General features: G+C 29.2%; 8 protein-coding genes across 16 annotated transcripts; 6 read left to right on the forward strand and 2 right to left on the reverse strand.

The window, feature by feature from the left end:
* Nucleotides 1-1008: 1008 nt before the first annotated feature.
* Nucleotides 1009-7556, forward strand: LOC123290785 (general odorant-binding protein 83a-like). 5 transcript variants are annotated; one of them, XM_044871109.1, is made up of 4 exons: nt 1009-1186; nt 2365-2440; nt 5950-6141; nt 7252-7556. In XM_044871109.1, the coding sequence occupies exons 1-4, from the start codon at nt 1109-1111 to the stop codon at nt 7332-7334; spliced, it is 429 nt and encodes a 142-aa protein (XP_044727044.1). In that variant the 5' UTR covers nt 1009-1108; the 3' UTR covers nt 7335-7556. The 5 variants fall into 5 exon arrangements, with proteins under 5 accessions (XP_044727044.1, XP_044727045.1, XP_044727046.1 ...); XM_044871110.1 differs by having other exon boundaries at nt 7302-7556; XM_044871111.1 differs by having other exon boundaries at nt 5950-6136; nt 7302-7556.
* A 3375-nt stretch (nt 7557-10931) lies between these two features.
* On the forward strand, nt 10932-16326 carry LOC123299229 (sodium/potassium/calcium exchanger 3). Its single transcript, XM_044881534.1, has 9 exons — nt 10932-11292; nt 11867-12091; nt 12359-12546; nt 13404-13551; nt 13846-14067; nt 14391-14603; nt 15412-15513; nt 15623-15839; nt 16194-16326. The coding sequence occupies exons 1-9, from the start codon at nt 11148-11150 to the stop codon at nt 16309-16311; spliced, it is 1578 nt and encodes a 525-aa protein (XP_044737469.1). The 5' UTR covers nt 10932-11147; the 3' UTR covers nt 16312-16326.
* Nucleotides 16327-17362: 1036 nt separating this feature from the next.
* Nucleotides 17363-51444, forward strand: LOC123306102 (FERM, ARHGEF and pleckstrin domain-containing protein 1). 4 transcript variants are annotated; one of them, XM_044887977.1, is made up of 21 exons: nt 17363-17387; nt 18349-18604; nt 19789-19893; nt 19970-20192; nt 20518-20641; nt 21306-21549; nt 21612-21772; nt 22328-22402; nt 24390-24502; nt 24626-24843; nt 25832-25922; nt 46289-46476; nt 46547-46639; nt 46772-46960; nt 47816-48002; nt 48077-48327; nt 48390-48525; nt 48597-48734; nt 48813-48967; nt 49463-49722; nt 49836-51444. In XM_044887977.1, the coding sequence occupies exons 2-21, from the start codon at nt 18374-18376 to the stop codon at nt 49909-49911; spliced, it is 3258 nt and encodes a 1085-aa protein (XP_044743912.1). In that variant the 5' UTR covers nt 17363-17387; nt 18349-18373; the 3' UTR covers nt 49912-51444. The 4 variants fall into 4 exon arrangements, with proteins under 4 accessions (XP_044743912.1, XP_044743911.1, XP_044743914.1 ...); XM_044887976.1 differs by lacking the exon at nt 17363-17387 and adding an exon at nt 17436-17520; XM_044887978.1 differs by lacking the exon at nt 17363-17387 and adding an exon at nt 17787-17800.
* Nucleotides 51445-57366: 5922 nt separating this feature from the next.
* LOC123305082 (membrane-associated protein Hem) lies at nt 57367-61939 on the reverse strand. The gene has a single exon (XM_044886694.1). The coding sequence runs from the start codon at nt 61831-61833 to the stop codon at nt 58468-58470; it is 3366 nt and encodes a 1121-aa protein (XP_044742629.1). The 5' UTR covers nt 61834-61939; the 3' UTR covers nt 57367-58467.
* A 1625-nt stretch (nt 61940-63564) lies between these two features.
* LOC123301233 (solute carrier family 35 member B1 homolog) lies at nt 63565-67916 on the reverse strand. Of its 2 annotated transcripts, XR_006535427.1 has the most exons (6): nt 67459-67916; nt 65462-65692; nt 64497-64706; nt 64252-64431; nt 63965-64190; nt 63565-63901 (listed from the first exon to the last, which is right to left on the reverse strand). XR_006535427.1 is itself a non-coding variant. In XM_044883971.1 (5 exons), the coding sequence occupies exons 1-5, from the start codon at nt 67804-67806 to the stop codon at nt 64044-64046; spliced, it is 1116 nt and encodes a 371-aa protein (XP_044739906.1). In that variant the 5' UTR covers nt 67807-67916; the 3' UTR covers nt 63565-64043. The 2 variants fall into 2 exon arrangements, 1 of the variants encoding a protein (XP_044739906.1); XM_044883971.1 differs by having other exon boundaries at nt 63565-64190.
* Nucleotides 67917-70971: 3055 nt separating this feature from the next.
* On the forward strand, nt 70972-78597 carry LOC123297642 (caspase-8-like). Its single transcript, XM_044879390.1, has 6 exons — nt 70972-71075; nt 71346-71706; nt 72919-73665; nt 75112-75246; nt 76966-77191; nt 78206-78597. Exons 2-6 carry the CDS (start codon nt 71358-71360, stop codon nt 78351-78353), a joined length of 1605 nt encoding a protein of 534 aa, XP_044735325.1. The 5' UTR covers nt 70972-71075; nt 71346-71357; the 3' UTR covers nt 78354-78597.
* A 3535-nt stretch (nt 78598-82132) lies between these two features.
* Nucleotides 82133-87368, forward strand: LOC123294066 (caspase-3-like). Its single transcript, XM_044875141.1, has 5 exons — nt 82133-82445; nt 84019-84373; nt 85349-85483; nt 86714-86930; nt 87176-87368. The coding sequence occupies exons 1-5, from the start codon at nt 82221-82223 to the stop codon at nt 87366-87368; spliced, it is 1125 nt and encodes a 374-aa protein (XP_044731076.1). The 5' UTR covers nt 82133-82220.
* Nucleotides 87369-91396: 4028 nt separating this feature from the next.
* Nucleotides 91397-112292, forward strand: LOC123305608 (sodium/potassium/calcium exchanger 3-like). Its single transcript, XM_044887379.1, has 7 exons — nt 91397-91402; nt 94820-95060; nt 104172-104342; nt 105261-105501; nt 106189-106407; nt 110450-110761; nt 111807-112292. The coding sequence occupies exons 2-7, from the start codon at nt 94833-94835 to the stop codon at nt 112121-112123; spliced, it is 1488 nt and encodes a 495-aa protein (XP_044743314.1). The 5' UTR covers nt 91397-91402; nt 94820-94832; the 3' UTR covers nt 112124-112292.
* Nucleotides 112293-144179: the final 31887 nt, after the last annotated feature.

Consider the following 144179-nt stretch of genomic DNA (forward strand, 5'->3'; position numbering starts at 1 on the left):
CGAAGGATACACTTAGTCTATAGAGTCCATTGTGATACCATATGTGTTTTCAGAGGCTGAGTGCTTATACCACTCACTACACCAGCCCATCACAAATATTAATTAAATTAATTTTTGTTGTGACGGCGAGAATCGAATTCGCTACCCTAAGCATACCGCGAACGGAATTTGTTATGCCTTAATCTGTAACCGCGCTACTAGGATTGATATAATGAAACAAATAACAGTACGAGACAGAAAATTTCCCGTCCTAGACCAGAAAAATAATTTTTCTGTACCATTTCTTTTGATTATTAATTTGTTATATTTATCCGAGGTTTGTAGCTGTTTTTTAACAATTTCAGAAAACATAGCTTAAGAAAAGTACTTTCCTGGACTCTTCTAAATTCCATACTCGTCCAGGAATGTGTATACCTGTAAGACATGTTGACCTAAATTATTACACTAGACGCTAATTTCATTTATATAGCTGATAAAGAAGGCTCAAAGTGTTCAAAGAACCCCCAAAAATTAATGATAAAATGTTATTAGAAATTTTTCTAAGAACTAAGAAAATTTAATTTTTTTGGATAAACATTCACTTTTTTAGATCCTTTAACTTATTTAAAGCTAACAAAAATTTTTAGAAAAATTTTTGTAAAACTTTCAGCTTTCGCAGAAAAAATTTTCTAAGGTTCGAAAATTTACATATTTTTCACATCGAGTACACTATGGGACGCATCTTACATATCCTGAACGTAAGTCTAGGTATATATTTTACAAATGCCTTTTGTAAATCTTAACAAAAACAATAATATATAATTTATAATTTTTTTTTTCAAATAATAGTAATTAATTTTTAATTTCCAACATAAAATAATATCATATTATTATTTCTATACTTACATACAAATTAATAATTATTTGATAATAATAAAATAAAAAATATTATTATAAAAAAAAAAGACATATATATATATTTGTTGCTAATAAAAATAAATACTAATTCTAAAAATATATACCTACGTAGGTATCTTCTAATGTTTGTCCAAGAACATAAATATTCTTATGATTTATAAATAATACGTTTTAACTTTTTTCGATGTCACACAAATTTTAATAAAAAAAAATGTTCTATTTAAAATTGGGTTTAGTTCGATTTTGTGCAAGTGTTTATTGTTTAATCTTAATGTCTTCTTCGGTACAGGTTTGTAGTTTTTTTTTCTTATGTCAATAGTGTATTATCGTTAGTCAAAAATAAATTATGAAATTTGAAAAAACTTAAAATTTATGTAAAAATATACTTAAATATTCTGATTTCAAGTCATAAAAGTACATTTTTCTTTTAAAATATTAAAATTAAAAATAGTAATTTTTAAACTGTATATCAGGTGACCTAAAACGCGGGCAAGCCCTGCTGTGATGTCATATCGGTATGAGCCATAGACCATCAGTTAGTTAAGTGTAGACAGCTGGGTATAATATATCCATAGATAATAAGTATTTATATTTATTATAATCAGATGTCTATGAATATATCTGTCAAACTTATTTGTGTTATTTCGTATAATGATATCGATATTACGTCATCAAATTGGATTCCCGCGTTTTTGACAGTTTAAAAAAGGTTTAAAATTTAATTTAAGTTTTTGGCAAGAAAGCGTGTGTATTTTTCCGAAATAAATCTTTGGTGACTTTTTATTAGCAAAATCAACATTTTGAGGTACTTTTTCAAAAATAGTAGAATACCCTATTGTACTAGCTCGACCCGTGTTGAATTCCGTATTGCGGTTCCTTAACTAAAGCAGGCTAGAGAAATAATACACAGTGTGTCGCATTTAAGATAAAAACATCCTAATATTTTCGTTATTTATAGAAATATCGATTTGAAATTGCACAGTGATACAGGGTGATAGGTCACATTTTTTAAGATATTTAACGGAAATCTGAACTTTAAACTGAGTCTACCTCAAACTAACAAATAGGGTCGATTCTTAATATTTTCATGAATGGTTAGATATATCGAAAAAAATTATTAGAATAGAATATTTTTCTTAGAACATTTTTTTATATCTTAAATTATTTAGTTCCTTAAATTATTTTTTTAAATTTTTCGAAAAAAAATTTTATAATGGAAACATGTTTTTGCTTCATATTTAGAAGTCTATAAGTATTAACTACATCTCATAATCAAATTATGTTTTGTTGATAAAATGCTAAAACGCTAGATATATAGAATTGAGAACTACTGAAAATATTTCTGGGCTTTACTTTTTTTTTTACAAAAATTTATTGGATTTTATAAATATAAAATTATTATAGAAATTTGAAAATATCATCTCATAATTTGTTTCAATTTTTCACAAGAAATTTGTGTTTAAATAGGGACTCTCAGAAGAAATGCAAGATTTGGTTAATATGTTACATACAAATTGTATAGAAGAAACAGGTGTAGCTGAAGGTAAGAATTTTCTTATAATTCTTAAAACTTAAAAATGTTTTTCAAATAGTGTCTAAAAATTAACGGAAGAAATAATTTCTGATATAGAAAACACATTTTTTTAAAATTTAAAGTGGTAATTTTTTTAGTAACTCATAAAAATGGTGCAGTATAGGGCTATGTATAGAACAGAATATCCGGTAAAATCTATAGCATATCAAGTAAAATTCCAATATCTTGATGGCACATTGAAATTTTTCTTAACCATTTTGCATAAATATAGCTGAATAATGGTGATAAAGATCTGAATTTTCTCCCTCAAAGCGTGATTAGTCAGAGACTTGTTGCCAGAAACCTCAGACTTCAAAAAACTCCATGGAGAAAAATCCAATAATGTTAAACCCGAACATGATTAGCGGTGTCTTTTAGGGCCTAATCTCTTTGAACTAAACAAAAAAAAATATCCTTTCACACTTGATGAAGCTAAATCACTATTACAACCATAGTCCATACTTTAATCACGAGCTGCATTGGCTGCTTAAACCTTTTATTTTTTTAAATCTTGCCCAATAGTGAAACACGTTTTTTTCGTCGGGTCCTTCTTTTTAAGAAGACCTAAACTGTCAAGTGTCACGCTTTCTTTACCTTTTCATTGTCAACCGTTAAACACACAAATGGGCAAATATTCAAATCTTTCGTGAATTTTGGGAAAACGTTAAGAAATGATAAAATTTTCAAAATTACAAGTGAAAACAAACAATTGACTGAGTTAATTGTTGAAATACCATGTATAGTCAGTGTTGATTCCTTTATCACATTACATATACCAACATGTGACACATACATAACTGATAATCAAGTATAGTACATATTATAAAATTTCCGCCCTAATTGTCGCCCTCACGGGTAAACAGTGATGTTTACGAAAAAATGTTTCAAACAAAAGTTGTTTAATTTTTTGTAAGGAACATTTTTTACATTTAAACTTTTATTCTATCTCTAACGGTTTACAAGATGGGTACTACGGACCCATGACCCAATTGACCCATGTTGCTCATTTACGAACTTGACCTCACTTTTTACGTCCTTAGCTCGCTGTAAAAATTTCAGCTTGATATCTCTTTTCGTTTTTGAGTAATCGTGTTTCACAGACGGACGGACGGACGGACAACCGGAAATGGATTAATTAGGTGATTTTATGAACACCTATACCAATTTTTTTTTGTAGCGTCAATATTTTTAAGCGTTACAAACTTGGGACTAAACTTATAATACTATGTATATTTCATATATACATGGTATAAAAATAGGTAAAATCTGTTTTTTTTTTTTTAAATTCAAAAAACACACTAACTAAATTTATTACTGATACTTCTTATTAAGTGGTAATTTCCAATTTGTGTTTGATAAAATTTTGCAACAAGTACTTATATAGATATATACTCCACAATCGATTAAAAAAATACTCTTAATATTTACGTCTTATAAATTCTTGATAAATTTTTTACAATTTTGACTAAATAATTTAGATCAGATTAAAGAAAAATCTAAAATTTTTGTGTACTTTGACTGAAATATTTGTATATAATCAGTGAGCATTTTTTAAAGATTTGCTTAACAAGTGCAGATTTGTAGCAATAATTTTGTTTAGAATTATAATCTATATAAATAAGACAAATTCACTTTCAAGTTAAAATTCAAAATTAAAATTTATCAAGCTATTGGGAAAAAAATCACTAATAATGTGAAACAATCAGTATGGCAGTCATACGCAGGTTTAATTTTTCTATGGAATGACCAGACTATTAAACTAGTGGGTTATTTTTTATTAGTCAGTTCATTAATACATTTGAACAGTTGTTGTTGTAAATTACTATGGTTTCTTAATATGCATAGCTATTTATTCAACCGGCTCAGTGGTCGTGCGGTCTAGATCGTCTTTAAAATGTTCGGCTACTGATTCAGAGGTTGCGGGTTCGAATCTTCAAACACTGTCGTCGTTTGGATAAGAACGAAGTAATCAATTCCACCCCCCAGTAACCGGCTAGTTTAAAATAAAATAAATAAAGATTAAAGAAATAATGATTTGGGTGGCCTCTGTTATAGATAGGCATCTCAAAAAAGGAGGTTAAACCGCATTATTTTTATATATCTTTCAATGCCTAAGCCACCGAGAAAATGACTACTGTTAATTGAAAAAATGACTAAGCTATTATTTAGTTTCACCTGTCCGTTGTGCCGTTGTTTGTAATCGTACTTTGCAAGTTAAATTTAACCCACTTTCCCATTGAACTGAAATTTTACATGTATGTGTAAATCGGATAGAAAGATAAGTATAATCCGATTTTCCCATCATTTCCACTATTTGAAAGTTACCAAGACTGCAACAATAGACATTGCAGACATTTTAAAAATGTATACGTATAAATCATTACCATTTTTCATCTGATGTACCTAAATCCGCGCGCTGGGATAAACTTGGCCTTATAAATACAAATTCTATCTATATTATTTATATAACAAATTTATCAAATAAGAAACAATTAAATAAATATTAAGTATTGAATTACTGAAATACGCATAAATAAGTGATCGTGAAATATTGATAAAATAATATCAACTAATATAAAATCAATATTAGTTTATTAAATAATAACTACTAAATTATACCAATGTAAATAAATATACATATACATCAATTAAATAAAAATTTGTAGTTCAAACAGTAGTATTAAATCAAAAGGTCACTGACTGTTCTTATGTTGTTTAAAGTTTCCATATTCATTGATATAATTCGATTTTTTCCCCCAAAAACCAATATTTTTAAGTTTTAAAAGTTTTTGATTCAGAAGTAAACTGTTTTTTAATTTCGATTGGTTACAAATACACTTTTCTTAAGAATTTAATAGACCCTAAATGGCCGAGCGGTCTAAGGCGTTAGTCTTCGACCGTTTGACTACTTAGACTTAATAGGAGGTTATAATTAATAGGATCTGTGGAATTGATCACATTGTCGTCGCTTGGATAAGAACGAATTAACCGATTCCACCCACATCATAAATGTAATTGTAAAAATTAATGTAATTATTTAAATAAAACTTAACAAATAATGATGTGAGCAGCCTCTGTGATGAGGCGTATGTCAGAAAACGGAGGTTAAACCTTATTATTATTTCTTATTTCTTAAGAATTTAATGAAAAAATAAAGAAATTCTTCCGGCGATCCTTTATATTCTCTATTATTGAAATAATTAAATCCGGAAATAGATATGCTTTTCAAAGCTTTGATCTTTTTCAGCTTAATTTAGCAGCTAAAATACCGACAGGGCTGTGTAGTTAGCAACCAAAAAAATACCATAACATAGCGAAATTTCTATAATTCTTAATTGTTTTTTATTTGAGAAATTGATAAAAAAAAGATTGGTCCTAAAGAAAAATTTTCTTACAAATCATAGAAATTTCAGTTCATTACGAGCTTTCAGTAAAAGCACTGAAATAGGATCAAAATAATTATGTGATTTTTCATGTAGGAACAATTGAAGATGCACGTAAGTTAAACTTTGCCGAAGATGAAAAACTAAAATGTTATATGCGATGTTTAATGGTACAAATGGCAACTATGGACGACGAAGGTATAATTGATGTGGATGCTACAATTGCATTATTACCAGATGAAATGAAAACTGTGTTTTCGGGACCCTTAAAAACGTGTGGAACAAAAAGTAAGTAACGAGAAAATAATCACTCAGTTTATAGCGCTGTTTCAAGATTTGAAATCATAACGTTTGCATTTCATAAAGCTGTTTCAAGATTTGAATTTGATCAATTGTAAAAATAATAACAATACAGGAGAATGCATGAAGAGATATATAGTTTAATAGGTATTCGTTTATTTAGCTAGGTATATTAATTAGAAAAAAATTAATTAAATATACAAAACTAGGAAATAGTTTTAAAACTAACTATATGTATATTATTTCCACAAACCCCACAAACAAATAAATTATTTTTAAATAATCGTGAACATGAGTTACTAGTCATCATGAATTCGGATAACAGTTTTCAAATCAGTTACAAATCGATAGATCTAATCAATAATTCAGCCAGGAGGGGAGACAGGTTTACGGATAGATACAACTTTAACTTTAAAAATGTAGAATACTAAAATTTTAAGAATAAAACAATCAAATTCAAGGGATTTGTATAGGCGAAAAATTATGAGGAATCTCGTAAACTTACGAAATTCGATCTTTCGGTTGGGAATTGTAAATCGGATAATAAATGATTGGCATTTAGTTAAATTTTTCGTCTCTTTAGAGGGAGGGAGTCAGCTTTCATAAAAGTAAAGTTTTTCTTAAATCTACTGTTTAGTTCAGCTAGTTACAAAAGCATGTTTTTTTAGTTGTTTTAGATCAGCTAGCTACAAAAGCAAATTTTTTACTTTTTTTACTTTTTATTATTAATATTATAGAATGTTATCTGCGCTTCCACCATAATTATATGAATTATTTATATTATAAAATCGTTAATCCTGAAGATCCTAATCAGAATAATCGGACAAACTTATCAAATAATTGAATTTTCATCGGTTCTTGATAAGTGTACTAAGTTTCAATTTAATCCAATGTTTTGAAGCGGGTAAAAAATTTCTTAAAAAAATTTTGTTACATAGATATATAGGTACCAAGCTAATTAAAGCATGTTCAAAACGAAATGGTACAGCTTTTAATGAGTGAGCAAATTTTCTAAGATCAATTTATAAAACTCTTTCAAGTTTTTTATTCGATCGAATGTAAATAAAAAAGTAAAATATGTATTTTTTTTTGTTTTAGTTGGAGCAAATCACTGTGACAATGCATTCCAAACAAATAAATGCTGGGCTGATATTTTGAAAAATGATTACTATTTAATTTAGTAGGTACACAATCAAATATCAAATAAATATACTTATTATGATTTCCCCCTCAAATTGATGACGACAATATTATATTGATTTATGAATGAATAAATATGGTTAATGATTTCCTGATATTAAAAACAAGATTTTAGTTAATTTTTTGTAGACAAAGAGGCATGCTGCAACACAATGTAACACTCAAAATAATATTTTATTACAAAAAAAAAACAAAAAACATTTTTAATAAATTGTGATAAAAAAAATTGAAAATTTTTATTTATTTTCTTTTAATTTCCTTCTGATTTTTATGGCAAATTTTTTTATTCCTATCAGAATCAGAGATAGGAATAAAAAAAAATGAAGCATACTCGAAATGAAGCATATTACTGGTAACTAGCGAAAAACTGGATCACAGCTGAAAAGAATGACCCAAAATTAGTGGGTTTCAAAAAAAACTCCAATAAGATCGTGTTATCAAAGAAATTGAATTTTTAAACTTTATGACGTCATCAGAATCCAAAAAATTTAATTTTGCTCTATCAGATCCAAATTTTATCCAATTTTGATAAACCAAGTATGAAAACTTACTAAATTTGGGTCATACTTTTCAAATTTGTGATCAAAATTAACCTAGCTCTAATAGGTTTCAAGAATGTGGAACCCTGGTCCCGAAATTAAGCACAAAAGTGATAGCTAGCGAAAAATTGACATCAAAACTGAAAAGAATAACCCAAAATTAGTGGGTTTCAAAAAAACTCCAATAAGATCGGATAAAATTTGCCTGTGTTATCAAAGAAATTGAATTTTTAAACTTTACGACGTCATCAGAATCCAAAAAATTTTATTTTGCTCTATGACATCCAAATTTTATCCAATTTTGATAAACCTAGTATGAAAACCTACTAAATTTGGGTCATACTTTTCAAATTTGTGATCAAAATTAACCTAGCTCTAATAGGTTTCAAAAATGTGGAGCCCTGGCTCCGGAATTAGGCACAAAATGATAGCTAGCGAAAAATTGACAACACAGCTGAAAAGAATAACCCAAAATTAGTGGGTTCCAAAAAAATTCCAATAAGATCGGTTAAAATTTGCTTGTGTTATCAAAAAAATCAAATTTTTTAACTTGAAGACGTCATCAGAATCCAAAAAATTTTATTTTGCTCTATCACATCCAAATTTTATCCAATTTTGATAAGCCAAGTATGTAATCCTACTAAATTTCGGTCATACTTTTCAAATTTGTGATCGAAATTAGCCTAGCTCTAATAGTTTTCAAGAATGTGGAGTCCTGGTCCCGAAATTAAACACAAAAAAGATAGCTAGCAAAAAATTGACATCACAGCTGAAAAGAAAAACCCAAAATTAGAGGGTTTCAAAAAAAATTCCAATAAGATCGGTTAAAATTTGCCTGTGTTATCAAAGAAATTGAATTTTTAAACTTTACGACGTCATCAGAATCCAAAAAATTTTATTTTGCTCTATGACATCCAAATTTTATCCAATTTTGATAAACCAAGTATGTAATTCTACTAAATTTGGGTCATATTTTTCCAATTTGTGATCGGAATTAACCTACCTCTAAAAGATAGTGGAATCAAACCAACATGAAAACCTATGAATATTTTTAATAAATTCATTGATTGCAGCAAATATAGTCTTCAGAATTATGGAAACAATAGCTACCATTTTTCATATCAGGTATTTTGGTAACATTGTAAATTGATAAATATGTTTTATCTCAAGAATACAATACGATTTATCTTTACACGACATTTACCTAAAACACGATAGGTATAGGTAAATTTTACTTTACCTGAAGTGGAAAAAAACAGTAATTTAATTTCGTTATCTATAAACGTTATCACTTGTTTTTTAGATGACTACACTTAATTTTTTTAAGAATAATATATTAATCAATATTAAATTAAGCCGTCAGTCAATTTATTAAATAAACATATTTTTTTTACTTATTTACTAAATTACTTCTAAATAACGATAAATTTATACAACCTGTTGAAAAATCATCGGTATCAAACCTATTGTAAATATAGATAATGTGTAGTAATTATGAAAAAATTGTATTTCTAATTTGTAATTTCTAAGGTATCTTCATGTTTTGAGATTTTTTGCTATAGTTATTTTGTTATAGTCCTGTACAGAAAAGGTTGCATCAAAATAGATGAGAAGTTTAACAGATAATAAATTTTATAAAATTTGATTAGACCATGATAAAAAAGAGTTCATAACTTTAAAACGACTGAACTGATTTTCATGTAACTTACAGCTTTGTAATGCCATGTCCCATATCCTCTCACATCGGGGATTTAAAAACAATCTTTGAAGCGAGTTGTATATCGTGTCAAAATTTGAGCTCAATCGATGCAGAACTTTTTGAGTTTTGAGGCATACACAAGCCAACTTATCATTTTTATATATGCCGAATCTTTCGTCTTTTTACGACCAAAATATATTTATTTTATGTAATATGAACAGGGCTGGATTAATGTATGGGCCGAGTGGGTCCAGGCCCAAGACCCGCGAGTGTTCTGTAGGCCCACAACAATCTAATGAAAAAAAAAATGTAAAAAAATTCTCTTCAGCAAATAGCTGATGGAATATGCGAGCATGCGATCTTCAATCGTAGATCTCCAAAATATTTAGTAAGTAACTTTTTATGTCTATTATTTTTTTAAATCCATTTTCTCAACATACTATTGTATGGAAAGCAAAATACTTCCACAAAGTATGAAATAAAAGTGCTTATAATGCCTTAAATTTGTAAAAAAAAAAGTCTACCCTTACATGGGGCCCATTTGATTTTCGGTCCAAGGCTCCTCAAATGTTTAATCCGGCCCTGAATATGAAATACATATTTATTATGGATATAAAGTTATATTTGTAATTTTTAGATCGTGTACCCACGACCTAATATAGTAATACAATAACAGAGGCACGATCTAAAAACAAACCGTAGTAGACATGAACTTAAGGGGGGGCGCCAATTACTTCCTGTTAATTAATGCTATACTTTCATTCAAATTTAATTCGAGTCAATTCTGCTAATAGAAAGCATTACTTCATTTTTTATTTTATGAAACAAAGATCTGTATCAGCAGATTTCACTCTGATGAACTGTATCGACGAATTTTGACTCTGATACGATCTGGTCCCGCATACGCGGGTCTACATTTTTACCGATCCAACACATCACAAACTTGTATACCTATTTATTCAACGATTAAATTTAACGATTTCAAATTAGTGATAGCCTGTCTAGCCATTTTACTAAAAGTGTCTACAAACCAATTTCATTTTAGGTACGCCCGTGACCTAAAACGAATTTCCAGTTTAATCAGCAAAAAACAAATTACATCTTACACGCATTTAGTTTAATTACGATTAATTACGATTTCATTACACATTGTAAATAAATTATTTTCAATCAATTAATAAAATTATAATTCCAAAAAAAATTTATCTTCAATAAATTTATCAATATTTATTCTAAAACTACCTTTTCAATAATAAGGTGATAAGAAATTATAGAAAAACTTGAATATATAAATGGAATTAAAATCATTAATAACTTTTATAACCGTTTCAATCTCGAATTTAGACAAATAAGGTGTATAAATATAAGTTTTATTTCAAATCGAAAATGTTATCTGTTTTCTGACAATAACTTTAAATTAATATACAAATTACTATATTTATTTCTTTAAGAATTACTTCTTAATTCAATTCTTCATTTTTATTTCATATCATTACGTAATAATTATCACGCGCTTGTTGCGTAATAAATTTTTTTCAAGTTGTTCGTAACGTGATATGGGTGTATCTATTAAATCAAAACGCACTAGAATAGCGTTAATCTTACGATTAGTATTAATTACTGGAATACTTGGAACTTATGTGATTATTAGTTTAGTTTCTCAGCAATTTTCTAGCAATGATCGCAGATCTGAATTACAAGGTAAACCTTTATTTTGTTTAATTTTCATAAATAGTACAGTAAAAGATGTTAAAATATAAAGGAAATTGAAAGAAACCGCGCGCATTTTGCTAAAATCTTTTCTTGGGTGTCAAATATCATTAGTAAGGCATGAGTTAGTGGTGCAAATGTTTCTATTTGTTAATAAACAATAAATTGTTAATTCAATGAAATGATCAACGTTAAAGTTGACTTAAAAAATTGATAAATAGGCAACTTGAATTACGTATACGTTATACATGTATAATAGTTTTCGATTATTTGACAAACACTTAACATTTACGTCATACAAGTTTCCTCTTTACTAACTTTTTAAGTGAATTTTAATATTGATCGTTTCATTGAATTCAAAATTTATTGTTTTTTAACAAATAGAAACATTTGCACCACTAACTCATGTCTTACTAATGATATTTGGCACCTTAGAAACACATTCCATGAAGCTTTAGCAAAATGCGTGCGGTTTCTTTCATTTTCTTTATTAGCCGTTTTTTGTAACATCTTGTACTGTACTAAAACTCTAGAATATGAATTAATTTTTTTATTTGTAATTTAGGCGAGCCAAGTTTAAATCAACGCCATTTATTAACAATCGAAGACGAATTAGGAATAAATTGTACACCACCAGCAATCGATGAATTTCCCAACGATGGATTCACAAGGACTCAACGTAAACAAGGCTATGTCCTTATACATTTTATTGCCTCGTGTTACTTCTTTGTACTCTTGGCAATCGTTTGTGATGATTATTTTGTGCCTGCCATCAAGATGATGTGCAATTGTAAGTATTAATTAAAAATATATCTAAATTTAAGTGATCAATTTGAAAATAGTGACATGTTTCGGTCAAACATCACACCCTTCAACGAACTTTTTTTTAACCCTCAACCAGATAAAAAGTGGGTATTATAAGTTTGACCGCTATGGTTGTCTGTCAATCTGTGTGTCTGTCTATGGCATCGTGAATCACTCAAAAAAAATTTCTAGAAATTTGTTAAACATGAAAAATTGTCCATTCGAATTTCTTAAAGTAATTTTTTTTTTACAGCACTAAGAATGGCAGAGGATGTTGCGGGAGCTACTTTTATGGCAGCAGCGTCTTCTAGCCCGGAATTGTTTATAAATTGTGTGGGAACTTTTATCACACAAGGTGATCTTGGTGTTGGTACTATTGTTGGATCGGCAGTGTTCAATGTTTTAGCTGTTCCAGCTTGTTGTGGTTTATTTTCGAGACAGGTGATTTTTTTTATCTCTGGGTATTTTTCACAAACGATAATAATTCTCCTATCTTCAAGTGTATTTAATCTGTTGATGACTCATAATTGCACATTGTTTAATTGTTATCTATTGTTTCCAATTTAGTTTATCAGTTTCCAATTTAGCTTATCAGTTATTAGCTTACAATATTATCCCACGTGAATATTGGATCATTTGACTTTAAGTAACATTTTTAATTTTTAGCTACTTACTTTCGGTAGTGAAAAATAAATTTACCATAAATCATAAGCAGGTTGAGCGATTAATTTGATCGCGCGGAAGCCACCTATAGATAAATATACTAGAAGGCATTAATGGTTTACTTAAAACAACAAAGGATCATTTTTTTTCTCCGAAGGAAGTGATGTCGTACCCATATCTCTACCTCTGATTTTCTTAATTTATGACCACACTGGCTTTGAATCATGAAGAATCCTTAGCAGTCGTTATGGCAATATTCACAAAATTATTATTATACTTTCAAAATTTACACCTTGTATCTAGAAAAGGATGCTTCTGCAGCCATAAATTTATAATGAGTTCTGCTGTTATAAATTGGACCACCCTGCGTATAAAATATATTATTTCTTTGCGTTTCCACAATTATATTTTAGGTATAAAAGTAAATATTATTACTAGAAGTAAATACAACAAGTTTTACTTCAGAAATTAAATAGCTTCAGTATAAATTTTAAAAGATTTTATTGAATACTTTTGTTCATTCCAAGTTCTCAGCAAATTGAAAGCTTTTCAATAAAAAATATTATTTTAAAACATTTATTTCATAGATTCCAAATTTTAAAATATTTTTTAACATAAATGATTCTGTTTTCCAGACGATACAATTAGACTGGTGGCCCGTAAGCCGTGATTGCTTAATGTATGGGCTATCCGTGATATTTTTAATATTAGTATTAGATGATGGAAGAATTGATTCAATGGAAGCATTTTGTCTCGTTGCAGCATATTTATTCTACATTTCAAGTAAATATTTATATCTTAATTTTTTCTTAAGACAAAAAAAATTGACAGTCCTTAGTCAACGGGACCGCATATTTGTGCAAAAGGCTTATTCGAACCAAGGTCCCTATATGCATGTTCTTTCTGTTCAATACATCTAGGGATCTTGGATCGAACAAAGCAACGCTTATATTCATTATCCCATTGTAGTAGAAGAATAAATGACTCAGGATCTAAGCTTTTTTTCCATAAAGCAGCTTTACATGCTCAGAATTCTTAACATTTATAAAATTCTAATTATATTATAATTTATTTTAGCTATGTACTTTAATGAAGAAATCAGTAATGGAGTTAAGAAATTTGTAAGGTATTTTAGAAAACGTTCCACTTATAGAGATGTAACAGAAATTCGACCATTACTTAAAACAGATAAGAATGTAATACAGCATAATGGTTCAACCCTTGGTGTACCCGTGATTGGACAACCTGAGAATGGATCCAATGAAATGGGAGTGCAGTATCAAGAAATGGAAAATTTAGGTACTTATATATTTTAGTGGCACACGACAATTCACAGGTTAACCATTTAAAGGTTGATTTTCAAAAAACCCTTTGCACGTATACTTAATTCCAAAAAAACTGCTACACTTAAAACATTCTAAGCGTACTCATCATATGTTATGTTATAATAGTAACACTTAGAATGCTTTAAAACGAGCATTTTTTTTGACATAGAATATACCCTCGAAAGAATACGTATTTCAAATTTCATGTTTCTTTCTTCAATGGTTTAAACTGCGACTTGTTATTCAATCAATCACGGAAATGTATTATAGTTAAAATTTTTGTTTTAATTATTTCAGAGGAATCTACAGAAATTTGGAAATGGCCAGACCAAGATGTATCTTCCTGTGGTAAACTATTTTGGATAATAACGTGGCCAATATCATTTGTGTTATATTGCACCATACCAAATATACATAAGCGACCAAAATTAGTTATAGTTTCATTTTTCATGTGTATTTTGTGGATTGGAGCTACTTCGTATTGTACAGCTTGGTTTATCACTGTAATAGGTGAGTTTTCTTAAGTTTGTTGTCCCACTATAGAGTCAAAAAATTCTAAATTTTTTTATACTTATTAAGAATATTTTAATACAATTACCATAAAAATTTGAAGTAGATTGACCGTCTTTAACTCGAGATTAACTTAATTAAAGTTCGAATCATTAACATGGAAAGCATAGAAGAGGTTGTGTGTTTAACAACTTTTTTAATTCTAGAAAAAAAAAACTAACCCTCAGATATTTTCGAAAAACTAACTGAACATTGATGTATTTGTTCTGCGTTTAATAAAAAAACTCAAAATTATATTGACTGTTTCATTATTGAGGTATAATAACGCACAGTTAATCAATTTTATTGTTGAAGAGAAACAACTATACATAGAGTATTGGTAGTTGAAAAGAGATATCTATATCAACAACATATTGATATACAATATTTATTATGACAAACAGTCACGTGGTACATTTGAGTTAAAAATATAACACGTTATTTGACTACAAGCGTGTATTCTATTACCGTGTATATAGTCCAAAACATTTTTTTTTCAATATTGTACGGAGACAAACATCTTAACTGAAATCGTAAAAAAGAGCGATATTCCGGAGAAATTTCAGAAACTTCTCGTTCAATCGCAAAATAAAATACTCAAAAAATGCATATAGAAAGTTCATAATGACCCCTCGAAAGAAGTCTGCATCCTAGATGGTTGTTAGATTAATTTTGTCTGCGTTTGTTATTTAACCTCATATCGTTATATTGTTCTACAAAAGTGTATTTAAAAAAATGGTTAATTTTTAATAATTGTAAAAATTTTCAGGTGATACATTGGAAATACCCGATTCTGTGATGGGTTTAACATTTTTAGCAGCAGGAACTAGTGTACCTGAAGCGGTATCTAGTGTTATTGTTACAAATCAAGGTATGTCCATCTTATAGATCACGATATTACCGAATTATTTTCTAACCTATAGTATAACTGATACAGATGTCACTACTGTTAATATTATACTTTAAAATTTAATTTTTAGGACATGGTGCAATGGGCGTTAGTAATTCTTTGGGCTCAAATACATTCGATATATTATTATGCTTAGGATTACCATGGCTTATTAAAAGTGCATTTTATCCAGTCCATGAAGGTCAACATTTTATACAAATTAATTCATCTGGTCTCACATACTCAGCGGTTTCGTTATTTTCGTCACTGGTTTTACTCTATTTAGCTTTTATATTTAATAAATTTGTGTAAGTAAATTGATCATGGTATTTGGCATAACAGGGTGAAAAACAGTAAATTTTGGTCTAAAAAGAGGCAAATCATAAATTTTTGGCCTAAAAATTGCATTAATTCAACAGTTTTTTGGCTTAGCACAAAACTAGCCAATGTATCATTGATGAATCCATTTCCACGAGAGCACCCTTATCTACCCTCTCTTCATAGTTTGAAGTAAATTTTGAAATTTCATCAAAAACTTCAAATTCAAATATATGAGATTAAAAATTAAACAGGATTTAAAACAAATGAATAAAACCAAATTTGATGGTCACTTTTTTTACAGTTATTATTATGAGTTTATAATTTAAATTCATTTGTTTCAGATTGGATTGGAAAATTGGTTTGACTTGTTTATTAATGTACATAGCATTTTTAGTATTTTCATCTATTATTGAATTAAATATATTCTTTAGAGTGAATTTGCCTACTTGTGATCGATAAATTCTTAACTATTATATAAGATATGTATATATACACTTTTTCAAAATAAATAAAATAAATTCTTGTTTTGTATAAGACGCTCTGTTTTTTTTATCAATAAATTTAAATTCAACAAAACCAGTTCTAATTGAATAGGTAAAATTATTGAACCTGTCGCATCAAATCTCAGTCGGTGTTATTCTCAAAACTGAATTTACCTCCATATACATGAGAATGACCTAATATGTCAACTAAAAATTCTATTTTCAAGCCCATAAGCAAAATGTTTGTAACATTTGTAACAATCAATTTGGAGAACAGAATGCAATATTTTAAATTGCAACTTTTACTAAGATATTTTATTTCACATAAGAACGATTTTTGGAAAACTATAAGTCCGATTGATATGATTGTTGGAAAGTTACTCAATACTAACGTTAAGGTGATTTCATGATTACCTCAAGTAGTAAAATATAATGAAGTCAGAAAGGCACCCAAAACAATCATCCCTCCTAAATATTATTTAATATTATTATCAATCTAAATCTTACATAATCCGAAGGACGTCATGAGAAAAAGTTATATAGTTTTTTTCAATTCTCTTTAATTATATTTACAAGTTTTTAGGTAACTTAGGGTCCCCAAATTCATTATTTTTCTTTCAATACATTAAACCGTGAGAGATGGAAGAAAAATTATTAAATGAAAATTGTTCCATTTCTAAAAATAAACAATTTTTATTGAAACGAATATGTTATTTATATGAAATTATTCGAATAAAATAGGGAGGAATTACTAGCAGTTTTTTTTCCATTTATGTCCATCTGTTTGTCTCTTCACTTAATATGTCTAGGGTGTTTAAACAACAAATTCTGTTAGTTGTTATACCTTCACTTGTTTTAAAATATGAAATCTCAACCTTATAAAATCCATACAAAGTACCTTGGGTATCTTAAAATAGATGTCATAAACTCGACACAGATTAATCTCGACATATAGTTTGTGTGAGAGTTGTGTTGTGAGTTTTCTAATAACTAAATAAAAAAATCGTAATTTAAAAAATATCTAATCACTAAAATATAAAAATGAAATATAATGTAAGTTAGAAAGCGGGTATAGTGATTACAAAAATCAAATAAAACGTAAAAACGATGTACATATTTTCTTTAAAATGTGTCGTTGTTTATGCCATTTAATATCAAGTTTACTGTCATTTCAATACTTTCTTGGGTGTGTAGCAATTTCAAATTATAAATCACAGAATTGCCGACACACTTTTTATCTCTCTCATATCAATGTACACTCACATATATAGACGTATGTGTTTACTAGAGCAGCTTTTCGAATTGATTTGGGTTTGGCTTTCACAATTTAAGAGACCTATTATTATTATTGTCATTTTTAAATTAAATAATTACAAGCATTTTAATTAAAAAATATTTATTCAAATGTTACTTACCATAATGCATGCTTTATATTCATCAGACTAATATAAACAAATCAATTTAAAGTAATTACAATTCTTAATTATTTTGTATTTCTATAGTCGCTTATTTAAAGTGTTCTTTTTTAAAAATAAATTTATTTTACTCATTCATTGTAGAAATTAAGAAATTTCCGTTTTTTTAACCATATGGTTGCATGTTTATTTATTTTTTTAATTCAATGAATGTACCTGATATTTTATAAATACAATTTTATTAGTTAGCTTTTCCATGTAGGTAGAGTTTAAAGTTTAAATCCAATTAAAATAATTGAATCTCATGACGTAATTTAGTACAAAAACTTTAATTGATTACTTATAAAAAAAAAAAAAAAATTATTGGATAACTTAAATTAATTAGTAAATTCATACTTAAATAAAACTAGTATATTTTTGTATGTTTTCCTACAAAAATTTTGCGCGATAAAATTTCTGTATTATTTAAAGGTCATTTACGAATTTTTTGAAAGTGAATTTGTTTCTAATAAGGTCAAAAGAAATCAGTTTCATGTTTTAAAAAAAAAACTATGTAAATTTGATTGATCGTGATAGTGAATAGTATTTCAATTTTTTAGATGTATAAAGGTTAGCAAATCTCTAATGTCGCGAAATCGAATGATGGACTCACAGCGGGCATGTTCGACGGGAGAATTAACAACTGACGGTTGTGGTTTGGTTGGGAGTGGACGAACAATGCATCATTCACATTCTACACCAGCAGGAGTTGACGGTGGAGCTCGTACACCACCAGCAACTCCTAAAAAAGGTGGAAAAATGCTTGCCGTACGAGTACAAATGTTAGATGATTCCATAACCATGTTTCAAATTCAGGTATAATTACACTTAAATTTTGTATTATTATATGTAATGGCACAATGATTTTTTTGGCGCTTTGATTTGACCATTTTTCAATATCTTGTTTAGTTTTTAAAATGACAAATTTTTACAAATATGAATACTAAATGAACTACGGCTATAAAAGTTCAGCGACCAAACTTCATTTAGTTTTTGAAATTTATAATAATCGATAGTTAGATCAAAGCGCCACTTTTATGATTACTTATGTGTGAAAAATTCAGTTGAGAATTCCTTGAATGCTTTAGGTTCCTTCAAGGTGATTTAAATACTTGTATTCCAAAATTCATTTGACCATTTTAAAATGACTCAATTTTTTGTAAATTTCTTCATAATGTAACAAGCATGAAGATTTAAAATCTCACGAAAATATATTCCATTTTAGAATAAATAGCCCCTTGAATTTTAGGACACTCCATACAATACCTATTATATCAGTTACCATAGATACCAAACTTTTCGAAATATTGAAATGAAAGATTCCTAAATGTATTGAACCGCGAAAACTAAATATTGTTTATGCTCGCCTTGGACGTTTAATTAAGCTTCTGATGACAAAGCGTGATAAAATTGCGCTTATGGGCGTAAACGTCTCTGTATCTCAATAGCTGAAGATACCTACAAAATTTCTCTGTCGTTTATAGTTTTAGAGAAAAAGTTTTGCCCTAATTTGCGCTCTCACGGGGAAAAAATTATGTTTACGAAAAAAAGTTTCAAACAAAAGTTGTATATTTTTTAGGGATATTTTTTAAATTTAAACTTTTATTCTACGGGCCCAAAACCAATTGACCTATGTTGCTCATTTACAAACTCAAACTCACTTTTTACATCCTGAGCACGCTATAAAAATTTCAGTTCGATATCTCTTTTCGTTTTTGAGTTCTCGATTTATATTATCAATATTTCTAAGTGTTACAAACTTAGGACTAAAATTAAATACCTTGATATATATATTTCATATATTCAGGGTATAAAAAAACATCAAACCATAAGCTACACTCAGTGTCCCAAAAATCGCATCGGTTTACATAGTGTAGTTACATATACTCAAATACGCGTTTTTTTGTGACACAGAAAATACATAAAATCATTATTTAAGGAATTGTAACTTGAAATATTTGCTATATATTAAAAAATTTCAAATTGTATAAATTTTCTAGGCCAAAGCATTAGGGCGAGTTTTATTTGATCAAGTTTGTAAGCAATTGCATCTATTAGAAGCCGATTATTTTGGTCTCGAATACCAAGACCTAGCTGGAACTAGGGTAAATATAATTAAATTATATCTTTAGTACACTGATAATATTACATTAAAATTTTTTGCTATTTTTAATTTTATAGTATTGGTTGGATTTACAAAAACCAGTATCTCGTCAATTAGGATTATCTTTAATTGATCCATTATTACGTTTTTGTGTTAAATTTTACACCCCGGACCCAGGCCAATTAGAAGAAGAATTTACACGTTATTTATTTTGTTTACAAATTAAACGAGATCTTTCTCAAGCTCATTTACAGTGCAATGATAATACAGCAGCTTTAATGGCTAGTTATATAGTTCAAGGTATACATAAAAACCTTTTGGATTTACGTCGGATTTAATTTTTTTTAAACCAGAACTATTGATAAGTGGAGCTTGCTTATAATCTTATAATAATTTTAATTATTAATTTTTTACTTTCGATCTATTTTTCAACTCATTGTTTTCACCCAAGAAATATACACACTTGGTGGGAATCGTCGAATCACATGACCTCTAGCCTACTAGCCAAATACTCTGCAAGAGTTCTGGATTTAATTACGTTTTATTTTAAAATTAAATCCTGCGTACCCGATGGAAAGAGTAATTACCTTGTATGATTATATTAAATAAACGTTTAATTTTATAGCGGAATGTGGTGATTATGTAGCAGAAGATTATCCAGATCATACGTACCTCTCGTCATACAAATTTGTCCCCCATCAAGACCATGAATTAGAATGCCGCATTATGGAAAATCATAAAAAACATGCGTAAGTATTTTGTTATAAAAATGGACAACGTCCCATTACTTCAAACCTTTTAGAAGTTGATACAACAAGTTGTTTGAATTTGAGGGGTATGGTAATCTAAATTCATTCTTCCTCTCAAAATACATCATTAGATCACTTACGATTTACGAATAAGTCAATACTTCAGAGCTTAGACTATTCTTGCCTTTTGTCAATAGAGAAGTTAATAATTCTATATTTTTATTAATTATTAATAAAAAATAGTAATATTTTTGGATAAAAAACAACTTGTGAATGGTTGTGACATCTTGAGGCTGACAGTCAATCGGAATTATGCTAAATTCACATTTTTCGGCTTGTTTCCATGTAAAATTATGTTATAATATTTTGAAAACAAGTTAAGAAACAAACCTTTTATCATCTTGTATGTTATTTTATCATTTCTCCGTGCGATGGCGTTACCAAAGCGATATGTTGACGTCACTGTTGTTTAAATTTACGGTTTAAAAATACCACTTTCAATCGTAAAATTACAAAAAAAAAATTATTTTTTCTTAGTAATTTTTAGTCAACTTTCAAAAAAAACTTTCTCTCTGTCAGAAAATTCAAATAATTTTCTCAAACCATTGTAATTGTCAAATTGATTGAGATCTGAGTAGTTTATTAAAACTGTGAATTTTTTTAGTGGTCAATCACCAGCCGAAGCTGATTTAAATTTGTTGGAAACAGCACGTCGTTGTGAATTATATGGAATGAAAATGCACCCAGCAAAAGATCATGATGGTATTACATTAAATTTATCTGTTGCGCATATGGGAATTGTTGTCTTCCAACATTTTAGTAAAATAAATACGTTTTCATGGGCTAAAATTAGAAAAATTTCATTTAAACGTAAACGATTTCTTATTAAACTTCACCCAGAAAGTTATGTGAGTTAACTAATTAATAAGGTTTTTCTTTTAGAAATAATATTTTATGTTTGTTTTAATAGGGCGTTTACAAGGATTTAGTAGAATTTTACTTTGAAGGACGAAATGAATGTAAAAATTTCTGGAAAAAATGTGTTGAACATCATGGATTTTTCCGATGTGCTGTGGTTAAAAATATTTCACGTCATAAAACAAGAGTGATTTCACGTGGTAGCTCTTTTAGGTATGAATTTTAAAATTTCTGTTTTTTTCCGAATTTGAATGACTTCGAATTTCCCATTATTTTTGGCATTTATATAGATGGAACCTAAGCTACGGCGAACTAGACCTCCGATTTAAATATGAAAAATAGCCTGAAGGTTAAAGAAACAGCTTTGACAATAGCCTATTAAATTTCTTTTTGTATGTTCGTTGACCCTAGGACTCAAGATCCGTAGAGCTTTTGAACCAATTATGGCGTTTGAAAATAGTCACACCTAAGAAATTAGCTGATGTCAAAGAATTTTACAGTTTTTTTTTTTCTAAATAAAATATATGGTTCTGTATGTAACAGGCTTCCAGCAATACCGTTTACCATAAACTCTTGATAACACTTGATTTCAATTTTTTTCCTAGTTCTTGAAAATAGGCACTTGCGATGAAAATATTTAAATAGCCACGTCCTGGATCTGGTCTTCGATCATAATAATTTGCGCATGAAAATTTATCTTACAACTAGTAGTGATCAAAATTTAATAATTTTAAAGTTTGAAATTAATTTCTTTAAATCTAATTTCAGGTATAGCGGAAAAACTCAAAAACAAATGGTGGAATTCGTACGCGATAATTATGTGAAACGTCAAACGTTTCAAAGGTTTGTATTATACAAATTATTCTTGTGTAAATGTTATTGATTTCCAAATTACAAATGCATTATTGTTTCTTCTACAAATTATCATAAAATACAAACAAAATTGCAGCCTATATATTTTTCTCTTAAAATAAAAGCATGAAACTTTCCCGCATAACTTACTCTTTTTGTTGCATGATTGTAAATTTACCTTTTTTTTTCTTATTTATATGTCTGAAAGTTGCTCACATAATATTTACAAAAATTATCAAAATGAAAATTTAACAGTACTGTTTTGAATTTAATAAATTTTCCATCAGCTCATGAAATTTTAATTACAAAGTTGTTGAAATCTTTTCTATCTTCGAAAAACAATTTTTGCTATCTTCATATATTGTGTTCTCTTCTTTAAGTCGGGCAAATATGACGAAATTGCACTAGCATTTTCCCAATCATCGAAACATTTTTTATAGGCACTTTCCAATATGCTCTTACAATAAGAAGTTGTCGAATCTGTTTAAAGCGATGATTTTAGCGTTTTTTTTGCTTTAAATTCGACCACTTTAGCTTACTCTATGCGATGGTGCATTATGGTTGTGTCAAAATTATCCATTATATTAATACGAAATGATTTCAGGAGAGGTCTCGAGGTCGTAAACTCTCTCCTATGTTATTGACGGTTCTTGAACGCAATTCAGCCATAAGCAATAATAATAATACAAAGAGGAGTACCCTAAACCTAGCACCCAGACCAAAGGTTCCTCCGTGCCCTCATTGAGGACACCTGTCGTTCGAAGGCGAGACACCTCCGGGTAAGAGTTGCTATTTTAAGCAGATGAAGTTTAGGAGGTTGGATTCCTTAAGTAAGATTCTGCCGAGGACAAAAAACACACAGAAAGCCCACAGCTTCTTCGCCGAGATTGCTTCCAGGATTCAAGATTTCGGGTCCAAACAGGAACTAAAAGTGAAATCAGCGATAAGCAATAAAAACTAACTAACAAAAATTTGAATTTCCGCTCATTTTTTTGCTCTCAAAAGACGTTGCTCCTCTAGGGATATAAACCTGAATGGTTTAAGATTAAATTGAAAGGATTTAATTCTTAAATAATTTTCATGAAAAAGAAATGGCTATACAGCTTTGTTTTACTTCTCAGACTAAGTACGGTTCATGTTGTTTAAACTAAGACAATTTAAAAATTTCCCCTGTGATAATTATTTATCAAAATTTTGAAAAACGATTGAAAACATAAACTTTGTGAATATATTATGAAAAATTTTCAGACATAAAGCTAGGAAAGAATTACAAAATTCAAAACTTACATTTTTCTTTCTATTATTTATATTAGTAGTTTTTTATATTAAGTTTTTTTCTCCATTTTTCTTGAGCTGCGCAAAGGGAAGGAGGATGGGGGAATTGTTTCACATAATTAATTATAAAAAAAAATAATAATAATTTTTTCAAAAAGTAATAATAAAAAATTTTTGCTGCCTTCCATTTGGATTGATTTTTAAATAAAAAAAAAATAAAAAACTCTATAACATTTCTCCATGGCACTATTTTTTTAATGTTCTTTATTACCTATTTTTTTAAGAATATACAAAACATATTCGAATTAAAAACAAATTAATAATTTTTCAATTACCTACTTTTTTTATTCTGCATTTGGACGTATTTTAATTTTTTCTTGCACCAATAAATATATTATATATTCAAAACAAACAAATCGTTGTGTTTTTTGCAATAACGGAACGTTTTTGCAAAAAAGAATCCAGCATGAAATGTTCAATGTTATATATTTTATTAGAAACTTTTTTTGAACGAATTCAATCTCTTTTTATTACTTATTAATTAACAAATAATTGTTTGTTTTTTATTAATTAATTATTATTATATATGTTAGTGAAATATAATATATTTTTTTAGAACAAATTGAGAGCATAGAAAAATAATGTAAATAGGGATGTAATTAGTTACGAGGTATTCTCACTCTCCTCATTCTCTTCTGCGCAGGTCGGCATCTTTCCGCCATTCGGCGCATTCTAGTGCTGTCAACGTGCACGCTGTATCGGTGGGCACCAGCATATCTGCCCATCCTTTGTTACCTCTCGCCGATCCTTCACTTGGTAGGTACTCATTTCCTTGTAGTTGAAAAACTGATTTCGTGCTCTAAAAACTAAAAAAACAGGAAACTAGAAATTTATTTAAAAAGCAAATAAAACTAAATTTTGACGTTATTTTTTCAATAGCGGAGGAGCTCGACAAAGCATCACGGATGGAATCAGCACGAGCGGGGCGGGGGGCTTCTCAGACGACGAGGTCAGCTTATCGCCGCCAAGGCACAGCTACACACTCTCCACGCAGCTCTATCACACTGGGCACACCCACCCCAGACAGTCCCACGGTATTGGTGGAGGACACAACAGTGACGACGAGCTCGCCTTCACCTCCTCTGACGACGCAATCGGTATTTTAAAATTTAATATCAAATTATTAAAATAAATGAAACAAATGTTTATAAATTTAGGTTGTACAAAACTTCGTGTAATGAGTTGTAACATTTTTCGTTTGGTTAGATTTATTTTCAAAATAAAACTTTTTATGAGTTCCAATACAGATGTCAACACTTTAAAAGTTATGCAGTATGCACAAGTAAACAAATTTGAAAGAGAAAATAATGTAATGGGTTCGATTTTTTTCAACATATCTTTACGTTTCACGGTCAGAACAAGGCATTAACACCAATTTGAAGAAGAAATATATGTGTGTGTGCGAACAAAAAATGATATCGACTTCGTTGATGTGTCGATCGAAGCGTGTTAACGGCAATATGATTCGATAAGAATTTCATATCATTCGGTCGAGTTTTTATTTATTTATTTTATTTTTTATAACTAATTATTATGTTAAGAAGGTTTCGTGTAGACCTTAAGGGTCGCACCAGACCCTAATCAAGGCTTGTTTGTTTTAACTTCACCAAAATTCTGAAATTTTGTGTGTCAATGATTATTTAATACGTCTTCGGTATTAATTTAAAGCCGATTCTCTGTACGGTTTACGAGAAATTAATTATTCTAAACAACCCTTTTAAAAAGGTTGTATATGGAGATGTCGTAATAAATGTTGGTTTTCGAAATACTTTAAATACTAGGTTAATTGGATGTAAGAAAGGCATAAATCGTAAAAAAACTTATGGTAGATTATTATTTTCTGATGAATGAACTCTGAATACGCTAATATTTTCAATTCTTCAATCAAATCGTGTTATAAAAATGGTCCATCATTTTTGAATGTGTAAGGAAAAGATAACTTCTAATTACCAATTCGATCGGCGGCCTTAAAATCTATCATTTGTTTCCTTTCAAATTTATAATAAATATTAAAATATTATAATAAATTATTAAATAAATAATAAACCCTTCAAAACAACAAATAAAAAAACAATATTTTAACAGGTTTCAGTGGAAATTTGTACGAGTACGAGCCGAGTACACGATGCGAAATCGAGGGGGGTATATCGAGACGAAGACATCGACAACAGCACAGGTCAGAAATACATTCCAACGTCATACATAACAACCCACACTCACACTACTATCCCGCCGATGTACTCTAATGAGACAAATGTTATAACAAATTCCTCATCACTGCCACATAACACAAAATACACACCAAAATCAGAAGGTTCATTGTATTATATAAATCCTATACAACCAGATACAACATCCACACATTCCCAAACTGTATATTCCCATTACAACGATCATTTCGATTACAATCAAACATTACCAAAATCAAATTTGGATTGTAGAACCGCACCCGATTATTCATACGATCATCTATCATATAAACAAAATAATTCACAATTATGGCAACGTAGCGCTAGTTGTCGGGATCTATATGATTTTACATTTGAAAATCAAATACAATCGAAAACAAAAACACTTAAAAAGAAGTCATCGATCGAAAAAAGTGGTAGTCAACCGGAACGTAAATTAGAATCACCGGTTACACGTTACGATGATTCACATAAAAGTTTATATAACGTGCATAGTAATCGAAATACTAGCTTAGATATTCAACAGGATATTATAGTTTTGGATCATAAAATTTATTCAAGTAGTTATCCAGGTACGGTAACACTCAGTCAAGAATCCATGGAAGATCCCGGTAATTATGAATTAGCTGAATCTCAAGATGATTTATCTCATGATAGTTATGAATTATTAGAACGATCTGACGATGATCTAAGTTCGTCGGCATATCGTTATCGACATTCGTATCCTAGTGATAAAACACGTAGCGGTAGTTTAGATTCCGGTAATTATATTCAATCTGTATCTGATAGTGATGATTCCGATCGTATCCATCATTATAAGAGTACATCGGATGTACATCAAGATATTTTCATGATGGATGATCCGAGAGATTTACCTCGCGAAAAAAATCCACCAAAATCTGACGGATCGTTCTATCGTACCGTCAAATTATCATCACGTACATCTAGTTTAGAATCAAAAAGTGATTATTACGATTCCATGGGTAGCAGTAAAAAATTATCTAAGGTTAGTTCAGGATCACGTACTTCTAGTTTAGAATCAAAAAGTGATCGTGAATCAAAACAATCCAAAAAGAGTTCAGAACCCTTAGAACAACCAAAAACAACAACCACTACAATTCCATCACCAAAAATAGTTGGTGAAACCTTAAAATCAACATCCTCTAAACCTAGTGAATTCATTTTCCCTGCTTTAAACAACGATTATAATAAACAGACCAATAATGATACAGCGAAATCGATACCCGATTATGATAGTTTTCCCTCATTTAAAGAAACAACACCCCATGTACATTCAGTTAGTCTGCAAAATGTAGAAACTGAACAAAATATACGAAATCATCGTGCAATTTTTGAATCTGAATTAAATACAATACCACGTACACAAAGATCTAGTACATCTAAATCTACACATATTTGGCCAGAGAATATTTGTGGTTTACCCACCGAAATACAAAATTTATCAGAGAGTGCATCGAGATCTGCGAAATCAGATCCAGGTCAAAGCTCAAAATCAATTGCTCAAGTTGAAAGTAATATATTTAGTTTTGATGATGATAAAATTAAGGAATTAAAGGATAGTGATTATGCTGATGGACTCTCTGATCAATATCCTTATCCTCCTTTACCGATTCTTGATAATGATTTACCAGAACCGATTGTTCCGGATAATTTCCCTGTTGAAACCACTTCAAGTATAGTAAGTGATTTTATAGATAGTTCAAAAGGTTCTGAGCAATTACTAATCGACGGGGAGGATATGGATAAATATCAAGCGCATTTACCGATTGAACGAACGAAATCTGATCCAAATAATATTACAAATAGACCACGATTAGGTCCAAATTCCCGTAGACATACTTTAATGCATCAAAAATCAATTGATTTAACTCCAGCTGAATCGAGTGATGAAGATTATTTATATAGACAAATACCCAGTGCCCCACCTCTATCAAAAGGTTTCGCTAGTCATTTTGAAATGCCTACAGCCGAATTTGGTCATTTCGATATATTACAGCGAGATGTTGAAGGTACAAAAACAAAATTTGAAGTTCCTAAAAGTCAATTTGAAGTGTTAGGTGCAAAAACTCAATTTGATTTAATTAATCTCCCACCCAAAGACTCATTTGATATTCCATACATTTTACATAAACGACATGTAATGAATGGAACCGCACCAAAAGTTGAACCGACAAATAAGGTTGATGTACAAATTGTAGACGTTTTACCAAAACGTAAATTAAGTTCCGATATATCATCACCGAAAAATTTAAAACCTGAATTAGAGAAAGCATTAGAAGAACCAATACAACCTCCGCCTCAATCGCAATTTTTATTTACACAAAATGTTGATTTAAGTAATATCAATCCTATTACCTTGGAAATTGATAAGAATGATTTACCAGTTTTAATGTCGAGTCCAAAACGTGATATTACAAAAATTGACCCATCTGTACTTGAAACACTGAATATGAAATTAAGTCGTATTGAAAGTGATTCACCACCGCATAGTTTTTCAATTGTTGATGAATCAAAAACTGCATTGAATAAAGTTGACATTAAACAAAAAAATGATGCGAAAAATGTATTTAAAGCTAAATATAATGCTGACATAATAAATAAAGCTCGAAAAGATGCAAAAGATGGTAAGCCGAAGCGTATAAATAAACCACGCTCACAAAATAAAAAATCTTCAAAGAATAAAGGAAAAGTTCGGATTACGTCCTTCAGTTCCGATGACGAATCATTAGATTCAGATGATGTATTTGGTAGCGCGGAGGCAACCCCCACAAAATTAGAATTTTCACCGCCACAACATCGAAAAGAAATGGAATCGATTTTAAAATATGAATCAGAACGTCAAACTCACTTACAATATACAATGTCGTCAACTGAAATTGAAGGATCACCCCCACAACCAAGAAAATCAGAAATTTTACCATATGATCGAAGTTTAGATGTAGGTCATACTGAATTACGTCGTATTTCGGAAAGATCCTTGTCGATACCTAGTTCAGAAGAAGATGGAGGTACCTTAAAACCACCGTTACAAACGTTACCCGAAGCAAAAGATTTATCACCATCACCAGACAAGGAAACACCGAAAGATACCGAAGCTAAGAAAGCGCCAAGTGAGAAAGAGTCACCGATTGAAAAACCAAGCACTATTAATTTATCAAGTACTCTACTGGGACCATCAGAAATGCCAACAACGACTGTTAAATCGACTGAAATAATTCAAACAAAATTAAAATCATTTTTAGCAGATGCTGATACTACACTTATTCGTCGAGGTCAAACACCAGGTTTATTTGCACATGCAAGATTAAATTTATCGGAAGGTACTGGTTTTACATTAATGCAACGACAAACTGCTGTACAATCACCAACATCTTCACGTCGTGCCAAAAGTTTGGATACTGCTGTTGTATCCGTTACGAATTTACCACCACCAAATGCATTTTCAAGCAAGGACGATACTTTGGATTCACTCGAAACAGATGATAGTATTGATAAAGATATTCTTAAATCAACAACGTCGAAGAGTGATTTAGATAAAACTCCAAGTGTAGAAGCACCTAAATTACCATCCGACGATGAAGTATTACCCTCTCCTCCACCTCCACCTGTGAAAGAAGACAAAGAAGTGAAAGAAAAAATATTGAGTGACGTAGAAGAACCTCCTAAAAAAGATGAGAGTAAAGCTCAGGTAAAAGCATCGAAATTAGGTTTAAAAATAGATACGAGTATTGTTAAATCCCCAAATAGCTCAAAAACTAGTACACCAACAAGTGGTGGAGTTAAAAAATCTCCGAAAGGTACGATTATAAAAGATAAATCATTAGAAAAACAAAAATCACCAAAATTAAAAACAGCGGGACCTTTACGTGCAGTTAAAAGTCAGGAAACTGAACAATCGAAAAAGCAACAGCCAAAAGAAAAATCAAAATCGTTTGAGAAATTAGAATTGAAACGTATATCGAGCAAAGAGCGGAGTAAATCTCAAGATGATAATGAGTTGAGTATTCGACGTAAGAAACAACAAATTTTATATGAAACTGCAATAAAACAAACAAAGACACTGAAAAGTCCTGTAAAAGAAACCTTACCGACATTTCCAATTGTTGAGGATTCGGTTTCTGTATCTGATGGTAAATTAGAAATTAAAATTGATGTTACTAACTTTACAATACCAGATGATGCAATTATTATAACGAAATCACCAAAGAAATTAGATAAAAAACTAACAAAAAGTTTAGAATTAAATTTCCCAGACGATCCATTTGGAACCGAAAAACAAGTTGGTCGTTTAGGTAAAAGTTTAGATTTGGAACAACGTAAAACTGAAATTGATTCAGATTCGAAACCTGGTTTTAGCACTGAAGCAGGTGACACATCTGAAGAGACATCGGATATTGAATCAGAGACAAACGATCCAATTCCTCCAAGTGATATGGAAGAAGTTCCTCCAGATATTATAGCTGATATACAAATACCAAATGGCAGTAGTGAATCAAAACACCACGTGCTTTCACAACAAACTTTATCAGTTGATGTAGACGATGTTAAAAGTACTAAAAGTACAAGTCCTGATACTAAACCTATATCGGGAAGTTTGTCTCCTGCAACAACTATTCCTGAAAGTATGTCAGATAAAAAAATTGAAAAAGATAGTATACCGGTACGAATAATTCCAAAAATTAAAAGTACAGAAGAGGAATCTTTAACGGAAGTAAGTGATATAAGAGGTGATTTAATTAAGAAATTAAGTACAGAACGTAGTCGATCAGAGGATACAGCCTCATGGATTACTGTTGAATGTGAGGAAGTTATAGGTTTAGATGATGAAGAAGATCTAAGTTTACATTTGAACGATGAAGATATTATACCAGAAGATCCAAATTTCTTACATACCAATCAAGTAAATGCAGCGACAAAGAATAGAATGATGAAATTTGGTGATACTAGATCTCGTAGTAGTGATACAACAGGTTCGTGGACTAGTGGTGAAAAAGATCCAAGCCCCGTTCAACAACCAGGTAAAAGTGATGAATCTAGTGTAAGTTGTTCAATAATTCGACCATTTGGTATTAGTCAACAAATTGAAATTTATGAAACACGTGAGCAATTAGAAAATGAATTGTTGAAAAATTTAAGTCAAGAAGTAACGTCTGACACCTCTGAAAAGGCCTTATCTGAGAAAGCACATTCAGAAAAAGGATATAGCTCAGAAAAAGGATCTTCAGATAAATCATCACGAAGTCCGCTGAAAAGATCCAGCCCGGTTGATGAAGAATCATCGAGTTCTGGTTCAGGTGGAAATGGGAATAAACCAATACCACCACCTGAAGTATTTATTACGCATAAACAATCGTTGTTAAATACAAAAACATCCTCGAAATCATCAACGGACACATCATCCTTAACAGTATCATCGTTTGAGCATGATGGTAAAGTACTTAAAGGGAAATATCCTTTTGAACAGAAATGGCTAAGCGACAAAGAATTACAAAAGGGAAGGTTACGCTCATATAGTAGAATATCATCAGCGTCTGATCGAAGTACATATTCATCGTTAGAAGATTCTATGTCCGGTGGATCATTTGACAAAAGAAATGGATCATTAGACAAACCACGAATTCGATCAATTGATAATTTATCCATTGAATCGAAAAATTCGTTAGATACAGAATCTAGACTAGATACAGAATCTAGTTCAGGTAGTTTGGGTGTTGCATATAGATTACAAAAAACTGGAGAAGCACCAACAATAGAAGCTAGTTCCACCTGGAGACCATTTTTAATAGATAGTGAATCGTCTAGTGTTGAAGATGGTCTTTTACCACCTGACCAAGATTTAGATGATAAAGAATACTTTTTATCTAGGGATTCATATGCTCGATTCCGATGTGATGACGATGAAGATACCATGACCAATTTAGATGATGTGAATACAACTGGAGTATATGGTCCGAATCCTCAGCAAGCTAATACAACTGACGTAGTTCCTAATTATGGTCATACTGCTTATTTATCGAGAACTTTATCTCGGATATCAGAAAGAAGTTCAAATTCTGAGAAATCGAGCTTAGATGAAAATTCTTCTAAGCATAGTATGACTCACTATGATAGCATGAATGAAGAATCTTTAGTCTCAAGTGATCAGCCTGCAAGCCTTAGTTCAGATTCGTCGAGTGCTGATGCTAAACCTCTGAATGAGGATTTACCAAAAGCTGAGTCTTCAATCAATAAGAAAATAAGTAGCTCATCTTCAATAGAAAGAAGTCCTAGTAATAAAAACTCATCTGGTGATAAATTTAAACCACAATCATTGTTAGGATGTAATTTAACACGACAAATATCAGATGATCGACGAACATCCGCTGAAATGGCTGATTTATCACTGGATGAAGTAGAATTAATTATGGCTGAAGATAAATTACGAAGGCAAAATTCTGATGATACTATTATTGAAGAAAATTCGGAAGAAGAGGAAGAAGAAGAATGTGGTACTCCACAATTAAAATGTTCCAGTAGTCAAGAGTCTGAAGATTGGCCGTTACCAGAAATTCCTGTAACAGCTTCATCATCAAATTTTCAATCTAATCAACATCAAACAATAAAAACAATAACACCACTTTCCTCAATGGAAGGTGATTCTCCACCACGAATTCCAATTATGGAAGATTATCAATTACCAAAAGTGTTTGGTTTACGTGGATCATTACAAAGTCAAGATAGTGGGCAATGGCCTAGTCCACCATCATCAGCCGTTTATGATCCACCACCAGAATATGTCGGTGACATTGAAGTTGCAAAAACTTATTATATTCAAGCAGAGAAAGCATGTAAAGTTGTTGTACAAGATTCTATTTCAGATGCAACTCCAGAACTTGAAAATGAAGTTTTTGTCGATCAAACACTAATTGACGAACTATCAAAAAGTAAATCGGATAGTTCTGGATCAGACAATTCATTTGATTTACCGAAAAATGAAATATTATTAGATACAAAATATTCTTCAGAAGAAGAGGCAGCGGTAGCAGCGACTGTTGTAGTTAAACCACCTATACCACCAAAAAAACATGGAATGCTTTCAAAACAAACTACTATTCAACAAATATCACCACATAGTTCTGATGAAGATCGTAGCAATTCAGAAAATATTACAAAATCAGATGGTGTAAGTTTGTCAGAATCAAAAAATATGACAACAGTATTATTTCAAAATATTTCGGGCTCATATAGTGGTACAAGTAAAAGTTTTAAAGGTCCGGGTGGATTAAAAGATGATGATAGTTCACTCTTTGATAATTTATCATTATCCGAATGGTCGAGTAGTAATAGTCACCCGTTAGGTCCTAATTCACCGCATAGTAAGTCATCGTTAACTCATGATTTGGAAAATGGACAAAAAAGTACAACACCTGAGAAAATGGGAACATTTACAAAATCAACTGAAAGACCTGTAAAAATACCACCAGCAGTTACATCACCCACAGCAATCAAAGAAGATGTTATTGTTACTGAGATACAACAATCTTCAACACATTCATCAAAAGTGAGCTTACAACAAGTAAAATCGTTACAAAAAAGTGTTTCGTATGATCAAAATAAAAGTTCCCCAACCGGTATGAGTACGTTTAAATCGAATTCAAATTTTAAAACGGTACCATTAGTACGATCACATCGTAGCAGTGGAATTGCTAAAAAATCATCAACAATTCCTTGTGAACTTGCATCAACCAGCTCATCAAATGTAAGTGTCAGTTCTACTAGCGATGAGCATAGCAAACGGAAGGGTACATTCACACAAGTTAGAAAATCAAAATTACTACGACAAAAAAGTAATGATACTATATTAAAGCATAAAGGTGATTCTGATTCAGAAAGTGATAATTAAGACTAAAAGAAAAATTGCGTGATTTTAAATCTTTTGAACAAAAAAAGAAAATTATAAGATGTTTATGATTTTTGTGAGAACACAAAATTTTATGTTAAATGTAATTCTAAATTGCGAATTTATAAAATATAAAACGTTTTAATTACTAAGATTAAATATATAGTGATTTATATTGGTAGAAAGTTGAATTCGGACTCGAAAGTCGAAATCAGATTGAATTTGACATAGAAATTGTGACAAGAGTTAACAGCGAGTTAAGTTGATAGGCTAGCTATAGTTATGCAAAATTAATCATCTCCTAACATAGAATATCCAATAATTTATTTAAAATTCACCAAAGAACTAGTTTCGCGAAGACTATCTTCTTAGCTTCTATCTCCCCACTTACATTTCGGACGATGTGATTTTTGTGATTTTCAGGCTTAATTCTTCGTATGAGCAGATTTTCAACCATTCTGAAATCTGTTTCCTGATGAGACAGAGAAGTGAGATGAGATCTCACATCGAATTAATTTTGTATCTTTCTACTATGCTAACCTTTTTGTCAGAAAATGGCGTTGTGCGGACTAGTCGCCATATTGAAAAGCTACGAAGCTTGAGGAAATAATTTGTTAAGTAGAACCGAGTGGGATGAGCAAATGGAGGCAAGGAATTATCTACTACGGTGTAAGAGAGTCAAGAAGAATCTAGTAGAGGTTGAATCCACAATCGGAAAATCACAAGACACAACAGAAAAAATTCTTACTGAACAAGATTGTAAGCATAATGGCTTGTAAGAGAAAAATTCGACAAATCGATTCAATCTGATTTAAATTCTTAAAAAAATATTTGTGTTTTACAGTTTTACTTGAATTTTTGTAGTAAATTTTTATTTCTACCAATGAAAATCACTATAATTGATGTTATACCCGAAATAAATATAAAAATTGCAATATTGTTTAATTAAGGACTCGATATTAAAAATTTATTATTTACATTTCTCAGCTATTTAATTTGGGCTTAGAATGTAAATCAGAATGATAAAAATCTTTTATAGTATTTACCAAAGTGACTTATACGGAATTCTATTAAAATATTCGAGCAATTTTTATTAAATCTTTTACATTCTAAATCCGTACTTATGTTTGGAAGCCTTCTTGAGATAAGTATAAGAGTCGTAAAATTTGAATCGAAAGTGAAAACTACCCTAATTGCAGTAAAATGAAACTTGTTATAGGAAACTACTGTTTCTTATTGTTTTTGGATCTCGAACTAGCCTCAAATCTATTTTATCTGAAGTAGATACCCATTGACACTGTGGGTTTCGATTCAAATTCCTTAACTGTTTCTCCTTTTACTGAATTAGGAATTCTGCTAAGAGACTTACTTTTTGGATAACAACACACCAATTTTAAGATTTTGGGTGAGCGTTTGTTTGCACATCACAGTGACACATTCAGACTCAAAACTACTGAACCGATCTCAATAGACCGTGAAAGTGTGACGTCACAAGTCTATTAGGGTTGTCGGCATGCCCATCGTGCCCGCAACCTGGGATATATTACTTACCATACCCAAAATGTCTATGGGGTTCGAACCGAACATTTATTAGTTCCAACCACGATCCAATAAAATAACCTTAAAATTTTTAGTCGAAACTCATTTATGAAACAATATTTGATGTGAAAGAGGAGAACAGTTAATCTTATGCTTCAGGGAATGATTTCAACTTTTTTTTTATTTTTAATAATCTAATAAAAAAATGTTTTTGTTAAAATTTATTACGTGTGAATGATCCTTCTAAGTTAAAAAAAAAACAAAATCGTAGGGTGCTTGCTACATGAATAATACTGTTTTAAAAAAATCATTTAAAATAACTGTGTGAATTTTTTAACTAATAAGCATGTTCTTATATTTCGGTTATGTAAATAGTTCGGCGAAGTTTCGAATTGAATATTTAAAAAAAAAAACTAATACCTAAAAACAAAGTTAACGGATTTAAATAATTGTAATGATTAAATTATTATTATAGTATCATAATTATCACAATTTTTACACTTAAATAATCGCGAACAATTGTTTTAAAAAAAATATATTTAATAGCAATCGGAATGGGCATAAATCACCTCTCTTAATTTTTAAGTTTCATATCGGATCGAATTTATATAATTTTGAGATTATCGATTACTTATCGAGAAATATCTCTATTATTTATTGTTCGTTTAACTCGAAATTCGTAGAATAACCGTAACTTATTCTTGATGAAGTATGTGATTCATTTCTAGGATTCAAGGAAAACCTAGAAAATACACGAATTTTTATATAGTTTTGTTGTTGCATTTATAGCAGCATTCCTGATGGCAAAAAAACAGTTATGAAGAAGTTAATTTCTGTCGACATTAATTTTTTCTGTGCCATGAAAAACATTTTACAATACGGTAGTCATCTGATGTCGATTTTCAGTAAAATTTGAAAATATGCGAGAATAGATGACAAGATCTGAAATAAAAATTAAAATCGGTTGATAATCATGAAAGATATAAGCAATTACATAATTTTATCTATCTTTCTCTCGCAAAACAACCTTTGATGTGTAGTCTCTATGGCAGTCGCAAGCTATGACGTCACCATAGCAATAAAAAAGTAGCATATATGTTAAAGATTCAAAAAAGTTTACGGTATCTTTTACGCCACTGGTGGGCAGGCTTTGACTTTGTTGTGCTCTGAGTGACTTTTACCAAAAGAGATATGTTCCGAAGTGAGATAAATGATACTCATTGAGAGTACATTATTGTAGAACATAATCGAATTTCACCATTATGTTTTTCTCAGCGTAAATCTTATAAGATCAACACAGTTGAATCTTTTACTCTGGCTTGTTAGATTTTATCATACCGACAGAAATTAATTCCTTATAGTTTTTCCTCCATCGGAATTGCTGCTTTAATTTATCGTTCCCTACTTGTTACATTGTTATTTTATTGTTATTAATCCCTAGTTAATTTATTTTAAAGGCCTAATTATATTTACAAAATACGTGTTAAATGTATTTCAGAGTTTAATTAGTCCATAAGGTACTATTATTATGATTTTACGGCAACGATTTTAATTTTTCGCTGTTGATTTTCCAACTTTCATTCATCTTCGAATTTCTTTAATTTTTACGTTTAACCAAAACAAAATAAAATCACAGCGAAAATATTGGATAATTTTCTACCTCACATATATTTTTCTTTTAATTTATTTATTATTAAAAATTGACGAAATTTAATTCTTAATACTTAATCGATTTCACCAAAAAAAAAGTCGAAGCACAAAATCAAAAATTCAATATACTGCCAAAAAGAAAATTCCTTAGAATATTATTAAAAACACCGTTAAAAAAATATTTGCTACATTTAATTTTCTGTGAAAAAAATTTACTTTGTACACAATAGAATAGTAAAAATTTTGGAGGGATTTATCTAATATGGCTTTGATGAATAGCACTGGCAATTTAGTTGCAAAACCACAGAGTATAAATAATAGAGTTTTTTAAAAAATCTTACGTCTGGGATATGCTTTTTTAACACCAGAGAGTAGCGAGATCGCGTCGGTACTATGCTTTTGTTTCTAAATAGAATCCATGTATGATAATATCACGATATGTTGTCATCAATTTACATTTTATATGTCGCAGCTAATTATCTTAATTAGCCGTTCAGTTAAAAGTCTAGTCTGTTTATTAAATGGCGCCGAAAAACTAGCTGCTTGCATGTATTCGACCAAATATTAAAATATTATTTGTTTTAACGCTTGATTTTTAAAACAAGTACATCTGTTATTGCGACAATGATTCACAGTAGACCTACAACTACATTTTTGGAATGGAAAATGGAACTAAATTTAACTGACTGGGCTAGACAAGTAGTATGACGTTATCAATCCAAATCATTTGCCTAGCTGTTTGATTGAATGGCCGAATATCGTTCAGACCACTAGTTGGACGGCACCGTTTAGTAAAAAAGTTAGGCTGTTAGTTTAACTGTTAATTATGAAAGAATCGTTTACAATAAATACATGTTACTGGTGTACCATGATACATATAATTTAGGAACGAGAACAACGGCGTACCGATGGAATTCTAGTGCCAGTAAGAACTAGATGTAAGAAGCACTATCATATTTACAATGCTACTAGGACGTCGCAAACTATATCTATCAGTGTTAATTGGAGAACACATAACCATATTTTTTAAATATTAAATTTTTTCGTACTCTTTAATTAATTCTGTTTGTTTTCAAGTTAAAAATTAATGTACCCAAAATATAAAATGAATAAACCCATAAAGTGTACGCGAAAATGAAAAACAAATTATTGGTCTGTTTATTAACACTTTAAAATCCTTAGTGAAAAATAAAAAGTAAATAATTTTATTCTAATGCTTTTCCCTCCATTAATATTACGAATATATATATAAATATGTATACAAAACAAACAAAGCAATTTTCACAATTCTAAAAAATTTTAACTAAACAAAAGGCAACAAAAATGTACACGTTTTACACTCACAAAACTTAACATGCATTAATTCTGCAATAATAAAATTTAATAGCAGCTTTACAATTAAGTAATTTATTTTAATAGAGAGTTTTTTATCTGTACCAAAATATTTATTAAATTATAAGCATGTATAAAGGACGTACTTTTAGTGGATAAAAAGCTCTCTATAAATATAGATTGATTCTCGAGAATATTTTTTTCTTGGACTGTATGCGACAACGAAATGCGTTATTAAGAGAAAAAAATTTCTTTAAGTTATTCTTTCTCTTATTTGTTTGACTACAATGAAACATCGATTGTTACTAAATGTAAAACGTATTTAGATTTATTGCTGTTACCTTAAAGATCCAACTTACCTTTTTAGATCCAAGAAACGCAACTATTGTGTAAACATTGTCATTAGAATTATAATTACCAATATTGTGCTTTTTGTCACAATCCCGAAAACTAAAGTCTAGTCATTAAAATCGCACCAGTTAAGGCATCCTTAATAAATTTACTTGTCGAATAGTTTTAGTATAAAACCAAATCTGGAAACTTTGAATTGGAAGTTTAAACTAAAAACTCAACTTTAATTTGAACCATTCGTTTTTAATATTATCAATAGCTGGCATAACAAGTTCCTAGCGCGTATTACTACATTCATTCTTTTTAGTTACTTTGTTTTCTTAGTTACTTTTTATTATTCTAAAGACAGATTGACATATTGCTATTTTTTAATTCATGTCAATCACTTTTACAATCCTAAGTGTATTGATCATATGTTATAGTAACAACACTTAGAATATTTTAACTAATGCGGCACCAATTAAGCCCGTTGTGGGATACATTCCAAGAAAAAATTTATATAATCTCGGCAGTTAACCTGTATTATTTACTCTATAAATAAATATGATTAATATTAATTTAGATTATTGAAATTTGTGCAAATAATAGTAATGTATAGTCAAAAAAAAAAACAAAATATAAATTACGCTTTATGTCACTAATATTTATAAAACTAACACACTTATATTTCTGCATAGACCATATAGAATTGGACAGAATATAGAATTACACTTCCTGTAATTGGTAGTAAAACTAGAAAAGGAGTTTTTAAGAAAATGTAGAGAAAAATACAATTGAATACTATATCCCTGTTATTTGTGTTCACTTTCGTAAAATTCGAAGTGCGCTGTCTAATTCTATATGTCTAAGTATTTCTGAACAGTGCTGCATAATTTTATTCGATAAAGAAAAATTAAAGCTCAAGCTTCGTTCAATTTAAAATTACAAAAATTGAGACGAAATTGAAACTATGTGGGGGAAATTTATAAAAGAACAAAAAAACTTCATGACTGCTATTATTTGAATTATTAGAATTTTTAATACTAAATTCTTATCATGTGTTCTCAGCCATAGAAAAAAATGTTTCGGACAAAATAAACATTTTTGTATCCAGTTTTGCTCTAAGGATACCAGCTTTCCAATAGTTTTTCTCAATTTCTACGATTAGGTACTGTTAGAGAAATAACAAATTGTTTGAGCACTGTTAAAGATAGAGCAAAACTTTAAATAACAAAAATAAGACTCATAAAAATTGCAGTAACTTTTATTCGAAACATTTTCTCAAAAGTTGTTGACAAAAAAAGGTACGAGAAAATTGTAATGACTGTAACTCCGAAGGGGGGCATGATCAAATGAACTTTTTGTAATATTTTTATGTCCAGGATAAATTCCAAAAACCACGGATTCTTCGAAATTATTTATAGTAGTACTGACTGAAAAACAAATGTCATGATATTAACTCAGGAAAAATAGGTAATTTTTAATTCAAAAAATTATCTAAAAAAATATTTAATGTTTCACTTTCTTTTCTTGATCGAATAAAACTTGTAAATAAATTATAATTAGAACGTACTATATATTATAGTCTTCACAAAAATAGTTTTCAGAAATCAAACATCGACATTCTAAATTTTGACCCGAATTTAAAACAATTGTTCACAGAAAAAAACACTATATAATAAAGAATCACTCTTATTTGGTTTAACTCAAAAAAAAAAACATAACCAGTAAAAATGAGTAAATGATAGTTATATCGTTATATTAAAGAAAATATACAATAAATTAAAAATTTTAGGTCATTTAGAGATATTTAAATTCATTTTATAAAACAAAGTATATGGAATTATAAAGATATTTAAGAAACCATAAAGACAAAACTCTTAAAAATAGTTAGAATATATTTTAAATGTACACGTAAAAAATGAAAACTCACAGAGGAAACATAATTTGTTCAATAGTTATGGTTTTTGATTGATTGATTTATCATTCAATTTCGTTAAATGTGAAAAGTCTCAAGTATAATAAATAATAAATAGAGAGAGCATAATGAAACCGACTTGCTATGGTCGATTATTCAGGGGAAAATGTGAGGGATACTATCATTTTTTAAACATGTAATTTAATGAATTTTAAGGTTAGTTGTCTCCTAACTAATAATATTCGTTGCTGAGGTAATTCGTTCATCCTTTATTGCATGGAGGTTATAAAAAAGGAGAACGATCGCTATAGAAAATATTGTCCCCGAAATATGGACAAAATAAGTGAGGCGCTGCGATCGCTAAGTTGTCTCATTAAAAGCGGGCTGTTGTGCGCTAATTTCCAAGGATCTTTCAACGTTTAATATACGTCTAAATAATATCATTCAATTTGAACATTATGCAACTAACTTCATCTACTTGTACCCATAAACAGCTAACTTCGTAAATACTACTTACAGAATGGTGGCTGAAATACGAACTATAAATTATACAAATTTTCAGGGACAGCTGGGCTAATGCTTTAGCACGTAGCGATCGTTCTCCTTCTTTATAACCTCCATGCTTTATTGGATTTTAATGCTAAGAAACATTGTATCTAGTGATAGAAAAAAGAACTATTGTCAGAACGCCAAATATAGCACAGCACATTAAAATGTATAGTAAAGCATATATCTCCTCTCTCTTTAATTATTGAATTTTCATCGATTTGCTTTTGTTTCGGACAGTTGTCAAAAAACTATACAATCTAAAAAAGTCTAATACATTTTATCTTTTTCTAGCAGCGCTTTTTGACTAGGATAGAAGATATGTGATATGTCTTTACTTGATTGGAAACTGTCTGAAACAAAAAAGTATCCTTTTGTAAATGAAAAGCCCTATTGATTAGATTCGGCCACTCAGATAGATCATATTACCTGTTTGAAGGACAAGTCTTTCAAAATTTTGGAATCTTAAATACTTGAGTCTTTGTTTAAGATTTTCGATACAAAGCAAGTGAATATTTGTAAATATTAAATATCAAATATCAATAATTATTCAATCATAATTTTAAAAACCATACTTTCCACAATTTTAACCTTTGACATAAGAAAACATTTTGTGCATTTTTCTTGATTTACCGTTATATTAACTTTTAAAAGCTTGTTCGAATTCTAGAAACAGGTAAAAAAAAGTATCGAAATTCGATTAAATCTTTATTATTAAATCTTGCTAATATTTGACAAAACATAATGAATCCAAACGGCATACAATTAAATTGGTAGTGTCCAAATTGGGTGATAATATTTGTTGCATGCCCATTATAATCGAATATATTTTGGAAAACCATTTCGTTTTGTCAAGACATATGCTTTAAAGATGAAAAAACAAGAAATATCGAAAATAATGTGGTCTTAGAGCAGATATATATTAACAAAAACCGATTTTTATAAAATGAATTACGTTTCTCGCATTTTTACCTTGAACATGTGAAATATAATGCTCCCTTACTAAATTTATTAATAATTTATAAATTGGAATTTTTTATTTTAAATAAAAATGAAGACTTTTCGCAAAACCAAGTATAATTCGTTTTAGAATACTACATACAATATATTATATAGATTAAAAAATATCCATGATTTTATTATTTTCGAATGATTCTGGGAATAATAGATTTAGGTGCCAAAAATTTAATTTACGTTACTATTTATTTTAAAGTAAATAATAACCTTCAAAGTATTATGTCTGTTTTCCCACATTTGCTCAATTTCAATTTTACTCAAATAATTACACATCTACCGGATATCAAAAACCAAACCTTGAATTTTTACTGATTGAAGTTATCAATTTAACGAAAATTGATTTTTTTTTACCCCAACTTTACTATCACAAACTTATTTAAATATAGACTGAAAATAAATTATAAGAATTAGTATCCAGGAGCGCATTTACATATTATGGAAACACTTTCCAGGATTTCCAATGGAAATAAACGCAGTATGTGTTTAAATAAATCCTCTAAAATTTAGAGTGAACTCCCGATAATCCGACCCTCTGGCTAACCCGGTGCCCCCTGTAATCCGATTAATGGTTTTTATTGAAGTATGATTTGTTTTTCAGAGTATAATAATTAATACCATGTAGAATTTTATCATTTGATTTGTGACTTGTCGATAACAAGGTACTCTTTTATCCGACAAATACGATAGTCCGACATTGCTCTGCAAAAGGTTTCCCGGATTACCGAGGGTCCACTGAATTTACATTCTAAATATATGAAGATATATTTATATGCCAGAAATTCTTAAGTGTTTTAATTATTCTTAGTCTTCCCCTTAGAAAATTCTCGCAAATGAAATATTGTATTAGAGCGAAAGGTGCTTGGAAAATTATCACTTCAGTGTAATGTGGGTAATTTTGACCCAAAAAATAAAAAAATCCGGTTCATTATTAGTTTTTCAATCATAAACTGATCCTCTTTTTTGTAGTTTTTGGGTCGAAATTACCTTATATACAGACTTTTATCGAAATCGAGAATAAAAAATATTTCTCGATTTTTTTGAATTTTTTTAAGGGGTACCTCTTTGAAAAAATCGAAAAAATTTTTGGATCGGAATTTGATAAAACACAGTTTGTAAGGTAATTTTGATCCAAAAATTACAAAAATCGGATGTACTTAACGATTGAGCAGATAGTTTTCGAGATATGACTTAAAATAACTTCAAAATTCACGATATCTCAAAAACTACTTGCCTAATCGTTAAATGAATCCGATTTTGGTAATTTTTCCACCCTGCCATGTCAACTTACATACTGGATATATATATATTTATAATAGACATGAAAACATGTATGACTAGTCTGTATTTAATATAAGAACGCCTTTATCCTACTAGATTAGTCAATTGTTTAACTATTATCGATTTGGATGACTAAGAGATTAATAATATAGTATCGAGTCGATTATCATTAAAAAAATTAATTAATTAATAATTTTAAAGGCATTCAAGGAAATGTCATAATGATGACGAATTGAATAAATAAAAAAATCGGTATAATTTTTTCCAATCTAGTAGAATTAAAAACACTTTCGACATACTCAATTTTTTACCAAAAAATCATGGATATTATAACAATTACTAAAATTAATTTAAAAAATGTTGAGAGACTGACAATCTGTTTGGTGTGGAAAAAATAAAAATAAACCCACAATCCGATCTTTAAAAAATATATTAAAAAAAAAAGAAAAAAAAAACTCAAACCAAAAAAAAAATCCAAAAATTTAAGAGTGGTGTAACATTTGTACTCCGTGTGTGATATAATTAAATATATTAATTACTTTAATTACTGAACTTAAATGAATAGTCTAAAAATATGTACAATTAAAAAAAAAAAAATTAATAATATATTTGAAAAATAAATAAATAATATTGAGCGGATAGTATTTAAAAAGTGCCAAGTAAAAATTGAAAAAAAAAAAATTTATTGTATCTGTGCCCTATATTTGCATTTTTCTCTTGTTACGTCACTCGATTTACATTTTTGTGTTTTTCATAATTAAAATTTAAAAAAAGAAATTTATTAATTAGTTCTTATGTAATTTATATAATAAATTAATTATTATTGATATTAATTGTTTATAAACATTATACAAGAAAAAAAATCATTATGCATTTTATCACTTCGCAATAAATCAGTGACATTGTACAATGTAAAAAAAAATAGTTTTTTTCAAACTATGATATAGGTTGAGATAAATTGCTCAAAATTTTTTGCCAAAGGGTGTATTTTCATGCCGACACTTGACGCTATGTTTTAGTGTCAAATTAAGTCACGTAAACAGTTTAATCCGTGCTGCCATCTAGAAAAAATTTAGCAGCGTCAAACCGTTTTCGTAATGGCTTAATAAATTTATATTCAACTATCGAATAGAGATACTTGTGGTACTATAAGACAGATATGGTCTGAGTACAATCGCAGACGTTCCGAAGTTCTCATATCACTTCCAAGGGCCTCTGTTCGAAAAGTTGTTGCGGCTATCACAGGACACTGGCTGGGCGGCAAGCATGCTGAAGATGGACTTACTTGAGCTAGCCTTTCTTTGACGACCTCTCCGACCTAAAGTCAATCGACGTCAAAGCCCTCCTGCTGTTCTTAAACAGCTCCAAATGGTTCATGGAATATTGGCCGGGGATGGGCCAACCCATAACGGTATCACAACGGGCCCTATGGTCTAAGTGTGTCCCACCCCAGGACAACCACTCTAACCTAACCTAACCTATCAAATAGATATAATAATTTTAAATATTACATATAATTTTTCACGAATTATATTTTGGCACAGATAAACCCGCAATTGATAATCTTATTCAGCAGCCATTATGAATATAATTATCTGTTTTATTTAAAATGAAGTTAGGGAATTACTTTTAGTATGCATATCTCGAGATATTGAGGTTCAATATTAATAATATTTAGTCGCTCATTTTTACAATTTGACGCTGACGCTTGACGCCGGGCAAAACTATTTTTTCAGTTAGGTTGGAAAATTAATTTGACGCTCAAAGACACCGTCAAGTATCATCATAAGGGTGCAGCTATAAAGTAATCTAATAAAAATAATTTTTTTGGCAATTAAACTCGACCTAATTATAGCGTGTTATTATTTCAAAATATTTAAAAAAAATTCAATTACCTGATTTCTGAAATATTTAAAAAATTTTATTTAACCCCTTTTTAGTTACTTTTTAGAATTTAGACAATCTTTTTTTTTTTCATAATATTTTTTGAACAATTGTTTTAAATGTTTTTTTAAAATTATTTATTTTATTTTATTTTTTTTGTTTGATTACTGAATTTAAAAAAATTAATTTTTTTCCTAAATTAGTTTTTAAGGTTTTAAAATAAAAAGGTAAGTTTTACAATGCTTTACTAATACGCATGCTGCAAATTGTATCACATTTATTCCTAGTAGCATAATTTTTGCCAAGCATATTGGCAAAGACCAGAAATTTATGAACGTTAAAAATGACGGACGCTATTTTTATCAACAGACGTTTTATCTTTGTAATATATTTTATTGAATACAGTTGTTTGTTTTACAGTGCGTTTAACGGTTACAATAACGAAAACAAAGCCTAATAAAATATAATATCATTCTATCTTTTCTACCCTGATTGTTTTGGAAAAGCCCGAAATTTCCTATCATGTCTGTATTGTTGAAGAAAACCGTACAGCATAAATTAGAAATCGAAAAATTGTTTATAGAAAATTCTTTAACCAACTTATTTTAAAGAATAAAATTCGTAATAAATTACGATAGCTTGTTTGAAAAATTTCACAATTTAAGATACTATCATAGTTCAAAACAATATTTTTCTTTTCCATAAATATTTTTTTGTTTCAACTGCTAATAAACAATGTCAGATTATAATTTTAATGCATATTCCATTGTAATAGATCGATAGAGAAGTTACTTCTCTAATTCGAATTCCATAATTAATCTCCACACATTTTAAATCAATTTATTCCCCTTTTTTTAAAATTAAATCCAACATGCCTGAAAATATTTTTGTGTAGTATTTTTTTCTATTTTATTAATTTTTATGCAATTTATTAAATATTTACCTTTTCCAATATACAGAGAAGCCGGATAAAGAAAATTTGGAAAATGTATCATCACAGAATAACAATAATAGTTTATATAATATTTCGTCAAATTCAACGTCGCCAACGTCGCCTGATTTACAGCAGCCAACAACAACGGTCCTTAATAATAGTGTTAATAATAACATCAATGGAAATCATGTCGATGAAAATGGAAAGAAAAAAGTAATTTCTTAGAATTTTATTTTTATTTAAATATATTAAACTAACGTATTTTTTGTTTTTAATGTTTTAGTATCGATGGCCAACAGATAAATCATTTTTCATTGCAAAAGAAATATTAATGACTGAAAAAATTTATAAAAAAGATTTGGATGTCATTAATGAGGTGAGAACTTTTATAAAAAAATCTTATCTTATATCAAATCACGAACTTTTTATATCCCCCCATTTGTCAATCCGCCTCAAATCCATTTTTCATGATAATTTTATGTAAATAACAAATAAACTTTTTTTTCAGTATTGGAGAAATGAATTCGGAACAGAGGAAATGGAAGAAGTTGCTGAATTATTATTATCATTAGTTTCTCCATTAGCCACTGTACATGCAGTTTTTGCTCGCGATTTAGACTCATGTTTACAAGGTTGGGAGAATCATACTTTACCTTTGGGTGATATTTTATTAAATAATATTCCAACATTACTGCCGGTAAGTTTAAACCCATTTTACGAGATATGCACTTTGATTAGTGAAAGAGTAAAAGAAAAAGAGTCCAAGTGTTAAAATAATTCTTGCAAGCTAGTAAACGCTTACATTTAACACATGTTGTTCAAACTTGTTTACTAAACACTTGCAGTAGGCTGGGTTAGAGTAGCTGTCCTAGGATGGGACACCCTTAGACCATAGGGTTTGTTGTGATATTGAAAAAGGGTTAGCTAATTTCCAGCCACTGCTCCATGAACCATTTGGAGCTATTTAAGAACAACAGGAGTGCTTTGACGTCAACGAATTTAAAGTCAGAGATATTGCCATGAGAAGAGACTGTCCAGATCTTCTCATGACAAAATCTGGACAGTGACAGAGAAGATGAGACATCGTTTCCTCCTCCTCCCCACTGTGACAGCTCCAGATTTTGCTTATATAGGCCTTTTGAAGCGATATATGATCTTCGGAGCGCCTACGATTGTACTCAGGCCATAAATGCCTTAGATTACTCCCAAGTGCGTTCCTCTCTCCATCTTAGAATGGCCTCTTTTAAGATATCATTATTCAGGAGCAGCTTGCATTTTGCAAACGAAACTCCCGGATGTCTATTGTTATACATTCGCATACCTCATAATAGCCATCATTTCCGCTTGATACACGCTTCAATGATCCAGCACCTGGAATGATATCCGTAAATATAGATTTCCAGAGAAAAAGATCCGTCGGTATAGAATACGTCCAAGTTCTCATCCCATTCAAAACTTGCAGTAATCACTTAACAAAGTGTATATGGCGGCATTACTTAGTAGTCTTGAATAATCTAATATTGTTTTAGTATTTCTCGCTTTTTTTTTCTAGTTATATGAAGAATATTTAGATGGTCACACATTAGTACTAGAACAATTGGATATAGCATTTCGACGTAATCCACGATTCGAACAACTCTACAGAGATTTCGAATTACAAAAAGTTTGTTATTTACCTTTTACAAGTTTTATTTTAAAACCTTTACATCGATTGCTGCAATATCAGAATTTAATTGACCGTAAGTTTAGCGAACAAAGTCATAATTCAGATACTGCGTGAGCGTTCAAAACTAATTATCATATTTTTTCTTAGGACTATTGGAAAGTTATGACGAAAATCGTTCCGATCGTGCCAGTTGTATTGCTGCACGTGCCGCCTTGACTCCATTGTTGTCACCGGCAAAAGAAACTTTAAAGCATAGTGAAAATTTAGCAACACTACATGAATTACAACGTGATATTGTTGGATTTGATATCTTAGGAACCCCAGGACGTAATTTCTTACGACTCGGATGTTTATTAAAACATTCAAGAAAAGGATATCAACAAAGAATGTTCTTTTTGGTACCGCTCATATTTAGAAAAATTATTTTTGAAAATTTTTTTAAGTAAAATGAAATTTTAAGTTTTCAGATATTTTATTGTATACATCGCGTGTACAAGGCGCTGCACATTTTCGTGTACATGGACATATGCCGTTACGTGGTGTGATGATTGACGAACCAGAAAAAGCACTTGCAAAATATGCTTTTACAATTTATGGTACAGTTAAATCCAACCCCAACTTTTTTGACATATACAAATAAATTAATTGTTAAATTTTTCTTCTGTAGGTGGTAATAGGGCTTTAACTGTAGCAGCTAATTCACAATACGAAAAAGATTGTTGGGTGACTGATTTACAAGATGCTTTACAAAAAGCACGTGATCATACAGATTCAAATTTAACGTATTTGAGTTTAAAAAGTTGTTGTAAGTTGTAATTTTAAATTTATATCGTTTGAAATAATGATATTTCATTTTATTGTAATTTTTGTTAAAACTTTTAAGGTTCTTCTGATGAAATAATTGATAAACAAGGATTAGATGGTTGCTCATCCACTGAACGACCAAGTATGCCCTTACAACGTAATAATACAACTGTACAAGTTTGTTGGCATAGAAATACAACAATTAGTATGGTTGATCAATTACTATCCATTAAGGTAAGTTTATCCAAATATTAAACAATAATTTAGAATTCATATCAAGAGAGGGCTACAAAAAATGCCACCTTCAAAGAAGGTTCATATTATGCAGATTCGTGCGCAGGAATCACCCAGGGGGTTGGTGGTCGAACTTTGGTTCATAATGTTAGGTCATAAAAACAAAAAACTCTATTTTCGAGTAAGAGAATATTTTATCAAAATCTGATATTCAGGCATTATTTTTAACTTTCCCAAAACTCGCATCAGCTTCTACACCGCGATGTATATTGAGCGAGGCTAAACCGTTGAGCCGATCTTCAGACATTGTCGAACTAAGGTATGCTTTGAGATGACACAATGTTGAAAAGAAGCCCAAGGTTGAGCTCAAGCCCATCCGCCGTCCGCTTGCTTTTACTCCACTTATACCAATGCTTTTAGTTTTCAAAAATAGCATCATTTTAATATTGCTTAAATTATCAATGAAATAATAAAAAACGATTATATTCCTTACAGAATCAATTATCTGGCTATTTGCTACGCAAGTTTAAGAATAGTAATGGATGGCAAAAATTATGGGTTGTATTTACATCATTTTGTTTATTCTTCTATAAGAGTTCCACAGAAGATTTTCCATTAGCATCGCTGCCAGTTTTAGGTTACACAATTGGTACACCATCACCAAGTGATAATATTTCAAAGGAATTTGTATTTAAATTACAATATAAAAATCACGTATATTTTTTCCGTTCGGAATCAAATTATACTTTCCAAAGGTATGTGAAATTTTTTATTTTTAGTCATTTAATATAGTTTTCTGATAATATTTATTAAAAAATTTTTATTCTTGAATAAAGTTAATATTTTGTATTTTTTTTTGTTGTTTTAGATGGTTAGAAGTCATTGGTAGTGCTACCAATCGTTCGGTTGAACAAAATGGTAATGAATTGACGCAAGGATTCTAGATTATACTCGTTAAACATATTTATTCTTTTCTAAAAAGAAAACTCCAATTTTTATTTATTTAAAAAGACGAATTGTATTAGTTTGTTTTATAGAATGTGAGTATTACTTAGGTCCAACAAAAGGAGGCTTATAATTTATATGATAAAGTCATTTACTATGATACTTTTTTTGTATCTATAAGTATATAAAATGTTTATTTATATAAAATTGATTCTTTTTTTAGATAGTATAAATTATCCAATGTATCTGTCGCTGCCAACTAACTTAATTAACCATTTAATTAATAGGCTAGCCTTTTTACTAAACAGTGCCGTTCAACTAGCGGCCTGAATAATATTCACACATTTGATCAAAAAAGATCAAATATCTGACATTAGAAATTGTTTATTTACGTAATTTAAAATGTAACATATTGTTATTTGGTAATCATGTGGTCGAATAGCGTAACTCGGTAATAAAGTACACATGTAATTAATAACGTAAGTTAAACTTCCATGGCATTTGGATCCGTAAAAAACTTTGTTTCTAAAACAGGCACCTTTATTATTGCAACACTGATTCACAGTAGGCTTACAACAACATTTTTGGAATCCCTGGTCACCAAAAAGTAATTGACTTGCCAACAGCCTCTCTGAAAGAAATTCGAATATCTGAAATTTCGTCGCCATAGTTTGTATCTGAGTACTGCAACTCTTGCTGTGAAAACCTGTTTTTAATAGTTCCATACACAGTTCCAACTGTTTGTCATTTTTTTGCATAATCGCAATCAGACTGTGAGAAACATCAACAATATTATTGACAGTGTATGGGTTTCAGCGGCAGGTGGCAGAAAGTGAACTAAATTAAATTGGCTAAAATAGACAAGTAGTTAAATGATATTGATCCAAGTCATTAGCCTAGCTATTTGATTGACTGGCTGAATTTAGTTCAGGTCGCTAAGTGAACGGCTCCGTGAAGTAAAAAGGCTAGGCTATTAATTGAATGGCTAATTAAGTTAGTTGGCTGCGACATAAGATCGAGAAAAATTATTTGTTTTTACAAAATATTATATGTTATTTTAGGATATCGCCTAATTTTGACATATTAATGAATATACGTAATTAACTCCCAAACTTTAATCAAGGTCACAATTACACAGAGTTTTCTTAATTATTTTAAAATCTGTACATTGGAATTATAAAATTATGTTTTTTTATAATTTATTACACAAAGGTTTTCTAAATTGACACAACGTAATACCTATAATTATATTTTATTATACAACCTTGAAATATCATATCCAATATGAATTCAAACGTTTAGTATAATAATATGCATGGGGGTGGGTTACTGGGCGTGGCAAGGATTGTTAGAAATCCCACCCAGAACTTGCACCGGCCTTATATACATTTAGCGGATTAAGTAAATATTTATGAATATGGTTGTAATTTTTTAATTTTTATGCATAAAATTCTGACTTGCCACTTCTGAACCTGATCTTGATTTCTCGAGATATTACGCTGTTTCAATTTAAATGAACCTAATAGAGTCGTTTAAAATCACTGATAAGTGATGAAAGTCACTAAATAGTATGGGCGTACAAAAAAGAGAGATTGGTGCACGACTAAATTGATTGGAATGTCCATTAACACCTATCTCTTTGAGTTGTGCGTGATATACATACAGTGTTGCCAGATCATTTCGAATAAAAAAAACGGTAGATGGTACCTTTAAAAAACGGTAGATTCGGTAAAAATACGGTAGGCTCTATTTTTATTTAAATTCGAATTTTCACCGAATTATACATTTTTTAATTCGTGTTGAAAAAGTTGAAAATTACAAAAGTTGTATAAAATTAAATTCAAATATCCGTCGAGATTCGAAAGGTAGTGAAATCTTCTTCATTATTATAAATGTGCCACCTAAATAATAAAAACGGTAGGTTACTAAAAAGCGGTATAACGCTCAAAATACGGTAGATCTATCCTTTTAACGGGAAATCTGGCATACATACTAATTTTTGAACCACCCGTAAAATATTACTTATTTACCTTTTCTCATTTTATCAACGGTTGCGCCTAATATGCGCACTAATAGTACAATTTTTTTATTTTTTCTTATATTTAGCCTAGAATATTTTCAAAATCATTCAAATTTTTTTTCATAGAATTGTGGCTTATATGCATTATACACCCCTATTTTAATTCCCACTGTCTTCGGTAAAATATGTCTTACAAATAGTTACAAATATAAATTCTTTTTTGGAAAAAAAAAAGCTTGTAAGATGTGCATTTATTAAGAGCCAGACATAAAAAATTCTTTCAATTTACTAAAGCTGATCATTTGACGATTGGTTATAGTAGTTGTGTACACTCACATACTTGTTTATGAGTCACTTTTATGCACATTCCATTATCTTGAAGAAAAACTGTAATTTTGGTCCAATATGTTTTTTTAAAAGATTGATTTATGATTCGTAGATTCCATTTAAATGTCATTCCTCGAAAATTTTTATTCGATTTTTTTATATCATAAATTTTATGGAATTTCGAAATCGTTTAACAGATAAAGGTTCCAATTAATTACAGCATAGATTAATTAAAAAATCTCCAATAATTTATTTTTATTCAAAAAAAATTGTTTCGGTAAATTTTCTTAATTAAAGATTATTATTTAAATTGTAATCCACAGGATCAGGACCTGTTTCAATAGTCGTTACTAACAGGGGGAGATTTATATTTGGGAAAGTTCTGTTCTTTCGGAAGGCCCCGAATATTTTTAATTCCGTCACATTATAAAAATTTGGTATATATAATCACCAAGCGGTTGGTGATTATACATAACAGGGTAGAGTGTTCGTCGACTGACATCCGGAAAATTACAAATTTTAGTTTGTCGGTCAAAAACGTTTATATAGTAATTTTATGATTGACGAAATTACAAATTTTCAAATCTCAACGAAAGAAAATCTTCCATGAATTTTTCCAAATAAAAAGTATTTTAGATTTACCATTAAATGCCTCTCACTGTTCGAAGTGATCACTTGTGAAGGAGGGCCTTTTACTGAGGACTATTTCAGTTAAAATAGTGTCATATTTGAAAGATTTTAAAAATATTTTAGACAATATTGAAAATATCCTAAATATAGAGTGTGTGAAAATATTTTTTAAGAATTAATCTCGTTCCTTTTAAATGTGAAACAATTCTTTTTGTATTATTTATAAGCCAGTAAAGGTATAGTTTTCTTGAAAACAGGACTCTCATATAGCAAGCTTATTAAAAGGTCTGTATTATGGTTTTTTGAGATATCTACTTTCAAAGAACCTCAAATCTAAAATGTAATAAAATTAAAATGCCATGCCATAACAATATTCTCAAATAAATTCGATTTGAGTAATATTTGAGTATGTCTTTTAGAAATTACTGTCATTGAAATTAAGAATTTTTTTAAATATTTAATATTGGTTTGGGATCTAATTGCATGGTAGAATAAACTCATAGTTGATTATTTTTGGACGGCGGGTAGACAAGAAAATTCTTAATCCACCTGCAATTTAACTATCGGTTCATCTGTACCTACAAGTTGAATTATTATATTCAAATAGGAACAGTATATTTATTTGACGTAAATTTAACGACCGCTATATGACGAACTCGGTTACATGAAAACCATATCTTAAGTAATAAGACAAGTATTTAACTTGATGACAGTGAATTTTTATTCCAGATAATTTTTTGATAAATTTACATGATATTAATAATAATTTTAGGAGAATAACTTAAATTAATTTAGAATTTATATTAATTGATAAACTCTTTTTTTGGAGACGCAATTTTTGAAAAATTTATAATTATGTATTTTAAAAAAAATTGACTAATATTAATAATGGTGTTTAGGCAGTATTACACAATGACTTACTCTATTGACAATTTTATAGAACTCATTTACAATACAAATACAGGGAAGTAAGTCATGTATTGTTGAAAAATCTTCCATATTGTTAAATTAAGTGCCTTAAAAGAAACCATCATTTTGGTACATTAATTGTTTATGAAATAATTAGGCATTATTATAACTAGCTGAAATATTTTACATGGCCACTGATCTAAATATGTATTGGATAGAAGATAACAGCATTGAAGATCACATACATTTTTTTTTGTTCGGTAGCATAATATTCTATTAATCAGTTCCTAAAGGAACTATAAATAGGTCTGCTATATGTCTTGAACGGTAACTATACATTGATAGTCACCAAGTCGAAGTTATAGTATGTAAGCCAAGGTCGCTCAATCTTTTTAACAGTCGGGCGGGCCCCTTTATCGAACGCCTTGCTGACGACATAAATGCGACTTCATACATCTCTTAAGGGTAAAGGCATTAGTGTCTACATTATCAAAATGTTTTAGATCAGTAGTGAAAAAGCTTCATTGTTTTTCACTTAAATTAAGCTTTAAACAAAAATTAGAAATCATGGGAGGAATTTTGTTATTTTTTTCGGTATTAAATACAGACAATAATTCTCTCCTCACCTAGAACGCCAAAAGTGGGAAATTTCATTAAAAAATAATACCAAATTTATGCTTTAATCGTGGAAAAATGGAATAGAAGCTATTTTTTAAACCTCAATGATATTGAAGAAAGCAGCTAATTAATTTTCAAATTTATTTCTTGAAATAAGTATTTATTAAAAAAATAAAAATTGGAAAAGATCATTAATCTCTTTATTTTCGAAAAATAATAATTGTAATATTTGTTTCATAAGTTCAAAATGTTTATGATATTACATATCGATGTTAATAAGATGGCCCGTAATAACTGGCCGCTCTGTACAGAGCACTCCAAATTTCTTTTTTCCCACGACGACAAGAAATTAGGTGGAATTTATTGCGACACTTCTCTAAATGTCGGATTTAAGTTTTTGGACAGGGGTTTTGGGAAAAAATTTGTCTTCGAATTTTTCACAGTGGTGGCCTCTATCGTTAGTGGCAGCAATTTTGAACCACTCTGTAATTATAATGCCTAATTATGAAATACACATACTGTAAAATATATTGTATAAATACTAGTCTCTATATAAATTTAAAAATTAGATTGCAAATTTTTGTAAATTTAATAAAACTGTAAAATTTTTTGGTTAATAAAATAACAATTTCACAATAAAATAAAAAATTTTTCTTATTCTGATCATATTCGATAAATTTTCAGATGTATTCCCTTTTTAGATTAGTTTTTTCAGGATCATCTACACCCGGAGGAATTTGTTTAAGGGCGCCAGATTATTTTCCAGCCCCCAATATTGTTAAGACCCTACTGGCATCTGCTTAGTTATCCACTACTTTCCAGTTCAGAGTTTTAGACACACATAAATTGTCAGCGAAATCAATCTATATGTAGGTAATATTAAGATGTATCCAGCCTGTGGATTAAAATCACAAAAAAATCTGGTATAATTTTAAAGAATATTTTTATTATTAATATCTCTGTAAATGAGTACAAAAATTACATTTATTAAATTAAATAATAATACTTAAATATTATATAATATAATAATCTTATAATCTACGAGATAAAGCTTTGTAAAGTTATTTTTGACACTCGAGCAGTACAAAAATCTTAAAAAGAAAGTAAATAATTCCCAATGACTACAATTGAGTACAAATACATAATGTCAAATGTGTTATTACCAAATCATTCTCGATTTGTATTAATTCATTAATACGAAAATGTAAAATTACCTCTCTTTATTTTAACTGGAACTATACAAAAATTGCACTTAAACAATGATAATTACATTTCGTAAATAACTCCGCACGTTTTAGCTACATGAGATTGTGACGTCATTATATCCGTTTGGTTATATTTGTTTTCACAGAAAATTTCTTTTAGAGATATAAGTATGGATGAGGGTAAAACACCAGCAAATTTCTTTCAAATTGCATTTTCTTTTTAAACAACAGATTTTGATTTGAGTTTTGAATAAAAATAACTTAAACCCATTAAGATGAAATCTCATTATGACGCTTAACGATGGCTTTGTGTATCAAATGAGAGTTCCATCTAGTTGAAAAAAGTATAATTATGTCCAGCGTCAAATTGTAAAAATGAGCGACAAAAAGTTATTTAATTACGAAAGTCGATATGTGCTAAAAAAATTCGCAAGTCGATACATACTAAAAGTAATTCTCTGACCTCATTTTTAATAACACATGAAATAGTTATACGAAAGTGTAAAAAAAAGTAAATAAGAAAGAAACTTTCTGACAATTCTGAGAATAAGTAGCTAAACAACGCTTACTACGTTTTTATGTGACGTTTTCTAAACTGATCACGTGACCTAATTTGACGCTCAAACTCAGAGTCACGGTCAACATGAAAATACTATTCTCACGGTGGCGTTATTGAATAATGACGTCACTTTAGTTTAAATGAGTTATCTAAAAAAAACCATTTTCAATTTGAAGAATATTCGGAAAATTAATCATACGAATGAATTATTCCTTCATTTCGTGCAGGATACTATCTAAACAAAAATGCATTTTCTCAAATCGTGAAAACATAGTATGTTGCTAAATAGCCATTGAAAATATCTATATAAGTTGTACTACAAACTTAGGAATTACAACACTTTGAATTTTTTTATGTCCGGTATTAATATTGAAAATAAAATGATACATTATTAAAAATAAAGTCTCGAAAATAAATTAATTCTCTTTTTAATCAAATTCTGAAATATTTGTTTAATTTCAAAGTGTTGTAATCCATTAATTACTTAAAAATAAGTCATTACTCATTACTTTTTGAACTATGTTTGTTAACATAATTTAAAACTACAGAAAAATATATAATTTAGATAATTTACGTAATAAATGCATCTTAAATAAATAAAGATTGAAAGTTAATACAGTCCAATTTGGCTAAACGAAATCCAATCTAATTATACAGTTTACCACATCAAATAGTTTCAAGTTTCAATTACTGTTCCATAACATCTATTCTTCGCTGAGTAATTCTACAAGTTTTCTATGTTATGATTTAAATGTGTTTCTAAAATTTAAGTATAAATTTTATAGCTTGTGAAGAATTTATTCAGAAATTTCAAAAATTACTTGAGTTATGAAATAGCCAAGTTTGACTGTATTATAAATCAATTTAAAAACAAAAAGCCTAAACAAATTATAAAATTTTTGTGTATTCGTATAAAATTATTCATATATACTGCCCTGCAAAAAAAGTGGCGCACTTTAAAAATATTTTTATTTTTCTCGAAATTTCAAGCAAACAAGTATTTGAGATATTGATTCAAAAAAAAGAAATTACAACCCATCAGATGATATTTATTTCATTAAGATCAAATCTTTTTTCGCCGCTCCTATTTGAAATTTCGAGAAAATTAAAAATTTTTTTAAATGCGAAATTTTTTGCGGGACATTATGCCTACAAAAATTTCATAAAAATAATATAATTATAACAAATGTTTTTTTAAACTTTAAAGCTAATAAAACCGGATGTAATAATTTTAGATGCTTAAATTAATAAGCACCATGAGAATTTGAAAATATTCTATAATTTTACAACCATAAAGTTTTTTTTTTCCACAATACACGAGTCGAATCAAGAATTGTCACGTATCGAAATACGCATCACTCACGCTACTGTGAACATATCTTTAGATTGAATGCACATTGAATCCGACTTTCTAGCACAATATTTTTGTTGTTGAAATGAAGTATTTGACTAAATTTTCTGTATTCATATTTGAAAGTTATCCACAAATAATTGGGTATTACTAATATCGAATTTGCCACATTACCCATAAAAATATAAAAGTAGACTTGACACCATAACAAAATTCGAACCTTAAATTAAAATTGATTAAACAACGAAGAAGATATAAGCATTCAAAGATTGTTGCCCGTCTCTTTCTTGCAAAACAAAGTTTTATATGTAATATCTACGGCGATACTCAACAAGGAAGCTACTTAAAGTATCTTCCTCTTTGTTTAATTAGAAGTTTTAAACGTCAATACGAATTCAGTCAATTTGAAATAATGAGAAGGACGATTGACACTTGCCTAGCATTCTCAGGTTTAAAAATTCCCGCTTTATAGAAACTCCTGGACATTCGTAATATTAGTTCCTAGCAGCATACAATTTCAATCGTAAAATAAGTAAAGTCCACGCTTACTTACACATTGTGTGACAAAAAGAAACGTTCCATCCGAAAAAGTTAAGATATATACAATCTACATTGTTAGAACAACAATACGCGTAATTTTGTGAGACTTCATAGAAAAGCAAATTATTAAACAAGGCGACGAGTTTCGTTTCGTAAGCGTAATTTTTTTCACCGATTCGCTTTGCCACACACTACGTTTGAGACAACGGACTTGTAGACACGTATCAAACGTGCATAAATAAATACTTTTTGTACGAACAAATTTTATTTTCGAATTAAATCGAAATTTAAATATAATGAAACATTAAATATCTTGTTATTATTTATCTCACATTAAAAAATATTTGAACGACCTTAAATTAACATACGTTTTTCTAACTCAAAAAAAATAATTTTTTAAATCATACTCTGTTCTTGTTTAAATACCGCATGATACGCATTACGAATTAACGCATACGGAAAACAAGATTCTAATAAATCCATTGTTAAAAATTCCGATTCCTGCACAATTTGATCCAATAACAAATAAACCGATTCACGATTACGTATTGCTTCTTTATCCGGTTCTTGTCCTAATCGTAACAAACTTGACGATGCCAATGCTAAAAATTCTTTCATTCGATCTTCAATATCACCTTGACCACAAATTGTAAATAATGCTCCAAAAATATTATTAATCGCTAACGCCATACAATGAATGTTATTCGAATGTCCCTCTAACGATGCTCGATAAAATGAATTTTCATTTCGAGCCAATTTCGGTATTGACACAGCTACGAAAACCATTAATAAACATACTAAAAGATGTTCTTCCTCATCAGAATCAGATTTTTGATTACGTAAAGCAGCCGCTAAAGTTGGATCGACTTTACATGTTAAACCAGCAGCTGATGCCATTTCGCTAACAATTTGCATTGGATCCCCACTAGGTAAATGATGACGAAAATCTAATATGGAACTTAATAAGAATGGAATACGTTGTTCGAGAACATCGACAAGTGCACTTTGTGCTAATTGTCGGAAACTGAGGATGACACCAACAATTGTCATGCGTTGTAAAACGTTATCAACGCTTTGTAATCGTTTAAATTGTTCTTTCATGATTTCGGGCTTATCAAAATTAGTACGTAGCGACACCAAAACATCTTTATTACCAGCAACAAGTTTTTTTAACTCTTGTACTTGACTCGCAATATGCCACATTAAGGTTTCATTTAACAGTTTCATTCCATATGGCCCAATTAATTCCGCTAATGCACGTAATTCATTGATATCGGAAAACTCCTCAGCATTGAAAGGTATTGTACCTTCTGCAGTTAAACTTACAAAAGCTCTTTGATTCATTGAAAAACAAATATTTCCACTACTAACGCGGCGTAGTAATACTTCCGAATACCATTGTGTATACAGAGCGGCAACGGTTTTATCTCCATGGCTATCAACTTGTTGAGTTTGTTGTAAAAGCGCATTGTTAAAAACTCGAGTAATATCAATATGAATATAATTTTCAACAGTTTGTAAAACATTCATGTAAGCTCGAACGCTCACAAGTAACTCAGACGGTTTAGCAATTTCACTTGTATCAGGATTAAACATGACCATTCCAACTAATGCTCGTGAAAATCGACTTTCTAGATGCTGATGTAAATATTCTCGTGGTGCAAACGTGTACTCCCAAACATTAACGGTTGGACAATAATTAATAGCAAAACACAACTCAGTTAAAGCCATATGTAGTTTATCCATGGTTGTAAGATTCTCTCGTGTTTTTCGATAACTTTCCATACCAGGTTTTTCGATTTCCAAAATATTTTTCTTATTTTTATCCTTCTTTTTACGATTCACAACCGCTGATATAACAATTGCACAATGTTTCGGCAATAATTTATCACTCATCTTACATTGTTCGTCACAAATTGTTGTAATTATATTTTTTGCCTCTTTAGCCATTTCATCTAAGAACATGTTTACAACGGATAAACTCCGTTCACGAATATGATGACGTTCTTCTGGACATAAATCGTGCGTACAACTTTGAAAATGACTACAAATTAATGGAAACGCGATTATATAACGATTTTGTGCTGGAAATTCTAAACACATGTGAAATTGATCTTCAAAAATTTTCGAATAAAAACAGAATATTGATAAATCGGATGTTTCAACTAACATTTCATCCAAATTATCCACCATTTTTGTATGAAACGAAACGGTATCGATAAATGATGCTAATTCACGATGATCTGCAATTGGCATTGGAGCTTTACCCATCGACATGTACGCTTGTAAGCGGAACCAATCTAAACGAAATGCACGAAAATCAAATATTTCATTATCTTCAACTTGTTTCACAGATAAATTTGCAATTGTACTGCATAACGATGATAAAATAATACTTTCATCTTCTGGACAAACTTGTAAATTTTGCATTGTTTGATTTAATGCAATTGCATCGAATCCCGATAAATATTGTACGTAATATCGTTGAATAACTTGACTGTATTTTCGAACTAAAACACGTAATTCTTCCATATGGAATAATAATTCTGGAAGTTGACGATCAACTAAATCTTCGGTATTCTTGCTTTTACTCTTTTGTTGTGGTGGATTATCTCCATGACGTAATAACCATAATACTTCATCCCGAGCCCAACATAAGCCCATAAACACTAATAGTGCTTTAGGGCCAAGTAATCCTGGTTGATCAGTCATTATAAGACCTAATTCTTTTAAAGCTGTACGTAAAAATTTTCGTCTTTCACGATGTCGATATCCAGCTTTTTGGACTGCTTGGTTATAACAATCTTTCACTTCTGAAACCCGTTTTCCATAGCCCTTAATTCCATCGAAAAAACTTTGAATGTATGAATGAATATAAACAACTTCATCACGAAATAGAGGCACAACCCATGACGATTCTAAAGCACCAATCCACATTTTACATGCTTGTTCCTGTTGTAATGCTTGATGACACAACATAAATCCAAAAACAACCCAACGTTCCATCACATCCAGTGATAAATATTCACAAGACATGGTATCGGTTTGAGCAGCTTTTAATAATTGTCCTGGATTTGCAACTAAACTTAATTTTTGTTCTGATCTCCAACTATCAGCCGATAAATTACGTGCAGGATAAACAGTGAACAATGACATTAGCGCGCTAATTAACAATCTTGCATGCGGAACGAATTCATCGGATAATTTTTTGGGCGGAGAATCATAATCAACAATCATATGACCCAGTCGTGGAAAACTTTGATCACTTTGTCCGTGTACCATTTCATGGGCTGCATTAAATAATCCTAGCACTGCTTTACGATCTTCAACACGTGATAGTAATACCATTAACGATACATAGGTCACAACTAAATCTAAATACGCTTTTGTTAAATCAAAATTTAACGTTAAATCTAAATGTACTTGCCAAGCATCCATACTTGTTAATAATTCACAAACGTTATCTTTAAAATCCAATAAATCGACGAAAGTATAATAATACAGTGATAATGATTTGATGATATCATTCCGAATTGGGTGGATCGCTTGAAGACCTTTTGTCTCAATATTTGGAAATTTACGTACAATATTCTTAATTGACGATTCTAACGTTTTATCAGATAGAAATCCTGGTTTAGATTTTGCATCACCGCAAGCTTTTTTGATGTTATATATTCTTGTTAACATTCCAACACCACGATCATTTAATATTATTAACTTTTCTGCGAGCTTTCGCTCTGTTGGAGCTAATTGACGAGACATTTTTTTTTTAAATTTATTGAAAAACGACAAACACTATTTATTATTAATTATTTTTAATTATGTTAAATGATTCATATTAGTTTCATTTTCGATACGGGAAATGTCAATTTCGCGATATACACATAACCAGTGGCACTTAACATTTTATTATTATATTCTGACATACAGGGGTGTCCATTTTATTTTTAAAAAAAATTTCATGTTAATTAAATAAAAATTGTGTCTGAAATATTTACAATAATTTTTGGAAAATATTCACTTGAATTAAGTATAAGGCGATTGTGGTACTATACACAAGACAACATTACTCGGTCGATTAAACAATTTAGAATTATTCTTCGGAAAGAGTTTAATTAACGAAAGAACAATAGAAATGTCGATAAAAGACAAAGAAACATAGTATTATGAAGCATAGTTTTTCTTGGATAGATTTTCCTTGCCAGGTTCCTCAAAGTTGGTAGATCTATCCATATTATTCTCTGGATCTACTTAAAAGTTGATAGAGTTCAAAACACTAGCAGTTCGTCTAATTTGATCCTCCAGAGTTTTTTTAACACCAATTTTTGCTTGAAACACTTTTCTGCTTGAAAGCGAGACTATCATATATTATTCTATGGATCTCAATAAAGGGCGTTAAAGGACCATAAAATAATAAAAAATATTTTTAAAAAAATTTATGGATAAAAAAATTGCTCCTGAAATGTTCATTCAGTTTCACGTTCTTATGTATACACGCTTTTGGCTGAAAGCATATTTCTGGAGCAGAATTGTCACTTTGCCAGGTTTAACTTACGCTTTCGTTACCTCGGTTGCCTGGTTACGTTTACGTTTATGTGCAATCTTATAAACAAAAAGTTAATGTTAAAACAAGTTTTTATTTTAAAAATAAACAGTGGTAATATAATTAAATACTAAGCAACACTAATTACTAATTACAGTAAGACAATTCTAAGCTTTGAATTTTGCGCGCTAAAGATATAATTCGTTGAAACAAACTGTAAGCTATTAGTAGTACATAAGGCTTTTTTCAACCTAGGTGGGGTTACTTGCTGAATATTTTTCTGGCAACCATGTTCTGGCATTTATGAATTGATTATTATGATGATTACTGGTTAGTGGATAATGGTGGACAAGTGATGTATTGATAAGTTTTACTAGAGAATTATAACAAAATGGCAAATAATTCATTTGTTGATATAAATGATCATTTGTTTATCAATAAAGTAAATATTAAATTTGAAAAAGAAATACATACAGAACTAATTATTAAAAATGAATGATATTTTGACCAAAAATGACAAGAATATTTTTAAAATTGCAATTGGGGGCTAACTTAAGGTCATATTTTTAATTGATACTCATTCTTTAAATTGATTGAAGCATCTAATAATCTTCGAGATCTGTTTTTTTGAGTTTGAAGTAATCCATACGATGTTGGCCTGATTACACCTACGCAAATAGCAGTTATTTTCGTTACATTCAGATTGCTTTTAAAATCATTCAATTCAGGTAGTCTACTTTCTAACGTGCGTTATTTTCATCAAGCAATAATGACCTCTATTATTCAAACCAATAATTCATGGCATTATTAAAATGGAAATTAGGGAAAGGAGTTTTTTTTTAATAAAAAACATTTGTTCATAAAAAAAAACTAATTGTTTAATAAATATTGTCAAATGTTCAATTTCTTTGATTCATATATAAATCTAATTATAATTAATTAGAGTGCCGTAATTTTTATTACACGGTGGTCACAAAAATTAAATTCTGAAATTCTCTGATGGTCGGTCATCAAATGAAATTTTTACCCACAATTTTAACTGAATACATTATTATTCACAAATATAGTGAATTAAGAACTGACAAATCGAGGCACGCAGTCTGGTGGTAGAAAAAACAACTATTAATGGGTTACAACTATCGAGTAAATACATGCTGTTTATATTAGCAATAAATTGTTTGTTAATTATCGATAAAGAAAATTAAAAATGGAAGTTGGAATTTTTACAGAAAAAAATATAGTCGAATTGATAACCTCCTCCGTTTTTGTTTGAAGTCGGTTAATAACCTTAAAGAGAGTTAACATAAAATTTGAAATACTTCTTTATTTAAATCAAAGAGTATTTTTTACCTTTGAACCAAACAACGTTTACACTGATCGTTTTCCTTCAAAGTGCATCGCTAGTTATGAGATTAGCGAAGGGATCCAATCATTTTTGAAAACCTGTGTAATTAAAATGATGAAATTCAATTTCAGGTAAAGTTCCCTTGTATCTCTCAAATTTTCCTAACATTTCTAATCGAATTCCATTCTTTAATAATACTCGGTTTTCAGAATTTGCCAAATCTGTGGCCATCTGTAATGTATACAATTATAAATATAAAAAAATTGTGCTAAAATTATTTAGATATATTCACTTTTTTTGGAGGTGACTTCCCAAAAATTGTATCTAAAAATAAACCCGTAAATACTGCTGCTGCTCCAAACCATTGTCGGAAACTTAACGCATTTCCAAAGATGAACACTGATCCAAGTACAGTGAAAAATTTTCGAGTTGTGGTTACTATCGAACATGGAAGTGGTCCATACTCTGAGACCTAAAAAAACAGTAAAGTTATCAGTAAACAAATAACTTTTGTTGATTTTTTAATCAGCTGCTTACCATTAAAAGTATAAATAATTGTCCTAAAGCACCAGCAATGGCTAATGTGCCTAATTGATGTAATACTTCAGGATGTCGAGAGCAAAATGCTGCAAATGAAAATCCTTCACCAGTGAATGTTAAAGCAACTGCTAAAAATGCACACGACCATGCATTCATACTAAGCATCATCTGTTGACCACTTGGAGCAGATTCGGCTCTTATTCTTTCCTGACAGAAAAGAGAAAATCAAAACATTAATAGTTATCTCAATAAAAAAGTCAGGTATCTATAAATTTTTATCTAGAGACAATTGGAAACGAAAGGTGATGATCTTTGAAGATATCAATCAATCCATAGCTCCTGGTTTTTTATGTAAAATAAAATAATTTGTTCAATTCTTTGAACCGCTATATCACGAAAATGGCAGCACTTATGAAAAAAGGTGCAGAGACACATTTTGTAGCAAATTGAATGATCTACAATTTTTGGTGGCAAACTCACCATTTTGCTGAAAAACTCACCGTTTTGCTGAAAAACGCGAAAAACCTATTTTTGCAAACTTCCCCCCTCAATAAAATTTTTTGAACAAGGGGGATTGATGGGGACTTTTCACAATTCATTTATAATAGTATATTGAACATTCATACCAATTTTTAGCTCTATGGGAATTTTTGTAACCTTCAAAGTGTAATTTGACTGGATAATTATTTAAAGTTGGCAGCAGATACTTCATTCTAAACATTGGTATGGGGCAGAGTGAGAGGTACAATGAGACCCCTTACAGGGAGTATGAAAAATGTTCGGATTACTAAACGTACGAACAACTGAGAGTTCGGATTACTGCCACTCTCCAGTAATTGTAAATAACTCATAATATAGTTAATTTTCCAAATCCTTCTTTTTTTTTTTTTTAAATAAATCTATGTAGGATTGTATATCTCGTTAGTATTGAACAGGACCCGAACTTTTAATAAAATACTTACTTGAACAGCACCAGTTAGGCCATCTAAAATTAATGATAACAACAATAAAACTTGTCCAATACCAAAATGTGATTCGGTGTCAGCTTTCTTAGCTTTATCTTTTAACATAAATAGTACTACTCCAGATACAATTAATAAAACAAATAAATATTTCTTTAATGGGTATGATTTGTGTCCAATAAGTACACCCAGTAACATTACAGGAATAGGTTTAGCTGATTTTCCAACGACCTGTAATTCAAAATAATTTTTTACGTTTTGTAGTAAGTAAGCATCATATTAATAAAAATAAAACATAAGAGAGTTATCGTAAATTGGTCTCTAGCACCTACACCAAGGGGGTTGTCTGTGCCCTCCTGGAGAGAACAGTCTGTCACCTGAAGGCGAGACCTCTTCGGATAAGAAATGTTATTTTAAGTATATGAAGCTATAGGATTCTGTGGAGATCAGACGAACCGCAGAAACCTCACAGCTAACCGCCAGGGATTTCTCCCAGGATTGTTGGATTCAAGGTTTCAGATCAAAACATTCTGAACCTGACAAAGTCGTGTTAGTGACACCATTTATAACGCAAGAATGGCTGAATTGTCGGTAAATAACATAGTCTATATTTTATTTTCTAAAAAGTTAGAAACACATGAATGAAAATTACCAGAGTAGATTAGAAATGATTTTGAAAGAATCCAAACAATTAATACCAGTTTCGTCAGGATCAAATTCTTGATTTTTGAGTTATGTACCGTTATGCAGAATGGAATCGTGACTATTTGCTTTACGGAAAAATTAAATGTTCGTAGATGAATTTTTACTACTATAAAGGTACATGCTGACGTTGTGGAAACTGTTTATCGTAAACTTAATGGACATGGAATGTTTTTGACGAAAATTTCTTTTGAATAAACAAAATGTGTTTTAAAATCATTCAAAAACTGAAATTGTTTTTGAAACGGCATTTAACGAAATGTGATAAACAAATTCTTAATCCCGGATAGAGGTAACTATACTTGTAAATTTCTTTAGTTTGCATTTTAAGAAAAAAAGTCATTCTTTATAAGAAGTTTTGCTTATTATGAAAAGTATGTAGGTATATTTAAAACTTCTTAATAATGTACAGGGTAGCCAAAAATTTGGAATCACTATTTTTATTTTTAGTAAACTACCCTTTTTTTAATAAGTTGGCTAAATGTTACTAAGAAAAGTTACCCGCAATTAACAATTATACTCTATACTCTATACAAAATATCAAGAAGATCCGTGTACTTTAATTATAGCATCATTTTTTTATTTGAACAAAAGCTCTAATTATAAAAAAAACGTAAGAAAGAAAATAATAATAAATCAATTAACATGTACTATACGATAATGTATTTTTTTGTGGACTAGTTTAGAAAATTAAACAGAAAATTTATTTTCTTGGATAAACATCCAAGAATGGAGTCAAAGTTGGAAAGATCTGCTTGATATTTTGTATAGAGTCATAATTGTTAATTTCGAGTAACTTTTTTGTTAACATTTTATCAACTTTTAAAAACGAAGGGTAGTTTACCCAAAAAAAAAAAGTGATATCAAATTTTTGGCTACCCTATACATTATTTAGAAATTTTAAATATTCTAACATACTTTTCATAATAAGCAAAACTTCTTATAAAGAATGGCTTTTTTCTTAAAATGCAAAACAAGAAAATTTACAAGTATAGTTATGTCTTGAAATCAACTTTTTTGCGGCGTTGTTATCTCTTATGCTATATTCCACGTTTACAGTTTAATCTTTTGAAAATTTTCCTATGCGGTATTTGAACCTTAAAACTGAATGTTTTGACATTGACAAGGAAAAATTATTTGTAGAGGATCCTTGTAAGGATATTATACGGTATTTGTTAGTCATAAGTATTTTCTCTCCTTTAAAATGTAATCATGTAGTTACAAATTCACTTCCTTGTAGACTTTTTTTTTACTACTGGAAGTGCAATTATTTAAAAATTTATGATTGATTATACCTGCGTTGGATAAGGTACCCATTGAAGTGCCATATTTGAACAAACCATAGCTAATAAATATGTGAACGATGAACTTGCATAATAAGTGTTACGTGTCTTATCCTCTTGTTGTGGCCAGCAGAATAATAGTCCCTTTGCAAACAAATAATTAGCCAAACATTGTACCCCACACAATGCTAACATGTATGTAAATCTTTCAGTCGTTTCAACAGTTTCATTATTACCATTTAATTCAGTAATCGTATATTTTCCTCGTGTTATACGTTCTTGTAATATTCCAAAATAAAAGTAACAATTAAATATACCCGCCGCATACAATATAAATCGACCATTGCTATTTTTAACCATTTTTCTTGAATTATTTCACATAAGATATCATTATAATCATTAATTAACTTAAATTATATTTGTTTTGATTCGTACAAGATGTTTCGAACTTAAAAAAATGTATCTTAGTTTTAAATTGAACCATAGTGTAGCAGTGTTATCATTTGATTGGGACACGTCAATATATCAAAGTGGTTACCAGTGGCTCTAAAACTATTGTAATCACAGATTATAAGATAGGCAACTCTACTGTCCATGAAATTTGCATGAAATGTTGTCCAAAAAGCCCCCTGGAGAAAGGCACTTACAATAAACTATTTATTTATTTTTTTAAATGGCGGGAATTAGGTACTATTCGAAATATATCATTTTTTTAAAAATTTTTTTGTATTTATTTGTCTTCTAATTAAATAATGTGAAGTTTTTTAAATAAAATAACAAATATTAATAAAATAATAATTTATTGCAATATTTGAAATAAAATAGCATATTTATTTTAATATTAACATTATTAATAACAATTAATTATTAGTTTGATGTAAGTTAAATGCAATGTAAAACCATTTTATTTCGTTAATAGTCAAATATAATCACAATTAAACACTACCTAAATGTAATCAACATGATCAACACGTCCTAAGCGCTAAAATAAACTGGCTCAGTACATGCCATAAAAAATAGGAAAATAATATAAACACATCTAAAACGACTAAATTACACTAATTAGTTAATGAACAGGGGCACATTGCAAACGGCCAAATTACTTAAATAATGCCACTATTCAAATAATCCACAAAATTTTAATAAAGACAATCAATTGAGAATACACACAAAGAAATTTAACGAATTTTAATGACATATAAACGAATTTTGAAAGACGTATTGTTTATTTATTTAAAAATATATAAAATATTGTTTCCCCAACAACCATTGAACTGGATAAATTATTATCAAAACTAATAGATGCCCCTACACGAATAAAACGTGTAGAGCCACCTGAAGAAAGGCACCTTCAGGGAACGAAAATAGTAAAAATTTTACAGGGAGTTACAGATCTGTTTTAAATTAAAAACTATAATCTGTGATTGTAATTAAAGGACATATAATTTGTTCCAAACTTTTTGTTTTTAAACGATTTATAATTTCCCATTTCCAAATGGCACAATATTCTGGTTCAATTTTAAATAAAACAATTGAATTGCAGCCTTATTCAATTCAATTAAAATCCATAATTTTTTTAAACAATAAAAACAGTGCACAGAACATGTCATAAAAAAGTAATGGGGAAAATGAAAGGAAGAGGAGGAGGTATGCAGCTATGGCTGGCTTAGTTAGGAGCTATCCCGGTATCAGTGCTGCCAATGAGTGGACTAGGATTTACCCGTTTTCTCAAACGAGATTACCCGATTTTACCCGATAGTTATGATTCTTTACCCGAGTTTTACCCGCCAACTAATAAAATATTTTTTTTTCGCGCGAAATCACAAAAACGTTTGAACTTTAAATTTTAATTTGAAATACTGAAGTATTCATGAGTATACATAAATAATTTAAATTAATAAAGTATGTGGTTTAATTTATTAAAATAAATATTTAAAAAATTAAAGAAATTTTATATTCTAATACATACAATACATTTGGTATTCACTGGCGTTTAAATTTATTCTTGGTTATAGATTAAACAAAAATTAACAAAAATAGCTTTAAGCCAAACAAGTACCAATGTAATACATTTGGCATACACTAGAGTTTAAAATATATTCTTTTCTTAGTTATAAATTAAACTAAAATTACTAGAATTAGCTTTAAGCCATCAAACAATAAATATCAGTCTAATACATTTGGTATTCCCTAGCGTTTAAAATATATTCTTAATTATAAACTAAACAACAATAACTTAAATAAGCTTTAAACCATCAAACAATAAATATAATTATTTTTTAATTACTACTTCAAATATTAGCGTTGATCATTTTATCCGATGGTTCAAAATCGAGAATGCTGTCATTTTTTGACAGTAAATTTTTAGTTGCTATCAAAGATTTAAGTGTTTTAGAACTCAAACAATTACGATGGTCAGTTTTAATGTTTTTCAGATCGCTAAAAATTCTTTCCACTGATACATTTGAAAAAGGTAAAACTAATAACAAATTGACAATACTATAATGTTATCTAAAAATAACTGTTATTAATTTATTATTTGAATTAGTAATGGCAAACAAGAGAATTACCCGATTTTACCCGGGAATTTAAAATACCCGCGGAATTACCCATCAAACATCGAATTACCCGAAAATCGGGTAATTACCCGCACATTGGCAGCACTGCCCGGTATTAACCTTTGTATAAACCTAATAGAAATCCATAGGTATTGGATAGCGACACCTGATACCAGGGCTGCCAGTAGAGCCAACTTATGAACTTATTTTATACCGCTCGGTCACTGAAATTATACAGTATCAAATCTCATTATACAAAGCGACAAAATTGTTAAAAAACAATTCCAGTAGCAAGTGGCGCTGGATTAAAGAGTCACTTTTACGTTTACTTGTAATGCTAACGAATATTACTCAGAGAGCGCCAATTTCGATTAGAATAGTTTTCGAAAGAGCGACAAGCGCATCACGATTAAGAAATGTCCGATTTCTCGTTATTTCAAATAATGGATATTTTAACTCACAAAATTTACTTCACGTTTGAATTTGTATTTTTGTATCCATTTATACGAGGCAATCTGCTATAGAAACTGTATACATAAAATAACCATATTATACACTTTTTGTATCCGACTATACAATCTGGCAGCCCTGAGGCACTGCCCAAGAACATATTGTATTAATTCTCTATAGTCTATACCACGGTTATGGTAAACAAATTTTTGTACGATAAATATTTATCATTGTCATTGACACCCCTAGCTTACCTATTGTGAAGTGTCAGCTACAGCTTGATGATAAACTTTAACATTTTTAAATATGATTAGAAATGTCAACACTTATTTTTAGTAAAAACAATTATTGCATATTCGAGTAATGGTTCCTAAAGAAAGTTTAATTGAATTATTTGCTACAATTTTCTTAATTGTTTTAATTTATCAACTTATACAATATTGGTTTTTACAATCATACTTATACAGAGTTCTTTCATTTGTGTCTTCATGTTTTTTTATTTCAATTACCATATTTATATGTATTCCGAAAGCTTGTTTTAAAATTTTGAAGCCTCATTTTTTCAATATCTTCTTTTCTTGTCTAGAAAATTTAAAACTTTATGGTAGACATATTTTACAAGTAAGTGATATTCGTAGAGGAATTTATTTTTTTTATGTTAAGCTCTGCGAAATTTTTGTTTTTTTATGAAAGTAATAGAAAATGAATTCTCAATAAATGGGGGAATACCAAGATTGGTTTTATGATTAAGTATCTGAATCATAATAAAATATTCTGTGACAAGCTGTGTTAGCTGACTTCACATACTTGAATAGTCAGATATAATCGAATTTCTATAAAATCTATTTTGAGAAATTCGACTTTTTGTGAAAAGTGTTTTTTAATTTTTAGTGTATTTACAACATGATTGGAATAAATAGAAATAATTATCGCAGTGACGCGTCATTTTCGGCACCACCATCTATTCAATCTCCAATAATTCCATTACCCTTAACATTTGAGTCCATTAATCGTTTAGAAGAAGATTTAGATTTCTATGAAATCGTATCGCTTGTATTTTTGCTATATGATAATGCACACACTGCATTAGAGCAGTTATCTATTGCAAAAGTAACTGCAGGAGTAACTGGTAACCAGGTGGGATTAATAAGTGAATGGGTGCGAAGTGTTCAAAATAATAATCCAAAGTGGCAAGAAACATTATTGGAAGCATTAACAAATGTACAATGTTATAAAGTTTTAAGAAAATTAGGTAAATATATATTTTGCGTTTTTATCACTGACTGGCTAATCGAAATCTGTATAAATCAATAATATGAAAACTAAAATGGTTTTTATGTTTTTGTTCGTGTTGTAAAAACACTGAAATTTGAATGAAATGACTTTTTGAAGAAAGTTCCACTGACATAACAATGCGAAATCCGAATAACTGCTTCACATGTTCTCACAGGCTGAATTATGATCGAATTCGATTATCTTATAATTAAAAATAATTATTAATCACGTATACCGGTGTAATTTATCAAAAAGTTTTCAGAGAACTTGTTTATGCCAAATGTGCTCTCCATAATATGTCATATATGAAAATTTTCTGCAGATATTACCATCTAATTCAACTTTTCTTTATTCTTACCTTGTGTAATGTCTGCCTTAAGCAGCTTCTATAAAACTTTATCGCTTAGTTTCAGATTACATAGAATTTTGTATTGTATTATTTTCGATTCTATTCTATTAATTTGAATTGATGAAAAAGTTAAAGTTTTCGATTTTTTCTGTAGGTTTCAAACAATTCCGCGTCGAATATAAAAAACCGAATTTTTGTATCATGTTTATAAGTCACTTAGAATTTGTATATGTCAAGAAATGAGCATGTTAGTCAGCTTCACTTGAGGCTATATATTATTATAAATGACCTTTTTGGCTAGGTTTTTAGTTATTTTCATTATTAGATATCAGCTAAAATAGATGGTAAAAATGTAGTTCATGGCCATACTTGGAGTTACTGCGCGATTAACAGATTACTGCCGTATCCAATCTTACAGGAGGCCCGTAGAAACCGCATGATTTCTCTTACTGCTGTACTGATTTACTCTCGTTTAAGGCTGCAAATAGCGATTTATTTTAAAAATTCCATTTGATATTTTTAGTTGCAGAAGATTTCGAATGGGCATTGTAACCGTGAGCTATTCCGATAATAAGCGTTCAAACGGCAAAGATTTGTACTATTTTGTCACGGTTTATGTATCAGATGTTAAAATATGATTTTTTTTTATTCAAAAAATTTTGTATTTCAAAATTTGCATTCCATTTTTTAATCGTATCAGCAAATTTGAGACTTTTTGGTCATATGACAGCTGAGGAAAACTTTGCCGTTTTGTTTTTTCACTACTGCAAAAAATATGCACGATGCAAAAAATATGTGAAGAACGGAAATGTATTGAATAAGATTTTTTTATTTTCACAGAATTTTCGAAAGTGGAGATGAAAGAACGTTTTTTACCTCTAAATTACGAATGTACGATCAATTTACATCCTGTAAAAAAAGCGTTATATCGTTTATGTGAAGATTTAGACAAGGATGTGATTGATACATTAGTCAAGAATGTTCAATGTGATTTGATGGCACAAAATGAACAACAATCAATTTTTACGATAGACAATCAATATCTCGAAATGCATATATTAAATTGGATGTCGAAACGCTACATAAATATTGCGTATGATAATACAAACGATCTTACAAAATTGATCAATTTAATTGAACAATTAAATTTAGGAAGATTGTTTGGTAAGCGATTAGAAGCGAGTGTAAGTCGTGCAAATCAAATGTATGAAGAATTACTTGCGACTACATTTAGAAAAAAATTAGTGTTGGATAAAAGTAGAAACAATCCGGACAGTATGACGTCTTTATGTTCTTACTATGAAGTAGATGAAACAAAGCGGTACAAAATGGATCCAGAAAAAGCAGGACTAGTGATAATTATTAATCAAAAAAACTTTAAATGTAATAATATTGAAGATAGAACAGGAACAGATTTTGATCGTGATCGATTGAAGAATGTATGGGAAATGTTTGGGTTTAAGGTGGTTGTACACGAAGACCTAGACTTTCTTGATATTCAGAAGAAAATTGAAGAATCCATTGATAAGGACTTTAACATAGAATATTGTTGTCTGGTTGTGATAATTTTATCACATGGTGAAAACGGTAGCTATAATTTTTCTTTATATTTAAGTTATTATTCTTTAAGTTTTGTTCAAGTTTATAAGTAGCGCAATCTCCCATAATTTCATATATTATTTTTCGTATAAATTAACAAACAAGGTAAACCGTTTTAATTCAATTTATTCATTTCAAACATTGTACAGAACATGTCATAAAAAAGGGATGGGGAAAACAAAAAGGAAGAGGGAGGTATGCAGCAATGGCTGCCCTAGTTAGGAAATCCATAGGTAGGATATCTGATATCAAAGATCGAATGCCGCACGAGTATACAGAGTGATTAGGTTAAGGATGTGGAATACAAATGGTACTAAATTGAAATACAAAATTTCTAAACTGTAAATTACATAATTCAAACTAAACGATTTTCTCTGTTGAATAGATACGTGATAAAATAAAATAAAAAACAAAAATTTGTTTTTGAAAATGAAAAAAATATAATTTAAATTTCAATGTAATATTTATTATCAATTCAACTGAGAAGTCAAATATTTAAGGAATAAAAATCCTTTCCAATAAAGTACATATGAAATAAATATACACAAATCTATCTATACATAATACAACTTGAGAAGCAATTTGTAAGTCACCTAATAACAAAAAGTGCTTATCTATAAATTTCAAATGAAAGAAAAATCGTGTCTAAGGGTCAGAACAACACTTCGTCTAAAGAATATGTACAATTATTTAACAAATACTTTGTTACTGCAGTAAAACTCGATCCAACTCTCTCCATTATAGAATTATTCGCTTTACAACTTATAAATTTATTATACAGACAAACTGTATGGTTTCGACGTCCTAAATCGACACATTTGTAACCGAAACAGGGGTACACATAACCACAGCTGTCTTCTAAAACGATTTGTACTAACTTTATTTGTACTGAAAATATTTTTTCTTCAGGAAAAACTTTCCAATTTAGGATTTCCACGTTAAAGTTACGGAAAGTTGGGTGATAAACCAGATATTCGGGGGAAATTAATCAAGTATACCATCGAATTATAATACTGTCCGAAATTGTTCATGTTTTGTGTACTCAGTTTTACCGTTATTAAATATTTAAATAAATACGCGTCATGAAATTTAAAAAGTAAGCTGCTCAGAATTGTCGAATTTACCTGAATATGAAACAAGTAGACAAAAAATATCTTATTTTCACTTAACTCTGGAGAATTTATGCTGATATCGGGAGAGATGACACGATTTCGGAAGTCTCCCGAACAAATATGGAGAGGTGGTAACCCTATTCCCATTTCAAGTGCATGTGCAATGTGAATTATCAAAATTCCCCTATCTTTGAAAATGTTTCTACAACAGTCAGTTTTTTTAGACCAAATACATAGTTGCATAAATATTTAATAGATTGATTCATTTTTACAATTTATTTTTCATTTATTATTCATTTTAAAGAAATCATTTAAATTGCAGGTGCTATTTTGGGTGTGGATGGAGAAAGGGCAGATATTGATGTGATTGTACACAAAATTAAGAAGAAAAAAAAATTATTAGACATACCGAAAATTCTAATGATACAAGCATGCCAAGGCACTATGAGGGAAAGGGGTACGTAATTTCATTTCCTTTCTAATTATAAATAGTCTAAAATTTTACATAATGATAGTTTTTTAAAACAAACACCAATCATCAATTCGAGTATCTCTGATGAATTCAAGCAACTAATACTTTAGCACAATTAGGGTTTATTACTTATCGCAGTCAATTTATCACACTTAGCCACATTTACCAGTACCAAGAGGTGTGACATCCATATTTTCACTTGTACTCACCTGGTGCTTAAGCTTACTCTTATATTTAAGAGCATCTTTTTCGGCATGTTTTATACTGGATCATTTCACCCGAAAAATTTCAGCATGGGCTTGTGGTCTATATCAAACAGCAGAGCAAAATTATTTTTATGACTATAAAAACAATCAAGATAAAACCCATCAAAGATTTTTTTGTATCTCTTTCTAGTAAAATAGACTTTTGCTTGGAGTTTATATAGCAAACATAGCATTTGATTTCTATATAAACTCCAAGCCCTCCCTCTTTCTATTATTTGTCTAATTAGTAGTTTAAATGCTTATATCATCCACATTTCTAGGCTGATTTAAATTTTAATTTCACTTTTTGTCATCCCTTTTACGGTATTTAGGTATTTTGTTAAGAAATGCGAAAACTTTTTTTATAAATATTCCCTATTCTGCGAGATACTGAAAAAACTTTTGCAAAACTCTGTGCGCATCGTCTTCTACATTGCTAATTACTAAGGTATGTTATGAGACTATGCAAAGTTGAATTCATCGCTGTTGTCAACCGAAAAACTGCCAGAACGCGAAACATTTAAATATATCTTCCTAATATGGCTATTGACAGAAAACAAAGACAAATAAAACTATAAAAAAACAAGTGAAAACAAACAATTGACTGAGTTAATTGTTGAAATACCATGCATAGTCAGTGTTGATTTCTTTATCACATTATACATACAAACATGTGACACATACGTAACTAATAAAGTATAGTACATATGTAAATGACTTTATAGGTTTCTGCATTACCGACCCACATTTAGTGTATAGTTTGTACACATATTATAAAATTTCCGCCTAATTGGCGCCCTCACGGGTAAACAGTGATGTTTACGAAAAAATGTTTCAAACAAAAGTTGTTTAATTTTTGATAAGGAACATTTTTTACATTTAAACTTTTGTTCTATCTCTAACGGTTTATAAGATGGGTCCTACGGACCCAAGACCCAATTGACCTATGATGCTCATTTACGAACTTGACCTCACTTTTTACGTCCTGAGTACGCTGTAATAATTTCAGCTCGATATCTTTTTTCGTTTTTGAGTTATCGTGTCCACAGACGGACGGACGGACAACCGGAAATGGACTAATTAGGTGATTCTATGAACACCTATGACAAAATTTTTTTCCTAGCATCATTATTTTTAAGCGTTACAAACTTGGGACTAAACTTAATATACTATGTATATTTCATATATGCATGGTATAATAATACATCAAGTTTTTTTACTGTAGATGAACTGTGCCAATTTTTCAAACATTTCCGGTAAAATTAAACAAAGGCACTCATAAGAGCCCACGTATTTTTGCATAATTTTAATTATATCTCTTAAACGGTACGTTAAAAATTTCTTTTCTCTTAAAGTAGAGAACTACGATTTTTCGAATAAATTTTAAAAAAAGTAGTTAATACTGTTATATTACCTTAAGGAAAATAAATTTATTATTTTTTAAATTATTTTTATGCAGCTATTCCTTTATCAAAGAAAACAGGAAATGAAAAAGAAAATTGTGATGAAGAAGAAAATTTAACTGATGATAGTCCTTCCAGTAAAAAAGAACCAACGGCTATGGTAAATGGAGATTTTTATCAAATTATTGCTACAACTCCTGGTTATTCATCAGTACGTGACAAAACAAAGGGTACATGGTTAATACAAAACTTTTGTGAAGCACTGGAAGAAAATGGATCTAGGTATGTTTAAATCCGTGGTAATTTGATAATGATGTATTCATCTCTGAGGGTTGAAGTTTTTACAATACATATCTTAAGTTGCTTGATGTTATATTGTATATTATGAATTGACTAGTTTGATATCCGCCCGCTTCACTGGGCTTAAAAGTAAAAACCACCAATATACCCTCTACTTCTCTTGATCTCACTTATCCCTCTTCCATAACACTCAAAGGGGATTTTTTTACACAGCTAAAATATATGCACAGTTTTCAATTTTTTAAATGTAATATAGTCATAATTCATTGAGTATATCAGAAAAGATGGGCATGAATTGTTTTACACTTACTATTTTAAATGTTTACAGAAATCTTTAATTTATGGTTCAAAATGACGATCACAGATGGAGCAGTAAAATGTCGGAATAAATTTAATTTTTTTTAAAAATATATCTTCATAAATTATAGCTCATGTGTTATTCTGATGTATGAGCTACGTTGTTGTACAGTTTGTACATTCACTAGTTTTTGCGTGAAAGCGTAACAAACAAACAATCATATATCTTATAAACTGATATCTTGAACTAGAATAATAAGTGTATACCGTAGGTATGGAGGGTAGAGGTAAGGAGGACCATCTCAGTGTATCAAAAGTTTCCACCGAAAAACATTAAATAAGGATGGCGTTGTTGTAGCAAAGGTATAAATTTTAAAAGAAGTGTTCAAATAAAAGTAGGATAGAAAGGTTTAAATTTTTTATATAATCTTTTTAACTTTAAACCCTATTTAAGATGGTCTTCTTTAAAAACTCCACCCTCCATAGCCATAGCACTGCAAGTCTTGGAGAGTCCGCGCCTTTCGTCTTTTACTAATAACATTAAGGGACGTAAATATGTAAGTACTTTTGGCCCTGATTTACAATACCGTATGTGTAAAGTACATTCCCTGTAATTTATTGTTTTTCTTCCCACTTAATCTGCACAGAAGTAAAAACCTGCTACAAAAGACTAATAATAACTATCTATAAACATTTTAGAGATCATTTTGAAGATATAATTTTAACAACAAAAAGTAAAATCAGAGAAAAAAGATGGAGTGGCACTGGAATGGTACCAGTAGTTGGTCCAAATACCCTTAGTAAATATTTATATTTCATTCCTGTACACATGATACAACGTCAGTAAATTTCTGTGCAATTTTGTGTTTTTATTAAACGATGTTGAGTATTGGTCGAAAATAAACATTTATGTCGTTGAAATACGTAGTGGTTAGAAAAATAGTGAAAAATTTAACATACTATGGAAGACGTCATTAAAATGTGAAGGAAAAAATCTATTATTTTGGTCATGGTCATTTTAAGGATCTAAGAAGAAATGAATATTAATTTTTGTATATAAAAGGATAATTGTGCCTTGAAGTTAAAGTGAAGCGTAGAAATTATGCTTTATTATTATTTTTTAAATAAATTAATAAAATAAAGTTTTTATTGTATTTTGATATTGCTTAATGTATAAATAATATTTTAATAAAATAGTTAAAAAAGTGAACTAATATTAAGGTATTTAATGAATGAGAGTGTTGACATCTGTGATTAAATTAAATGAAGTTATCAGAAATTATAGTCGGTAATCATCAATTTTGGTGATGACAAAATATGGTGTTATCGTTAGTCAAAAATAAATTATGAAATTTGAAAAAAGTTAAAATCTATGTAAAAATATACTTAAATATTCTGATTTCGAGTCATAATAGCACATTTTTCTTTTAAAATATTAAAATTAAAAATCGTAATTTTTAAACTTGTATCACGTGACCTAAAACGCGGGCAAGCCCTGCTGTGATGTAATATCGGTATGAGCCATAGACCTTAGCTAGTTCAGTTTAGACAGCTGGGTATAATATATCCATAGATAATAAGTACTTATATTTATTATAATCAGATGTCTATTAATATATCTGTCAAACTTATTTGTGTTATTTCGTATAATAATACCGATATTACGTCTTCAAATTGGATGCCCGCGTTTTTGACAGTTTAAAAAAGGTTTAAAATTTAATTTAAGTTTTTGGCACGAAAGCGTGTGTATTTTTCCGAAATAAATTTTTGGTGTATTTTTATAAGCAAAATCAACATTTTGAGGTACTTTTTCAAAAATAGTGGAATACCCTTTCGAATTTATTTTTATAACGCTTGGTGAAAAAAGTCAAGTGATAAAAATTTACCCGCGAGAGAACAACTTAGGACAAAACATTTGTCCATTTTCTCCAAAACTATAAAAGATAGAGAGTTGAAAATTTGCACGTAGCTTCAAATAGTGGTCTTATGAAACATTCTAGAAGATCGAGTGAAAAAAGAACCCATCTTGAAAATAAAAGTTTACATGTAAAAATTAGATATTATAAAAAAATAAACAACTTTTGTTTGAAATATTTCTTAATCAAACATCACATACCACATCACAGACACCAAAGTTTTTTCTTAAGTTGCGTCCGTCCTCACGGGTAATGCAGTGATGTTTACGAAAAAATGATTCAAACAAAAGTTGTTAATTTTTTTATAAGGGCTATGGTACAGTAAATCTGGCATTTTGACTGGAAAAAATTACAATAGTGGATCTGAGGTTATAGATCGTTAGGGGGGCATGTAAATAACTTAAAAAAAAATTAAGAGAATTTTTCGTTCCGCTGTTTTTGAGAAAATCCAAAAAAAATGGGGAAAAAAATTTGGAATGCGTTTTTCTCGGAATCTATTGATTTAAGGGAAAAGTTTTTCAAATAAAAAATGTAGAAGACACTGTCAGCTACATTTTATGTCATTAGAGCAACGTCATACGAGTTAAATTACAAAAAGTAGGCGGCGTTAAAGTATCAAAAAAAGGGTTTTCCACGGTTTTCATTAAGAAAAAATGATTTTTTTGTAAAAGTGTAAATGAAAAAGTTGTTTGACTCAAAATTAGCTTCAACTTTTATTTAAACAATTTTTTTGTAAAACTTACCGTTTTTGAAATACAGCTTGCTAAAAAATCTGAAAGTTAAGTTTTTTAAAATTTTGAAAAGGAGTACTTGATTTCCTTGGTTTATTTTAAACATACATTGTTTTACTATAGCTCGGAAACGGTAAGTTTTTCATAAAAATTGTTTAAATAAAAGTTGAAGCTAATTTTGAGTCAAACAACTTTCTCATTTACACTTTTACAAAAACATCATTTTTTCTTAATGAAAATCGTAAGAAACCCTTTTTTTGATACTTTAACGCCACCTACTTTTTGTAATTTAACTCGTATGACGTTGCTCCAATGACATAAAATGTAGCTGACAATGTCTTCTACATTTTTTATTTGAAAAACTTTTCCCTTAAACCAATAGATTCCGAGAAAAACGCATCCCAAATTTTTTTTCCACATTTTTTTGGATTTTCTCAAAAACAGCGGAACGAAAAATTCTCTTAATTTTTTTTAAAGTTATTTACATGCCCCCCTAACGATCTATAACCTCAGAGTCACTATTGTAATTTTTTCCAGGTCCGGCCTTTTTTTCGTCTATATTGACTGAATCAGCAGCTTTTACATTTCATCTCTAATTCATTTCATTCAATCATTTTTCATTTGATTGTTGAACTTTTATTTGAACTTTTTTTTACTTGATGTATAGTTATTTGTAATTTGCATTTTTTTAAATTTTCTCCCTGCTCAGGAAGTATGAAATAACTATACATCAAGTAAAAAAAAAGTTCAAGGGAGAGTGAAATACTCCAAAATTTTGGTAGGTCTCTGTAGATATCTTTATTTCTAGTGCCAAGATAAAGTTAATTAATAAAGTGTCATAGGGAATATTCATGAAATTTAAATTTGGTTCAAATACTTTTCTTCCGTAACTTTAATGACTGGACATTTCAACTAAACCATTATTTTAGTAATTAATTACTTTTTAATTACTTAAAATTAATTAATAAAAGTACAAATTCAGTGAGAAAAATTCAAAATTTATAAAACAGGAAATCAAATTTTTAAACGGACGTGACATCATAATACGGGCTTGTCAAATTTGTTGACATACTGTATGATATTAATTACTTATATTTTGTTTGGTATTACCAAGTATTACGTTGATTTCTATTATTCTACGGATTTTTATTAGAAAACTTAATGATAACGAGTGTAAATTCTGTGTTGTAAATTTATTTTTGTAAAGTGTAAATTATACATTGAACTGTCAAATTTGACAGATCACGTACTTATACGTCATTAACAGAGAGCGCCAAAAAACTGCGTTTATATAATTCAAAATTATAATGTATTTTAAATATTTTTTTACACTTAAATACAGCATTTTAAAGCAGTATTTATATTTTTTACTTTGTTATAACGGTGTAAACAATGAATTAAAAATATAAAAAAAATACATGTATATTCCCTATTGTCGTACATATTTTGTCGCCTAAATATTCTATTTTTCCTGTACTAAAATCATTGCCATAGATATTATGATATTTTGACATTTATATTCATAAAGTAGGTAATGTTTGTATTTTGTAAACCTGCTAGGAATATTCGTTTAACCTATAAACTTCTATTATTTTTTGTTTAATGTCTCTAAGACGTTTTCGTCTAAAATGTCTCATTAGTCAATAACTAAATTAGATAATACCTAAAAAAAAATCTTTAGTTTTTTTTGTATATTCCAGAAATTTATTCATTATGTTGTCTGATATAGGATATATGTTGCTTTTGTATTCACTTATTGTACTATTTGTATGTGTTTTGTGCATCTTAATAATTGTTGTTATAAAATTTCTTTTGTATATACGAAAAATATGGATAGCCTCAATTTTTTGTGATTCTCTTAAAAAGTACCCTTTACAAAAAATGGAAAAGATCGAAATATTTGAAAATAATTGTTTGTATCAGAATTTGATAAAAGTTAGTGACAACACTGAACGCATTGACAATTATATTTACATCAGTGACATTATAAATGAGCTGCTTAATTTATTTAGTTTTTATGCGGTACTGATTTTATTCACTTTATATGTATACCTTGAACTTGGTAATATGACAAGGAAATATATCACTTTGAATCAACCTACCATTTCTACTATTTCCCTTACTTTTTCGATTTTCTTTTTTATGTATCTTTGTAAAAAAAGGCAGGAGGAAAATTCCAAAACACAGAATTTTATGAAAATTTCGACATTTTTTAATAATTTACCACCATTTTTTTCAATAATTAAAAAATCTTATACAGATTTTCAACACTATACTTCTAATATTTTAAAGGTAGGTAACTGATTGCGAATTTAATTTTTGTTTATTCTAACATGTCTTTACAATCTCTATACACATTTTTCCCTATTAATTGCCTTCTCTTTCCAGTTCTTAATTCCGATCTGTTGAAGATCCTCAATCGTGGCTCCAATCCACCTTCTTTTCGGCCTCCCCCTTATAAGTTTCTTGCCCTCTCCTTCGGTAATCATTTTTTTTCGGAATTCTTTTATCCGGCATCCGACAGTGTGCCCCAGCCATCCTACACACCGTGCTTTGATAACATTAACAATGTTGGGATTCCTATACATTGCATAAACACTTCCTCATTTGCCCTTCTTCTCCAAAATCCACACTGATCTTTTACACCTCCATAAATTTTCCTTAAAAATTTCCTCTCCCAAATCAGTAGTTTATTAGCCACTGCCTTGTTCATAGCCCACGTTTCCGACCCATAGAATACCGTCGGCCTAATCATTGTTTTATAAATCCGGACCTTCACCGATCTTGATACCATTGGGGATAGCAAGATGCTTCTCAAGGTACTGAAGCCTATTATTAATATCCATCTCTTCATTCGCATTTGCTGTAATTAAGACACCTACGTATTCAAAATCTGTAAAACTTTGGAAGGAGTACGTTTTCTTAGGTGTTTGAATTTATAGATTACTTTCAGCTTCGCCATCATGGTTTTGTAAATTAACATATTTTGTTTTACTTTCATTAACTGTTAACCCATATTGTCTAGCTGATTATGACGTCAAGTACTAAGTTAAGTAACAGCGTGGACAACGGATCTCCTTGCCTTAATCCCTTTTTTACACAAAAGTCTTTGGAAATTCCTCCTTCCTAACTTACCTTACTCCATGTTTTATGCAATGTCATCTGCACTAGTTTGACCAATTTTTTAGGCATATTTAGTTTTGTCAAGGCTTCTAACATCTTTTCTCTTATAATCCTGTCGTATGCTTGTTTAAAATCAATAAAATGCACATGCAACGGTAGATTACTATTACAACTGCTACTAAATAACTCTTTAACCGTAAAAAATTGGTCAACAGTAGACTTTCCTTTCCTGAAGCCCCCTTGGTACTCATCAACTAAGTTATCAGCATATGCACTTAACCTTGCCCGAATTAATTGGACCAATACTTTGTACACTACATCTAAAAGGGAGATTCCTCGATAATTTTCGCAGCAATGCTTGTTTCCTTTTTTGAAGATCGGGCATAGCATTTCAAAATTTTATGGCGCAAATAATTATTACAACCAATGGGCCTTTACTGTAAGAAATACAGCCAAATAATAATTAGATGGCAACATCTTAGTGTGTCTTAATAAAATTCATAAACATTCAAGAATAAATTTTATTTTCAATTGATTGCTTACTTTGAAAATGCCAAAAAAATTTGTAGAGATCGAACCCCACTTTTATAATATAAATCGATCTTGGATACAACTCAATATACCACATTTCAGCTCATTTGAACTTAAAACCTTTATCGATTTAAAGTTTTTTTAAACGTTCGTAGAATTAGTGAATATTTTTAATTTTCTTGTTAAATAATTATATTATTTTATTATTTAGGATTGTTGGTACCGTATTGCACTTTTTTTGAGTAAGAATTTACAAATTCCTCTGTTATGTTCGTATTATGGCGTTAAACTAGAATCAGAACGATACGAAATGGATTTAAAAAGAGCAGGACTTGTAATCATAATTAATCAAAAAAATTTTCACCGTGATTTTGAAGATAGAACTGGTACAGATTTTGATCGTGATCGATTGATCCAAATATGGGAAATGTATGGTTTTCACGTTGTAACATATGAAAATTTAGATTATCTTGATATTCAGCGAAAAATCAGAGAATCTATTAATAAGGACTTCAACGAAGAATATTGTTGTCTTGTTGTTGTAATTTTATCCCATGGTGAAAACGGTAATTATTATTGAAATTTTTATGTGTTATAACGCTCTAAATTCAATGTTATTATTATGCATAGGGGCGTTAATCATCGTCTAGACTGCTTCGTGATTCTTTTGATGCCGAAATCGGGCAATGAAAAAGTGCATTTTTTTGGAATGGGGTTTTTGCGGTAAAAAGTAAAACTCGTAGAGCTCTAAAACTTGCACACGTTTATAATAAATGCTTACTTTACAAAAAAAAAAAAATATTTTTAATTGTTATATTTCGTATAACCACGGCTATAATCCAGTTAAGATCGAGTGCTTCTGCACTTCCCGATTTCGGAATCAAAAAATAAAAAATTTCGCTTGATACTAAAATATAATGCTCGAAGGTGTCTAGGCGAAGACATTAAACCCCGAAAAACCGCTCTACCAAAGTCTCTCGACCAAGAGGAAAGATTTGTGAATCTATTACTCATAACTTCACTAAATAGCAACTTTAAAATCGAAAAAGAAAAAAAGTTATAAGCAAATGTAAAAACGACTATTTTCGCTAATTTTTTCAAGTTTTCGCGGCATCTACGTCTCCGAATCGGGTCTCAACGTCATACGTCAACCGATAGGTTTTTTTGAGATCTATAACTTTCTCATTTAATTATTTTGCTTGGCCATCAAATGTTTTTTTTAATCGCAAGAAAACTTTTTCTTTTGGCTTTTGCAAATTTTTTCAGTTAATTTAACCATTGATTAGCCGTAAACAAAAAACGCTATTTTTGGTAGCACTTTTGTCTAATTTAGCATTGGGCCTCCGTAGATTTATTGGATTATTAGCAATGCTTTTGAACACGGTCTGTATATGTATTTTTTAAATATGCTCTTTATCGCCACAAAAATTTAATTCTAGTAATTAATTACTAATAATTAATTATTTGGTGTTATTAGAAGTAGAATCCTGTGACTCAATTAATTCGATATCGGACTCTATTAAAAAAATATTTTTTTATAGGTGTTATTTTTGATGTGAATGGAAAACCAGTAGAAATTGAAATGATTAAACTTATAATGAAGAAAAATGAAAAATTATTAGGAAAACCGAAAATTCTTATGATACAAGCATGCCAAGGTGATGGAAAAGAAGGAAGTGAGTACTTTTATTTATTTTTTAATGTTTTTTATCCGAATTTCACACATAATATACGTACACCCGAATAAACAACGTGTAAATATGATGCGAACATAATGTTCATTCTGGGTGTAGCTGAATTTTATATCCGCGATGTAAAATCAATAAGTACACCTGAAATTATCAGAAATATCAAGAATACGGTAGTTGCCTGAATTTGTCATATTACGCATAAAAACGTAAAACTAGACTTGATACCATAGAAAAATTTGAAAGTGGAATTAAAATTGATTACAAAACGTTGAAGTTGTAAGCATTCAAAGACTTTTTCCCATCTCCTTTTTGCAAAACAATGGTGATATCGGGTAATGACGTCATTAACCTATATATTCCCCTTTGTTTAATTATGAATTTTAAATGTTTTTGCGTGCTTCCAAAGATTTTCAAAAACCAACTTCAAATTCTCCCCGCGCAGTGAGAATTCTTCACCTGAAGTGATAAAAAAAATTTAGTCAACAAGCCTATTGGTGTGCAATCCAAGAATTCTTAAGCGTGACAAGTTTCTAAAATAGAAGAAGATAAAAAATTATCTCCATTTTCCCAGAAATGTTATTATTTTCATGTTCAAGCTGATTTAGAGTAATAGGGAATATTCATGAAATTTAAATTTGGTTCAAATATTTTTCTTCCGTAACTTTAATGACTGGACATTTCAACTAAACCATTATTTTAGTGGTAAAACGGAAATTCAAATTTTTATACGGACGTGACATCAAAGTACGGGTTTGTCAAATTTGTTGACACACTGTATAATATTAATTACTTACATTTTATATGGTATTTCATTAAATTATACTATTCTACGGCTTTTTATTAGGAAACTTAATAATAACGAGTGTAAATTATGTGTTATAAATTCAGTTTTTTAAAGTGTTAATTATACATTGAACTGTCAAAAATTGACAGATCGCGTACTTATACGTCATCAACAGAGAGCACCAAAAAAGCTGCGTTTAAATATCTCAAAATTATAATGTATTTTAAATATTTTTTTACACTTAAATACAGTATTTTTAAGCAGTATTTATATTTTTTACTTTGTTATAACGGTGTAAACAATGAATTAAAAATATAAAAAAAATACATGAATATTCCCTATTATCAAAAAAACCAATTTACAATTTTTGAAGAGTAGAATAAACTGCACAACCAAATAATGCTGAAATATTTTTATAATTTTATATATAGTTAAGCATAGAATGCCCAGAAGAAATGACCAAGAAAATCTTGATGATGATCACTACCTAGTCTCGGATGGTCCTTCGAGTGAACAGGCAGCAATGATAAATGCAGATTTTTGTCAAGTAATTGCAACAACACCTGGTTACTTAGCAATACGTGATAAAATAAAGGGTAGCTGGTTAATACAGCACTTTTGTGATACCATGTCAGAAGATGGAGCTAGGTATGTTTTAATATATACGGAAAATTGGGAATAACACACGATATTAGTATACTTTTTATCTGTATCCCATTATGAACAAGTATTTGTTTTGGGAAAAGAATCAGATGATAAGTTACATATGAATTTTTGGAATTCAAATCGGAAATTTTCGTTTATTTTTATTGAGTATGCTATAGTATTATGTGTTTCTTCCTAGTTAATCTGCAGTGCTGTGAAATTTAAAAAAAAAATTTGAAAATTTTTAGAGATCATTTCCTTGATATAATTTTAACAACAAAAAACAAAATCAGCAAAGAAACATGGAATGGAACGGGAATGGTACCGGAAAATAAAGACACTTTTCAAAAATATTTGTATTTTATTCCTGTAAATGTAAATGAAAAAAAAATTAATGGTAAAGAAGTTATCGTATCGATTTTGAAATCATTTATCAACTGATCTTGTATTTAATTTTAGTACATAAACAAAGAATAACTTTATTTAATTAATTTTTAAATTTTGACAATAATTGTGCTTTTGTAAAGCAAACAAAGATTGATTTACAGGGTTGTCTAATAAGATTCTCTGCTTTAAATGAGAGTAAATGGGAGATATTTTGTTCAAAAAGTGTCCCTTAATTTTTAAATGAGAGACCATTTAAGGATATACTTTTTAATGAGTTCCATTTAAGGATATACATGATACTTTTTAATAGAGAAATAAAAAAATTATCACAATATAAAAGTTTAAAACTTTTCGAATGGTTTAAGAAAAACAAATACTGCTATCGAATTAACTTCATTCCCATTTTATCGAATTAACTTCGTTGAACTTGAAGATTAAAAAGTAACAAAAAGTAAGGTTATACATGGAGCTAGAAAAATAACATTTCATTTTTTTCTCTTTAAACTTCAAATTCAACGAAGTTAATTCGATAAGATGGGATCTCGGAAACGGCTCCAATAAATCATGAAAATTATCATTCAGGGGGTTTTTGGGGGTGAAAAAGCAATCTACCTAGGTTCCTAGGTTTTATTTTTAGAAGTATTGACTGAAAAATATGACTCTGACATCTATCGGCGACTAAATGAAGTACATAACCGGGACATTCAAGTTGGTATTTGTGTGGAGACATTTTAAATGGTTCTTATATTAGTGATAAAATTTGTGCCTTTTTAACAAAAAAAATACCGAGTGAAGCTTGGTCATCCAGGTACTATATTCTCAAAATATCTTCCATATAAGTGGAAACATCTTTTTAGATAAAATCTTTCCCAGTTACCTGGTAATATCTTATTGTACAACTCTGTATAATTTGGTTTATTTTTATATGATATTTTTATGTAATTTAATCATGAAACTTCTTAGATTTTATTTGTTATAAAATAACCCTAGAATTGACGCGTGAAGAGCATTTTAGTAGCTACCGAAATTTCCAAAAATTTTAGCACGGTGTTTGAATGTGTACAGGAAGAGAAAATTGTTGCTATCAAGTTACGTACAGTATAAATTTTGTAATTTTATTTGAGGTATGTTGCATTAGAAATAAATTTGGAAATAGGGAATATTCATGAAATTTAAATTTGGTTCAACTATTTTTCTTCCGTAACTTTAATGACTTAACATTTCAACTAAACCATTATTTAAGTAATTAATATCTTTTTAATTACTTAAAATTAATTAATAAAAGTAGAAATTCAGTGTGGGCATTTAAAAATTTCTAAAACGGAAATTCCAATTTTTATACAGACGTGACGGATCAAAATACGCGGGCTTGTCAAATTTGTTGACATACTTTATGATATTAATTACTTACATTTTATATGGTATTTCATTAAATTATACTATTCTACTGCTTTTTATTAGAAAACTTAACAATAACGAGTGTAAATTCTGTGTTGTAAATTCATTTTTTTAAAGTGTAAATTATACATTGAACTGTCACCAATTGACAGATCACGTACTTATACGTCATCAACAGAGAGCGCCCAAAAACTGCGTTTAAATATCTCAAAATTATGATGTATTTTAAATATTTTTTTACACTTAAATACAGCATTTTTAAGCAGTATTTACATTTTTTACTCTGTTATAATGGTGTAAACAATGAATTAAAAATAGAAAAAAAATACATGAATATGCCATACATTTTTTTTACTTACATTATCGACTAAGATTTCTAATAACTTGTTTAATTCATTCATCAATGGCCAGACTATAGTTTGCAATATACCTTAATAATAAAATATTTATAAATATTGTTTCCGTATAAATTGTTTTGTTGAAAAATTTGGAATTTATTTTTTCTTTAATATGAGCCAATTTCTCGTCCATTTTAGGGTTAGTTAAAAAAAAATTCTCACTGTACATAATGTGTTATTATTTTTTATAATTTTATAATATTTTAATAAAATGTTTAAACAAGTTTATTAAAAAGTTTGTTAATTACCTTAAAAATAAAATTCCAAGAACTTCTGAAATAATTCGTAAAAGCAAATTCATCTAATTTTAAATTACTTTAACAAATTTCGAAATTTTTGAAAGTATTTTTGGAATATTTTTTTGTTTTTCTAGAATGTTTTACGTAATCCCTATAGTTGAAGTAAACCTGAAAATTTTCAACACACTTTTTTTTATAGTATTGGAGAAAATGGACACAAAAGTTTTTTCCTAAGTTGCGCCCTTACGAAAGAATGATTCAAATAAAGGTTGTTAATTTTTTTATAAGGACTTTTAAATTTAAACTTTTGTTCTATCTCGGTTTACAAGATGAATACTTTTTCATTTGATTGAATGAGCAAAAAAATTCCATTTTAAAATTTGCATATCTCGGTCAAATTTGAAGCTCGGTCAAAGTAGAAAAAAAAAACGAAAATCTGCACAAATACTTGAGCTAGAGTCATAGTTTTTTTGTGATTTGTAAAAAACTGATTAAAACCTTCAACTACCCCACAAAAATGGGGGTTAGGTACGCCCCTGAGAGGTCGACTTTAGCTTACGAAGTTTTTGCAACCTAATAAACAGTTGTGGAAAATTTAAAAGATGCATTAATTTTTTCCATTTAGATATTTAGTTCGACTGTACTGGGTTCCGATCATTGACTTTATAGTTTTACATAGACTAAGCATCGCCTATCTTTCCGTACAGTGAGAAACGTTCCAACGACTAAGGTAATTGCTTAGGTCAGCTAGGGAAATTTATAAAAAAATAAATTGATCAAACGAATATAGGGGACACTTATCAAACAAATTTACATTGAATATAGGGACATTTATCAAAAACACATATATTGAATGTCAAATTTTCATATCACAAAATGTTTTACATAAAACACCGTGATTTCACTGAACTTTTTCTCTTTTCGACTTATAAAAAATACTTATCACGTATCACTTTAAATTTTTTCTTACGAATCTACAATGGTTGGGTCTAAGCAGGGGCGGATTTATACGTAGGCAAAGTAGGCCTGTGCCTACGGCGGCAAAAAAAATGGGGCGGCAAAAAATTCGTTTCAATTATTAAAAATTTTTTTGTTTAACAAAAATGTAAAAATTTGAATTTTTTTTCAATTTTAGTCAATTTTGCGTGAAACAATCATTTGAAAAAATCGCCACTCCATTTAAACTATATCTAGTCACTATGTTCGCGAATGTCGAGAACAGACTAGCGAACAGCGTTGAGAGAACAGACTAAATTCTTCGGCTATAATGTGTATTGAAGCATCGATACATTTGCTGTTGAAAAAGTCCGGCGTAAAAATGTACATTGAAATAATAGAAAAATGAATTATTTTTTTCTTTTGTAAACCTTACTTATAATTAAAAAGTTATTTCATTTATTATATTAAATATTTTTCAATTTCCAAAAAAATAAAACATATTTTTGTTTATAAAAAAAGGCGGCACTTTAATGCCTGCCTATGGGCGGCAAATTCGTAAATCCGCTCCTGGGTCTAAGCAATTACCTCAGATGTTGGCACGCTTAAAATCGTCTGAAACTCGGTCTATATAACTTTAACGTCAATAGTTCCGAGGTAAAAATCGAATAGAACTGGTTCAGTTGGTTGTACAACTTTAACAAGACAGGTATATTCATATATCTACCACCTATTAAATTTATCTTTTTACATGCGGATTTAGCTAAACATTTATGAAATACTTAAAATTAATAATTATATTTACGATAACAATTATTATGATATACAACTTTTTTTTCGATTTTTCTTATCTAAAAATTTATATTATAATAACAATACATTCTTAATAATATATTCATTATTAATTTTCATAATTATTATTTCAGTCTTCATGTATAACGTGAAGTTAACATACCTGTATCGATCTATTATCTGTATGTAATTTAATAAAATATTTAAGTGGTAATTTTAAAATTGATTGAAGTTTAAATTACGTTACGTTATAATTAAAAAATAATAATATGATATATTAATTTTTTTAAATATAATTATTTGACAGTTTTTTTTTTATTAAATTGTAAGTTTATTATTAAAATTAAAATAATTTTTTCGTTTTTAATCGAAATTTTAAAAGGCGCGTACAGAGGATTTCGTTTTGTGTAGGGACAAGCTTATGACTCCAAGTTAGTTTCATGATTACATTTTAAGTTCATGTGTAGGTACAATGGGCGGTAATGAAAAGCGCTTCTAATATGTCTAATTTTAAATAAAATTAAAATTTAATAAATAATACTTAAGTGATAATTTTTAAAATTGATTGAAGTTAAAATTACGTTATAACAATTAAAAAATAATAATATGATATATTAATTTTTTGATATGATTATTTGCCAGTTTTTTTACTTGTCCATAAGCCTGACATGAGCTTTTCTGAGGGAGCTTCTTAACCTTCAACTCGAAATTCACACTTTTGACTTTAAACTGCTGTATTTTCTTCCATTAACTTATGCCTAGAGGAAAATCAGAAACCCATTTTGGAGGATGGGCTAAGAGACGCTATATGGTCGATCTTCAACCATCTGATAGCCATAGGAGACAAAATTTTTATGTAATTTTATTTTATTTTTTAATACTCCTATTATAGTTTTTCTATCGAAAAGTGATCATGGCTATTTTTAATTAAATTACTTTTAATAAATTTTTTCCATGAACGTTTCTTTTCATGCAGGCCTACCATTATTTTTGTAATTAAATATTATCTTTTTTCTGATACCAACCAATTTCGATTTGTTAACAGATCGGTGTAGATTTGTTCATATCATAAGAACAGGTAAATTAATATAGGTAACTACACCGATCTGTTAACCAATCGAAATTGGTATCAGAAGAAAGATAATCTAATTACGAAAATAATGGTATAGACTTGCCTTAAAAAATTTCGTTAATGGAAAAAATTTGTTTAAATTAATTTAATTAAAAGTCATTGAACTTCACTTTTCGATAAAAAAAACTATGATAGATATGTTTAAAAATCAATAAACTTTTATAAAAAGCTGATCTCACTGCTGGTGAGCTATTGTTTCATCATTTTTGAGTTACAAACACGAAACCCTAATAAGTAAATTATCGAATTATTTATCTTTGATCCAAATTCTGCCCCGTTGATGTACTGTTTTTGGAATTTTTTTAAAAAAGACATTAAACAAAGACAAAAAAGAAAAATATTATCTTTAGAAATATGAAAATCAGATGCGTTGCTCTTAAAGTGATGCCCGGTAGACTTTTGTGCGATCATTATTTCAGAAGATACAGTTATTTAAAGTCAAAAGTGCCAATTTTGGTTTGACGTTTAATGAATAATTTAAAATTAAAAAACGTAAGTAGGTATATTAAATATGGTCGAAGCGACGGGAAAATAAAGTCGTTCTAACCATAAAAATGCATTGTCGCCCGATTTAGATAAATGCATGCAAAATTTCAGCTCAATTGGAAACTGGGAAGTGGGTCAAACTTAACTTCAGGGCATTAATACATGCATGTATATGTCGCAGCCAACTAGTTTAATTAGCCGATCACTTAACAGCTTAACCTTTTTACTAAATGATTTAAGTACTTGCCTAGTCTAGTCATTGAAATTTAGTTCCACTTTCTGCCCTGGTGCTGAAATCTTTACACTTTAAATATTGCTTCGGCAAGGGAAATATTGTTGTTATTTATCAGTTTGATTAGATTTATGCGAGAAAAATTTTCTATTCAAACCCGGTTTTCGGCAAGTTTTGTATGAGAGGGGTTTCGGCAAGTCAGTCACTTTTTGGTGGTCAGAGATTCCAAAAATGTAGTAAAAAACGTAAATAAACCATGACATCTTTTTTGTAAAATAGCCACTTTATTCAATGAATGGCCTAAACATTAGCCAGCCAGTTCATTAAATGTTGTATTAGACGCTACGGCTGAGTACCATTTAGGTCACTAGTTGAACGGCGTCGTTTGGTAAAAAATCTAGGCTGTTAACTAAACGGCCAATTAAGTAAGCTCTGCGGCATATACGTACAAGTGAAATTTAAATTTAGCTTGTCAGAACAAGCTGATATTGGTTTTTCTGTAAAATAAAATTTTCAATTGGCGTTTACTTTTTAAGATTATAAAAATAAATGGGAAAATTTTTCTGCCCATTTCAACCCCCAGCGCAAAACGGTACAGGATGATAATCAGAACTACCTTTAAAAAAAGTTGAAAGTGCTTGCTTTCGATTGCTAAAAATGGTCAAAGTACGACATTATTTTGATAGGCCCTTCTAGATGAAGTCAGCAAGTGTAGGTATATCGCAAATAAAAATTCCTTCTGAAATTAATTTAATTTATATATAAAAAAAAAATTATTATCACTATTTATCGAATCGAAATAATTTTTTTTTATAGTAATATATGTAAAAAAAATTTGCATATTAAATTAATCACGATATTTTTTTAGGTGTGAAAAATCATAATTAGAATACAATAATTTATTTTTTATTGATTTTATTATTTATCATATATTATTATATCGTTAAGATTTTCATCACAAATGATCGAATTTAACACAATCTGTAAAAAAAATTTATCTGAGATGATTTTATGTATTTAATTCAGTGAAAGAAAATTTATTACGTGAAATTTATTGTTTTTAATATTTAATATGTAAATTTACAAGTGAATACGTTTTTATTTTGTATTTAAAATATTTGATTCGGTAAGAATTTTTATATTTTTAAAGGATTTTCTTGTCATGATTACAATTTATTTAAGTCCCGGTAAAAATATTCCTGTACCAAGAATACGCAGGCTTATTATATTTTCGTCACCCCCTGGATTGTTATTTTGTCAGAAAGTTCGATTGTTTCAATAATTTCTTGTATTTTTATTGTAATTTTTAGTCCCCGACTAAAAAGAGGGGTATTATAAGTTCATTATACTTTGTAATACGTGTCTGTCTGTGTACCTGCGTGTCTGCTTGTGAATTCGTAGCTCCTAAAACTGTTTTTTTACGCCCGACTAAAAAGAGGGGTGTAATAGCTTGAAATAGGGGTGTGTCCGTTTTTCTGTGTGTTCATGTATCCCTGTGTATGTCTGTGGCATCGTAAATCCTAAACGAATGAAATTTTGATTTTTTGAAGTTATTTTGATTATTAGATATGTTTCAAGTTTAAGTTTAGGGTTCCGTACCAGATAACAACCAGAAAAGAGATGATGGTTTTCAAACGGCTGAGTAGATTTTATTGAATTGTAGCCAAGAAAACTTTCAATCGAATGAAAAAGTAGTTAAAAACACAACCTCTCCTATTCTCTCCATGTTAATTATCCGAACTTTAATTAAATTTATCTCGAGTTAGAGACGGTCAATCGGCTTCGATTTTTTATTGTAATTGTATTATAATATCCTTAATATGCATAAAAATTCGACACTATGGTCATAACGAGACAACAACCTTAAATAGAATTAACTTCGTTTATTTCAGACATACAGTTAACATGGAGACCCATATCACTTCGAGTTTGGCCACAGTCTTAAACAATTGTACATTAGAGGATGCTGAAGACATGCCGCCAGATTATTTTACACAAAATCAACGTTTACATGGTGCCATATTATTACACATTTTCGCTGGAATTTATAGTTTTACATTATTAGCAGTGGTTTGTAATGATTTCTTCTTAGCATCGGTGGAATGTATAATAAAGAAATTAAATTTATCCGAGGTGAGTCAATATAAAAATATGTATGTTTTAAGTTTTCTTGAGAATAGTTTTTATTAGGTGCTCTTAAAAGAGCCCAAAAGAATATTTTTGAAAAAAGTTCAACTGTCTAAGTCCGGTAGGTTCCATTTTGTGTACAATCTAAACAAGATTGAACTCCGAAGGCGCAAACTTAAATTTTACTCAATTATACAGACTTTTTTTTTTTAAATATGGAGTTCTACAAATTCATATATAAGTGAAAAAATAATTCACCTAAAAATAGTTGTATTTTTGAATAAAAAAAAAACAAAAACAAGTGAAAACAAACAATTGACTGAATTAATTGTTGAAATACCATGCATAGTCAGTGTTGATTTCTTTATCACATAACACATACATACATGTGACACATACATAACTGATATTCAAGTATGGTACATACTATAAAATTTCCGCTCTAAGTGGCGCCCTCACGGGTAAACAGTGATGCTTACGAAAAAATGTTTCAAGCAAAAGTTTTTTTTTTTTTTTTATAAGGAACATTTTTTGCATTTAAACTTTTGTTCTATATCTAACGGTTTACAAGATGGATCCTACGGACCCAAGACCCAATTGATCTATGATGCTCATTTACGAACTCGACCTCACTTTTTACGTCCTGAGTACGCTGTAAAAATTTCAGCTCGATGTCTTTTTTCATTTTTGAGTTGTCGTGTCTACAGACGGACGGACGGACGGACGGACAACCGGAAATGGACTAATTAGGTGATTCTATGAACACATATAGCAAAAGTTTGTGCGTGGCACCAATATTTTTAAGCGTTACAAACTTGGGACTAAACTTAGTATACCTTGCATATTACATATATGCATGGTATAAAAAAACGATAGTGACGTATTTTCACCTGTTGAGGCAATGAACTAATCTTCATCAAGCTAAATTTTTCTACTTGTTTCTATAGAAAATTACGTTATAATATATTAAAAGCAAGTTTAGAAACAAACCATTTATCATTCTGCATGTTATTTTATCATTTATCCGTACGGTGGCGTTTCTAAAAACGATGTATTGACGTCACTGGCGTTTGAATTTATAGTTTAGAAACACCATTTACAATTGTAAAAAAATTAAAATGAAAAAAAAATAAAATTTTTTTTAAAATTTTGTAATATTTCTTAGTAACTTTCGAAAAAAAATATAATTAAAAAACATGCAATTTCTCTATTGTGCAGTTCTACTTCCGATTTATTCAGTTCTGACTTATTAAAAACACTCTACCTGTAATTGTGTACAGAACTTGCTGTTATTTTCATTGTAAATAATAGAAAAAGATTACTTTTAATAGTTTTAATACTGTAATAGTAGGTACTATGTTTTTCTATATGTGAAAACTAGAAAATGTCATGTCACCTCATCAAGCAGAGTTTTGTTTTTGAAAAAAGGGAAAATGTATGTTATTGCACGCAGTATTTGTAATCTTGTAAAAATGTTATATTTTCTTAGAAAAGCGTTTTTATGTAAAAGAGTAAAAACTTAAAACAGCATTGCCTAAGGAATTTTATGTAAAAAGTAAAATTTTCCTAAAATAGTATTATCTAGGAGAGAAAAACTGGAAATGCCCAAAAGCAACTTTTTTAACATGTAAATGAAAAGGTTTTTATTGACCTTAAATGTAGAAAATATTCATATACGTCATAAAATCGAATGTTAATTTTGCACTCATAATCAAGATCTCATAAGCACGTGTATTAAATTTAATATTTTTGAAAAAAAAAACTATTTGATTGATTATAGGGTAAGCAGGTATTCAATTCTAAGTATTTATGCGAAAATTCAAATCACTTTATAATCAATCCTAAGCTCGTGCATTTATCTATTTGAAAATTTATAAATATTATCTATTTGAAAATAGATAAGATATGCTTGAAGAAAATGATAAGTAATGATTTATAATATATCTATTTTTATTAATTGTAATAAGTTTTTCCGGTACAAAGTTGAAACTTATACGAATTATTATTACAACCTGCGTAGGTATATTTAAAGTATACGTTTAGTTAGAAAGCTTCTAATAGTTAGATATTAAGCATAGAAATAGTTAGATAGAAATTGATCAAACTAATGGATCGATTTTGCCAAAAAAATTAGTCTTAACGATGTAGAAGCATGGCAACAATAATTGATTTAAAGGCTCAAAATTTTTTTAGGTTGATTTTTACTCAAAGAATATATTATTAAAATTTCAGCTTAAGGTATCCATGCAAATTTCTAACAAAAATATCATTGAAAATCGATATAAAATCCATTGATTGCTCTTATGGAGAAATCTCAAAAAACGACATACTTTGAAAGTTTTTGATAATTTTCACTTGGAAAGAATGAAAACAAATTTAAAAAAAAAAAAACTTTTTTAATAGAAAGTAAACGAATTAGCAATGACATAGAAAAGAAAAAAACCAAGTGTCTCCATCCTTATAGGGGATATACGAGCAGGGTGTAGATTTAGGGTTGAAATTATTTTTATCTTATTTTCAACTTTGATGATGAATTTTAGTAAATCTTTATGAATGTAGAATCAAAGCTTGGCATGGGGAGGTTGTGCATACTTAGCTAACAAAATATATGGATTTACGTCCAAGGGGGAAGGTTGGTTGCCCTGACATACACCCCTTGCTACTCCCATGATGCTAGAAGTTTATGAATTGCATTTCTATTTACGAAAACAGATAAAATAAAAGTAAAATTGTATTAGAAATGAAACTATAATTTCAAAAATTAAATTATATTTTTTGATTTCAATGAAACATCTTGATTTTGTACATTTCAATATGGAAAATTTTTTATAGAAATAATTTAATAAATATCATTAATAATAAGAAAAAAAAGTTGTTTTTCGCAAATTCATTGATTTCCTAATCTGGTCTAAAATTAAATTATAATTCAAGTTCTTTAATCTAATCATAATTTGTTATTATTGGCAAAATCATTAAATTTTACTAAAAAAAAAATTCAAGTTACAAAGCACTTGTCTTGAGATTTGTATAAAAGTATAATATAATGGCAAGTGTGTACCCAAAGTTGGAATGTTGTTGATTAAGCTTTGCACTACAAATAAAAATTTTATATACATATTAAAAACCAGATTTTTTCATACACTTTTCTAGGGATAAAAATTGCGTTTTTTCTTTTACGAATTGTTTATTTGTAAACGGAAGGGTTTAGAGAGAAATTTCAAAGAACATTTTTTGTTAACTTTAACACCAATTATATGATAAAATGTTTTCCGAAGCAATTCGGTCAATATTATTTATTTGTTTAAAAAACATTAGTTTAAACAATATCCTACGGGGTTACCCACCGGCAACCTGCAACTTTTACGTTCAGGAGCATTTTTTAAACTGGATCCTGCAAACATTTTTTATCTGAATTTTACCGGGTCTAATTTAGGTAAATCACTATTCGGATCATATTATATAGTTTGCACGAAAACAAGAAGTTATGTATTGTTTTCTCTTGTAGCTCTTCATTTTTAAAAGCCTTAAACTGATAGCTGACACATCCGTTAACACACCCGTTACTGTCCGAATGGTGTAAAATTCAAACAGTGCTTGATATTGGGATACCCTTTATAATAAAATAATTCAAACTCATTTAAAATTATGAAATTACAAGAAATAAATAAAAAAAACCCCGATTATTAAATAAAATTGTGATAACTAACATAAAAATTGCAAAAATCTAATTTCTTGGGAAATTATATCCTCTTTTACAATCAAATACTATAGGTATCTACCCGCAAAGGTATTTTATTAAAACTTTAAAACTTTTAATAATCGTGTAATTATGTTAATTGTAAGTAAAATATCGTGAACAATTACAAAAATACAAGTTATTAAATAATTCCATTCTTTATTGCAATGAAATAATTAAAAAAAATATATGTCAAGCTTCTTGATAGTCGCAATTTGGAAATATTTGGTTCAATTTAATCCAAAAATACTTTATTTATTAAAATCAGTTAACAAAATATGTTTTGTAGTTTTTTACGAAAATTTTCATTCTCGAATTTCATGTCTATTGGCTGAATATTATTGAGCACGTCGATGAGCGTTTTTTTCTTATAAACAAGCGTCATATGACGATATTATATTGTTTTAATGTGATCTTTATCTAGTGATCTGTTAGGTATCAATAAAGCTTTATTCTTAATCTATTAAGATATGTTAAACCAATAAATTCTTTTGATATTCTTTATCGTGTTTAAAATAGCATCAAATTAAGATTTATATTTATAAAATAAGAAAAAAACAAGTAAAAACCAACAATTGACTGAGTTAATTGTTAAAATACCATGTTTAGACAGTATTGATGACTCAATCGTTTGTTTTTTGACGTCACGTAAGTAAAGAAAAAGTCACTCTTAGATAGTCAGACATTCATAACTGATATTCCCATCTAATACATACTATAAAATTTGCGCCCTCGTGGGTAAGCAGTGATGTATACAAAAAAAAAGTTATTTATCTTTTTATAAGAAACATTTTTTACATTTAAATTTTTATTCTCAAAAAAAAATCTCTAACGGTTTACAATATTGGTCCTACGGACCCAAGACCCAATTGACGTATGTTGCTCATTGACGAACACGATCTCACTTTTTATGTCCTAAGCACGCTATAAAAATTTCAGCTTGATATCTTTTTTCGTTTTTTAGCTATCATGTTGACAGACAGACGGGCAGACAGACGTACAGACAACCGAAAATGTACAGAAACACGAATGAAAATGGAAAATTTTGTTGGTAGCATCAATATTTTTAAGCGTTACAAACTTGCGACTAAACTTAATATACTATGTATATTTCATATATACATGGTATAAAAAAATACCTACATTCGAAGAGGAAAAATTATAGAGTTCGATAATAGGGATGTTCCGACTTGTCGGCGAATCGAATCGATATATATGCCACTGTACAAAACAAAAAATTTGGCTGACGTAATTGATTGATGTTATTTTCATTAAAGTTTTCGAACAATGCTTGGTATTTCCCTATTGTTTTCATTGCAATTTGGTTATTCCGTTTCTGATAAGTAAATAGATAAAATTCAATTAATAAACGTGAAATAATACAAAATTTTTTTTAGATAAACAAATAAATTTAAAAATTAAAAAAACCCGACTACGTTAAATAAAATCTGAAAAGAAAGAAACAAGCCCAGTATTTTACATAGCGACTTTAACAATCGGGACCCATTAACATCTAGATCGACGCAAATCTTCCCAATAATGGGTCCTGACTATTTAAATCGTTATGCAAACTACTAAACTTGTTTTTTCTATTCAGTTTTTATTTAACGTAATCGGGCTTCTTGATTTTTCAAATTTCTTATTTTTTTTTACACTTTTTTGTTAGGATTTTTAAATACCTTTTCAATGATACCGCATTTATCATTCCGAATTAAAAAACAAATAACATCGCTTTTCAGACGAATATAATCATACCATAATTAACTGTCTAAATCCATCGAACCGTTTGGAAGATATACGAGGTAATAAAGAAATTTACAAACATACTTACAAACAAGATACGCGCGAAAAGTATAATCCTTCTTTGGCAGTCGGGTAAAAATTTATGATAATAAATTGAAGTAGATATTTTATTATCTGAATATTGTGTGGGAATTTAAATTGACTTAATAAAATTAATCAATGAAATTCAATTGATGTTACTAACTACATGCAAATATTTAAAAAAAAATCTCTTTAAGTATATCTATTGTGATAACAATTGTTGTTGTTTTTTAATTTTAACTAAATTAAGAAATTTTGATTAGAAAACATAAATAGTCTTAGAAATGCGTCATATTATTAAAGTGTTTGCATATGTAAAAAATTTTAGTCATATTTTCGTTTGATAATTGTTTTAAAATTAAATTAAGTGTATTTAATTTGTTAAAAGCTAAAATGAAATTTTTCAATCGATTGCAAAGCAACATATTTATAATTAAAGTGCATATTTATAAAACCGATAAAGTATAAAAAAAGATATAGTTTCATGTATAGCTTAGGAACCGTTCTTACGAATGCTTTAAAAAATTAATATTTTGTTGAAAAGATTAAAAAAAGTTTAAATAATAAATTTGCAATTTTATGTGGGTGTGTATTGAGTATATTTATACGCACTACGTCTAAGTATTATGTACAGTTGCATGACTGTTGTTAAAAATGGTGTATGTATATTTGAGAGCATGTTTTTAGGAACTTCAGACTATAATGCCTTAACTATCTATGAGCATCATTTTATGTGATGATTTCTGTAAAAATGTTGAACGAGATATACAATTCTTAGCCATCTGTTCTGATACACTCAACGAATCAAAATTATACAACTACAAAAAACCTTCAAAAAAATTTTAATCTGTACATGTGTTTTATCTGTGTAAAACAATCCCTATCCCTATTTCGAGTGTTATGGAAGGGGGATAAGTTAGAGCAAAAGGGGTGGAGACTATAACGCGGTGGTCTTTACTTTTAAGCCCAGCCAAGCGGGTGGGTAAAAAGCTAGTGTTAATAAAATAAAAATCTTTTTTTTTGACTGAACAAGTTTTTTGTCAAATCAAATCTGACCTTCGGTCTCGGAATTTGATTTTTCGATAACAAATCAAAGGGCAATTTTGAATACTTAAACTTAATTTTTAAATTTTTTTTAACAAGTGAAAACAAACAATTGACTGATTTTATTGTTGAAATACCATGTATAGACAGTATTGATGACGCAATCGTTTGTTTTTGAGATCATGTAAATAAAAAAAGATATCCACTTTTAAATAGCCGCACACAGGTAATTGAGATTCCCATATTAATACATACTATAAAATTTGCACTTAATTAGCGCCCTCATGGATAAACAGTGATGTTTACATAAAAATGTTTCATCAAAAGTTGTTTATTTTTTTATGAGGAACATTTTTTACATTTAAACTTTTGTTCTATAACTAACGGTTTACAAGATGGGTCCTACTGACTCAAGATCCAAATGACATATATTGCTCATTTACGAACTCAACCTCACTTTTTACGTCCTGAGTACACTATAAAAATTTCATCTTGATATCTCTTTTCGTTTTTGAGTTATCGTGTTGACAGACAGACGGACAGACGGACTGACAACCGGAAATTTACTAATTAGGTGATTCTATGAACACCTATACCAAATTTTTTTACAAACTTGGGACTAAACTTAATATACTATGTATATTTCATATATACATGGTATAAAAACTTAAAAAATTGTAGGAATTTTGACAATTTTAGTATGGAATAAGTTATTCGAGTATTGATCGCTCTTGTCTACATAAATGGAAACTAATTTTTCACATTTTGGTCAGTATATTATGCGATTTCAACAATTTGTTTACCAATTTTTCTCTTAGAATGGAGTGATAAATTTGTTTTTAGGATAAAGCTTATCTTTTAATCACCCCCCAAAAAAAAAGTCTAAATCGTAGATATCCTAATTTGACCATTCCTGTTTTTTCTAGTGGGATACTTGAAAGGAAAGCTGTTTACAATCAGACCTATAACAATCCTTCGTCAGGATTAACATTTGAAAATAAATTTTCGAAAAGGAAATAAAATTTCGATGAAGGAAAGTAGCAGTTTTTTTTTTAAAAGAAAATGGTCTCAGTTAATTATCATATTTGATACAAAATCAATGAACATTTTGTCAGTTTTCGTTCTGTATTGGTTGAAGCTCCAATGTTTCGCCTGCCTTGTCAGCAAATACATGCCTTGTTTCAGATTATTTTATTCAGCACCATTTTTAAGAAAGTTAGTACCTTTTCCAAATATAAAAAGAACTATAAAAATGACAAAATATAAATATTGACTTTTTTTACGCAGCAATAAAAAAATAAATTGATATATAAATATATTTCGATATAAAAAAAACCTCTCCTAAAAATTTATGTCATGAACAAATTACTACCGTTTTTCAGTAGATATCGAATTTCAAATACTTAACACTTTAATGTAATACAATATTGAAGTTATTTTTAAGCGTGTAAAGTTACACTATACAGGGCTCGTAGGTATGAATTTACTGAACATTCAGATTTCTTAGAGTGACTATTTCTAAAAGTCTTGAAATATGATTTTTTTGAGACTTCTCTAGTAAATATTCTAGGATATTCTTAGGAATGTTGTTATATGCAAAAAAAACGCTTATTTAAGACGAAAGTAAGAATGCAGTTTTTCGATATATGAAGTATTTTTCAAAATAGCGAAAATTGAAAATTTTATTTAATTATTCAGCTTTCGATATTTGACAAACCAAGGCAGGTATCGAAAAATTTTATTCTTATTTTTCGTTTACATTCATGAAGTTATAACAAAATTCATCATTAAAGTTGAAAATAAGATAAAAATAATTTCAACCCTAAATCTATCCTACTCTTACATCCCTTATATGGACGGAGATACTTGGTTTTTTTTCTTTTCTATATCATTGCTTATATGTTTACTTTCTATTAAAAAGTTTTTTTTTTTAATTTGTTTTCATTCATTCCAATTGAAAATTATCAAAAACTTTCAAAATATGTCGTATTTTGTGATTCCTCCATAAGAGCCAATGTATTTTATATCGATTTTCAATGACTTTTTTCTTAAAAATTTGTATGGATACCTATACCTATGCCTGATACCTATGGATAGTAAATTTGACGATAAGTTTAGATAGAATAATCAAATCTTTTAAACGATAAAATTTTTGTTTATAAACTTCTAAAATACATTTCGTAATCGATTTGGTTTTGGGATTCAATTTTTGTTACTTTAGGATAAAAATATTTTATCCTCGCTCGAAAGGATGTTTTATTTTCTTTTCAGAACCCATAAAACTACGAAAAAAAAAATCTTTATCATTATTGATAAAATTAATAATTAAGAACAACTTTGAATTTTTATAAAATAGGTACTCGAAATGGGATAAGTACTGCGACATTTTCTGATTAATGATATCAATAAATATCCGGATTAAATTCGTAGTTGATAATTTTATTCCCATGTTGATAAGAGAATAATTTTGCTAATATAAATTAAAAGATATAATTGGCGTGTGTTAATTTCAGGATATTGGAGCAGCCACATTTATGTCTGTAGCGACATCAGCACCAGAATTTTTTGTAAATTTTATCGGTGTATTTATATCGAAATCTGATGTTGGTATTGGAACAATTGTTGGTTCCTCTGCGTTTAATTTATTAGGTGTTGGTGCGTTAGGAGGTTTAACGGCTATTAAGGTTTGTAATATTATTTCCACCATTTTTGTCACTTAAAAAGATACAACAGTTTTAAATTGGAAGTCTAACCAACTCTAAGACTTTATATTTTCCCGTAGTTTACTTTGTAACTTTCCGCAGTTTTTAGTAATCTTTTCGTATCTTACAAAATTAATTTCTACATCCATGCCTGCTTTAAAAATAATTATCCTGTTTGTTCGTCTATCTTTCCGTATATCACAGTTTATATCCTCCGAATCTACTGGAAGAAAAAAAGGTTAAATTTGCTATAATATGCACAGTTTTGTGATCCAATCACAGACGTAAATTATCGATTCTGATTTGTAGGATTAATTTTATTATAATTTTACAATATAATTTGTCTTTTACAAATGAAAATAGTCGGACGGAACATCTATTTCCACGGTTTGGATTGTCACTTCAGAAGCGACTTACATACCACGTTGAAAACGACCCATCACTGAATTTAAGCAATATTGAATACAGTCAAGTACTTGCATGACAGACCTATTGAGAACATTTTGTGTTGTTGCCTTTTTATTATTTATAATAGTTTTTTATACCCATTATGTAAATTTTATATATAAAAATATAGCTTCCGTATGTTTAATGGTCGCAAAAATTACAAGTTTATGCATTTATACAGGAGAATGCTTAGTTCTCACGGGAACAAATATTTAAAAATAATTAGAAAAAGGGATGAAAGCCATATAACTGTCGAATGTGTTTCTAGACTATTTTTATTTTCTTCCCTAGTAATTCATATTAGAAATTTTAATAATTAATCCAAAATTAAATTTAAAATTCAAACAAACACAGTTATTCCAAAGTTTTATGTGTTTCATTCTGCAGACAGTCCCTATGATTACCTATCATTTTTTTAATTGTAAACTTATTGTGCAAATTTTTAAATTTCAGCCAATATCGATAGAGCGTTGGCCAGTTACACGAGACTGTGTAATATACGCCATATGCGTCAGTGCTTTGGTCGCGGTAATATGGGATTATAAAATCTATTGGTATGAAGCAATGATATTAGTTATCATGTACATAGCATATTTTATATTCATGTTTTCGAATAAATGTATTCTTAAACGACTTAAACCACTTTTACGGAAATTTTCATCAAAACCAGCCGAGAATGAAACTTCTTCTCAAGGTAAGCCAAAGTATATGGTGCAATGCTTCTTGAAAAGGAGTTACACGTATCAAACTTTTATTTATAATATAAAAAAAAAAATAGGAAACATCCGACATAAATCCAGGTCAGATCGGTTCTTTTGTGGCATGTTAGCTTCGAAAAGGATAAACCGATTTTGATTTTTTTTTGAAAGATAATTTGATTGACAGTGTTCTTAGCTATGATTTAAGAAAATCTGCTCATCCGCTAGAAGATTGTCATCTTTTTCTATTTGTTTTCCGGTACAGAACCCTAAACTTGTACTTAAAGCAAAGCTAAGAACACTTTGAATCATATTGCCTACCAAAAGAAAAAAAATTAAATTGGTTCCCCCATTTAGGAGCTACGATGTCACAGACAGACATGCAGATACACAGACTCGTTAAACTTATAACACCCTCCTTTTACTCGGGGATTAAAAATTAGTATTTATTACTGTTTTAAACAGACATCCTTGTATAATTCCTTACCGGTCCGGTCCTTACATCGAAAAATGGGACGGAATAGCTTAGAAATTTTTCTCGTCCCATTTTTCTGGCAATATTTGTCGTTAAATTTTTATCAAATAACGTTGGAAAAGCTGAATAGACTTATGGCTTTTCGAGAAAAACAAAAGCTTAAAAAAATAACAACTGTTTAATTAAACTGATTATTTAATGAATTTAGTTTCAGTGGTAAAAATCATCGATCCAAAAAAGGAATTTTTACGTACTATTTCAACATTATCGTTTAACTCAAATAAAGGTGTACCACCAAAAATTGAATTTAATTTTATGGATTATGGATTATTTCGATATTATGATCATGATGCCGATGAATCGTTGGGTTCTACATCAACTGTTCGAAAATTATCATATTTAACTGATGACTCGTTGTTACCTGAAGGTATGTGAATTTCTTATATAAATTATCTACAAGCAGTTATCCAACCACGTCGCTGGGCAAATTCAACTTTAAAATCAAAGACTACCTCTTTATAGCCTTCGTACTTCACTTAGGTTAGGTTAGGTTAAGTCAGGTTAGGTTAGGGTAGGTTAGGTTAGGTTTGAGTTGCTGTTCTGGAGTTGGAGACACTTAGACTCTAAATAGAATTAATCCATCTCTGGCCACTACTCCATGAACTATTTTGAGCATTACAAGAAAAGCAAGAGTGCTTTCACGTCAACGTATTTAAGGTCGCAAAGGTCGTTAAAGAAAGGCTGGCTTAAGTGAGTCCGTCTCGAACTGGGCTGAGATAGACAAGGTGAGATATTGTTTCCTCCTCGTCCCCACTGTGACAGTTCCTGCATTAATCCTGATATACTATCAGGACCAGACTTTTAACCATCGTCAGTAGCTAAATTTATTCATATAACACATTACAAACATTCCTTACATATTTATTATTAACTTTGTAAAGAATGCTTGTAATGTATTATATGATTAAATTAAGCTACTGACGATGATTGCTTTGAAATCGTCTGTTATATTTAATGTAATCGTCTTGTTTTTGAATTATATTTTCCTCAATAGAATTTCTTAATATATAATTTTTTTTTATTTCGACTATATTTCGACTTAATTAATATACGATCTTTATTTCAAGATCGTCTCAACCCTAAGTCAACAAAATTCATTCTTACACTATAAGGCTACTTAAAATGCGAGAGCCGGGACATTTCTAGTGCCTACTGACGTGGAATTCTTAAATCCGTCACTGTTGTGTGTTATTAAATTTACGAATTTCAATTTTTACAGACATGTCATAGTAAAAATAATATTTATTTATAACTTATTACACGGATATGTTAGTTATTGTTTTAAATGCATGGCTTAAAATAAAAGGCTTAAGTAAATAATTATTATATGGCTCCCTAACAAATTGTAGTAAAAAGATTTAATGTACGCGATGATTTATAAACAATTTATTTAAGTGTTCAAATATACAGTGTGTTCCAGAAGTCCTTAGCCAACCTTTAGGGGTCATCCATAAATTACGCCACCCCTTAAGGAGAGGGGGTGAGGTCAACGAAATGTGACATGGAATGACAAAGGACGCGGTGACGTCACATGTCAAAATCTAAAATAATTTCAATAAACTATTTTATCAAGAAATTAAAAAAAAACTTTTTTTCAATTTCTATTTTAATTGATTTTTATTACCGATAGTCTTCACTGTAGTGCTTAAAATTAAAAAATCGGTTTTCTTTTAATCGATTTTGCAACACTATCAGAAATACTACTACTACCAGGAATGGGTACATATTTTTTGTGGAGATCAAAGCCTGTGAACCATTGTAAGAAATCATTTCGAGTATAACTTAAGATATTCTGTATAAGCAAATAGTAACAGTCAATAAATAAAAAAATTGAAAATTTACTTCAAATTGTTTGAGTTTTTCATTATAATCTTTTATGTAAATAAATTTTCGTAACATGAAATATGTGAATATTTATGTTTATTGTTTATTGACCACGTGGAAATTTTATTTTGACAAAAAAAAAAAATAGATTAACTTTGACCTTCAAAAAATTAGAGTAATTTTAATAATTACTTCTGTCAATCCCTTTAATTCTTTAAAAATTATTATTGATATACAAATTTCGTCTTGTTTATGTGATGCTATATAACAAGCGCGTGTCCAGAAAGATTTTAAATGGGCGGAGAGAAGCAAACATTTAGGTATTTTTTTAGTACCTACTTAATATCTAGGCTTTATTGATTATGTCTTAAAAACATAATCCAGGGCAATAAGGAACTTAGTAAGACCTTCCCGAGTTTTTATTGCAAGAATTGTTTAATGGAGTATTAAAGAGTGCTATTACCTAAATTAGAGAGAGGAGAGTGAAGACAGAAGTGAAAAAGCACCCCTTTAGGTTTTTTCCGAATATCTTGTTAACAAAGCAAAATTTCGATAAATTTTATACTTTTTGTAGAGAATCAAATTTCCTGTGGGATTAGTATTAGTTTTAAAATAAAAACAAAAAATAAAAAATGTTTTCATGCCAAAACAGTTAAACAAACAGGAAAAAAAGTCAAAATTTTGGTTTTTTAAGTTTTTTTTTTGCTATTTTTGTCTGTATTTTTTTTGGTCGGAGATAGGAATTGATATTTTTTCAGAGAAAAGAAAGTAGATTAAATTTCCTTTACAAAAAAAGTTTTGGCATGATAAAATTTAATTTTTGAAAAATACTAATCCGATGTTTAATGTTCCATTGAACGAAACAAACAGAGATATCGTTCTGAAACTTTTATAGCGTGCTCAGGCGTATAAAGTAAGGTTGTGTTCGTAAATGTGCAACATAGATCAATTAGATCTTTGATTCGTAGGTCCCATCTTGTAAACCGTTACAGATAGAACAAAATTTTAAATGTAAAAAATGTTACGGCTGTAAAAAGAACACCAATTTATAGGGAGAAAGTAAGGCCCTTTAAACACTATAATAAAAGAGACGTAGGTATTTAGGACAAACTTAGATTTTTTTTCCATTTACAAATACTCTTGAAATGACCCTGGTAGAGCCCAGAAACGCTAACAAAGTTACGCGCCTTCAAATATTGTAAACTTTTAATGATAAAGTTCGAATTTTTTTAAAAAGTAACTTATAATATTTGGAAAAATGTTTGTTAAATGACAATTTGCGCAAGATAATTTTTTATTTATTATGGATTTAAAGTTGTAAATTATAATAATTTTACAATAATCCTTTTATTTGAATGGAATTCCGTTTACAATCATAATTTATATACTAAGAAAAACCAATATTTAAAAACAAAAAAACATTTTTTTTTATTTGAAAATTCGAGATTATTTTTAATGCATTTAAAGCTGTAAATTATAGTAGTTTTAAAATAATCCTTTTATTTGAGTGTGAGTTCCGGCTACGCACAGTTAAAATTTGACAGAGAACGTAATAAAAAGGACATTTTTAATCTTTTTATTTATAATAGGTATGTCTAGATTATCATTAATTATAAAATTTTATGCAAAAATAATATAATAATTACATATGTTACTGATTATATATAATTTGTACTTAACGATTTACAACTATTTAAATACAGCTTTAATCATTAAATGAAAAGTTTATTTGTAATACTTGGAATTCCAAATACCTGAATAGTTATGACTAATCTGTTAAATAAACGATTTAATTTAAATTTCAAGCAATAGCTTTCTTAATTATAAAATTGAAAAACTTTTCTTGTTGGAACCTTCTCCAAGCTATAGCCTTAGAGAAACCTTCTTTTCTCAAACATGCAGGCGTGATCCCATTTATTGTGCCCTTGGTTGGCAATATTTACTATTTTGTGGGTTTAAGGCATAAAATTTATATTGAAACTGATGTAAATATTAAGAGTGTTTCAAACAAGTATCCAAAAAACTTTATCATTATTTTAGCTCAAGGTAGTACGAGCACCAAGGGAATCTTAGATTTAGGGTTGAAATTATTTGTAACCTTATTTCCAACTTTGATGATGAATTTTGTTACAACTTCATGAATGTAGACGAAAAATGTGCCTGGGTTTTCAAAATATCGAAAGCGAATAACTAAACAAAATTTTCAATTTTTGATATTTTGAAAATTATTCCAGATATCGAAAAATTTTATTCATACTTTTCGTCTTACTGCCGTGCTCATACATCCTTAATTAGTCGGGCACAACCGGTTTTTTCCGGCCATACGCTGATCTTATGCTGATACTTTTTGTGGGCTTTACGGTGTTCACTTTTATATTTCGAGATTGGTTGTTTCCTTATTTCAACTTTTTTGTCACCCGAACCTCATGCCTATTTCTTTCCGATATTAAGGTTCTATAATGGGCTACGGTATCCACAAAATTTGGTATCTGTACATTTCGGAGAAATGCCCTGATTGCCACCATGTGTAAGTTATGTTCAATTAAAATTATTAACACTAAATGCGTATGTTTTTTAATTTCTAGAAGAATATATTGGGATATGTAAGCCACCATCAAAAGGTGGTCCATGGTTACTTGTATGGTGGATTTACACATGGCCGATAAGGTTGGTTTTAACGTGTACATTACCTGATTGTCGGAAGTATCCAAAAGTATTTCCATTAACATTTTTAATGTGTATTTTCTGGATTGGTGTTAATTCGTATATTGTCACTTGGATGATGTCAATTATTGGGACCACATTTGAAATTCCAAGTGTAATTATGGGATTAACGTTTTTGGCAGCTGGTGGATGTTTACCTGAAGCGATTTCGATTATTATTATGAGTCGAAAAGGTAAATATTTTAACTATTTATATGACTTTTGAAGATAAGATACCATTCATAAATGCGTTATATATAATCTAAGGAAGTTTTTAAAATATAAAACCATAGTAAAAACCATATAAGTTTTTATACTCTGTATATATGAAATATATATCAAGCTTCATTTATTTTAGTCCCAAGTTTGTAACGCGAAAAGTGATATCAAGCTGAAATTTTTATAGCGTGTTAAGGGCACAAAAAGTGAGGCTGAGTTCGTAAATGAGCAACATAGGTCAATTGGGTCTTCGATCCGTAGGATCCATCTTGTAAACTGTTATATAGAACAAAAACTAAAGTCTAAAAGTAAAAAATGTTCCTTATAAAAAAATAATCAACTTTTGTTTGAAACATTTTTGACCCATCTTTCCATTTTCTCCAAAACTATAAAAGATAGGCAGTTGAAAATTTGCAGATAACCAAAACAAATTATGGCCCGAAGGCCGCCATAAATATGTTGGTTTTTTAAACTTTAAAAACTTATATCTATTTAAAAAAATACCAGCCATGACTTTCAACACTTTCCATACAGAGTGTTTCAATAATTAACTCAGATAATTGTTTGTTTTCATTTTTCTCTAAGCTAAGGGAAGTATGATCTTTTGAATTTCGAGTTTGAATAGTAGTTATCTGTCACCCTCTTCAGTGCTTAGTAGCGGATCCAGGTTTTCGTTTCGGTGAGGGAGGTTATTTTACCATCTTCCTCTTTTTTTTAGATTTTCGAAACTTTTAACCATTTATTTTAAGTTAAATTATATAAAATGACATGTTAATTCCTCCTAGAGCCTACAGTGGCCAAGCGGTGATAGACTTTGTCCGTTTGTCTACTTAGACTTAGGTTGCGGGTACGAATCCAGGCAGTGGCAGTGTTGATAGTGCTATACTACCTTAATTGATACTTGATAGTGCTATACTACCTTAAATAAATTAAATAATTTAAATACATTTAATTAATTTAATTCCATGATATTTTTAATTAATAATAAATAATACCCGTATTTTATTTGATTGACTACAGGTTTCGGTGGTATGGGTGTATCAAATGCGCTCGGTGCAAATACAATGGACATACTAATGTGTTTAGGTTTAATATGGTTTATAAAAGCGTTACAAAATGAAATGAACGGTTTGGAATATTTCCCAATAAAATCAGGTGGTATACGTTATACAATTATATGTATATTAATTGGTATATTTATATTATATACAACATTTTTAACAAATGATTTTAAATTATGTAAACGTGTTGGTATTATATTAATTCTAGCATATTTATTATTTATAACATCCGCAATTATATCAATGACATATTTTGCTAGTATTGGTGAATGTTAATGCAAATGAAAAGGAAATATTCTCAAAAAAAAAAAAAAAAAACCGTTGCCTTTAATCGTATTTAATGAATAATTTATTTAGTTTCTTATATTTATAAATATTTGACCCTGCACTTGTTAGGTACGTATAGCTGACATGCGTATATCTTCTGCGCCTTCTATTTTAAAAACAGTTCAACGTACAAAAAAAAGTTTCAGGAAAAATTTGTAGAAAATTTTATCCTCAACAACTTTTATAGTAAATGTTAATACGATTGAAGAAAAAGGAAACGAAATATTGTCAAAAAACTGATTTTTGCGACCTTTGACCTTGAATATCTAAGGACGCTCATACGTGACCATATTTGACTTTTGAGACAGGATTTGTACTATCAAATAAAGGTTTGTACAAATATTCAGCTTAGTCCGTTAGATTTCGAGGTTGACCTCTTTTTTTGACTAATATGATCGGGGTAAATATCATTTATATATCAACGCAAACGGTGATTGTGTACACAAAATACAAAAGTCATGTATATGGAAAATGTGGAAACATTACACAAATACCAACTAAGCTATCACAGCAGTGTTAGCAACGGTACTAAGAGCGTTAAACCGGATATCAAAAAGACCTGTGTTTCTATTTATTTAAATGTTATTATGAAATGAGTAAGACTTTAGTCTAAAAAACGGGAAATGATGTTGAAGTGATAAGTTAGTATACAGGGTGCAAAAAGTATGGAAACCCTTGAACATCTTCGAGTCAGCGGGAAAAAAGGATTGTCAGGATTGTCCATTTTGTCTTAGAGTTTCCATTGAAATAATCTTTGACCTTGGAATGACATTAAAGGTCATGGTCAAAGTCAAATTCGGAGGTAAACTATTCTGCTCTTTCCAAATACGTACTAAAAAATAGAGGTTCCTATTTGAAAAATTGATTTTTGGTTTGCTGTGGGTTTGAGATTATGTTCAAGGTCAAATACAAGGTTATGGGATATGGTATGTGACCTGCTGACTCTGCGAGATTTCGAGAAGTTTCCACACTTTTGGAACATCATGTATATATTAAACTTAGAGACAAAACCCTTAGATGAAGAAATGTCATAAAGTATTATATGTTAGTGTACGCCGTAGACTTTTAGAGTAATGAGAAAGTATTAATCTTTTACTATTATGGGTTTTGATGAGACTTACAAAACATCGAATTTAATTTAAAAAAAATTGTTGTAAGCAAATGATATTTATTAATATATTTTTTAATTAAGAAATAAAGAAAGAGTCTCTTAAAGATCTTGTTGAAATTTTTGTAAGTTGTTTGTCAATATTGGGAAAATCACTAATGACGCCAAGGACTCAATATGGACTCAATATGGCAGGCTTAAATCTTATAAACAATAGCAGTGGTCTTTTGAATGAAAAGACCATGAAAAGTATTGTTGTAAATTACTATGATTTCATTATATCCATGTATATTTATTCACAGCTTCCTGAAACCGAATTTAAGCCTGTTAAAGTAGTTCTATTTTAAGATAAAAGTTGTCAAAAAAGTTTTTCCCAATATTTATCGTAGGTATTAATAGTCATTTGTATTTCAAAGAATTGTGATTAAAATTGTTACTAAATTCTTTTTTTAGAAAGACATAATTTAATAAAAAATGTAAATACTCATACCTGAGATATTTAATAATTTTAATGCTAGTGCACGGTAAGAAATTTTTTGCGGATATCACCATGTCGGTATTGGTGTGAACGCTGTACTGAGTTGACCATTGAGGGAATAGTAACATTAGCAATAGTTATGGCTTACGAGTCAATGCAATCAGGCCCATACTGGTTGGCGATAACCACAATCCTTCTGATGGATAACCCTATTGAATACTGTACTAATTATGCTAACATAGATACAGTATCTGTCTCTAAACCATACCAGCATTGCAATAAACGTCAACATTTCTTACCGTGTACTTAAACTATTAGTGAGTATTGAGCTTAATTTTAAGTAAAAGAATCTTGTAGAACGCAGTTTGTTTTGAAGATTTGACAGACAAGCACAAGCTGTAATAATTAATCTGATTTTATAACGGCTTAGCTGTTTTGTACTGAAGTACAGCAGCTTGTAAGACTGGAACTGCTTTTACGAGATTTGGTTGTAAAATAATAAATAATGGTAAATTGTCTCTCGTTTGGAAGAGTTTTTAATTGAATAGAAAATAAAAACAGCTGAAAATATCTATTGATTATCTAATTTTGAGCAAGCAAAATAAATTTTAAAGAAATCTACCTTCAATTTTATTAAAACCATGTCTCATCAATTCGATTGGAAATTCTTTCTAGACTGAGAAATTGTACGTATCAACTGATATTCAGTGCCAAGCATAGAAATTATAAAGATAGAGATGCAAATGTGTTAAGTTTGTTGCTTAAAATCTTAGTCCCATTCCTTGTCTAAAATCGAAAGTGGTTGATTGCTGTTTGCTGAGAGCTGCTACCAATCTTCGTTAGTTTAAAATAAAAAGTAGAAATTGCTTTTAGAGATTGATTTATTTTGAGGACGTAAATGTATGTACACAAGTAAAATTTACAAAATTAAAAAAAAAAACCCCACAAATTTTGCCGATACAGAGCCCTAAACTCGTACTTAAAACAAAGCTAAGAACACTCTCTATTAAATTACCTTTCATACGAAACAAAAAAATCAAAATCGGTTCACACGTTTAGGCGCTACGATGCCACAGTTAGACAAACAGACAGACTTCATTTTTTTTGGTTCGTGAGTTAAAAATGGAGTGAAGTGCTTCATAATCTCTATCTTTAGTAATATTTTTATGGTTCGTATTAATAAGTGAGAGAACATGATTGAATATAGCTTGTTTTCTTTTGTATTATTAATTTGTATAAATAACCTACAACGAAATTTTTTATTTTGATTAAGTAACATTCAATCATATTAGCTCACTTTATATTTTTTAATATTTAAAGTTTATTAAAAAAATCTTAAAAAAAAATAATTTTAATATTGTATTATAAAAAAAAAGTTACAAATGTTAATCTTCTGATTACCATAATCTGTGATAGATGTTTGAATAAAGTATAAAATAAAATAAGAAGAATTTTTTTTTTCATTCACACTTTGTTCTGCCCCTATTATAATAAAGAAATTATTTTTATACCGGGTATATACTACATCCTTGGCCGCTACTCCCTGAACCATTTGGAGCTGTTTAAGAATAGCAAGACGTCAACGGCCTTCAGGTCATCAAAGAAATTAGCGCAAATTCGCTAGATATCATTTCATTTCGGGTGCGAAAAATCGATCTAGCCAAGTTTCATTTTTTGAACACGTTCTTTTATCTGTGTTTTCAGGAAAAACTGAAATATCAACTGCAAAATATGACTCTTCCTGACATCTATCGGCGAGTATATACATTGTATGTGGTTCGCTTCGTATGTATTGAATAGTGTGAATTCCGTGTGGCTTTGTCAGTTTTGGTTCATAGATAGTTGGAGTAATATGAAGGTATATCATAGATAATGAAATAAAGTACATTACCGGGACATTCAAATTGGTATTTGTGTGGAGAGGTTTTAAACGGTTCTTATATTAGTGATAAAATTTGTATCTTTTTAACTACAAAAATACCCAGCAAAGCTCGGTCATCCAGGTACTATCTATGATAAATGAATGTCACGAAAATAAGGGTCACTTATTTTCGATTTATACATGAGCGTATCCAGCTTTTATTCTGATGGGGCAGAGATTTTTGGTATAGAGGAAGCCGAATAAAAAATTTTAACCTTAAAAATTCGATAGTAAATCTATGTCAAGTGTACATCCGGGGGAAGGGGCTACTGCACGAATCTAACTCTTCGGTAAGCCAAATGATAAAACGAAAATATCAAAAACATATGGGAATTTTATTTCGAATAATGTACTTATTTACCTTAATCTATAGATACTTAGGTAAAGGTATTACGAGTTTATAAGAAAATGAAAGTAGCCAAAAAGTAAATCTACATTTATTTTCTTTTTCTATTATATATATATTTTTTTCTACTAATGGATTTTATAAACTCGAATGAGAAAAGCTAATTTTTGTGTCGAGCTTTTTCCATTAACAAACAGATACAAATACTAATATACAATAATAGACAAATAAACTGGGCCACATTTTATTTGATCTTATTTAACTTTGGAATGAAAACATTGGGAAAAACTGTGAAAGTTTATGACAAAGGCATTTTATAAATTTTTTAAGTAACAACGGCGTACAAAAAAACTTTAATTTTTGCGACCGAAATAACCATGCAGACATATTTCACTCTGTGACTCTGAAACCAAACTGTGTGACTATGAAAAGACATTTTATACAAATAATTTTTTAACATTTCATAATAAACTTTCATTTTTGGTTTTTATTGAACTTTCTCTGCCAATATTAAAATTTTTTTTAGGTTTTCTTATAGCCCCCTATGAATTAAACAATAATTTTAAACACACTTTATTATATTCAAAAGAAAATGACATTCAAAATAAAGTAATATTTCATAAAAAATAAGGATTATTATTTATTAAATAATTTTAGTAAAATTAGGTATTCAGTCACGTGACAACAAACACCAATCAGAAAGTATTGAAAGTATTACGTCACGCCATCACAAACGCAATGTAAACAACATTACATTTAAATAGAACGAAGCAGGTTAGTTAATTATAACTCAATAAACTTGCATACACAAAAATGCTTGTAGGTCAAGTCGTGATGTCATTCAAGACGCCATGACACTCTACATTGTTTTCGATGCACTTTTTTTGGCGTAAATCAGATACTAATGTAACGTATAAACCAATTTTTCAAATTCAGGACAAAATCCTATTCTTACATGTGTCTATCTATCGATAAAACCTTGTCATTTTTCTGTATAACTACGCGACGGACGTTATTGTAACTCATTTTGTTTGACCGTGACTATAAAAGGATGTCTTGTCGTAGAGGTAGGTATATAATAATAAGCACTCTTAGCATTTTATTCACCAAATAATATGTATGTGTCCTTGCATAAAATCTCATCATCGAGGTACTTACATACTCCAAGTCAGGCACCACATCGTTGTAACATCATTTATAAATCCATTCAATATCCATTCTTAATACGTCACAGTAGCTGGTTTGAGAAAATTTCTATTCATTATTTTTGTAAAAAGCTTTGTATATCATAAAAATTGTTAAAAATAGTATTTTACGAGTGTCTATTTAATCACTCTCTCATGATAATTGGAAGAAAGATACTCGCGGCGTCTCGTCACAAACACTAACATGGAATAATTTATTTTCTTTCGATTAAATGCAATAATGACATATTTTTAAGTATATTTCCTCCGAAAGCTAACGATTTTCGAAAAAATTTTTTAAATAAAAAATGTTTGTTTTTTTATGAGAATCAATTTTCAAATTTAAAGTGTTATTTACCAATCTGATGTCAGAACAAGATGTCCCCCCATCCAACTCTGCAACTTGTATAACAAAACTAGCTATTAGCCCTCATAGATTAAATTGGTTCACTCTGTATATGTATAAGAATAAAATCACTTTGCAGAATTGTCAATTTCGATTTGTTATCCAAGTTCAATATTATGTTTTTTATATAATTGGGATTTTCTTTTTTTTTGACAAAAATGGAAACATCATTTGTAAAATTTATAACAAAACTGTTTTTATTTTTGATTTTTTCATGATAATTTTAAAGTTACACGCAGTTTTAAAAGAACTTTTCAAAAGAGAAATGGAACCACCCGACAAAAAATGTTCGTAAAAGATCGTGTAACGTCATAATGCTAATTAATAATTGTATATAGTGTATATACTATTCAATTAATTAACATTATTACGTCACAACGATGTTTAACGAAAATTTTTTTGTCGGGCGTTTTCGTTTTTCTTATAAAACTGTCTGTAACTTTAAAAATATCATGCAAAAATTAAAAATATCAACGGTTTTGTTCCCAATTGTAACAGAGGTAGGATTTTGATTTACTTTACTTTTCTACAAACATTATTAATTATTGTTTTGTTTATTTAAGGTAGTACCAGCATGAAATCACTTTTCGACAGATTTGGCCGAATTTTTTTTCTCGGGTTTATAATAGCTTTATTTATGAATTCCTAAAATTTCATAATTTTTGACCGTTTAGATCGCGAGATATTTAAAGACAAAGTTCGCGATTTTGAGGGTCATGTCCCATTTAAAGCATGTAAAATGTCCGGTCTCTCCAACTATTTTTTATGATATTATTATATATTGAAGAAAAAGTAGAAAAAAATGTTTATACAATACAATTCTAAAAAAAAAATTTAGAAATTAATTTTCACTTTCGAGATATTAATTTTGACGTAAATTGATCGAAATTGGGACGTTGGCATAATTATTTCCCATTTTAAACGGTCAAAATTTCTGAAACTTTGGGAATTAATAGTAAGCATTATTAAATTCTTAAATTTAATTTTTCGTTAAATTCTGTCGAAAAAAAAATTGTACCATTGCTTTAACATAGAAACTGCAAATACCATGCTGGAACATCGTTAATCAATATTCCTATAAATTAAATAAGATTGATTGGTTTGTTAAAACTATTATATAAATTTCATTATTGGTAAGGCTTAGATTTGATAATTACGTAAGATACCAACTATATTGAACAGGATTATTCAACATTTATTGCAAAGATACTAATGTGAATTATGTAAGTTTTATGTTTGTTTATCTGTTATTCAAAGCTCTCAAAGTATAGCCGAGCTTTTCTAAAACAAGATGGAGCGAGATGTATTTTTTTTGGTATTTACTGGACTAAAAAGTTATAATAATTGACAATAAAATTTGCTTAAAAATACAATCAATTTTTCTCGGTATTTAAATTTCTTTTAAATTGTTTTTTATGTAGTTTAGAGTCGTAAAAAGATAGCTCACAGAAATTAATTTTTAATATCATTTTCAAAGTCGAACACTCTTTTGCTCCACTCAACATCTTTAGATAAATATAACTTTTGTTATCATTACACTATTTGACCACTTATAATTTAAATGGTCGAATACTGCCATTGTGTCTATATTCCCCATTTGTTCCTTTGTAACTTATTCAAATAGAAAGTAACATGATCATGTTACGTTAAAATTTTAAACAATTTGTGATTGGTACAGTCCTTAGCTATCACATCAATAATTTCCTGATTCCAGATTATATATAAACTAGCTGTGAACTACCCGCTTTGTTGGGGTAACATTCCCACTTTCACCCCTCCCCTCATATACCCTTGCGTAATGATTAAATTTTTGTACTGTACACGTCATGCTTTTTTATTTGATACCTCACTTGGGTATATTTGAAACTATTCGATTATTCATCCCTACTTTCTCGCTCCACATTTCCCCCTTCCGAATGTTAAAAATATATAAAAACAATCCTTGAAGCTGGTTATATATTTTGTCAATATTTCAGCAAGTTTTTGAAGCACATCCCTTTCAACCCCTATTTTAACCCCTTACTCTACTATATTATGCATGTATTATACATAAAAGCATTCCTCTTGAATCACTCTATCTATGAGAAAAACCCGCATCAAAATTCGTAGCGTAGTTTTAAAGATCTAAGCAAACATAGGGATTAGGGACAGATTGAAGCGACTTTGTTTTAGTTGTACTTTGTATTGATTAGTTACACTTCAACTTCACCTATTTAACTTTGTCTATCAAGAAAAATGGAAAATCATGGAAAGCAAATGATATAAATATGCGGTACAAGAATTATTTTAAACCAAAAATTACAGTAAAACCCTCGACAAGGCCTATGATAAGATAGACCTTGCTGAGAGTTTCTATATACAGAGAATTTTTTACCACTTTACTTTAAGAAACTTTTCGTTTAGAATTTAAGTAAATAAATGTCGAATTTGCTTGGACTAGTACATAAATTTCTTGAATTGACGAGTGAAAACATTCTATTCTAGATACCCTTCTGAAATATCATCAAATATTTGATTTCAATTTTCGATATGAGTATAAAACCATTTCCTACCACGAAATGAATAAATTATAATATCCATTGTTCCAATGTTACAACAAGTGTATCAATTTTATAGTTTTACTATTTTGTGGGTTGGTGTTTGTTTTACTATTTTAGAATACTATTACTTGTATTTAATAATATGGTATATAATAGAACTAGAAGTAAGTAGAATGTTTGCTTCTAAAACATATAAAGTTTTAGAAAGTTTCTCCTTGATTTTACTATAATATAACTAACCAAGTTAAGAACTGTAGCTAGTAATTGTTCAACGCCGTTTAAATGTTACACTTACATGTAATTTATATAAGGGGCGAGTCGTGTACCTTTGGATATTTAGAATAGTTATTTTACGATACTAGTGGGGTAACAAAATTATTAACGTACGCTTGTGAAATATGCACAACGAGTACGTAGCACGAGTTGGACGATCGCAGAAGTACGAAATTGGATGATAGAAGTAGTGAAAATAATCGATAATTATTATTATAAATTTGTCATGGCTTATTGAGAAAAATAGTAAATTAAAAAGTTATTAATAGTTTACATTTTGACTTTAATTTGGAGTGTGATAATGAATTTATTATGAAACTAGTGCTCTAATGAATTCATTACCAACCTAGTGCAGTAATGACCTATTTTCCCACGCATACTGAATGTGAAAAGTACTTCTTATCTCACGGGCGTAGATAAAAAAATGTAACATAGGTACGCTAAACTAAAAGCACTAGAAATGAGATGTTTTGTCCAAATTATAGCCCATTTATTTCGGTATGTTTCGTTGCTAGTCTAAATAAAGTTTCAGTAAAAGCGAGGCAATATTATAAAAATATGGTTATTTAAATATTTTTACTTGGTTATTTAAGCTCTGTGCTACCATCGTAATAAACAGAGGTAGTTTTACTATCGGAAAGGATAAATTAAAATGAATCATTCTGTACAATAATGTATAAATGAATCTCATTGATTATAAAGAAATAGATATTTTCACGTATGTAGTACAGTAAAACTTCGATTATTGGACGTTCTGAGTGCAGAAGTACCATTAAAGCTAAAGAAATTAAATAGGTCAGCAAGTTAAAGAAATAAACTTTATTTTCTACTTTTCATCTCTATTTTTAAAATAAATATAATTTTGAAATTTTTAAGCTAGGCTAGCTGTTCCAGGATACTTAAGTTATAAGGTCCATTTTGATGCTCGAAGTGGAATGATCTATCCTCAATAACTAGTTCCTAGTTGCGAAAGTTTTTTTGAAACTTTGAAAGTCATGGTGTAAAAATGGATACAAATATCAACTTGGTTAATTTACGAGTCTCTGGTAATTCGAACAATTAGAATTGATTCAGATTTTACGATTTTAAGGATTTTTTCGCTGTCTTACTATAATTGAGGATATTAATGTACGATATAAGTGAAACTATTTTGGGTCAGGATTTTTTTCTTGCAAACCAATTTATGGAAGTTCAACTGTATAAGTTAGAAAATACAAACAGAATTACATAAGTAGTTGTATATTTATCTAATTTGATCAAATAGGATGGTAGTACGTTTGTAGCGTTTGTACCCGATGAATCAAGAGGAGTGAATTCATCACAAAAAATGATAAGGATATGGAAAAAGGTGAACCGGAAATTGAATTACATGCAGATTCAATCTCGCTGTTCCTACATACCAAAGATCTTTAAAAAATAATGTTTCTTAGTAGAATTTTTTTGCAATTTATCTTTTGAAATATTTCGATTTCAGTCAAAAAACGCAGATATTTTAAAATGATTTATAGTAATTTATACTAAATCTATTATAAGTTTAAAAAATCAAAGATAATTCGAAAAATGGAAACTTATGACACCATATTATATTTTTACACTTTCTCAACTTTAAATTTAGCTTATTGAAGTGAAATTTGTTTACGCGTACCAATCATAAACAAAATACAGGGATTGAATCCGTAAAAATACTTAACGTAACCACATTGGAATTTTTAGCTTCTAATCTTTTTTTATTCTCATGGTCTACTATTCACAATAATTTCATTTTCTATTCGCAGACGGCGCTCATGTTCTAAGATTTAATAATAGTTCTATTTGCCAGTCACAGATAGCACTCGTGTACAACAACTTAACAATACTTCCATTCACAGGTAGCAATTTATTGCGATTCTATATAATCAATTATAGTTATTTGTAATTTATATAAATTTTGTTTCAATATAAAGCCAATTTTTTGTAGCTGATACTGTATGTGTAGTATTAAAATTGTGACACAGTGCTTCTGACTCACTTTATACATAACTTTTATATATGTTGTTATTGTAACCAGTTCGTACGTGATAGTTCTAATAGCGATAGACAATACGTCTATAATAAAACAAACGGAGCCGTGATTCATTTCACGAAAAAGTTTCAAGATATATATTACATGGTATTGTCTATTGTGGGGAAAATTAATTTGAATCAATTGTATAAATATATAGTTTTGTTCGTAAAATCAATTCCTTTAAGTGTTTGAGTTTGTTATTTTTATTTTTTTGTTTTGATTTAGGTACTTTCATGAATCACTATACAGATCTTTCGAGTAGTTACCCATCTACATTGACTACGGGTAGGTATAATTAGACAATTGTTTTCTACTATTAATTCGTTTTTGTAAGCTTGGTTTGAAACTATTTCCTAACATAAATAGACCAATTAATACAAAAAAACTAACACAAGGAATTTTATTTTGTAAATTGTTGACAAAGATTTTTCTTAAAGTATTTCCAATATGAAAGCACTTGTCGACAGATAAGGCCTATTTTTATCACAGACTCAGAATAATGTGAGATTCAGAAGTTGTTTGGTTTTTTAGACAGCGGGATAATCGCCTGCAAAGTTCGCGATTTCGAGGGTCAAGGCATGTAAAACTCGAAGTGCTCCCAGTTATTTTTTACGGTATTAAAAAATTCTCTCCACAGAATTGAAAAAAAAAGGATAGTTTAAAGGAATGTTTTAGAAGAAATAATAAGAACGAGGGGTGTCGTAGGACACTCGGTACATTGGTATATTATAAACGTAGCACTTACTTTTTTTACTAACAAGATTTTTTTCTGAAAATTTAAGGCATTAATTTTAACTCAAATACTTGTTTGATTCCTTAAAGAATTTAATTTTATGGCTACTTTTAGTTTTTACAGTATGAACTAATTTCATTGTACCAAATTGAATAACAGAATTTCATTGTACTTACTTAAAATTATCACTGTTATCTTTAACTTCTGAAAACTTTCACTGCTCAATTTTTTTAAACAATAAAACATAAAATTTTGACAAAAAATTAAAATTGACAATTATAAAAATATTTTTGCATTTTCTCAAAATTGATAGCAGGTTAAATCGGTTGAAGAAGTTTTAGTTTTCTAGGTAACTTACATGTCGTGTAAGGTGTCGTGTTTTTTTTATTGCACTTTTTTCAGTTTTACCTCCCAAAAAACAAACAAATCAGAACGATAACGTGCGATAAGGAACATAGTTCCAAAAAAAGAAATACCACCACGATGTTCTTTTTTTTATTATCTCTTGGATTATCTATCTGATTTAATAGTAAGCACTAATTCTTAGCCTATGGAAAAAAAACTTCGTAAAATGGAAAAGTGGGTTTTACCAGAGTTTTAGCATAGGAAGTGTAAATATCATACTGGGAGTACCTTCAAAATTACTATACTGGAAATGAATTCAAATACATGCCAGACCTTGATGACCTTCTCAAATTATTTATTGTTAGAGCTTGAATTATTACTTTAAATTAAAATTGACCCAGTTTCCTTTGTCCATGAGGGTAATATATAAGAAAACTTTTCCTATTTATAATATTAATATAGATATATATATATACATTTATCATCTAACCTAACCTATTTCTACCTTTACCTAGAGAGAGAACTAACTGTAACTAAAACATTAAGAACTTTGTTGATATTAAATTTATGTATATATTTTAATAACACAGTGACATAGAACAAGTTTCCAATATATATCTACCAATGCAAAGTGAAGTTTAGATACTATAATGGTCATGCATAAAATTTACATACTAATCATATCATGGATGGATGCTATTTCTAATGGAAATTGAATATATGTGACATTCAAGACACTTCATTGCATTTATCTATTAAAAACTAACATGAATGATTAGTTTAAGATATAACCATATGTATTAGAATCCACTGCAGAAGAACGTGACCACATTTAAACTAAAGGAGGCCTGTGAAGTTTTGATGGTACACTGGACTTCTTGTATTAGTATCAGCCACGGATGTTACGTTTTTTTAACCGGAGCAATAAATTCATGGTGCGTCCTCTCTTCAGCGTTTGAGATAAATTGTTTAAAAAACTCACGAATATAATAATGAGGTCCATTTTTTGTGGGAAAATAATAAAAAAAACTATTAACAAAAAGAAAACCGACTTCAAAAGAAAATCTTTTCCAAAACAAATTAAAATGCACTAAAAAGTAAAAAAATAACGATAATATAATGCAGTTAAAAATAATTGTTATTTTTGGAGTCGGTGTCAGCCAAGGAAACAACTATGACAGAACAGTTTGCCACATTAGCTTGGCTGACACCGACTCCAAAAATAACAACAATTTTAACTGCATTATATTATCGTTATTTTTTCACTTTTTAGTGCATTTTAATTTGTTTTGGAAAAGATTTTCTTTTGAAGTCGGTTTTCTTTTTGTTAAAAGTTTTTTTTATTTTGTGATTTTTAGTGAATCTGAAGTACACTAACTAATTTTTCACTAAAAAAGAATCATCAAAATCGGTTCACCCAGACATAATGAATGCAAATTTAAGACTTTTATGGCTTTCTCATGGATGTCGTTGTCAGAACTAAACCAAAATGAAATGGGACCACACGGGAAGCACCAGCTTTCAAATAGATAAAGAATCATCAAAATCGGTTCACCCAGTCAAAAGTTCTGAGGTAACAAACATAAAAAAAAAAATACAGTCGAATTGAGAACGTCCTTTTTTTTGGTTTGAAGTCGGTTAAAAAGCATTTAATAAATGATTATCTTTTTGCTAATAATTTTAATTTGGGTAACATAAGAAACATATAACCATGGAAAGACAACTGAAAAATAAGATATTTCTTTATTCTTTAGGGACCGACATGTACGACGTGCTTTTGCCTCAGCAAAATAATTCATTAACTTATTAAAGTCCGCCTCAAAAGCAGTTCTATATTTAATGGTTAGAATCGCGAGGCCAAATAAACATTCCTGACTCCTTTTTTATCTAATGACGCCGTTTTCGAGATATGGACCTTTTATAATCAAATATTTGATTAAAAAACCCACTGATATTATAAATGAGTAAATAATCGACCATTTCATATTTTCATCGAGATCGCGAGGGTGGGTAAACAATGTCCAGATACAAAAAAAGTTTAAATATAAAATCAAGTCAAAAATATAAAATCAGTTGGATTTCTAATCAAATCTTTGATCAAAAGCACTTGTTAATCGTCAAACTTGTTGATAACAAAATTTTAGCCTAAAAAGTTTTATACGTCGACATCTCGAAAACGGCGAGGTTTACTGGAAAAAGTCACGTAACCAAAAATATAAGATCCTACTGGTTTTGAAATAAACCATTCAAATATTGGTTTAAAATCTCACAATAATCGCTAATTTTGTCAAAATCAAATTTTCATTAAAATAACGAATTTTTTTTGGAAAGGGTGATGTTTAGGAAAAAATGTTAAAAGACAAATACTGCCAAGAATAGTTCAAAATATATGAAATACAACATGAGAACAATTTTGGCATTTTTTATATTAGATTAATTCAGCTACAAAGAAATAATATATTCCTGTTCAGGTGAATATTTCTAACAACATCCTACGCAGTTTCTTCAGAATACGAACTTTAAGATTAATCATTCAAAATAATTAAGATAGACATTATTTTTATTACGTTTTATAAAAACTTGGCCATTATTTTCAATTTCATCATATTCAATATGGGATCAATCCGTTTTTAATAGAAAAATCAGTGAAGAAAGAAAAACGAAAATAATTGATTATACAATATGTATGTGGAATACGAAAATATCAAGAATTTGTATTTTTCTTTTTGTCTTCTTTGTATTTTATCCGTAAAATGAAGAGAAAAAAAAAGTACTAAAATCCAATACAATATTTTAAACACTGCTGAATCTGTTTAGCTGATGGAAATCGAACATATGTGACGACATACAGATGGCGTTCGTTACGTATGTTATACATTTTACACTGATGTTTTTGTTTTGTTTTCAATGATTCTCTTTTCCTTTCACACAATCCGTACCATTTTCTCTGTTTGGATATCGGAGCATTCTATGAACTTTTCCTCTAAAATACAATAGGTTAGAAAATTTATATGTGGGTTATTATGCTTTGGCGAACAACTTTTTTTATCTACCAAAAATCCTGTAAGTGGAGTATTCTTTTTCGCTGGGATTGGAAAGTTTGGCAAAAAATACCGCCCTAAGTTACTTCTTATGCTTAAACTTTCGTCGGTATATCAGAAATCGTATAGAATCAGAATTTAAAAATTATCCATTTGGTTCAGAACATGTTTCTCAACAAATTAGATCAAATTTACATGTACGCAAACAAATTTTGACCTTTTGATCAATTTGCCGCCCTCAAAATTTTCTGCGTAGGGCCATGGCCCGTTTGGCTCAATTTGTTAATGCAGGTCTAGGCATACATTTCATTTCTTCAAGGAAACAATTGAAACATATTGCCTAGGATTTTGGATAGGAATACGCTATCACAAAGATTAATCACCACGCTGGGACAATTTATATAGTTTTATCTGCCGTTAAGCATGGCCATTATTTTACGATTAAGGGGATACCATCTTGGTTTTTCCTGAAGATGTTCGTCTATTTCTGACCGAAAATATTTCAAAGTTAAAATATGGCCCTTCAATGGCCATTCTTTGTTGAAGGCATTAAAAATGTTTTTATGCTCCAATAATAATAATAATAATAATAATGGGGTTTAACCTCCGTTTCTCTGACATATACTCCTATAACAGAGGCCACCCACATCATTTTTTGTTAATCTTTATTTATTTAATAACAAACATATTTACAATTACATTTTGATGTGGGTGGAGTCGGTTACTTCGTTCTTATTCAAGCGACGACAATGTGATCAATTCTGCACTCCCATTACTTATAAATTTCACACTGCCGCTGCCTGGATTCGAACCCGCAACCTAAGTCTAAATGTACAAACAGACAAAGACAAACGCCTTAGACCGCTCGGCTATTTAGGCTCTCTATTATATTAATGTGATATGAAAAATTCACTTAAAAAATTCAAGTGATGAATTGTGTTATCTTATTGTATTTAATTGTTTTTCTCGACACAAAATTTAAGGTTTGCAGTTTAGATTTATGCTTGATAAGTTATTTGGGCTAAAAATTATTTGGAAATTACATAATAATCAATTTTCTCGATCATTTTCGAGAAGACTAAAATAAAACTCAATATAAAGTATTGAAGAAATTTTCTCGTAGAAGAAAATGAATCTACAGAGCCATTTATGTGGCAGTTAAATTCTAACTTTTCCAGTTTTTTTTCTTCTTGTTGTTGAGTGTAAGAGAAATAAAATTGATTAAACCTATCAATATGAAGTGAGAAGCACATAAATTATTATTTCTAAGTTAGGTAAATAATTTCGTAATATGAAAATGGAATAAATATACTTTATACATATTTATTTAAGAACTATATATGCATATTTATTTATTTGAACTTTAATGATAGAATAATGGTTTACTTAGCTTTTCAATTTTCAAAACTTGTATAATTATAATGAATGTATACTTATTTTAAACTGGGTGTTTTTAACTGAACATTTGCAAAAAAAATAAAAAATAAAAAACAAGTGAAAACAACCAATTGACTGAGTTAATTGTTGAAATACCATGTATAGACAGTCTTGAAGGTGCAATCGTTTGTTTTTTAACGTCACGTAAATAAAAAAAGATATCCACTTTAAATAGCCACACACCAATAACTGATATTCCCATATTAATATATACTAGAAAATTTGCACCCAATTAGCGAACTCGTGGGTAAACAGTGCTGTTTATAAAAAAAAATGTTTTGATCAAAAGTTGTTTATTTTTTTATAAGGAACATTTTTTACATGTAAACTTTTGTTCTATCTTTAACGGTTTACAAGATGAATCCTACGGCCCAAGACCCAATTGTCCTATATTGCTCATTTACGAACTCGACCTCACTTTTTACGTCCTAAGTACGTTATAAAAATTTCAACTTGATATCTCTTTTCGTTTTTGAGTTATCGTGTTGGTAGACAGGCGGACAGACGGACAAACAACCGGAAATGGACTAATTAGGTGATTATCTGAACACCTATACCAAAATTCTTTTCGTAGCATCAATATTTTTAAGCGTTACAAACTTGGGACTATGGGACTACTAAACTTAATATACTATGTATATTTCATATATACATGATATAATCAATCAAATAAGAAAATTTTTTCAAACAAAAAGCTGATAATTTAATAGTCTCAATCAAGGTTAAATGGTGGTCAACTTCAATGGAACCCGATATTTTTTATAATGATTCGTATTTTATAGAGAAAAAAAGATAACTTTTGAATTTGAAAAAAAGTTTTTTGGTGATCTGAGCAAAAAATAACATATATTTTTTTATTGATTTCTTATATGAAAGAAATTTTAGAAAAATGAAAGATGTGTGTCTTACTTAAGGTAGTACCAGCATGAAATCACTTTTCGACAGATTTGGCCGAATTTTTTTTCTCGAGTTTATAATAGCTTTATTTATGAATTCCTAAAATTTCATAATTTTTGACCGTTTAGATCGCGAGATATTTAAAGACAAAGTTCGCGATTTTTTGGTCATGTCCCATTTAAATCATGTAAAATGTCCGGTCTCTCCAACTATTTTTTATGATATTATTATATATTGAAGAAAAAGTAGAAAAAAATGTTTATACAATACAATTCTAAAAAAAAAATTTAGAAATTAATTTTCACTTTCGAGATATTAATTTTGACGTAAATTGATCGAAATTGGGACGTTGGCATAATTATTTCCCATTTTAAACGGTCAAAATTTCTGAAACTTTGGGAATTAATAGTAAGCATTATTAAATTCTTAAATTTAATTTTTCGTTAAATTCTGTCGAAAAAAAAATTGTACCATTGCTTTAACATAGAAACTGCAAATACCATGCTGGAACATCCTTAAACACGAAATCATTGACAATTTTTTGTAAATTTCTGGCATACATATTATTTTATTTTTTTACATACTATCAAGTTAAAAAAACACTCTATATATATCTGATTTCGTTCCGACATTTCTTGAATATTCTAGTCGTGAGATCAAAAATACATATTCTTTGAGCGTATGTTAGTTAAGATAGTACTATCGGTAATAGACTTTGCATTCAGAATTTCATGAAATTTGTCATTGTTGTCCATTATTATATCATAATTAACCAGTTAAATTTTTAAGGACCTTCAGAGAACTAAAAATCTGAACGTCCGGTTTTGTGAAATAAAATAAAATCTGTGATTTACCCCAAGGATCAATGTTAAAATACATTTAAAATATCTTTTTTCAGTTCTCTGAAGGCCCCTAAAAATTTAACTGGTTAATTATGATATAATAATGGACCACTATGCCAAGTTTCATTAAATTCTGAATGCAAAGTCTATTACCGATAGTACTACCTTAAGTGGAAAAGTAAAATAATTTAATGTTTTAGATTTATAGCCATCTGTGGTGGATCCTCAGGGGGAGGTTCGGTTTCAAACCCCAAAAATAATGATTTTCCGTCCTATACAAGCCTAATTATACAGGCATGTTTAATTAAGTTTAAACATTGAATTTCAAATAAATTAAAATTCATATTAAAAAAAAAAAAAACAAATAATTAAATTTATCAAATTTTAATTACAATCACAATAATAATTTATTCAAAATAGTTTATTTAATTAATTCACAATAAATTTGTGGTTTGATTATTTATTTGATTCCAAAATGTGTATTATATTTTTCATTTCGTGAAAATATTACAATTATTCGTTATATTTAGTTTAAATAAGTGGTTTTAATTATTTTATTATTTATTTATCAATTTTATTATTTAAATTTGTATTTAGCAAAACAATTTATAAAATTTAAAATAACTAATAGTAGAGTGAAATTACGCCTTGTGTATGGATTAAAAGTTTGAGCAGTGAAACTTTGGGGTTTTTCTTTTCACATCAAAATAAGTATTTTTTGAAATTTTTTACTTTCCCGGAGTGGTGCAACATGTTTAAAAAACAAAATGGCGTCAAAAATGAAATTTTTTTCAGAAATTTTATCATTTTTATTTTATATTCGCAAAAGGAGACATCGGTGCATATCCAAATTTGATAGGTTTGTATTCCATTTTAAGAACTACTCCTCATAATTTTTTGGTGGTGTTTCGTCCCTTCCCCTCCCAGTTATATATATATGTATACATACATATGGTAAAACAGTTCATTTGACTATAACTTGAAAAATATTCGATTGATTTTAATGAAACTAATATCAATAGTAGGTTTTATTACTTACAACTTTCGGTTAAAATTTTAGCGAAATCCGTTAAATAGTTCGGCCAAAATTTCCAATTTAGGGAATTGTTTAAAATGGCTGCCATTTTATGCCATTTTGTCCTACGAGGTTAAATTTTTTTTTTAAATTGTAGCATTTTTTATTATCTTTCGATTTTATTATAAGTGGCTTACCCGTAAAATGACTCCTTGATCCATATTTTTGCGAAAAACGGAAAATTTAACACTTTCTGGAAATAATTGTTTGGGGGGTGTATGGACTGGCTTTGGGGGGTGTTTTTTGCTTTGGCATGAGAAAACTATTTTTAAAAGAGGTCTATATGGTTTAAAGCAAAATTTTTAAGTTTTAACCCCCGCGCTGTAAGGGCGAAGGGGTGTATGAAATAAATGTATCTTAAAAGATTTTAAAAAGAGGTCAAAATAGTTTAAAATGCTAAAGTAACCCAAAATTTTAGATGCTATTATTAATATAGCACTTTTTACAACATCCACCCCTTCCCCTCCCGCTTTCATATTTTTTGCAAATTCATAATTTTTATGACGTATAAAGGGGTTTTGGGGGTCGCTGATCTCGCATTTTGCAATAGATTATCAAAGTAGTAGTTCTTAAAATGGAATACAAACCTACCAAATTTGGATATGCACCGATGTCTCCTTTTGCGAATATAAAATAAAAATGATAAAATTTCTGAAAAAAATTTCATTTTTGACGCCATTTTGTTTTTTAAACATGTTGCACCACTCCGGGAAAGTAAAAAATTTCAAAAAATACTTATTTTGATGTGAAAAGAAAAACCCCAAAGTTTCACTGCTCGAACTTTTAATCCATAGAACAGCCTTTTTTTGCTTAGATTTACTCCAGTATAATGAGATAATATGTTAGGTAAGTTTGCACCTTCAAATGGAAATTTCTCGTAAATTAAATTTTAAATTTTTAAGTTTGACCACTATGTATGTCTACCTGCCTGTCTGTGTGTATGATTGCCTATCTGTGGCATCGTAAACAGATAAACAGATAAACCGATTTAAATTTTTTTTGTTTCGTTTGAAAAATAATTTAATGGAGAGTGTTCTTAGGCACATTTCAAGTGCGTGTTTAAGGCTCTGTACCAAAAATATTTCACGTTTTTTTTTAAATATTGTAAATTTTACTTGTTAATTTTTTTTGCTTGAGCAGGACAGTTACAAAGAGAAAACTTATCTCGGCTTCGAAAGATTACGACTGACTCAAACGAATTTCCCACAAAAGCACAAACTTCTACTCGCGAGAGATTGGCAATTAAAACTAACGATGAGATTAAATTATTAGGTGATGGCAGCGGCTAATACAATTAATTGGTGGTTAAAAATTAATATAATGTGGACACACCGAAAATTTGATTATATTTAAAAACAATTTTATGTGCTAATAAATTCAGTAGAATCTTGATAACTTAAACCTCGATAACATAAAAACGACTACATTGGGTTTCATTGAGTGAAGTTCATACGCTTCATAATGATTGCATTTATAAAAATTATCAAAAATTGTGAAAATTGACAAAAAATGAAGCTTTATTTCGATATTCGCTTAAAAATATTAATAATAAAATGGAAAGAACTCAAAATGTGACAATAGGAGATTGGACTAAATGTTTTTTTTATCACTTCAGGTGCAGAATTCTCACTGGAGGTGCACAAAAGTGAAGTTGGTTTTTAAAAATCTTTACTGGGCATGCACGTTTAAAATTTCTAATTATGCATAAAGGAAGATATATGTGATTGCTTATAACTTCCTCGTTTATTCATCAAGTTTAATTTCATTTTCAAATTTTGTCATGGTATCAAGTCTAGTTTTACATTTTGATAGGTAATATGGCCAATTTGACATCAAGATTATCTTCTGTTATAAACTTTGTTTGCAATGTTAAGAAAGAGCATTTATCACATGCTTTTCTAACTTTTTTTTTTTTTTAAGTTTATCTGGAAAATTTTAAAATATAGTTCACACTCTCAATGGGTGGGTTATTAATACAATTGTTTTTATTTTAGTAAGGTTTTGTAGTAAATTATGTCATGACAATTATCGCTTGCTATTGCCAAATTATATTGGATGAAACATAAATAACAAAATAGTTGCTATTTTCTGGATATATTCCAAACTATATAATTTACCTTCCTTAAAAAATTTAAAAAATCGAAATGTGCATAGGTAATGTATAAAATAAAATTTTAAATTTTTGGCAAATAGCCTAACTTTTACTTATTGCAATTAGGTACTTTAAAATTACTTGCGTCTATGTAGCAACATACATACAGAGTTCCGATGCATTATCCAAGTCAACTATACAAAAATGTATTTAAAAAAGCTTCCTGAAGTAATTTTAAAAGAATTTTCCTAGCTTGGTTTTTACAAATCTCAAAAACAACACCGAACAGCTCAAAAAAAGAATATTTGTTCCAAGATTTGTGAATTAGAATTAGTAATTCTTCGAAATGTTATGAATTTATAAATAGTATTAAATTTATTCTAACAAACATTTTTTTTTTCATTTCAATTCATGATACTTCGGAAGTTAAGACTATTTTGTCAACCCTAGTAGCTTAATTGGTTTAGGCGTAACTAATTTCGTACGCGGTATGCATAGGGTAGCGGGTTCGATTCCCGCCGTCACAACAAAAATTAATTTCATGAATGGTTGTGATGGGCTGGTGTAGTTCAATAGTATATGCATGAAGTAGGTGCATTCAGCCTATGAAAATAATTGAGGAGCTGATAAATGAAATTATCAGCGGTGCTAAAACACATATATGGTTTCACAACGAGCTCAATAGCCTAAGTGTGTCCTTCATGGACAGTAATTTGTTAGGACTAAGCCATTTTTTCACTTTGATAATCAATAACTTAAGGGAATTAAAAGTCTAAAATGTAAAACCAAAAATGATATATGTATGTCAAATATGGTGGAAGCGAAGAGAAAATCCGATCATGCTAACTATAAAAAAATACATTGTCATCTAATTTACATGTGTTATTCGCATTCTTCTCAACAAACCTTTTCATTTGATATTCATATTATGGCAGTGCATAAAAAATAACTAATCTGTCATCTTGGGCGTACGTCCATATTGGATTTAGAATGACGTCACTAAGCAAACGCTCATTTTCATCCAAAATAAACCAGATTTTCATCCAAAGTATGCCAGATCCGTCGGTTGATAATAAGTGCTATACACTTCAGTTGCAAGATTTGACCCGAATAGACATTTTATAAAATAAAAGCTTGTAAAAAAAACAATCAATTTTCCAACACTTCCATTTTCTATTTATATATTTTAATCTTCCTAACACTGTGGAACTAGGAAATTATGAATAGATATTTAGATTGTCACTCTACATCAAAATAATTAGCTATTTAAATTATGTATGTATGAGGTAATTAAATTGTTTGTTTAATATAGGATAATGATTATTATTATTATTATTATTATTATTATTATTATTATTATTATTATTATTATTATTATTATTATTATATATTACATTGCATATTAAATAAGCAGAGGACGTAAGGGGATGCATATATTATTTGTATAATTATCAAAGTTAATTATTATTATTATTATATAATTATAATTGAAAATTTCAATCATTATAGTATATTCACCATTTTGTTTAAATCAAATACTAGCTCGACCCGTGCTAGGATTATCCATTCGGAGCGGTTCCCGTGGCTAAAAAGTGGCTGGAGAAAAAAAATAAATAATTGAGTAATTTACTTTCCTTTTATTTATTAATTGATTGCAGACTAGCGTCTCGCCCCGATTTCCTACGGGTGCAATGCTGATATTGAATATATTACAGAATGTCTTTATATTGAAAAATGTGTTTATTTACGACATTCACATTAGAAACCTCTAAAATTCAGTGCTTCTCTACTATATTATGCATGCACTATACATATATAATCCTTCGTCTTGAATCAATCTATCTATTAAAAAAATTCGAAGCGCAGGAGATGCGTTAGCTAAGCGAATTACCTCAGAGATTGAAAAAATAACATATTTTTCTTAAAATCGAATGTTGAATTTTTAATTTTTCAAGAATTTTTATTTCGAAAACTAAAGTACTTTTTTGTTTAAATTAAAAAAAAAAAAATTTTAATTTTGAAAAAATTCAAAATTTTGTACTTTGCACGTCAATTTGCGTTGAACAAATTAATAGTTTTTACTTTGATTAGTTAAAAAAAATTGATTTTTTTAACTCACTGTCCTCCTAGCTAAAATCGTAAAAATCACAAGATAAAAAAATTATCTCGACTGAATTGAAACACATAGTAGGAGAGTTAAAAGAAATGTTTTTAGAATAAAATAAAAAAAAAAAAATTTAGATATTAATTTTCCTTTTCGAGATATTAATTTTGATGTAATTTGGTCAAAATTTGGATCGTAGGCATAATTATCTCGTGTTTGAAACGGTCAAAATTTCTGAAACTTTCTGATTTAATAGTAAGACCTATTAAGTTTTTTAATTTAATTTCTCGTTAAATTTTGTTGAAAGAAAATTTTACTATAGTATTAGCATACGAACTGAAAATACCATGCTGGACATACCTCAAGTTAGGTACGAATAAATGTTTCAAACAAAAATTGCTCAGTTCAAAGGGGGGCATCTTAAAAAAAACTTGAGACCCAACGTCATATAAAAGTCTACTCGGGTTCGTAACTTAGAATAGAAGGTTATTATAAATTAAAAAGCTTGTCGTTAAAAAATTATGTTCGCTACTATACTTTTTTTTTACTTCCTTAGTTATTAATATCAGAATGAGACACAGCCATCGACACATGACTAGATTTAGCAAGTTTATTAAAAAAAGTGATAAATTTGGATTCAAATTCTGTTGTATTTATGCATATTTCGAAAAAAAGATTAGATTTCGATTAGATTTTTGGATGATCTTGAAGACCACAGTCGATTTCAAGGGCTTTTTGAGATATCTTACTTTAAATTCAAAAACTTTGTTTTGAAAGATTTAGCTTATTACCATATAAATTTCTTAGTAAAAGAATGGTTAAGGACTTACTGAAAAATATTGTATTTATATATTAAAATCATAGAACATAATTAGAATCATAAGAACTGTTCCCTTTTGTGCTTTATCAAACTTAATAAAAGTTTATGTATATAGTTTTGTATATGAAGAAAGTTTTCTGCATGATTCTATTTTAAACTTTTAATTAAGAAATAATTAATTAGATAACCTCAATTAAGTAGGAAACAAATTATTATTCGTTTATAAAGAGTGGAACACACTTTTACATATTATTGATAAAACAAAATAAAAGGTGACAATCTTTGTTTCTTTAAAAATAAACAATTTTTGCAGACATGTAGCTCTATTATCCTTGATTTTTTTGGGATATTTCTTCTTAAAATGAGCGCTATTTTAACGGTAAAGAAGAAAAATCTTAGATGTTCTACTTCTATATACTTTAAGTTCCACATGTCCTCTGGAAATTCAAGACTATTAGTGAAAAAAGTTCAATGTTTGTTCTGAAGCACCGAACAAATCGTGCCTCTTTTATGAAGACTGTTATGGTTGTAAGAATGCCCTATTGTTTCTCTCTAATTTGATGTCCGTTTCATTGCCATATGATATTTCGTTATCTAGATATGAACAAGTATTAGCGGATACTGCCCAATTTCACTTAAATCTTATCTTATTCTATATACAAAATTTTCCAACTTTTCCATTACATTTTACTAGATTATCCGATCAATATTATAAGGCCAAAATGTTCATAAAATGTTCTAAAAACTTTAAAACCTTTGGAGAAGCTTCAGTTTTAAAAAGGAGGTCATAGAGAATGATACTTGATAAAATCTGAAGTGAAAATTCTATTGATTAAATTCAGAATCAACTGCTTTTTGTACAATGTTTAACTACCAAATATAAAAGAAGGGAGGGACAACCTGTACCTTTGAAATGAAATATATTTTATTTGTCTCTGTATTTAACGACTAATAGGATGTTGATGGGCATAAAACTTTCTTATTAGTCTAAGGAAGCAAAATATTTATGCTTAAATTATATTACAAATATATTAGTCCAAAAAAAAGCATCCTGTTTGTTAAATGATTAATACATACTTGAAACTTCGGGAACACTTCAAATAAGCATAATAACGTCATATTTAAGTTATCGATCGGTTTGAAAAAAACGCAGCAGAGAGTTTGCCAGACACTATGACCACTTGATAATATTAATAATTATTAACCAATAAAATATTTTGTCCGACAAAAATACTTCATCAATGAGTCTATCCCCTCGAACATGTCATACTAAAGTATTTTTGTTTTTCAATATAGACTGGTCAATCTAAATTTTTCGAGCCATAGTCAAGATACAGCAAACCAATACATGTAAAAAGTCGTAAATTTTCCGTAGAATTCAATGCACTCTTTTTTTACACTTTTAAATTACGGGAAGACCGATATTCAAAATGGCTGCTAAAGTTGCTCGAAAACAGTTTTTTTAGTTTTTTTTTTAAAAATACGCTTTGTATAAAAAAAAGTTTCGAACAAAAAATGCGTAACTTTTAATTTCGAATCGATCTAGCCCATTTAGATGTCAAAAAATTATAAAATAAAAAATTAATTGAAAAAAAAACTGTTAAAAATTGCATTTTTTTGAAACGCCCATATTTCTTTGAAAAAATTATATTTTTAAACGACCCTTAGTGAAAAGTTTGTCCTTAATATGCCCAAGAAGATCGTTTTTGCAAATTTGAAAAATATTGAAAAGTTTAGGCAAAAATCGCTTTTATCGACCAAAAGCCATGCTTCTTTAAATTCCAATAGCTCATATACGCGTGTTTTTTATAAACGTTTCTGTGCTTAAAATTTTCTTTAATAGTTGCCTGAATATGTGCGGATATTGCGCGCTTGATTAATTGATCGATAACATGCGAAATATCGGTCGAAAAATCAGTTGTGAAACATTTTGAAACACTATATTAATTATTTTTTCAATTTTTTATGTAATACAATTGTTTCTAGTTGATATTTTATACTATTAGTGAGGTCTTAGTTATCGATGGAGGTTTTTTCTTCACAAATTTGTTTGAGCATCTCGTAAAACTGTACTAGAAGTTTTAAAATTCTTTTTTTATACAAAGCGTATTTTTTAAAAAAACCTAAAAAAACTGTTTTCGAGCAATTTTAGCAGCCATTTTGAATGTCATCCCGTAATTTAAAAGTGTAAAAAAATAGTGCATTGAATTCTACGGAAAATTTACGACTTTTTACATGTATTGGTTTGCTGTATCTCGGTTACTAAAATTTAACATTGTGCTCAAAATAGATAGACTAGACTAATAACATAGTTTGCTGAATTGATTTTATTAGTGTTATCAAGTGGGCCGAGTATTCGAAAAATTTTATACCGATAGCTTAAATTTGACGTTACCACTTTCGAAAATAGTCGCAGAGAGAAAATTTGATAGACTCGCCAAAAGGAAGCCACTTACGAAGTTTCAAGTATGTATTGATTACTAACAAGTGAAATTTATAAAATTTAAAAAGTCCATGAGAAATTTTTAAGATACGAAAACCTGAACTCACGTTAAACGTATCTAAGAATACTCTTCTTTAAATTACCTTTTTCCTTAGAGCCTCCTCCAAACTGAACCAGGAGGATCATCGCCTATTTTTTAGTTGTTTTGGTTAAGGAGCCCTAAACTCGCACTAGAAAAATAGCTTACACTCCCCATTTATTTACCTTTCAAACGAAATAAAAAATCCAAATCGGTTCATCCGTTTCGGCGCTTAAATGCCACAGACAGGCAGACACACATAGCAGTCAAACTTATAACAACTCTTTTTTGGTTCGGGAGTTAAGAAAAAGCATGCTGTCCTGCGGATTATTTATATTTAATTTACGTTACTTTCTGACACCATAAATAGTCGATTGTTTAGGTTTTTGAAGGACACCACGCTTCGTGAAAACTTTATTCATTAAAATTAAACGAATGAAATTTTACGCTTAAAAAACATTTGAAGATTTTATGTATGTGTTTGAATTAAATGTGGAAGTTGTTAGGTAGCTTGTAGCTCTTTTCAATCTTTCGTAAATGAAAAGAAACTTTTCATTTTTATTTTTCAACAAGATCTAAGATCAAGGAGCATAGTGAAATTTCTAACGATGCGATGATAGAAATGCAACTATTATGTGAAAGTTTATATCATCACTATGTTGCATAAGTTACGGATAAATCTTAATAATATGAAAGAAATAAAATCTGTTTTTACTTAAAATTAAGTTCTTCAAAAGGAAATCTAGAAATATGAGTAGTACCCACCGACACAAAATCAGATGTGATCGATTCTCATGTGACATAGTTATAGTTCCTTTAAATGGATGAACTGATTTTGATTTTGTGTGTGTTTGAAAGTCAATTGGATCGAAAGTGTTCTTATGTTAGCTATATTTTAAGGAAATCTACTTAGCCGTTTAAAGATTATTATTTCTTTTCTAGTTCTTATTGGGTGCGGAGCCCTAAACTCGAACTTTAAGCATACTTAAGAATACTCTTGGTCAAATTACCTTTCGAACAAAAAACAAATATCAAATTCGGTTCATCCGTTTAGGAGTTAAGATGCCTTCGACAGACACATGGATACACCGATTTACAGACACGTTAAACGTATAACATTTCTCTTTGTTAGTCGGGGTTCAAACAGTGTGTTAAATTTAAAAAGTTTACTTAATAATTTTGCTCAATTCTTCAACGAAATAGACAACAAACACTACAGAAAAGACTTTTAGTGTTTCGCCGAAGCTACGAGGTTAAGAATGGTAAAGAAATTTGATCAAAAGTTATTTTGGGGTTAAATATGAATCGTTTAAAAAACTATTTCGATTCTTTTTTTTTTGTCTGCGTTTTTAACTACTCGTTCATTATGCAGTAGTACAATTCTGATAATTGAAGAAATTCAAGTTGTATCAAAGTAAATTCATTTTTCAAGTCGTTGGACAATTACGTTTTATGTCTACATCTTTGTAAAAAATGAATCAGTACATGCAAGTGCAAGAAAAAACAGATTTTTATCAAAAAGACAATCTTTATACCGGGTGTTTGGAAAATAATTAAAGGGATTTCGATTTTCGTATATTATATTATTCTGAGTTATGGTAAAAAGAGATTAAATAGTGAAATTACTGAAATTAGATAGTTCACTACTTATCTAAAAAACAGTTTTGTCTAAAACAGATAATATCAATTATCTAATCCCATAAAAATTGTTCTTTATTCACTCGCATGAGATAAGAACTACTTATTTCATTAATTTAGTTTATAGTTTATTACTGCACGCATTTTCAACCAATCAAATTAGCAAAATTATTGTTCCTAAACTAATAACAAGTTACAAATAAACTCTTTTAATGTTTTCTTAATAACTTTTTTTTTTTAAACAAATTTTTAATTATAATTACTATTTATTTGCAAGTTTTAGAGACCTAGAAAGGATTTTAGAGGCGTTTTGTACGATGTCGCATCTTAGTTAGTGATCACCCCACTCTTATTCCACTTGTATCGTACATAATTATTTCATCAACCTTATAGATTTAATGGATACAAAAATTTAAATGACTTCTTGCCTTTCAGTCGATGGAAAGTAATCTATAGTTTTGTATATTTTTGACGAAAAGCTTATCAAAACGGGCGTCTTCTTTCCAAGAGGTATCCATGGTAAAAAAAAATTGATAATTAAAAGTAAGTTATCATTTGATACTTTTTATTTTAGCTACATAATTTCGGTTTTTCATATTTAACAAATAGCTAGCTGATGACGATTTTATTTTACATCCGGTATGACATGATTGCTAGAAAAATATAATGGTGTGTCTGGAACGTATGTTGTATGTTTGTATATGTTTGTACATTCTTTTTTCACAGAAAATAATTCCTTCAGGCATATAATTGAAGAAACATGATGAGAAAATATAATTTTAATCGAAGAAAAATTCTTTTGAACCAACTTTCTTCATCTCATTTTTTATTAAGTGAACTTTTTATTTTATTTGTAAAAAAATAATATATTTTGCATTAAAAAAATCAAATCTATGTCACAGTGTTGGATTTACATTAGAGACAGTAGAGACTAGCGCCCAGAGTTGCGAAATTTGAAATTGTAAAAAAGAAATGTTTATTCTCAGAATTCGAGTCCTCATTAAATAACGAACTCGTACCTTCACTTCGATGGACATTGTACTGAAAAGATGAAAGAACGAAATTCAATTTCCGACCTTCAAAACTGATGTAGGCGAACAACATATACACTTTGAGTTGTCAAACGTGAAAATAGCATATCAAATATTCATATTTACATAAGGAAATTACTTGGAAATAAAAAAAAAAATTCAACAACAAATTACGTATTATATTTATTCAAAAATTATGCTCCCACGCTAGAAAGGACCTTTACTGAATTTATGTAGGATATATGTAATTTTCACAGGTCGGCGTTTAAGAAAAAAATCATGTACAACTTCAATCAAAAAATGAATCTTTCATGTACAACTTAATTTTGAGGCTTGATAAATTTGGCAAGAAAGATTTTTGATTTGTCCGAAATAAGTACAAAAATGTTAATTAAAACTTTAAAAAATTATTCTTCGATTAAATTATTGAATAAAACTAGTGGTACCTCATTGTCATCAATTTATTATAATGGAGTTTTTAAACAATAGCCAATAATTAAGAATTTCAAGTAACCCTTGACACAAAATCGAAGGCGTAACCCGTGGCATCGAAGCTTCTGAACGGATGATCCGATTTTGATTTTTTAGTTTGATTGGTAATTTCATCGAGAGTTCTTATCTATGTTTAGGGAAAATCGGCTCAGTCGTTTGAAGATCATCACCTCTTTTCTAGTTATTAGTGGGTACGGAGCCCTAAGCCCGAACTTGAACAAAAAAAACCAAAGTCTGTTAATCTGTTTAGGAGTTACGATGCTACAGACTGAAACACAGATACACAGATTCACAGACACAATGAACTTATAAATAACACCTCTCTTTGTTAGTCGAGGATTAAAACATATTTTCGAATAAGAAAAAAAAAGAAAAAACAAACACAATTGCAATTTTTTCAAATTTTTCATAAACAAAAGAATATTTGTTGACAACTTAAAATATCATTTTATCACGATATAAGATTTTTTTCTTTCCTTCATTATATAAACAATCCGCCCACACAACCCGATTCCAAAGGATTTTCCTTTTTATACCATGTATATGAAATATATCAAGGTATACTAAGTTTACTCCCAAGTTTATAACGCTCAAGTGGGAGGGAAAGATATAAGACTTTAGTGACGAAGCTTTGCTGTTCACAAGCTTTTGTACCACGTATATATGAAATATATTAAGGTATATTAAGTTTAATTTCAAGTTTCTAACACTTAAAAATATTAATGCTATGAACCAAATTTTGGTGTTCGTAAAATCACCCACGTAATCCATTCTCGATTGTCTGTCCGTCTGTCTGACAACACGATAACTCACAAATGAAGAAAGATATCAAGGTGAAATTTTTACAGTGTGCTCAGGGCGTGAGGTTGAGTCCGGGTCTGTAAACCATTAGAAATAGAACAAAAGTTTAATTGTAAAAAATGTTCGTTGTAAAAACATTAACAACTTTTGTTCAAAACATTTCTTCGTAAACATCACTGTTTACCCGCGAGGGCGCAAATTAGGCGCAAAAAATTACGAGAAAAAACAAACGATTCCTTAATCAACACTGTCTTTACATGGTATTTCAACAATTATCTCAATCAATTGTTTGTTTTCACTTGTTTTTCTACTTTTTTAATGGTGTAATTTAAAGAAAGAAAAAAACGTGTTTATGTATAATAATATGTGTATTATATAAAACCATTTCGTTGGGAAAATATAGGTCAATGGATTGTTATTAGGTATATTCAGACGCATTTCTCGTAACACTCCAGTAAACCTAAGATAATAGATATTATTATAACATTGATCTCCTTACAAATATTTTATACTAGATTGATATCCGCCCGCTTCACTGGGCTTAAAAGTAAAAACCACCGCTTTATAGCCTCCACCCTCTCTTGATATACACCATTTTCCATTTTGTTAAATGTAAAATAGTCATAATTCATTGAATATATCAGAATAGTTGGCCATGATTTGTTTGACATTTACTAATTTAAATTTTTACAGAATTCTTTAATTTATGATTCAAAATGATGTTCATAGATCTGCTCCATCTATCTAATTCTAATCTAATTTTTCTGTAAAACTTGAGCCAGATATTGATCTAAGTATCTGTTTAAGCAGTTAGAGAAAGTTATTTTGTTTTTATTTGAGAAGTGAATGTGTGCACCATAAAGGCCACTTTCATATGAGCAGCTTGTTTTTAACACACTTTTATTATTGTAGTCTACAGTACAAAGAAGGGGTATAGTTTCGTGAATAATACACTTACGAAACTTCGTGAGTGGCTTCATTTCAGTGTAACCTACACAATTTTTAATTACGAAATCTTTGAAATTGGGGTGTTTTCAATATGAGGAAGACAGGAAACATGTCAATTAAACGACCTATTGAAAAAATATGAACAATCTTTTGCTTTTTTCTTTTCTACCTCGAAATTGGGCATGCTTACCAAGGACCGATGTCAATACAATCATTTAATAAGTTTATTTGATTCTCCTGACTTGCATTTTCAGGAATAACGATTTCCATATCTGAAAGTATATAGATTTACTTGCGCTCCCACCATATTTATACAGAATTTTTTATAAATAAATAATAGTCTAAAAAACTAAAAAAAAAGTTTAAAAAAACTAAAAAACACGCTTTTGTAATTAGCTGAACTTAAAGGTAGAAAATAGTTTCATTAAATTAAAAAAAATACAAAAAAAAATATTTTATCGTAAAAAAGCGTGGAGTGCTTTCAAAGATCTTTTATAATGACTTTACTTTTACCAATATCTGTCTAAAATATTTACAATAATTGATTTAGCACCCCACGCTTTTTTACGATAAAATGATTTTTTTTTGAATTTAAGGAAATTATTTTATACCTTTTAGATCAGCTAGTTACAAAAGCGTGTATTTTAGTATTTTAAAACTATTATTTTTTTTAAAATTATTTACTTGATGTTTAATTAAAACTGATGAAAAAAAAAATTATAACATGTAAAATAACGAAACAATTGTTAAATTGTAAACAGTTCATGTAATTCGCACCGTGCGCGAGTTTCGTTTCCAATGATAACGATACACTACTTTAATTATAGAATTGTATGGATGCAAATATAATTGTATGGATTGCATTTATGACTTACATTGAAAATTTA

Source organism: Chrysoperla carnea, chromosome 1 (genome assembly GCF_905475395.1).
Source record: "Chrysoperla carnea chromosome 1, inChrCarn1.1, whole genome shotgun sequence".
NCBI classification, from domain to species: domain Eukaryota; kingdom Metazoa; phylum Arthropoda; class Insecta; order Neuroptera; family Chrysopidae; genus Chrysoperla; species Chrysoperla carnea.

Coding starts and splice junctions, on each gene's coding strand:
- LOC123294066 (XM_044875141.1), top strand. CDS start 82,221: ATGACAAGGAAATATATCACTTTGAATCAACCTACCATTTCTACTATT. Junction 82,446..84,018: donor ATACTTCTAATATTTTAAAG/GTAGGTAACTGA, acceptor TTTATTATTTAG/GATTGTTGGTACCGTATTGC. Junction 85,484..86,713: donor AGGTGATGGAAAAGAAGGAA/GTGAGTACTTTT, acceptor TTTTATATATAG/TTAAGCATAGAATGCCCAGA.
- LOC123297642 (XM_044879390.1), top strand. CDS start 71,358: ATGATTGGAATAAATAGAAATAATTATCGCAGTGACGCGTCATTTTCG. Junction 71,707..72,918: donor TAAAGTTTTAAGAAAATTAG/GTAAATATATAT, acceptor TTATTTTCACAG/AATTTTCGAAAGTGGAGATG. Junction 73,666..75,111: donor TTTATCACATGGTGAAAACG/GTAGCTATAATT, acceptor TTTAAATTGCAG/GTGCTATTTTGGGTGTGGAT.
- LOC123305082 (XM_044886694.1), bottom strand. CDS start 61,833: ATGTCTCGTCAATTAGCTCCAACAGAGCGAAAGCTCGCAGAAAAGTTA.
- LOC123301233 (XM_044883971.1), bottom strand. CDS start 67,806: ATGGTTAAAAATAGCAATGGTCGATTTATATTGTATGCGGCGGGTATA. Junction 65,693..67,458: donor GGGTACCTTATCCAACGCAG/GTATAATCAATC, acceptor TTTGAATTACAG/GTCGTTGGAAAATCAGCTAA. Junction 64,432..64,496: donor AATTATTTATACTTTTAATG/GTAAGCAGCTGA, acceptor CTGTTTTTTTAG/GTCTCAGAGTATGGACCACT.
- LOC123299229 (XM_044881534.1), top strand. CDS start 11,148: ATGGGTGTATCTATTAAATCAAAACGCACTAGAATAGCGTTAATCTTA. Junction 14,068..14,390: donor TCAAGAAATGGAAAATTTAG/GTACTTATATAT, acceptor TAATTATTTCAG/AGGAATCTACAGAAATTTGG. Junction 15,514..15,622: donor TGTTATTGTTACAAATCAAG/GTATGTCCATCT, acceptor TTTAATTTTTAG/GACATGGTGCAATGGGCGTT.
- LOC123290785 (XM_044871109.1), top strand. CDS start 1,109: ATGTTCTATTTAAAATTGGGTTTAGTTCGATTTTGTGCAAGTGTTTAT. Junction 1,187..2,364: donor TAATGTCTTCTTCGGTACAG/GTTTGTAGTTTT, acceptor GTGTTTAAATAG/GGACTCTCAGAAGAAATGCA. Junction 6,142..7,251: donor AAAAACGTGTGGAACAAAAA/GTAAGTAACGAG, acceptor TTTTTGTTTTAG/TTGGAGCAAATCACTGTGAC.
- LOC123306102 (XM_044887976.1), top strand. CDS start 17,462: ATGTGTCGTTGTTTATGCCATTTAATATCAAGTTTACTGTCATTTCAA. Junction 20,642..21,305: donor GAAAATCATAAAAAACATGC/GTAAGTATTTTG, acceptor GAATTTTTTTAG/TGGTCAATCACCAGCCGAAG. Junction 25,923..46,288: donor AGACATCGACAACAGCACAG/GTCAGAAATACA, acceptor TCCAATATACAG/AGAAGCCGGATAAAGAAAAT.
- LOC123305608 (XM_044887379.1), top strand. CDS start 94,833: ATGGAGACCCATATCACTTCGAGTTTGGCCACAGTCTTAAACAATTGT. Junction 105,502..106,188: donor GAATGAAACTTCTTCTCAAG/GTAAGCCAAAGT, acceptor TAATGAATTTAG/TTTCAGTGGTAAAAATCATC. Junction 106,408..110,449: donor TGACTCGTTGTTACCTGAAG/GTATGTGAATTT, acceptor TTTAATTTCTAG/AAGAATATATTGGGATATGT.